Below are 121,896 nucleotides of genomic sequence, written 5' to 3' on the forward strand. Positions count from 1 at the left end.
CTCGCTGCTCAATGGCCAAGCTCAAACAAGGCGCCCTATTTAAAGCACATTCAGTTTGCTCATACATGCTTGCTGCTCGCTTCTGCTGCCCGCCACCTCCCCAGCTCCTCCTTATGCATAACGTGGCATTTGCTTTATGTCATGTTGCCTGCTCTGTTCACAGGGGGATATTTTAGCTCTCACAGTCCTAAACTGTGTGAGCGTTCCCTAATGCTGCTGCTGCTGTCCTCTGACTCTCTGCTATTTCATGGTGCTCATGAAAGGTCAGAGGACTCCCTGAACAGAGCCATACCGCCAAATTTCAAATCAGGAACATCAACTTGTTTGCAATCTATTCAATAAAAATTCTTAAATTATTTTTATTGTCTGTGTGTTCCTGACTTATGGACCTGACAGAACTGGTTTCTGTATAATGATTTTATCAACAGGTTTTAAGGTCTCATATTAGTTGAGAACTACATGGAGTCAAGTGATTTATGAACCTATATGTCCAATTTATTTGTCAACTACTACAAAACAAACTACTTGGAAATGAGAATACTTGTATTATATGTATTTTAATAGTGCACATGTGTATTTACATAGTAATGTGTTTTCTTCCAATATTATTTCAAGAGCTCTGAACAGTAAAACACACAAACAAACAAGCCGATAAAATCTTAATACTTCAGAACTTGGAAGGGCAGGGATTATAATACAAATTATATTAACAAAGCAAATTAATGAAATGTGAAAAATGTAACAGATTTGAATGGAAGAGTACAACAAAACACAATGTACATGTATTTGAAGTGTTTTAGCAAGCATTTGGAAATGCCTCAGTCCTAAAGGGCTTGGCATAATTAAACTGCACGTCTTTACATTTAAACACTTAATGTTTCAATGTTTCAATGTTAAGAGCTGTAAATGTCATTATCAGTGCATATGGGGCCCACTGTCAAGTGATGAAGAACCTTCTCTTCTATATAGTCTGAATAGTGAACCATCATTATTCTGTCTACAAGCCTTGTAAGAGGCAGCATACCTTAGCATTTATTGCAATTATTATTATTATTAACCCTGAGATTTCTGACTTTTTTATTGCCTATTGAACTCTCTAAGCAAATGTTATAGAGGGGAAAAAAATCTATTATTCTTAAAAAGACAAGAGAAACCTCTTAGCAGAAGGTCAAATGATTTTAATGTGACCACCCGATCTGCCTTTTAAAAAAATGAAGCATTTGTGAGGCCAGCTGATCCAAAACATTTCAAAAAAGTCACTTTGTTCAACAAAACATTTGTGTCCCGTCGCTATTTTTCAAATGCAAAAATAAGTTGCTAATTTTGTCAGTGCTCTTTCTAGACAGTGCAGGTTTAATTGCTAATTGTTAACTGGGAATGAATGCATTTGCATATTAATTAGGGAGGCCATTTACATTTTTAATTTGCTGCCTTCAAAGGGGGTGAGATAAAAGGTCGCACAATTTTAAATAATTTATGCTCCGCCGCTGAAAAGAATCTGAAAAGAAGTGCTCAGCTGATTTTAACCCCTGAGAGCTTTTACAGAATAAAGCTCTCCAAAAATTGTTTTTACAAATCTAATTAAACGGAAGAAAGCTCTGAGCGGACAGGAACAGAGAGTTGCAGCGGGAGCAGGGCGCTGTGCATTTAAGAACTTTACAATTTTATATACAGAATCTACTTCTTATTTCTGTTTACTTCAATGTGGTAAATGAAATATAGGGGAGACCATGAGTGACTTTTAAATATTGCTTTTATAACTCACAGATTACTACAAATCTACCTTGCATGTTTTAATATACTGTAAGAAACATTTTATGTGCCAAAACAATCATTAACAGAATTATAATGATGAAGATTACATCTTAATATTGAATTAAATACAAGTCGGGCCAATTGTATTCATTCAGTTTTACTAATATATTAATCAGCTGATAAATCAAGAACAGTTTTCAACTAGAAATTTTAATTAAAGTTGATTTAACATTTTAAAGATCCATTTTCTCAATTCAGTCACTATTTTTTCATTCATAATTCACATCATGTTAAAAGTACTATAAATGTTCACTTATAATCAGAACCTACAAATCAAACGCATTTTCGCAGTAAGAGAGAGAACTTTCATACAAACATTTGTAAAAGAATGGGTCGCTCTCAGGAGCTCCGTGAATTCAAGCATGGAATCGTGATAGGTTGCCACCTGTGCAATAAGTCCATTTGGGAAATTTCCTCACTACTAAATATTCAACAGTCAACTGTTAGTGGTATTATAACGTGGAAGCAATTGGGAACAACAGCAACTCAGCCACGAAGTGGTAGGCCACGTAAAATCACAGAGCGGGACAGCGCATGCTGAGGAGCACAGTGAGCAGAAGTCAAGAGTCAATAGCTACAGACCTCCGAACTTCATGTGGCCTTCAGATTAGCTCAAGAACAGTGCGTAGAGCTTCATGAAATGGGTTTCCATGGCCGAACAGCTGCATCCAAGCCTTGCGTGTTCTCTGGAGTGATTAGTCACGCTTCTCTGTCTGGCAGTCCGGTGGACGAGTCTGGGTTTGGTGTTTGCCAGGTAAACGGTACTTGCCTGACTGCATTATGCCAAGTGTAAAGTTTGGTGGAGGGGGGATTATGGTGTGGGGTTGTTTTTCAGGGAACTCTTAAAGCTTCAGCATGCCAAGACATTTTGGACAATTTCATGTTCCCAACTTTGTGGGAACAGTTTGGGGATGGCCCTTTCCTGTTCCAGCAAAGCAAGGTCCATAAAGACATGGATGAGCGAGTTTGGTGTGGAGGAACTAGACTGGCTTGCAGAGAGTCCTGACCTCATCCCGATAGAACACCTTTGGGATGAATTAGAGCAGAGACTGTGAGCCAGGCCTTCTCCTTCAACATCAGTGCCTGACCTCACAAATGCGCTTCTAGAAGAATGGTCAAAAATTCCCATAAACACACTCCTAAACCTTGTGGAAAGCCTTCCCAGAAGAGTTGAAGCTGTTATAGCTGCAAAGGGTGAGCCAACTCCATATTAAACCCTACGGATTAAGAATGGGATGTCAGCAAAGTTCATGTGCATGTAATGGCAGGCGTCCCAAAACTTTTGGCAATATAGTGTAAATGAGTACCTAAACAAGAACTGTGAGATCATGAAGATATGCTGTTTCCATGAACACCTCTTGTGTAATCATTTAGTTTTTTTAACTATATTCAAATCCACAGGACATCAAGTCTCGAACCTTTTGAAGGCCAGCTTTTAACACAACCACTTTAAACTATGCTTGACGGTATATTATCTGCGACTCTAGCCTTGCGGTCCGCGGCGCATTCAGATTCTTTCTCTTGCCCTGATTGTTCTTCCTGTGTCTAAAGCACATTGTGATTTTTTGACTCTTTTCTGTAACACTGATCCTAATTACACACCCCAAACGAACCGAGAACGGCTACATTTAAAGCTGAACGCGTCGTCATTGTCTGTTTGGCATTTGGTCTTTGTGCCTATGCACTTAAATTACATCCTGACAATCCCAGCATGCTTTAGAGGACAGAGAGGGAGAGAATGTGTGCAAGAAAGTGTAACTTGTCTGACATCCCTCTACCACTCGCGTTTAAAAAAAAGAAAAGAAAAAAGGAACCCGCTGAATCCCACAGAACTTCCTGTTCACTGATCGTGTGAAGAAAGTTAACATTCCATTGAACGTCTGAAATTAAAGGTCTCTGCTTATTCTCTCTGGACCTGAAATCAAGTGAACCGACTCCTTTCAGCCACTACTGAATAGAGTGAAGGAGGGCTGTCCTTTGATTGAATAATTGATTTTCTGGAACGCTCTATGTTTAAGAGGGATAGGACGACATCCTTCGGCGGTAATGATTGTAATTACTGCAATAACTGGTCATGTCAAATATGACACTGAAAGGACTGTTATTAACCTTTATTATCCAGCCAAAGAAATTTGAAAAAAGAGACAAGAGGCTTGGGTCTTTCTCCCCTCTGCGGCCCACCTCAGCTGAACGCGTGGATGAACTGATCCAAGATCAGCTCCCCGGCGCTGATGTTCAGCAGCTGGTTAATTGACTGTGTAGTCTGATTCACTGAGCTGTCCGCAGTATTGATTCTTAATGTTCACTCCATCCTTTAATCAAGCATAATCGACAATCAGCCGGGAAGAGTTTCAAGAACGAGTTTGCAGTGATTCAGACATCAATATGTTACCATATTTATTTGTACAGCAAAGCAAAGCAACTGAAAAAAGCAATGACAGTTTATGGGACCTTTTTAGTCACGAACTGTGAATTACGTGAAACTCCATGTTCCCCCAAATGTTGTTCCAACTAGTCAAACATGCTTGTCTAAACAAAGAATTTCAAATTTAACATTACTGCTGAAATGTTAAAGTCTCCATGAAATCAAAATTGGAATATGGAATATTGCCGAATTTATTGTAAATTATTTATCTGTGCACATAATTTTCTTTTAATTCACGTGCCCTCATAATATTTAATCAAAATAACTTGCCCTCCCTCTTGCAAAGACATCTCTTCTCTGATGATGCGTTTACTGGCGCGAGGGCAGGGCAACCTGTCACTCACATGAGATCCACCAATAGCAAACCACAACCATCCAATCAATTTCCGATGGACAAAATCAAGTCCCACCCTAAATTTTTTCCTGATACGGGAAGCCGTTTAACTCAGATGTAATTATAAGGAAGAAAATCGCAACTTCCATTTCATGTCGATTATAAGTTAGTTTGTGAGTTCCCAGCATGCATTGCAGCATGAATAAATTATGTGTTTACTGTTAAATGATTATTTTTTTAATGTTTGCTGACATTCATTTAATTTTATTTGTTGTTTTGTCATTATTTTAGTTTGTTTGTGTTGTGATGAGCTCATCTTTTTACATTTGTTGATTTGTCACTGTTCTTGAGGTTTGTGTCAATATCTCTCTCTCTCTCTCTCTCTCTCTCTCTCTCTCTCTCTCTCTCTCTCTCTCTATATATATATATATATATATATATATATACACACTCCTCACCTAAAGGATTATTAGGAACACCTGTTCAATTTCTCATTAATGCAATTATCTAATCAACCAATCACATGTCAGTTGCTTCAATGCATTTAGGGGTGTGGTCCTGGTCAAGACAATCTCCTGAACTCCAAACTGAATGTCAGAATGGGAAAGAAAGGTGATTTAAGCAATTTTGAGCGTGGCATGGTTGTTGGTGCCAGACGGGCCGGTCTGAGTATTTCACAATCTGCTCAGTTACTGGGATTTTCACGCACAACCATTTCTAGGGTTTACAAAGAATGGTGTGAAAAGGGAAAAACATCCAGTATGCGGCAGTCCTGAAATGCCTTGTTGATGCTAGAGGTCAGAGGAGAATGGGCCGACTGATTCAAGCTGACAGAAGAGCAACTTTGACTGAAATAACCACTCGTTACAACCGAGGTATGCAGCAAAGCATTTGTGAAGCCACAACACGCACAACCTTGAGGCGGATGGGCTACAACAGCAGAAGACCCCACCGGGTACCACTCATCTCCACTACAAATAGGAAAAAGAGGCTACAATTTGCACGAGCTCACCAAAATTGGACAGTTGAAGACTGGAAAAATGTTGCCTGGTCTGATGAGTCTCGATTTCTGTTGAGACATTCAGATGGTAGAGTCAGAATTTGGCATAAACAGAATTAGAACATGGATCCATCATGCCTTGTTACCACTGTGCAGGCTGGTGGTGGTGGTGTAATGGTGTGGGGGATGTTTTCTTGGCACACTTTAGGCCCCTTAGTGCCAATTGGGCATCGTTTAAATGCCACGGCCTACCTGAGCATTGTTTCTGACCATGTCCATCCCTTTATGACCACCATGTACCCATCCTCTGATGGCTACTTCCAGCAGGATAATGCACCATGTCACAAAGCTCGAATCATTTCAAATTGGTTTCTTGAACATGACAATGAGTTCACTGTACTAAAATGGCCCCCACAGTCACCAGATCTCAACCCAATAGAGCATCTTTGGGATGTGGTGGAACGGGAGCTTCGTGCCCTGGATGTGCATCCCACAAATCTCCATCAACTGCAAGATGCTATCCGATCAATATGGGCCAACATTTCTAAAGAATGCTTTCAGCACCTTGTTGAATCAATGCCATGTAGAATTAAGGCAGTTCTGAAGGCGAAAGGGGGTCAAACACAGTATTAGTATGGTGTTCCTAATAATCCTTTAGGTGAGTGTATATATCAGCCCGTTCTCATACCCAAGACGTCACTTTCAACCATGCTTCAATATCTGACGCTCAAAGCACCCTTTAGCGTCCATATGAGACGCATAACCCTACCACAGACCTAAACCTACCCAACCGAAGCGTCTCATATTGACGCTAAGGGTGCTTTGTGCGTCGGATATTGACGCTTTCGAAAGCGTCAGTTACATGACGCCTAAACCTACCCATAACCGAAGCGTCACATATGGACGCTAAAGGGTGCTTTGAGCGTCAGATATTGAAGCATGGTTGAAAGTGACAAAAAGTGACGTCTTGGGTATGAGAATGTGTTGTATATATATATATATATATATATATATATATATATATATATATATACACACACACATATAGTTTTTGCATTTAGTGAATGAACAAATACAAATCAACAAAATAAAATAGTGTTACTTAGGACAACCTTTAGTTGTATAGTTGAGAGAACCTAAAATTTAAATATATCAGGTTGTGTAGAATTTTTACGTTTTCTCAATAACAGATTTTCACCGTAAATGAACAAGATGATTTTGTGCTGTTTCACCACTGAACCTAAGCATCATTTGAACTCCTGATGCATTTCAGGAAAAAAGTGCCACACTTTGGCAGCTGTGCTCATTTGCATATTCAGCCACTAATTAGGCCTTTGAGCAGAGAGCAGAGTGGGACCATGGGGGCATTGGGCTGGGCTGGGCCGGGAAGAGGGAGGGGGCACTCAACCAGAAATGGGCTCTGAATAGGTAGGACAGTTCAGTTATTTTAAAGGGATAGTTCACCCAAAAATGAAAAGAAGATATCCAAACAGTTTGACGTTTGACGTTGACGCTTTTTTGGAATGACTCAGCTCGGCTCGCTTTACTTTGGCTCGGTTTGCTTTTCCACTGCTGTTTACGCTGCTTCAGAGTGGGTGGGATTATAGACTGATCGTTATAGTTGCGCTGTCACCTCGTCTACTGACCACGATACAGCCATTTATTTTTTCAAGTTAAGTGCGACTGTCGTTTAAAGCAAGTCGCTAAAAAAAGTCGTGCGAACAAATGATACTGCGGTGGCTGTTGCTGACTATTTAAATCTAACGGGTTTGGTGTCTCGTGATGCAAATCCAATGACGCCAGTAGTGACGATTCTCTCTGACCAATCAGTGATCTGCAGTGTTTACACATCACATTTTATTATCGGTACGGCTCGCTTGGAACCTCAACAGAGGTGGTGCTAAAAAATAGCAGGTACTAGGTACTGTACACAGTGGAAAAGCGCCAATATTAGGCTATAGTGGAAAAAAATACTATGGAAATCAATGGCTACTGTCAACTGTTTGGTTACCAACATTCTTCAAAATTGTATTTTGTGTTCAACGGAACAAAGAAACTCATACAGGTTTGGAACAACTTGAGGGTGAGTAAATGATGACAGAATTTAAATTTTTGGGTGAACTTTCCCTTTAACTTAAATAATGAATATAATTGTAATTTAAGAAATTATTACTATAAAAAGATAGTCAAGCTCAGGCTTATAAATTATAATAACTTTTTCACCAGTGTTTCCCAAACTGGGGTTCGTGAGGGAACTGCAGGGAGTCAGTGAATTGATGGAGTTTAGAAAACCTGATGTACACAATGGCAAGAAAACAGATCCCTAACAGGATGGAAATAAAGAGCTCAAATGATCCATTGCTTGGTGAGAGCTGACTTACAGTATATGTATATGAATTTAATTTTGATATTTGTTATATTATTCTTTCTCATTCTAATTTCAGTAATTTTGTCAAAGAGGATGTGACATAAACAACTAATATACCACAAAACAGAATTCACAGAACTGATCCAAATCCATTGCAGTCCCTTTCTGAATGATTTCTAAAGGGACTTGAAAAAAAAAAAAAAAAACGGAAAAGAAGATACCAAATACAGATCACAGAAGAAACCCTTTATTAAACTGATTACCAATTCTAACAATATTTCCAAGAAAACGTTTTGTTTGAAGCATTTCAATTAGCAAAAGGAACAAATGAAGAAACACCTGGATTATGTATTATAATGGCAACATCTGCTGAAACCAAACAATTAGTTAAATTAATAGTGATTTTTCTCATAAAAATAAAATTATAAAATATGGTTTTAATATTGTATCCAGTAGCTATATACTATATATTACCCAACATATGATGGGGCATGAACATCTACATTAATTTAGGTCAAATCAAAACGGTACAGTAATTTCATGTTGATCTGTCATATGAATTCAATGCAGCAAGACTTGGCACACGTCATTTCTAATTGATAAACACACACTTTGAGAACAGTTTATTCTGCAGCAGTGACAGGGGCCGGTTGGCAAACGGACTAGTGGTGTTTCTGTAGTGTTTTACAGACCACATTGTGTCTATGCCAAGAACTCTAATTATACTTTCTCACAAAGCCCTGCCATGCTCAGAAACACCTGAAGAGCAGACGTCATCGCACTCAGGATATTGTTATTCAAATGTTTCCTCATCAGCGGCTAACAAAGGCCAATTTGCATGACATTTTTAAATAATATCCAGCACTTAGCAGGTGCTTGCCACTAACAGAAAACCACTCATAAACCAAATGTCTAGTCATTTTTTGGTTAGTAGTGGGAATTATTTAGGTGTTATGAACATTGTTTTAGTTTATTAAATGGTTTCAAAGTTATAGAAGGTCCTTTTCTCTTTTGAATTTCATGTGAACAAGAAAAGGGCACATTGCCTGAAGACATAAAGACAGTTCTTCAACTGAACTGACAATGAAAGCAACAGCGACACCTACCGGTTGGTCTGTGACAGTCACTGCATACCGATTACTGATGCAAACAAACTAAACAATCATTTTATTGATCCATTCAGGATTTTGCATGAGAGTTTTTTATTTCTTTAAGAAACTATTGAAATGGTATAAAAGAAAAATCTCCAAAATCAGTAACTTAAAAGAACAGATCATCCAAAAAAAATAATAAACCACATTGTGTAGCTACTCACCTCATTTTGTTCCACCTTTCTTTCTATTCTTTCTTCTGTGGAAGAGCAGTGCGACAAGTCTTCAGATTCATTCCTTTTCTGTTAAACACAACGTGGATAAGTAATGACTCAGTGTTCATTTTTGGGTGAACTATTCCTTTAAAGTCTACAGATACAAAGCAAAGCAATGTATGCACAGCATGTGAACCAATCCTGTCGTGAATATATATTTAGTTTCAGTGAGCCTCAGAAAATCCATGATAGCATGCATTTAACAACCAACAAAAGTTCGGGGTAAATGTGAGAAAAATCTCCATCTAGGCCTTTGTTGGAGGAACTTAATGAAACAGCCTCTTCCTCTACCCATAGTGCTTTGCTCTCATTAAAAGCCTGGGTGTCTCGGTGAAATGGTACAGTGTGTTTTTAACTTCTGATGGTTTTGATCTGAATGAGACAGACAGACAGCCCTTTCATTTCATGAACATGGCATCGCACTTTGAACACAGCAATGTTTTAGCTTGAGTACTTCATTAACGTGAAGGTTACGCTTTTATCACCTGCGCTGAAGCCGTCAGCGAAGAAGAGAATGGGAACGTAGATAGACAGCCTTACTGGAATAAAGAGAAAACAAAACTGCAAGCAACAGACAGAAGGAAGCGTTGAGTATGAGTCTCATAACAACTCTTCAGAGCTTGAAAAGGAAAAGAAGCTACTAACAGAATTGCAACACTGCACGTGTATGAAAAAATTGAGCCTATATACCAGTTAAAATTGACATGTAGGGTCAATCAGTTCATATCCTATCTGTTTTATTGAGCACTGGACATATATGTGACTGAAATGGCTAGTAGTAAAGTAAACTAATGCCCTCAACAATGCAAACATGTTGTCCAGCTAGCATACCCATAGTTAACAGATTCCACAAATAATCGTTCCTAAAACGACAATGCTGTATTCAGTGGAAGTTCATGTTGACCAAAACTGTCTGGTTACCAACTATCAGAATATCATCTTCTTTTGTGTTCCGCATAAGTAAGAAAGTCATACAGGTTTGGAGCGACAAGAGGGTGAGTAAATAATGATAGAATCTCTATTTTAAAAATATCCTTTTAAAACATGTATAGAACAGCTGTCAAGAATTGCTATTTATTGATCACTGATCATTTTATAATTAAGTAAATAAAAACGGTGCTAACAGTTTTCAAATACTGCCAGTGAAAAGTAACAATCTTCTAAACTTCTAAACTATTTGATTGATGAATCCACAATTTTTTTTGATAACCTTTTGTCTTCAGGGTCTCTAAATGATCAATACAAAAATTGGGTTTAGTTGGACAAATGGTCTAGGAAGAGTTTGAAAAAGTAGGTTTATCAAAAAGTATGGGAATCATTTTATGGATGACAAAAAAATGGAGATATGCATTTTGTTTTGCTTGAACCGATATGGTTGAGGAGAAATGAGCAAAAACATAAGTACTTATTATAGCGCCACCTATGGTCCGATTGGGGTATGTGTGTGTGTTGTAGCAATGGTGGCCCATTAATAAACATTTATGTTTACTTTTATATTTAATTTGGTTTGTTCGGGCGCCAGCCAGGCATGTAATCCTGGCAATAAATAAATTCTCACAACCCACCAGCTACATATGAAGACATTGAAAAAGGGAAACTCAAATCAAACTTGTAGAAACCAACAGACTCGTTTAACCCTTTATTTTTTAAGGAATTCAGCCCCAATTAAATTCCACACACAGCAACAAACATTCCAATATCACTGTCGTGAGTCTCGTGACAGTAACACACTTTCATGGAAATCAAGAAAAAAGAAAAAGAAAACAAACAAACAAAAAACCATCAATATACACTATGAAAAAAAATATACATTTTTCTCTTTATAAGAGGGGAAAACACATGATTTGCACGGAAACAGCAATGACGTTGACACTGGCAAATTTTATGAACTTTCTCAGACAGTCACAATATAAGAGGTAAAGGAAAGTCTATGTCCAAGCAACCCATCAACTGATGAATTCGCAACTTAGTTTCGAATCACACTCTTTTTATACTCTCGACAGTCAAGGAAAAAGTTCAATTAATTGTGTGTGTGTGTGTGTGTGTGTGTGTTGTGGGGCGTGTGCATGTAACGTTACTGTAGGTGCGTCAAGTCTGTACCCGATGCTGATGGTCTTCGTTTTGGGCCTTTGGTAAGTACAGGAACTTCGTTTTCAGCACAATCCAGGAAACCGCGATGAAGATTAGTCCAAGGCAACACAACTCTGCCGACAGCCGAGATAGAGAGCGTCCAAGCCGCTCACAGTTTCACTTTCATTTTCATTCCCACCGTCACGTCATCCGCACCCAGGTAAATCACACCTCCAGGATACTGCAAACTTCCGTCATACTTCTCTCCCAGGCAGGTCAATTTCTCGTACCAAAGCACGATACTTCTGCACGTTCCTCGAACAAACAGCACCTTCCTCGAACAAACAGCACCTTCCTCGAACAAACAGCACCCTTCACTTCCCCATTACCAGTTTCCTTCCGCTCACAATTCTCCTCCTTAAATAGTTCGTCACACTTATCATCCTCTTCTGATTGGTTAACAAGAAAAAACAAAAAATAATAATAAAAAAATAAATTGGCTAACGGATTCCGTTCTGCCACACTCCCTCCCCCAGGAAAAAAACAACTCTTAGTTGTTGGACTAAGCGATACCTTAAAATCCCAGGAAATCTTCTTCCTCATCCGAGGTCTCCTGAAAAATCTCTTGTAATTTCTCCCTGTTGCGAAACTCTAATTCCTCCGCAGTAGGAAAACAGGGTTTCAAATTGCACACATGGACATTACGCACATCCTCTCCTGTGGACTCTAGAGCCACTCTGTAATTTATTGGACCTAACTGTTGGATAATGCGGTATGGTCCTTTCCACTTAGGTGCCAACTTGGCACTGAAATTGCGCTGGGCATTAGATTGCGGAAAATTTCGGATCCATACTCTGTCTTTCTCTTGGAAGGCTACATCTCGTCTGTTTTTGTTGTAATTTCTCAATTGTCTTATTTGTGCTTTTTTACAGTTTTCCTTGGCCTTCTTTTGGAGTTGAGACAACTGATGGACAATGTCGTAGGAAGGACCAGAAGGAGACAGGTTACGTCCATGCAACAGTTTATCCAATGGGCTATGAAGTTTTCTACCCAGATGAAGCTCAGCAGGAGACATTCCGATGGATTCCTGCACTGCAGTATTGAGTGCGAAACGGAGTTCTGGTAGGTAGTTATCCCAACCTTTGTGATTGTCTTCCACAAAAGCAGATATCATGGACTTCAGGGTACGGTTGACTCTTTCCGTCATATTAGTCTGCGGATGGTAAGCTGTGGTTAATTTGTGTGTCACACTCCATTTCTCACACAGTTCAGTGAACAAAGCTGAGACAAACTGTGACCCTCTGTCTGACAAAACATAGTCAGGCACCCCCCATCGGGTAAGCACTTCTCTCCGCAGGATTTCAACAATAGCTGGAGCAGTAGCATGTCGCATGGGGAATAACTCTACCCATCGTGAGAAATAATCAACAAAGACGAGTAAGAATGCGTGTTGTTTGGAGCTTTTTGGTAGTGGACCCATTATGTCTACTCCAAGCATTTCATTAGGTCTTGACGTGATGATTGGTTGAAGTTTTCCTGCTGGTTTTCTATTGTCACTCTTGAGTGTTTGACATTTCACACAACTCTTTACATACTTCTTAACATCAGTCCACATACCATGCCAGTAGGCAACATCTTGTACTCTCTTATAGGTTTTAAAGATTCCAAGGTGTCCACTGAGGGGGCTTGAATGATAGAATTGGAGAATGGTTGGAATAAGGATGCGAGGTACGACAACACGGTATTGAATTTTACCATCAGTCAGGTGAGTAACGTGATATAACTTGTCTTCTACCACAGCATACTGTTCCTTCTCCGTAAGTTCATCTTTGGCCAAAACTTGAAATATTTTTGTACATTCAGGATCACGGTGTTGTTCGTCCCAGATGCGCTCAACAGTGATGGGAAATTCTGGATCTTCCTTTTTGCTCATGTACACATTACACTCAGGTAAATGACACATCCGTGACAGAGCATCAGGAGCAACGTTCAACTTTCCTTTCCGATATTCCAACACAAAGTCAAATCTTTGTAGTCGAAGAGCCCATCGAATGAGTCGACTAGTTGTCTTAGTGGAATTCATTACCCATTGCAAGGAAGAATGATCTGTAACCACGGTGAACAAACGGTGTTCCAGGTAGTGTTGCCACTTGTCAAGTGCCCACACCACTGCTAGGCACTCCTTCTCTGTGGTGGAGTAGTTAATCTCTGCTTTATTTAAGGTTCGGCTGGCATAAGCGATGACTTCTTCACTGCCCTGCTCCTTCCGCTGGGTCAATACCGCGCCCAGGCCACTGTCGCTGGCATCAGTGTACACTGAAAAAGGTAGTTGGAAATTGGGATGTCCAAGGATAGGTGGTGATGTAAGGCATGTTTTTAAATACTCAAAAGCTTGTTGGCATTGTGATGTCCAAATAAATGATTGTCCTTTCTTTTTTAGGGCGTTGAGTGGCTCTGCGATCCTAGAGAAATCTGCCACGAATCGATGGTACCACCCAGCCAACCCCAGGAAGCGCTGGACCTCTTTAAGGTTACGGGGAACTGGATAAGTGCGAATTGCTTCCACCTTGCTTGGATCTGCGGTAACACCTTGTCCATTCACAACATGACCGAGGAAAGTAATCTCCCGAAGGCAGAATTTACATTTTTTTAGATTCAATGTCAGTCCAGCTGTTTGTAACTGCTGAAGGATGGTCTGAATGTCTAGAAAGTGCTGGCCCATTGATGGGGAGTAAACGATGATATCGTCGATATAGACGAAACATATGGTTCCAAGTAACCCTCTCAGGACGATCTCCATCAGCCTTTGAAAGGTGTGTGTGTGTGTGTCTGGGTAGTGGGGGGCATTTGGGACCATCCTGCCAAATTTAATGTTTCTTGGATGTTGGGGATTTAATTTTTGCGGATTGTTTGTCCAGTAATGTTCTGTGATGGTAATTGTGAAGTTCATTTAATGACTTTACACCATTTGCTATTTGTAATTTTATTGCCTTTATGAAATAATAGCATAGAAATAAGCTTGAATGCCTTTAAACAAGCACCTAAAATGAAAATAAATAAATATAAAACAGTTCAGTTTAACATGTTTATGGGAAACCAACTGTTATTGTACAATGCAAAGTACATTCAGATTCATACACAATTTTTTTTTTACTTTGAAAACACAGCTATGTCACTATCATGACATTAAAGGAGAACTCCGGTCAATTTTAACATTGAGCTCATTTTTTTGTAAATTTGGAGTGCTGTCAGTACAGAGAACAACGACAAAAATCGGTGTTGCCTACACCGTGTTATCCTCTTTTTAAAATGTGCACCCTGTTGACTTCAATGGGGCAAGTTTTAAACCTGCTTTTAGCCTCTTAACATCCTTGATGTGTCATTACAAGTGCCCAGCCATGTGAGTGATTCCTTCAGAGTGAACGCGGGTGAATCTGACTGCAGTAGATGTGAAAGATATGAATAAAAATGATGTTATTTCAGCCAGCGCTCATACCTGTATTTACATCCTGTTTTCGGTCGAAGCCCACAGTAATCGATTGTCGAGTTCATGCGCATAGGTTTAGTACGTACGATCATGCGCCCGAACTCGACAATCGACTACTGTGGACTTCAACCGAAAACAGGATGTAAATACAGGTATGTGCGCTGGCTGAAATAACATCATTTTTATTCATATCTTTCACATCTACTGCAGTCAGATTCACCGCGTGTTGACTCTGAAGGAATCACTCACATGGCTGGGCACTTGTAATGACACATCAAGGATGTTAAGAGGCTAAAAGCAGGTTTAAAACTTGCCCCATTGAAGTCAACAGGGTGCAAATTTTAAAAAGAGGATAACACGGTGTAGGCAACACCGATTTTTGTCTTGTTCTCTGTACTGACAGCACTCCAAATTTACAAAAAAATGAGCTCAATGTTAAAATTGACCGGAGTTCTCCTTTAAGCAGTCAAACAATGGCAAATGACAAATTTCCTAAAATATGTCTCTCATGTAATTTTTCAGCCCATTTTAATGCATACATCATTTTTAAAAGTAAAACTTTAATGCAATAAAAGATGCTTAAAGTGCTTAAAGGGATAGTTTACCCAAAAATATAAATTATGTTTACAAAGGGTATACGTTTACATGACAACGATGTACTAAAAACGGAGAAGTTTTTCCTCCGCAACGACGACAACGTTGTCAAAACGATCCCCGTTCACACGGATCTGCGAAAATGACTAAACATGCTGTATTATTCATGACAGGCCAGTAGTTGGCGATGTAAAGAAACACTACACGCATAGAGACTGAACACATAATACGCATGCGCATGACGTCACCGTTCATATTTTGTATATATTTTGTTCATACATTCATATTTTGTAGTTTACATGGAGATGATAATGGTACTGTTTTTAAAAACTTGCTCTTTGAAATTTTGTTTGAGTTTTCAGGCCCTCAAAACGCCACTGTCATGTAAAGGAACGGCCAAGACGCATACAAAGTGTGTAAACGGCCCCTTACTCTCATGTTGTTCCAAACCCCATAAGACTTTCATTCATTTCCAAAACACAAATGAAGATATTTTTAATGTATCACATCTTTTGGTGTCAAAAACGAAATATTTTGGAAGTATTTTCTCCTTCCTCTTGCCAAGATCACAAAAATAAATATATTCTGAATTGTTTTGAAAACCAACAACAAACCTCCATTATTTCCATGAACACAAACATTTGTTGTAACTCCTCAAATCAACCTCAGACAAACCTTTCTATGGTTTAAGATCAGGTACTTCGCGGCTGGCTCATTTTATCTGGTTCAGGAACACTGGCACACATGCACAAATACACACTGAATAAGAATTATAAAGCTTTTTCCTTTTTGTAGAATAGGTAAACGGTCATCATCACGCTCAGCTGACCATAATGATTATTGATCAATCAACAACAGCATCTGAACAAATTAAAATGTGTAACTGGGATGTATTTCCAAACAACAATTAAGAAGATGAAAAAAGGCCTGTTACAATAAAAAAAAAAAAAAATGACATTGATTCATTAACAATTGATTAGCAGTTTACTGAACAGGCTAGCACAGAATCAATCGAAAAACAATGAAAGTGATCTAAACGAAAGCAAACTCAGCGAAGACATGCCATGCTAGTTACATTTAAAGATTATGTAATTTTTCAACGTTAAAATACTTTGACCAATTCCAGTTTAATGCGTAGACAATTATAAGTCATTAGTAAACTGAGTGTAAAATATGTGGTGCTTTCAAACTTCAGACTAGCTGTTTGAACAACCAGCGGCAGGAATGGGGAGCGTTTGGGAAACAGTCCCGGGAAACAGTGGTGATTGCTAAGGGAAGCCTCACTGCATTGCTCATACTTTGTAGTTGTAGTTATGAGAATTAAATGAGCTCATAAATAATCTTCAAAGCGATCAGACTTTGGATTCTAAGCTGGTAGACAGTGCAATATGGGTAAAAACATCCTATAGACTGAAGGAGTGATCTGAGCCTACAGGGAACAGCAACTGGTTGCAAGGAATTTTTTTTTTTTTTTGTTGCAACTGGGCCCAGAATATGTCTTGCACACCCTTAAAGTCTATGGCATTAGGGTTATATGAAGAACCTTTAAAGTGGAAATGAAGTAGTGAGTAAAGTTAAAGAGATAGTTCACCCAGAAATGAAAATTCTGTCATTAATACTCACCCCTCATGTCGTTCCAAACCCTTAAGACTTTCATTGATCTTCGGAACACAAATGAAGATCTTTTCGATTAAATCTGAGAGCTTTCTGTCCCTCCAAACTAATCCATATGAATCAAGCGGATTAGTCCAAATTTTCTGAAAAGACTCGATCGCTTTATATGATGAACAGATTGAATTTAGGATTTTTTTCAAATATAAACATTCATCAACTCACACATTAGATATGATAAACAGAAGCTTGTTCTTTTGAGGCATGTTCGCTTGACGTGTGAGAAGTTGAACCAATGAGGTTCATTTGCTATTATATACAGCAGGCGGCCGCTGCCAGTCCTTTCGTTTTGTTGCTTAGGCTGTTTATTACGATTAAAGTTACGTTTAACATCAGCCTGTTTAACATTGTTTAACAAATTCACATTATTTTATTTCATTCTAAATCTGAATAACTACGGTCACTTTATCGAACTAATTCAAATTGTGGGGTAACGCAGCGCTGTTCTCTTACGAGAGGTCTCTCGTATTGCGTAAGGTTAGCTTACGCATCGGGAAAGTCTTCTTTCTTCGAGATCTGAAGCCAAAAAATTATCCTTAATTTTGTATACATTGTCAACGCAGTGCAGCAGCCGACAGACCTAGGCAGGCTGTATAAGCGTGCTCATTGGCTGCTCGGCGGCAACTGCTTAAGCCTATCGGTGAGCGCTCTGAACGCGGCAACCAATGAGGGCGCTTCGCGCCCTCCACACCCTTCTAACCGTCAGAATGGGTGTGGCCAGCGTGTATATATTCAGCGCTCATAGGCTAAAATTCTGATTTTCTTGTCTTCAGCGACGCTCTTCGCATCGCTGGATCTTGAGAGCCGCCGCCGTTGAAACCAGCGACCAGCAAGCTTAGGACAGCGCCTGAGGAAGCCGGCCGTCTTCGCCGCCTTCAGCCATCCGTGCCTGCTACGCTATCCGGCGACATATCCTTTACATTATTACTGTTTCTGTGTGTACTCTAAAAGAGCACGAGGCGTTTTTGTAAAAACGCCTCGTTTTTGCGGCTCGTGCCACGCCCCGCTCAGCAACGGAGACCGCCACCTCTCTGCGCTCTCCGCCTGGGCCGCGGGCACGCCGCCACCGCACTCTCCGAGTGCGAAGAGCTTTCAATGTCGACCCTGCGGGCTCGACTTGAAGCTTTCGACCAAGCTGTCGCTCCGCCTGTCCCTGCCGGGCCGCGCAATAAGAAGCGCCGCTCGCAGCGACCACCGGAGACTGTTGTGACTGAGGAGCTCGCCGGAACCTCTCCCTCGAGCTCTCTCTCGCCCTCTCCCTCCCGGCCGCTCAACCGCCGGCTCTCGCCCGCGCCGCGTCAGGAGATGAGGCGAATGTGATAGATATCCGTACTCTCCCTCTGTTCGAGCCGTGCAACTACGCCGCTCACAAGGGATGGCAGAAGCGGACGGTCTCGGAGCGAGTTTCCTCTCCCTCTGTTCGAGCCGCGCAAACTGAGCCGCTCACGAGGGATGGCAGGAGCGGACGGTCTCGGAGCGAGTTTCCTCTCCCTCTGTTCGAGCCGCGCAAACTGCGCCGCTCACAAGGGATGGCAGGAGCGGACGGTCTTGGAGCTCTCTTTACGTTACAAGAAAGCTACTCCGTCCTCGCGCGTCACTCACCGGTGAAAGGGGAACAGAGTGTTTTCGTCCCGCCGTGGCCTGCCCTGGACTATAACCTCCATTTCTCAGTCCCCTCTTAAGTTCAGGCGACTGGAATTGTTACTATTGCAGTATACGAGCCTGTTATAAATACACGCTCGCCTGCAAGCAAACGCCGTCACAAGACATGATGACGCTAACCGAGTACTAATGTATTCTCCCCTGTGGCTCAGTGGCGGAATCTTAGACTGTCAAGCTAGAGACCGAAGTTCGGTCCCCGCTCTCGCGGCAGCTAAAGTTTATGCTGTTCGCTTCTCCGAGCTCGCGGCCAGTTTTTCTTACATACAGAAAACAAGCCCGCTCTCTCCCTCGTTGGGCCGCGCAGATTGCGCCGTTCAAGGGATGACAAAACGGACGGTCACGAGCAGCGTTCAGCGTGCGCGCCTCACTCACCGGCGAAAAGAGAAGAGAGTGTGTTAGTCTCGCTACGGCTGGACAACCGCCAATCCTCACACATTTCTCAGTCCCCTCTTAAGTTCAGGCGACTGGAAATATTACTATTGCAGTAAACGAGCCTGTTTTAAACACACGCACGCCTGCAAACAAACGCCGACGCGACACATGAGGTCGCTTTTTATATGCTCGCGCTAACTGAAAGCTTATGAGTTTTCCCCTGTGGCTCAGTGGCAGAATCATACGCTTTCATGCGAGAGATCCGCGTTCGATCCCAGCTCTCGCGGAAGATAAAAATTTATGCTGCTTGCTTCTCCGAGCTCGCGGCCAGTCTTTCTTACTTACAGAAAGCGAACCCGCCTCTCGCACCACACCTTCTCAGGGTGCTCGAGTATTTTTGAGCGTCTAAACACGAGAGAAGAAAAGACGGTTAAATCCCGCAGTCCTGCGGCTGGACCACCGTCGAAGCTTAACGCTCTGTCAGGCCCCGTTGCCACGGCTACTGCAGCTGTTTACCCCGCAGTCAACGAGCCGGTATCTACCCGCTCGCCTGCGCGCATCCGCCGTTCTCACGGCAACCCAGAAAAATTTCAAAAGAGCATAATGTCTGGTTGCACGGCTGACGCCGTATGTGTTTCTAGTACAGTGAATGTGCCCACGTTCTGTGCTCACCCCTGTACACAAGCACTATACATCCCGTGTCTCTCACAGAGCCCACTCTCATGAAGCAGGCAAAAGCCGCTTTAGTGTTAAAAGTAGGTCACGTGTCCACTTCTCCGTGCCCACACCTACTCACTGCCCGCTCTGTCACACGGCCTCGCACGACCGGTCATGTTTTAAATGTAAGTCCTGTGCCCGCCCTCGAGCGCTCACACATACTAACTAACATTTTCGCCCCGACGCCGACATCGCGCGTCGCGCCTCACACTATATGTTCCCCGTCCAAAGCCACCGGGACACTGTGTGTAAAACGGCCAGCTATCGCTGCGTGCGATCCGCCGTATCTAAGCACCAAGAGCGCGCGCGCCGCGCCCGCCCCTCCGTTTCGAGCTCTCGAGCCCGCGATGCGCGGCGATCGGAGCCCGGAGGCCATTCTGCCCCTGGCTGCACACGCAAAAGCGTGGGAAGCTATTCCAGGCGCATCAGAACGGGTGCTAAGCACAGTAAAACAGGGCTATACTCTGCAGTTCGCTCGCCGCCCTCCGCGCTTTCAAGCGCGTATCGAGACCAGAGTGAATGGGGAAGTAGCACATCTACTTCGAGCAGAAATAGCTACGCTTCTGTGCAAAAGGGCTATAGAACCGGTTTCCCCTTCCATGAGCGAGTCGGGCTTTTACAGCCGTTATTTCCTCGTTCCCAAGAAGGACGGAGCTCTCAGACCAATTTTGGATCTGAGACGTTTGAACAAGGCTCTTATGAGAAGACCGTTCAAAATGCTCACAACCAGACAAATTCTCGCGCAAATTCGCCCGAGGGACTGGTTTATATCTCTCGATCTAAAAGACGCGTGCTTTTCAGATCCTGATAATACCCCGTCACAGGCCATTCTTGAGATTCGCCTTCGACGGTCAGGTATATCAGTACACGGCCCGCCTGTCGACACAGCGCGCGCGCTGCATTCGACGCCTGGCCGCGTCCCTCCGGCCGGGCAGCACCGTACCTCTCAAAACATTTCAGAGGTTACTAGGTTGTATGGCCTCAGCCGCAGCTGTGCTTCGGCTGGGTCTTTTACGAATGCGCCCGCTACAACGCTGGCTGAATGCCCGAGTGCCTCACAGAGCATGGGCTTCCGGCGGTATCCGCATCAGAGTGACTCAGAGCTGCGTTTCAGCTCTGAAGCCCTGGTTAGCGGCCGACTGGTACCAGCGGGGAGTGACAATGGGAGCTATCTCACACCGCAAAGTTATCTCGACGGACGCTTCCACCTCAGGCTGGGGCGCTCTGTTCGAGGGCAAACCGGCTTTTGGCCTGTGGTCAGACCGGGAAAAATGCCTCCACATAAACTGTTTGGAGATGATAGCGGTCGAGAACGCGCTCAGGCGCTTCCTCCCATTCATACGGGATCACCATGTGCTAGTCCGCTCGGACAACACGTCCGTGGTATCCTATGTGAACCTACAGGGCGGTGTCAGATCCAGGAATCTGTGCAGGCTGACAGAACGCCTTCTCGTGTGGGCTTACCGCTCGCTGCGCTCGCTGAGAGCCGCGCACGTGCCGGGCCACCTGAATGTCGGTCCAGACAGACTGTCCAGGGACAACATTCCCCCGGGAGAATGGTCTCTGCACCCCCAGACAGTCCAGTTTCTCTGGCGCCTATTCGGCAGAGCGGAAATCGACCTCTTTGCGTCGAAAGACAATGCTCAATGCCCGAAGTTTTATTCGAAGAGCGAGGACGCGCTGTCCCAGACATGGCCCAGCCTCCCGCTGTATGCTTTTCCTCCGATCTCCCTGTTGCCACAGGTCATTTCGAGGATCAGAGAAACGCACCACTCAGTGCTGCTTATAGCCCCGCGATGGGAAAACCAAACTTGGTACCCAGAGCTAGTGAGGCTGTCGCACTCACCCCCATGGCCGATCCCGGTGAGAAAGGATCTCCTCTCCCAAGCCGGTGGATCGATCTGGCATCCCCATCCAGAGCGCTGGTCGCTGCATGCATGGGTGATCAACGGATACCCGTTGACCTGTCAGAAGGGGTCGTGAACACGATCACACAGTCGAGAGCCCCCTCCACGAGACGGCTCTACGCGTCTAAATGGTCGGTGTTTTCTAAATGGTGCGCTACTAAAAACTTGGATCCGCGCGCATGCGGGGTCCCGCCGGGTGCTCTCATTCTTACAAGAGCTGTTGGAAAAGGGCAGATCCCCTTCCACGCTCAAAGTATATGTGGCCGCTATTGCAGCGTTCGCTGAGACGACGCGCGGCCGAGCAATGGGAAGGAATGAGCTCATTATCCGCTTCCTCAGAGGAGCTAGACGGATGAATCCCCCGCGGCCCCCCTCGGTTCCCTCGTGGGATCTGTCCTTGGTCCTAGCGGCCCTAGAGGCTTTTCCCTTTGAACCGCTTGAATCCGCGGATCTAAAGTATCTGTCGCTTAAAACCGTTTTTCTGATAGCTCAGTCAAACGAGTGGGTGATTTGCACGCGCTATCTGTTAGCCCTGCATGTCTTGAGTTCGGGCCGAATGACTCGAAAGTCATTCTCAGACCGAGACACGGTTACATCCCCAAAGCGATTGGAACCCCGTTTAGGGCACAAGTTATGTCCCTCTCGGCTCTGCCAGCATCCGACAGTGGGGACAGTGATAACCTCCTATGCCCTGTCCGGGCGCTGAGAGTTTACATCACGCGCTCCGCCGCTTTCAGGCGTTCAGAGCAGCTCTTTGTTTCCTTCGGCGGACGCACCAAGGGTCTTGCTGCCTCGAAACAGAGCTTGTCCAGGTGGATAGTGGACGCGATAGCGGCAGCTTATGCCTCCAGACACCTGCAGTGCCCTCTGGGCATCAGAGCCCACTCCACTAGAGGCATGGCCTCGTCGTGGGCCTGGTCCAGCGGAATTTCTATTCACGATATTTGTATGGCGGCGGGCTGGGCCTCCCCGTCAACATTCGTGAGGTTTTATAACCTGGAAGTTCCTGCCCTACAGGCAAAAATACTGTCAGCATAAGTGACATGTATGCTCTGCCCATTTCTCGTGTGCAGACTACGTTCATATGCTGGCGCTATTCTGGTACTATACTCAGGGTGAAGTGTTTGACTCAGACCGGCTGATCCGCTCTGTTTCCTATTTCCCGTTACGCGCTGTTGTCGGTGCTGGCCCGCGCTGCTGGCCGCCCGTATTATTCTCTGTCGCGCGGGAATTTTTCCCTTCATGTGAGACCGACTATGTCGTTTTTCTCCTACCCTTATGAGTGCTTATGTACTGTATGGGCTCGCTCTGCCGGCCCTACTGTTTGTACTGTTATATGTTTATAGACCGGCCGCGCCGCTCTATTTCATATGCTGCATGAAGTGCCTGTACTGCGCTGGCCCGTCTCTCCGACCGGCCACATTTCCCAGCAGAGTGTTTTCCCCGGTTTCCCTGGGATTCATGGGCTGGATGCTCGGCGCACACGGCGTTGACAAAGGGTTCCCGATGCGTAAGCTAACCTTACGCAATACGAGAGACCTCTCGTAAGAGAACGTACTCGGTTACTAATGTAACCTCGGTTCTCTCTAGAAGAGGGAACGAGTATTGCGTAACCTGCCGTGTCGCGCCACGAGCTTTTGCGCTTCAGACTGCGAAAACCAGAATTTTAGCCTATGAGCGCTGAATATATACACGCTGGCCACACCCATTCTGACGGTTAGAAGGGTGTGGAGGGCGCGAAGCGCCCTCATTGGTTGCCGCGTTCAGAGCGCTCACCGATAGGCTTAAGCAGTTGCCGCCGAGCAGCCAATGAGCACGCTTATACAGCCTGCCTAGGTCTGTCGGCTGCTGCACTGCGTTGACAATGTATACAAAATTAAGGATAATTTTTTGGCTTCAGATCTCGAAGAAAGAAGACTTTCCCGATGCGTAAGCTAACCTTACGCAATACTCGTTCCCTCTTCTAGAGAGAACCGAGGTTACATTAGTAACCGAGTACGTTTTACTTGGCCAAAACAATCATAATACGTTTGAGTGTGTTGAAAGTTGTAATAACGTTACTATGAAACAAGCTAGTAAGCTAAATTGATATTTAGCAACACAAGTCATTCAGCTTTTATAAATGTGACATAAATAAAAGATGTATGACTTGTGTTGCTAAATGGCATACAGTTCAGTTTAAAACATTGTATGGCGGAGAAAATGTTGTATTACTGTAACAAATAAAGCTCTGATTATGCTGTTAGTCAAAATTGTGTTGTCTATGAGGCATGGTAAAAACATGTTACATGGTATCAAGAAAACAAGAGATTCAAACAATAGATTAACCGTGTTGAGCTACATAACAATGATTGATCACCAACAGCTGCTTACCTGTCTAATAAAACACATGACATTAAAGCATCTTTATGGTTACGTTTTTTCTACGGAAGTAAAACAGGAAATCGAGGGTAGCGCGGATATGACGTCTTTGACTGGCAACGCAATGACACGGGCCGTTACACTGGATAAATTTGCGGATTTGTCTGGATTTAAACATCGTTGGAAACGTTTGGGAAAGTACATAAGTCAACAAAATATCCGTTATGAAAATTAAGCATGTTTTTTTGGCAGATTGATTACCATTTATATAACCACAGTTTTGCTACAAATGCCATGTTTAAACTATGGTTAGTGTAGCAAAACCATGGTTAATTAGTGGTTACCATGGTTTAATATCCATGGTTTTTGTTTATTTGAAGTAAAACCATGGTTAATTTTTGTAAGGGACATTTTAATCCAAACATCTTACATATTGTACCTTTAAAAAAAAAGAAACAGTGACGTCACTGGATTTGGCGTCTTGCCTGAGTTCAACAACAGATACAACAGTAGAGAGACAGTCAGAGGACAGAGACAGTGAAAGATGGAAACCACAGGGCTTCAGAAGACAAAATAATTGTCCCTGGATGTAAAAATAAGATGTACAGTGTTGAAGCAAAGGACACAGGAGTCAGTTTTCATAAACTGCAGCTGAAACGGAGAACAGCCTCAAGATTTCCCTAGTCATACTTGGATATACAATGTGTTGCCAAAATGACAGTCAGAAATTCAAATGAACCACAACCATTATACAGATTGTCATTCGACAATATACAGAGAACAAAGCTGATGCAAACCACTAAATAAATGTCTTACCGTGACTCCACGTTTAACAATCAGCACTGATCTCCATTTTATCCCTAATCCAGTCATCATCTTTCCCATCATCTTTTTATCCTTTTGCATTCCATGTTAAGTAATAGTTTTTTAACGACCTTTGCTTCACTTTACTTTTACTTTAGTTTTTTACTGCTTTTCAAAAAAAATCTGTATTGTGTAAAACGCTATAAATAAGGTGACTTGACTTCACTGCTGGAGTCCTGAATTATTTTTGTTTGCCTGTTTTTATTTTGTTTTTATCAGCCCGGAATTGCCTTTGCATATAGCACTGGAGCCCTCTATTGGTCAGGTATCATGAGATAACCTATTAATAGTCACAACTACAGCAACTAAGCAGAAAAATCAAAGAACAGAATGGAAAAAACATAATCTTCATTAATCCAACAGAGACAAACAACCCTGAGACGACAGGTGTAGTACTGCAAGATGGAGGTAATCCAGTTACTAAATAATGTTACCTTGACTGACGCTTCATTTCCACTCTAACGTCCATGGAACCTTGGAACCAGAAAGTTCTTCATAGTGGAAACATATTCTTTAGATTATTAAAATGTTCTTCACACTAAGCATAAGAAAAAGTACTTTGGTGATAAGTGATGACATCTTTTACATGAGAAAGCATCAATCACATTTTCTCCAGAAAATGTCAAAAGACAGCTTTTTTTTATTTAAATTGAAATACAATAAAATGTGTTTTTATTCTGGTGTGACAAGTGACTGAAAAAAAAAGGATTGATAGAACAAAATGTATGTGAAAATAAATAAAGGTTGTTTAGGCGACCTTTAAAAAAAAGTCAAGTGTACACAATGAAATCATGGGTCAAAAATGGAAAATTTTGCAGTGCATATTTTGGAAATAGGAATAATCAGGGTAAGGCAAGGCAAGGCAAGGCAAGTTTATTTATATAGCACATTTCATACACAATGGCAATTCAAAGTGCTTTACATAGAAGAAATTAAAATAATAAAAAGAAATAAGAATAATTAAAACAGTTTAGAAAAATAAAAAATAAAATACAGTACAGTACAGTCGGACGAACATTGGCACAGTGCTCATTCATTAAATGCACAGCTAAACAGATGTGTTTTGAGTCTGGATTTGAAAGTGACTACTGTAGGAGCACGTCTGATCTCCTCTGGAAGCTGGTTCCAGCTGCGGCTGGCATAATAGCTAAAAGCGGACTCGCCATGCTTAGAGTGAACCCTTGGTATTTCTAGCTGATATGATCCTAGTGATCTGAGTGATCTGTTGGGTTTATATTCAGTGAGCATATCTGCAATGTATTGAGGTTCTAGGCCATTGAATGATTTATATACCAGTAATAATACTTTAAAATCAATCCTAAATGTAACTGGGAGCCAGTGTAAAGACCTGAGGACTGGTGTGATATGTTCATATTTTCTGGTTCTGCTCAGAATCCTGGCGGCAGCGTTCTGTATGAGCTGCAACTGTCTTATGGTCTTTTTGGGAAGGCCAGTGAGGAGTCCATTACAATAATCCACCCTGCTGGTGATGAAAGCATAAACAAGTTTCTCTAAGTCTTGTCTGGAAACAAAGCATCTAATTCTTGCAATATTTTTCAGATGATAGTATGCTGATTTAGTTATTGCTTTGACATGACTACTGAAGCTAAGGTCTGACTCTAGTGACACACCAAGGTTCCTAACTTGATTTTTAGTTGTTTGACCCCTAGAGTGAAGGTATGCGTTCACCTTGAGAACTTCATCTTTGTTTCCAAACGCAATGACTTCAGTTTTGTCTTTGTTTAACTGAAGAAAGTTTTGACATCCAACCGTTGACTTCATCGATGCATTGGCACAGGGAGTCAATGGGGCTGTAATCGTTAGGTGATAGGGCTAAGTAGAGCTGTGTGTCGTCTGCATAGCTGCGGTAAGCAATTTGGTTCTTTTTCATTATTTGGCTCATTGGGAGCATATACAGGTTGAACAGGAGTGGCGCAAGAATTGAGCCTTGAGGGACTCCGCATGTCATGGATGTCCACTCAGACTTATGGTCTCCTATACTCACATAATAACCTCTCCCATCTAAGTATGACCTGAACCATTTTAGGACTATCCCAGAAAGCCCCACCCAGTTTTCCAGCCTGTCAAGAAGTATGTTATGATCGACAGTGTCAAATGCAGCACTGAGGTTGAGTAGTACCAGCACTGATAATTTGCCTGAATCAGTATTTAAGCGAATATCGTTTATTATCTTTATGAGCGCTGTCTCTGTGCTGTGGTGTGGTCGGAAACCAGATTGAAAATTGTCAAAGTATCCATTCGAGCATAAGAATTTGTTCAGCTGATTGAAGACAACTTTTTCAATGATCTTGCCTATGAAAGGAAGATTTGAAATCGGCCTATTGCTTAATATGGTCTTATCCAGATTGTTCTTTTTCAGGAGGGGCTTGACAACTGCAGTTTTGGAACTTTAGTTTGGAAAACTCCCAGAGAGAAGTGAGGCATTTACCACTTCTAGAAGATCTGCTTCTAAACTGTTTAACACACTTTTGAAAAAAGATGTGGGAAGTGTGTTAAGAGCGCAGGTTGATGTTTTAAGGTGCTGTACGGTTTCTTCCAAAATTTTGCCATCAATTTCTTCAAAATCAGACATAGTAACTACTTTCTCAGGTGGTTTGATCTGTCTGACCCCAGAGCAACTCAAGGATGTGCTGATCACCTTTCTGATATTATTGATTTTCTCAGAGAAGAAAGAAGCAAACTCACTGCACTTGTTGTCTGAGAGCATTTCACTGGGAATCTGGCTTGGGGGGGGGGGGGTTGTCAGTCTCTCTACAGTAGCAAAAAGAGTGCGTCTGTTGTTTAAATTACTGTTTATAATATTTGAGAAGAAAGGTAGTTGTTCATCACTCTTAAGCTGATGGGTATTTTTGTGTAGCAAACACCATCTCAAATATTTGCAGAGCTTTGTTTGGGTATTTCTTAAAGTCAGTCTCTATAGGTAACTACATTACCTGCACATTTTCTAAACGCATAACTCTATATAAATGCCTCATTGATACATTTTCTATAGTAATAACAGTAAATTATGCATTATTTAATTACAAACAACTAATACTAAACCAAACCCTAATTATATCTCTTTATTACATGGCTTGGCTGAATTCCAATGTAGAATGCGGTCTGTTATTTCTTGATAACAGACCGCTGCGAAGTATAACAGACCGTTGCCATGAAAAACAGCGCGTTGCTATGGACGCGGAACGGACTATTTTCTTTGGCGGAAGCAATACAATCGTTTTTAAATCAATAAACTCCTTTTTAAATCAATAATTCGTGGCAAATTATTTATTTATTTTGTAGGTAGCCATGTAATAAGCGGGATAATGTATAGAGAGGCGGTCGTTATAGCGAATAACAACCCCGACAGGCTGAACAGGACCCCGACGCGAAGCGGAGTGTTATTACTTACATAATAAGTACATGCTGCTAATTAATATTGCACAGTATTTGAGTAATCACACTAACAAAAAAAAAAAAAAGTGACCACATTTTTCACCAAAAAAAGCATTTCCATGGTTATTGCCCAGAATAAGATATATAATTCAACACATCCAGAGTCCAAAATCAGCACTCAGAAAAAGTGGCACCAGTTGGCCGAAAACTTTTTTATGCCTGTTTGTGAGAATGTGACATGGCTTAATTAATACGATTTTCAAATCACAAAGGCTGCCATTTAATAATATAAATACAGTCTGACACTCTGAATGCACCTTTAGCAGTTAAGAATACCTTTGTCTGAAATATATGAAAACTAAAGACATGAACACTATGATTAAAACAGCAATCATTTACAATAGATCTATTCTAAAGTATATTAGGGCTATTTAACATCTTTCAGCTAAATTTAAATATTTTAAAAAAATCATGGGAAAAAATATATTACCACATGCCACAATCAAACATGTCAAAAGAGAAAAAAATCTGAAAACTTTCAGTTAAAATCAAGACTTTTTTTTCTTAATGTAATTCCAGTGTAGATTCCCTGCATTGTTCACATGTTGTAATGCTCAAAAGCAGCATTTTAAGACTCAAACCTTACATTTACCTTAAATTAAATGAACCAATTTTTGGTTTTAATTTGTGCAGTGTGAAGCATAAAGCACTGCATTAATAATCCCTACTGTTAAGAGGCGATACAAACAAACAGATCACACTGATTTCTTTTTGCACCAACGTAGACTTTTATTTGTGAAAAAGTACAATACCTTGTCCTTACAAATAAGCGTATGAAAGAACTGAAAGAACGTTGCAAGGCCATAGGAGGCGTTTCACAGGAGTGAATCTGTGCCGTGACGAGTGTTCCCGGGGCGGCAGCTTTACCGTTACACAAATCCACAGTCAACACAGACCATCAAGACAAAACACGGAGTAAGAAAAGTTCGTACAGATTTCAAAAATGAACAAAATCACTCTCCAGCCCCAATAAAACATCATTCGTTTGAAACTTAAATCAATCTTATCGTCATTACATATTCACGTCCATATCCTCAAAATCAGGTCAACGGAAACGAGCTGACCCACCATTTTAATCGCGTTCGAAAAGCATCTTAGATTCCACATTGGGAAAATCCCAGCATATAACAGGAAAACCAAGCTGTTGTAAGCAAATAAAAGTTTCAATATTGTCGTCTCTATATATATATACATATGGTAAAACAAGCCTAAATGAACGGCCAGCACTGGTCTGTCTCCTCAGAGCACGAATCAAAGCATGCTGGGAATACTAGCTATTCCACTCCTAACACCCATAATTAATGCCCTGCTAAGACGGCGGAGCAAAACGATGGTGTTTACACTAATCTCAGACTGATTTGGTTAAATTACAGCTGTATTAGTGAGCTCCAATCATCTGGATGAGCTAGCCATGTCCTCCGCTGTCAGATTAGTAACTGTCATTAGTTCATGTCCATTCAATGCATCTCCACCGACATCTCCACCTTCAGCTCTGTACAATATGGTGGATCGGTCTCCAAAAGACCAACTGTACCCTGGAATATAATTACATGCCTCTTTATTGATTTACAAAAGAAAAAAAAAAAAGAAAAAGAATAAGGAAAAAAAGCAAAGCGTCACTGTCTTTCGGGTCAAAACAGAAGGATATGAACGGATTTACAAAGCATGTGCACCAAATCACACAAACACATTGAATCACATTGAGGTTTTTGTGTATGACATCTTTTTTTGCAGTGTACGGAGAGAGAGAGAGAGAGAGAGAGAGAGAGAGAGAGAGAGAGAGAGAGAGAGAGAGAGAGAGAGAGAGAGAGAGAGAGAGAGAGAGAGAGAGAGAGAGAGAGAGAGAGAGAGAGAGAGAGAGAGAGAGAGAGAGAGAGAGAGAGAGAGAGAGAGAGAGAGAGAGAGAGAGAGAGAGAGAGAGAGAGAGAGAGAGAGGGGAAGGGCACAGGGAGTTTGTGGAAGAACAGAGCTGCCCCCTTGTGGAGAGCCGTGTTGCACATGGGCAGGAGCCGAGGGGACGTTCACCTCCTGAGCACGAGACTGGGCCGCTTCTACCTGCTGAGCCTCAGCTTGATGGAGTTCTTGACCACTGCGATGGGGTTGGACGGGAGGATCTGGACGTCCGACAGATCGGTGTGGGATATTTTCTGTAGAACATTAAAAAGGATAGATTGTCAGTGAAATGGATTGGAATCAGTGTAAAGGCCCTGTTCGCACCATGAACTCCATAAAGATAACTATAACTATATTAGCATCCACACCAATGCACAATATCATTGTTTATTTGAAGCACACGCTGCAGTTTTGTCGTCTGTCGCTTTAAATGCTCAAGCTCTTTAAAGCGAAATGGATTCTGATTGGCTGTCACTGTTTTTGTTGTACATCAGCTGGATAAAATCATTCTGAAAGTGATTCCAACAATATCGTTTCTCTGTGTCATTACCGTTACCGACTCTGCTATTCTTTTATATTTGGAATGATTTTTAGAACTGTATCTTTATTGTCCTTGGTGTAAACAGGCCTAAAGTGTCAAAGTAACAAACTGACAAGTAATAATCTCATCTCTTCTAAGATAAATGTTTTTGTTTGAACCAGCCGTGTCTTCAACAAGGTGATTAGTTTTACTTTGCATTTCCCCGAGCAGTGAAAGTGAAATCCCATTGCTCCAAAAAGTTTTTTGTTAACCTTAACAAGAATATGACTTAATTACCTAAATAAAAGTGTCCCCAAGTATGTTTTTGTAGATTGCTTTCCATAATTGAAAGTAAATTTATCCACTGTAATGCATACAATCCATTTGTTCATTGAGCACTTGAACTTTTGGTTACACTTTATTTTAAGGTGACAGTACTTGCTTAAACAAGTACTGTGTCATATTAACTACATGTACTTACGGTTATGGTTTGGTTTAGTAAGGTTAATTATACATAATTTACTGTTATTACTATAGTAAGTACATGTAGGAACGTGTAAATACGTCACCTTAAAATAAAGTGTTACTGAAATTTCTATTTAGCTCTACAGAAGACTATTTCAATTAAAATAATTTGGAATAAACTTTATACACAATTATATACTAAAGCCTATCTTTAGTTCTTCAGACATCTCAGATACTGATGTAATAATTTTCAGAGAACTTAATATCGTAGCATGTTATTTTAAAAGCTCTTTAAAAATGGCCTGACTTTTACTTGCCTACAAATCACAATTAACTAACTACTGTTACACAACTGTTCAAAAGTTTGATGCTGGTGAGAATGTATATTTTTAATAAGTAGTCTCTTATGCTCACCAAGGCTAAATTTATTTGATCAAAAATACAGTAAAACAGAAATTTATTACAATTTAAAATAACTGTTTTCTATTATAACATTTTAAATGTTAAATTAAATGTCATTTACAGCTGATTTTTATTTATTTAACCTTTATTTAACCAGATGATCTCATTGAGATTTAAAACCTCTTTTTCAAGAGAGACCTGGCCAAAATTTTCAGCATCATTACATTCAATGTCACATGATCCTTCAGAAATCAGTCTAATATACTGCTCAAGAAACATTATCAATAATGCACAGTTGTGCTGCTTACATTGTTTTTACTTTCAATTGATCAATTTAATCCATCCTTGCTGAGTAAAAGTTTTCAAAAAAAACTTAGTCATAATAGTAGTCATAACCCTTATGGGTATTAATGCATAAAGATGTTTTGTTATTAATTCTGATTTGATTGGCTGGTGCTTTGTGGAGCATTAAGCTTTCAGTGAGAACAGATAAATGACTCGAGTCATGGACATGGTAGAAGGATTATTATTATGTAATAATCTTCTTATGTAATAATCAACTGGACATGTCCTAACCTGGGAAAGCGGCATCTTCTCTGCGGTTTCCACCACCTGAGAATGACAGGACCTAACATCAGCATTTAAGTTCTCATGTATTCACTCCATTTATGTTTATAACAAGCATACCCTGTTTTTATGATTAGTTTACCGTTAATTCTGTGTCGGTTTTCAATTCACCATCTGAAGGAACCACTTCAATGCTCTGCATAAGAAAAAAACACAAAGATAAAAGAGCTGCCTCTTCAAGTTCGGGCGATAGAATGGAGATAAATGTTGGCACTTTTGTAACAAAGTAAGAACAAACAGCCTTTACCGCTGAATCCGCATCAACATGGTCATCAGCTTCACCTGACTTTGCTTCTGCGGTTGAGAACTGGAAGAGCAGGATTTATTTAGGCTTTTCAGATCACTTTATACATAACATTTATGGAGGGTTCAACGCAGATGAAAGAGCGTTGACTTACATCCTCTACTTTGGCTTTCTTGGACGTCTCATCCTCGAGGGGTGAGGCAGGTCTCTTACTGGCAGGGCTAGCAGATAAACATGGACTAGGATGAGGGTCCTGTTGGACGCTGTCCACTTTGGCTTTCTTCTCCAAGTCTTGCTGAAGGGGTGAGGCAGGCCTCTTCAGTACAGCTGCCCCCTTACGCGGGGCATTGCTGCTAGAGGTCCCAACATTATCGGGTTTAGATCCATCCACTGCTATGATCAATACAAAAATGAATCAGTAGTAGTATTGAAAACAAATTATCCAAAAGTCTTGTTGTTGCAAACCCAAATGACTCTTTTTTTCGGAGTAAAAAAGCAAAGATTTTGAAGAATATTCAAACTGCTCTTTTCTATAGTTATATTTAAGTCGTTTTCCATTTGGTATGTCATGCAGGTTTGATTTCTGTCCTATGAAAATACGGGTGAAGTAAACTTGAATATGGATTACTTATGGTGCTTTAATAAAAAATAAAAAAAGTGGAAAAAGCAGCAAGAACATCCTTCAAAACGTAAAAATTTTTTGTTCTATGGAATAAAGCAAGTCATACAGGTTTGGAACGATGATGAAGAAAATGGGTCTCTTTCACTATGTAAGCGTACGCACAATTTACAAAAAAACATAGGAACAATTGAAACCACACGTACGCAAAAAGCACGTACTCTGTACGGCCTATAATAGTGTTGAGATTTTATCCTAACACAACTAAAAATTATATTGAAGTATATTGCATTAATTGTATTCATTATTAAATAATACAGTTTAAATTCATCTTAAATACATTCCATCATATACAGTTAGAGTAAGAAAAGCTGCATTATAGCTTCATCTGCAAGATTTTTCTGAATAGCAGATATACACGCATGTACAGCTGGCTAATGAGAGGTCTGTAATCTGGGTCTGCATAAAAGGTGTTTATAGTGTTTAAACGGGTGAGAATGGATCGAGGATCGGGTGAGAGCACGTCTGCAAACAGCGGCGTGTTTGACAAACGTGACGAAGGGCTATAAGGAAATGGTGTGCGGAAAGCCCTTATATGGAGATGGTTTGGGCGTGTCTTATGCAAATGACTAACCTCGTTCACGCGGCCGCTCATTTAGAATACTCCAAATTCACTAACATCAGAACGATGTTAAGAACAAACTCATGTGTGTTCGAACGTGTTGTGAATTAGGCGGAGATTTTTCGTGAGAAGTTCTCCTATGCGTTCAAAAACGTAATAATCCACGCAATTATTAGTGAATGAGACCCAATGACCATTTTCACTGGGTGGACTATTCAATCAATGACAAAACTACAAAATAAAAATGGCAACTTTAAAGGTGACATTAACACTGCAAAGACTGACATGAAATTAAAAGAATTAAAAAAAATCTTTAAAAAGTTGTCAACAAAAAAAGTGGTTTTGTTGAGTATCATACATAATACCCGGCTTTTATGTAAACAGTATGATATAGTGTACCAAATTTAGTTCTTTTTTGTGGCTTATTGCACTTAAACAGCTAAATAAAAACAAATACAGTCAGTTTTGGAATGTAAATCGTTAAGAAAAAATGCACGTGTAACAGTAAATTGCATGCACTCGCTGCTCTTTACTGAATAACTTTTGTAACCAATTAATTGATTGATTAATCTGTATTTAATTTTTACAAAGACTCACCTGAAAAAACTTAAAGGGATAGTTCACCAAAAAAAATACAAATAATAATTATTCACCCTCGAATTGTTCCAAACCTGTATAATAAACCTGAATTTTTTACTTCTGCTAAACATTAAAGACGATATTTTGAAGAATGTTGGTAACCAAACAGTTGCTGGTTCCCATTGACTTCCATAATAGAGAAAAAATAAATAAATACTACGGAAGTCAATGGTGACCAGAAACTGGTTACCAACATTCTTTTTTGTATATTTGCGTTCAACAGAAGAAAGAACCTCATGCTGGTTTGGAACAACTTGAGGGTGAATAAATTACCATTTAAGTTCTTGAGCGAACTATCCCTTTAAAGCAGTGTTTAATTAATTTGTCTCTGTATTCAATTGTATTTATTTGTTCTATGGTTTGCAATTTGTTTATTTGTTCTAATTTTATTAGTCTTTTTTTTTCTTATAAATTTAGTTCAATAGTCATTTCAAATAAAACCTCCCTGTGCTGTGACAACTATTACAACAAAATTACCCATATTATAAAAAAATGGAGAAAAAATACAAATATCTATCAAAAATTGTATCAAAGGTATTGTATCGAAGTTAGAAATTCCAGTATCGTAACACTGAGATCTTTATAACAGTATATCAGCCTATTTAAACATGTTTATTGTTGGGAGAAAACTTAATGCAATACATTTGTGATACTCTGATTACAGAGATTTACAAATAAACATTCCTCAAAAGCCTGATGCATCATATTTAATACTTACATTTTAACATGATTCCTCTAAAACAAATGTACAGATAATCAAGTAAACCTAAGCTGCTTCAGTCCAGTAAGTGTTCATCTTGAAATGTAGATTTGTATGTAGTATGTTTTTCAGCGAAGTTGACCATGTTGATAATTTAAACGCCTTAAAAATGTCTGTATCAAATATAATACAGTAAGCCGTATAGAGTTAAGATCCCAATAGACATACCACCAGCCAGGAGCGGGCTTCCACTTGAAGTGTCCGTTTTTCCCTGCAAATCTGAGTTGTTTGTGGCCGTCCCTGTGGAACTATGGTCAGGGAGGGAAGAGGACAGATTAGAAAAAAAGAACGAAAAAAGCATGTGTACAGGTATTCCCAAAAGACAAGAGTTACATAAAGTCAGACAAATGATGTTAGAGAAGCAGGTGAAAATATTTAGATTTTATACCCCTGAGGGCTGGAGGCACGGGCGCTCTTGGCAGCTGAAGGGCCTGTGGGGGAGGGCACTGACATGCTGTTGTCACTGTCAACCGATAGGTCGAGACTGCCGTCATTCATCACACGAATGCCATCAGATGAATGCTATAGGAAAAGGGAAATGAGAACAAGACACAGTTAACAACAACAACAAAAAAAACTGTACATCACTGTTGAGTGAGAAACATAATACTTTATTTTTGTAATTCCATTAGGTGCCACTAGTGTCGCAAAAAACTGCATACTGTACCTTTAAAATTAATTAAAATGTAAATGATTCCCTCAGTAACAGTTACATGCATAATAGTCTGTAATCAAATAACTAAGGGTAATTAAATATCTTAGATGCTCTAGAAGAAAGAAAAAAATAATAAACTAACAATTTTTGAGGCTTTGATCCAACAAATCCAAGTCACTGTGGTGTAACAAATTGTGCAAGCCATCTTAAGGCCAAGAAAACTATAAAGCATGAAATGATACCATAAGAATGACCCCTATAGACCCTCACATGATTGTGTCATTGAATTTCAGAATGTCAAATAACAAAACCTCTAGAACAACGGTATGATTTATAATATGAGGAAGAAGAAAAAAACACTTTTACCTTGAAAAATGTTAAAAAAAAAATATTAGAAAAATAACCATTAAACATACATTTCATACACCTTGAAAGCATAGGGTGAATTTGTGTTTTGTTGGTTCACTTTTTGCCATTGAGATAACTGGGGAAAAGTGTCCCAATCAACCTGAATTAACCTGTTATTACTTGGATACACTACCCTAATGTTGTAAAACAACATAAATTGCTAAAGTGTGGCACATGCATTTTAATCTCGATTCTAAGCGATTGTCTATCATGTTTTGCAAAAATACACATGAACACTTGCCTTTCTCTTGCCCCTTTGAATGGCGACTTTAGGAAGTAGCTGATGCAGTTGTTTCCTCTTCACATGCATGGCTGTGATTTTCATATCTTGCTCAAACATTTTACTAGTGATCGCCTGTCGGTAAACTACAGCCATTCAAAGAACACATGTTGATTACTAGAAAACATCCAGAAAAACAAAACAAAAGCAAAGTCGACTCTTCGAGTGTGTTCTTTAAAACTGCCAACAGACAGGAAGTCTTACCTGTGTCAGTGAAGGACTGGATATCAAACGTCAGGTCCACGTTGAGATTTTCTGATTTTCCCTCCATTTTTTTGAACACAATACCTATTACCCACATTGTGCTGAACTCCTCCCTGTACGGACACAAAGGAAAGAGCAAGTAAAGACTGTGAATGGGACTATTGACTATTCTTAGGTCGGTTTTAAGCCTTTAAAAAGCATCTTAAACTCACCTGTCAGCTCCCTCTTTTAGTCCCGGGAATGACTGTGGATTCACATGGGCGAGTGTGATAAACTCGTTCTTCTCCAGGTTTCCCACCAGGATTCGGATCTTTGATTCCACGAGGCCCACCCTGTCAGGCAAACAGTTTATTTAGTCCAATTCCACCACATTTTTTTAAACAGATGCAGGGGATTTGAGCAGAACATCGGTCCGATTAAGCATGTGACAGTGCTGGATGAAGACGGTAAGCTGTACTCACCACTCTAAGTGCTGCTTCTCTGTCTGTGCACTTGCTAGCAACACTATATAATGCCTTGGGACATAAAAGACAGAACAATGCCATTACATCCTTTAGACTAGAGCTGTTCAACCAAACCCGGCAAAACTTACAGGGCCGTCCCGCCCCCATCTCACTGAAAATGTACTGTTACACCTCCCTCCAAAGACAAAAATATCTTTATGAACTTCATTCAAGAAAGTGGGGATCACCCTTATCATATCCAGCCATGATCACTTCATTTCACACACTAAAACGCTTTATCTTTAACAGCAGATTCAAGGCACTTTTTACAGTTAATTAGCATCATGAAAAGATCTAGTCCTCTTATGATAATCAATTATTTCAGACAAACTATAACATTATTAACAATTTTCATCCCGTTTCCCAATTCATACATTCACAAGATACATTTATTTTAAGCAAAACTGCATTTTGTTTAACCAAAGTGACTCAACACAGTTTACTTGCCATTTGAATAGATGGTCTAATAGAATAGAAGTGTACAAACTCTTTCAGATTATTCTATCGTTTAAAAAAAAAAAAAAAAAAACGATTTTTCAGTGGAATGGCTCCCCATATCTTATAGATTAATCAAAGTACCAAAGCAAAAGCAAGATAACCTATATTTTGACCGCAACTTAAAAGTTTATAGCAGCTTAAAATGTTCACAATTTATCCTTTATGTATTTATCTGTATTTTTCTGCAGAGCACCACACTTTGGGCATTTTCCCCCACTCTATGTTTTAGGGGCTTATCTGGACAGAAAAGAATGAGATGCTGTAAATAATTTTTAATTCATTCTTTGAAACCAGCTAATTGCTACATTGTACAAAATAATGGTGATTATGAATTGAGCACCACAATGAACTGCATGCAGTCGCTGCATCCTCATGTGGGGTGGGAAGACTTGTGTCGGAAAGTGAAGGAGCATCCGAAACATTTAAAATGAGCTTAAATTAGCTAGAAAAAAAAAAAAAAAAAATCTACCCACTAAAACCCCCCAAAATTGAGCTTCATCAGCTTTCAAGCACAATGGATCTTCAATTAACATGGCAAAGCAATGAGCTGTATTAAAACTACATTACTGATAGAAAATATCAGTTTTATTCCTTCAGTCAGAATTCTGTATCCTTTGACTGAAATATTAGGTGTTTGACTTGAGGCGGCACTGTGTGGACCGATCGGTGAATGACATCAAAGTACCATGAAAGCAATTAGAGAAGACTGCTTTCGAATCGCTCATGCGGTGCTCTGACGTCATACACTGATCGGTCTGAGCAGTGTTGCTTCGAGTCAAACACACCTACTGACATAAAGTCGTAACAATGAATTTAATCTAAAAATTAACAAAAACAGACTAAATGCTAAACATTGACGAAATTGAAAAAAAAAAAAAAAAAAAGTTAAAATTGAAAATTAGGAACACTATGAAAACACAGACTAACAAGAAATACATTGTACGAATTGTGAACTAAAACATTTTATTTTTGAATTGTACACAAATTAATAGCACAAGAAAACCACATTAAACTGAAATACCTACCTTTGAAAAATATAAATTTTAACCATCTCAAAAGTGTTACTTACATTTCAGGCATGCTCTACAGTAATAATTTGTTAAGCAGGACTATTACACATTTTATTTTATCAAAAACGTTGACGTGTCAAAAGCCATTGTGTTGTATTCATATAAATAAACTGATAATATGCAAAATTCTGCTTTTATTTCAAATTGATGACACCGATTACATAAGGTGGTACTTGTGAAAGGGCTATGAATGTGTGTGAGTGCAGTTTTGAGAAATAAATCTTTATTGAAATGATTAAATCTCACCATGAGTGTCCAACAGGATATGCAGCTTAATACATACTTGTATTTCTGAAAGAAGTTTGGTGCTTCAAATAGTTTGGACCAATCTGCTTTATTCTGCAATATTTCATCCGTGATAGCAAGACCTGTGAGGAGTTAAACAATTGGAATGTGAATCAAACAGTGGCACAATAGCCTTGCACGGTATCTTCAGCTTAATAGGAATCGCTCACCCAAACAAAAAAACAAAAACAAAAAATCTGTTATTCCAAATCTGCATGACATTCTTTTTAGCAGTAGAACACAAAAGGGGATGTTAAACACTGTCAAGGACAAACAAAAAAGTAGTCCATTCAAATTGTGTGCTATATTCCTTTTTTGACAACCCGAATCCATATTTTAATGTACTTAAACACAAATTAGATCTGCTGGAGATGGGAAGCTTTCAGGGAATACAGATTTAGAATAACATGATGGTGAGGAAAATGTTGACATTTTCACTTTTCAAAGCACGCTTCTTTATTCTACCAGAATGTGTTTCTAGGGATCTTCAGAAATGAGACTGACCCCGCTTAAACTCTTCCACCATGATGGCCCGAGTAGATGCTGAGACATTGTAAGTGGAATTTTGTTGAGGGTAAGCTGGCGTGATGATTGGCATGAGGTGGTACCGGTCACTCGGAGTTACCTGAAGAAAAAAAAAATAAAAACATTTTTTGAAGTGAAGAATTTGAGACGGTACAGAAAAATCACTGTAGCTTTTAGTAAATGATATGCTAAATTAATTTTGTTTTCTGATTATGTGTGGGTTAAAAAAAATATTATTTTGATATATATATAAATTTAACCAGCACCATGCAAAATATGCTGATTTCTAAAGTGCTTTTATTAGATGAATACATTCCCTGACTGTGTGATTTTCATACTCACTACCTTTATCATGACGCAGTCAAGTAATCAAGGCATTTTAATAGTCGCTTGATCCTAATCTGTGGTGCTCTCAAAACATTGCTTGCTTTATGTGTACTGAGCCACCTGACACATTAACAACCTTTTGAATAGGGGTAGGAATCTTTTGGTACCTCACGATTCAATTAAAATTGATTCTTGGTCACTATTTGATTCAAAATCACTTTCACATTTCCACAAATGTTTACATCCTTTAACAGTTTAGTAAAGTTATATGTAGGTGAATACTGTTGTTTATTAATATGCATCTTATGTTGGTGCAAATAAAGAAAAAGATCAAATATCATTCTTCCTTCAGTGCATTAACTATATTTGAACTAACAATAAACACTGAATTTCCATTCATACCTGCAAACTCAGAAGGTCTGAAAAAGGTGACACATTTTATAACCCCCCCCCCCCCCAATCAAAAATTTTTTTTACTCTTTTGGCCTGGGCAAGCCTTTCAAGGGCCCGTTTTCTCTGTTTTGCCATGTGCCTCTTTTGGGCCACACCAAAGAGCAGGTGTTTCGATCACTCATTACCATTAAACCAGACACCAATGGGTCTTGTTTCATTACGTGTTCGTTTTCATTTCGTACATATGCATAAAAAATCAGATAACAATGTTAATTTTGACAGCAAATTTTGATTTAGCTTTAGTCATAGTCTTTTGACTAAAATACCATTTAGTTTTAGTCATATTTTAGTCATCTGAATTGTTTTAGTTTTAGTCGACGAAATACAATAATATTTTAGTCGACTAAAATATAATGGGTTTAGTTCAATTGTAATGCATTAATTTAGAATGTCTCTAAAATGTCCAAACCCATATACTCCCGGATAAAACATCTATTAACCTGTTCATATAATTAATTTTAAAGTTTGAACATGCAATACAGATACAGATTTAACTACTGTGACTTAAAAAATATCTTAAAATGAAATAAAACCACTTTTCCTAAAGTAGAACACAGTCTTCTTTTCAATGAATGATAGGCTATATGCATTCTTTATAACTACTTGCATACATCATTTATTCTTTCAAGCAGACATATAATTAATCCTTATTAAAGCTATTAACGAGCAGTGAATGCTTTTCTTTTTCTTTTGTTGCTTGATCAATATTAAGGACACAGACTGCATTAGGTTTATTACCCACTGTCACTTTAAGACGTCGGATCATTTCCAATGACATGCGGATCCAGAATTGCACTGATGCACACACAGATACACTCACAACTGTTTAAGACATAACCGTATTTTACGTGAATACTCTCCAAAACGCGCTGTATAGGTGTCTATGGCTGCACGCTTCGGGTCGGGTGTGTGCGTGCGCACAGAAAGATGAAAGATGAGACATGAGACATGCAGCGCATGCCACCTCGTGTCCCGCTGGGTACATCAGCACAGTACAGTACAAATGTGCGCATCTACTATCAGTTCTGAATGGATCGCTTCCCAAATCGTCACTATCTAACATTTTCGTCTAGTTTTTATTCGTTGACGAAAATGTCAATAGATTTTCGTCATAGTTTTTGTCATTCAAAACTAGTTTTTATAATTTACTTTATTGTCTCGGTGTCGTTGATGAAAATAATAACGAAAATCATTCGTCAACGAAAATTAACACTGTGCAGTGGAATGAGATCGCCTTGCCAAAATCCTTCACATTGAACTAACATTGTAGCTAACAACACAATTTGCTGATCTTACGTTAGCTGAGTAAGTTAGCCGACAAGCTTACTTGCCATTATAACGTTAATGTTAAACATGTTCACTAACTTGAATTCATCCGCGGGAAAGCTGCAGCCAGGGGCTTTTCAATGAAGACGCTGCCGTTATCTTGACTGTGATTGGCCAAATGACTCGCGTGATGAACCCCCCACCCCCCCCCCCCCCACCCCCTAAAAAAATAAAAACTCTTCGGATCTACACGATTCACGTGGATGACATTTTCCCATTCAAAACGGCGATTTTCGCCGAAAAGCGACTAGTTTGCAGGTATGTCCATTATTTGTTGGGTGCAATCACCTTTTTACGCCAAATCAGACCAAAAATACATTCATAAAAATCTTGAATATTGTCAAAATATTTAATGTTTCTGTAGATATATTGCCTTGCAATTCAAATAAATGAATACATAAAGTCAGATAAATAAATAAATAAATAAATAAAAACAGTACTCTGGGATCCCAGACTGGGAGGTTGAGATTACAGTCTTCAGGCTGCTTCAGAAGGACAGGGTTTGGCCATTCCCTGAAAACACCACCCAGGAAGAAAAATAAGGAATTAATGAAATTGAAGAGAACGGCTCTCTGAAAGCAAAGACCAAAAGTTTAGATTCTGTGTTATGTCATTGTCTGTTGTAGGAACTCACCACTTTGAGAAAACCAAGAAGAACTTGTGGACCAGGGTGGAAGCCACAGCATTGGGATAGAGTTGGCAGGTTCTTGCCACCAGCATGGCCCACGATACTCCCCCGAGAAAACCAAGGATATTCGAGTAGATATTATGGCCTGTAGGAGTTTCAAATAATGTCATTTATTTCTTAATTTCATACAGTAAACCTCCAAATCAACTTCATAAATGAATTGGCCTTAGGGCTGCACAATTAATCGAATTTCTAATCGCGATTACGTAATCGTTCAAAGCCGCGACAACAAAAGAAAATCCACTCTGCGTGCGTGTTTAGAGCATGTTATGTTATGAGAGGCGAATCATGACTACTTCAGAAAACCCAGCACAATAGGAACTACCAAGCAGTGACGTAAATGTACGCTGAAATAAAAAGTCTTTCACCTCAGAAAAACAGACTTTCCTGTCCTGTCAGCCGTTACTGTGCTCGTAGTGCGCACTTTTCAATTGCACGCGTAAATGCGGCGGCGTGCGCTGTGTCGCTTCACTGTATATAAAGTGTAAAAGAAACTACGAGCATGCAACGTCGTTACATTGTAAATTACACGAAATAAGAGTAAAATACCAATAAATCACGTTACTGGTATGTCCTGTGTTAGCTGAGAAGGATTTGCATGCAGGTATGATTTTCATTCTATTCATCAAGAGCAGTTTCCATGTTTCATTAACAGTTCTTGTTAATATTGTGTATTCACCATGGTAACTCATTTCCATATTAACCCCAAAACGCCACTTTATTTTCACCTTGTGTTTTTTTAATTATATTTTTAAATGACTGTGGTGGCTCATACCAACATTAACAAAAACTAGTTTGGGACTGCTATTTAATAGCTTTAGCATAGGCCTAATTTTTATTTATAAGTAGTCTTTACTATTAGTCATATTCTTACAATTTATGTGTATGTAAGTAAATGGGGACGATACTTTGTGTGCTAATTTTTGTGTAAACATGTATTATAATATGCCTATATATATATATATATATATATATATATATATATATATATATATATATATATATATATATATATATATATATATAATTCTGATAATCGTAATTAATAAATTAATAAATCACAATTACAATTTCAAGGGAATAATCAGCAATTATGATTTTTGTCATAATCGTGCAGCCCTAACTGGCCTGATATTTTTCACAATGAAGCATTTCTAAAGGCCAAGTTCCAATTAAGAATCTGTCATTTGTTCACTAGGTTAAGCATGAGTGCACTGGGTTCTAGGCAGCAAATGCAAGCCATACAAATTTCCTGAGGCACAATGCTGCACTGCTGGGGTTTTTTGACTGCACTAATACCCACAAACACAGCAGGTCATTGTAGGATTTGTTTTTTGTGGCATGTTCCACAAACCAAATGCAATTTCAGGCTGACAGACAAGTTTTTACTCACGCTTGGCCCACATTTTGATGGCTCTAAGAGTCAGTCTGAAATTCTCAATGTTGGGCACCAGGTGAAGAATCTCATCAGTCACTCTGCAACCTGTATGTCAGCACATTGAGAAATTAGACAATCAAACAAGTACATATATTGAGATTACCAGGGGAAAACTTCATTAAACAAGCATACAAGATTTAGGACTGGGTTGACAATATCAATTAAAGGGGACATATCATGCTAAATGCACTTTTTTAGCCCTTAAATGCATTTTGTTGTATATTTGGAGTGTTTAGAAGTACAGAAAAGATGAAATTATTCTCTTCAGGTGCTTCGTTGATATCTTTATATTCTGTTTTGGTCATATTTTTCAACCTGTTCCGATTTTTCTGTTATCTATGACGTTTTTTGAACTATCACGTCACAGTATTTGCAGCGGAACTGCCAAATAAGGACATTGACTTCCAGCCCAACACTTCGAGCAATCCGCCATTATTATTTCTCGCTGCAATTTTGTAGTCCAAGCTAAAGGATGCAGAAGTTACGAGAGGGTAAGTTAAAATGTTCGGTTGTTGGATGTAGTAACCCACACGCTTCATTACACCGTCTAATGTAGATGAACTGCCGCGCTTGTGGCGCATGTTTGACTGAAAGAACGAGCAGAGAGAGAGAGACCCGGTCGCGCGCATGCACTCTCTCTTCGGAGCCAGGCGAAAGTGTAAACAAGACTTCACCGTCTCCAAACTAGACGCTGTCTTGCTCTCTCTCCCTCGCACATATTAATCAAAATAAATCGACACGGTGGTAAAAGGTCGGAAGACCAAAGTTTCATGTATAAATACAGTAACACACCATTGCGATACATCCATATGAAGACGTTGTTCTGCAGGTTCGTCGTCTTCATTTTCATCTCGATCCGGCTCCGACTCTGGCTCGAACATGTAAGGCTGGCTGGACAAGTCTTCCGTTGTTGACATTTTGTTAATAACGTGTGAATAAAAAGTTTCTGTGCCGCTAGATAATCCTATCTCTGCTATCAGACTACAAAAATGGCCGAACGGGGTGGAGTTGAACCTCTGCATCCTGGAGAGGGGGCGGGGTATGAAGTGTCTCAATTGCATTTAAAGAGACCGCACCAAAACGAGTTGCTCTCAGAAGCACATCAGAAAAGGGGTAAAAAAGGGGCCCGTGGAGCTATAATAATGAGGAATTCAGACCCAAGCATTGCAGTTCCGCTTTATATAGACTACAAATGTATGATTTATATGTAAAAAGGAACAATTTAAAAGCATGATATGTCTCCTTTAATGGATTTTAATCAAGCTCCATTTTGATAACCCGATATATTGATTCTTAAATTCCAAGATCAATCTTTTAGTTCACACTTGTAGTTCGGTTTGTTTGGTCCGGACCAAAAAAATTAACAACAATTCAGTCCTGGTCCGCTTAGCGTTCAGATTGGCATTTTTTATCACCGAACCTAAAAGGCAAAGGGATACGTTCACAACCTGACTGGTCGGCTTTTGACGGAAGTTACCGAACATCCAAAACAATGCTGTGGGCTGGGCTAAATGCACTCGTTGTATGTGCGTAGCCTACATATGATGGTAATTTGACCAGACATGTAAACGAACCAAAAACAGGACGATTAGACCCTCAGAAGGACAGAATGCTCAAGTATACTTGTTTTTTCTTGTCATAGTTGTGATGTTGCCCATCACAGTTTCAATGTTCACTGGAAGAATTAAACTTGCTTTGATTCTTATTGAAGCTACAAAAGTTATTCAGTCAAGAGCAGTGAGAGATTTTCTCTGTCTTTTGTTGTTTTATTGACATTAGTCTGCAGCAGGAATATTAGGCTGCTGTCTTCTTTAACACCGAATGCACAGATCAAATATACTGATACACATTCTATTTTCTCCCAACTATTCACGTTCACTTAAGACATAATTTGACTGGATTTGAGTGAATACTCGCCAAGCTGGTAATTTTAACATTTTTGCATGTATTAGACCGTTTAGATGCGCAGCCGGAACTCCCGTTTGTCCATGTTCTGCTCAGTCTCTGAGTGTGCGCACAAAAAGCCGCCTGAGAAAAAAGCGCAAGTTCTCTTTTGTGCTTTTAATAACTCGTTTTAGTATCAAGCACGTCCCATTTTACGCAAGTCACTTTACATGATTTTATTGATTTGCACGTTAAGTTCGGCCTTAGGAGAATTAAAAGCGCAACGCGTTAATTGATCAAGTCGTGAAATCAGTGACAATACCCAGCCCTAACAAAGTTCATCAATTATAACCAATTACCGTTCAAACTCCGAATGCAGCGAATGTCAAGGTTCCTTAACAAGCCATCATCTCGCAAATCCAGATTCTCTGGAATGGTTTGTAGTGCCAGTCGGGCAAACAGTATGTCAATCTGCCAAAAACATATCAACTTATTTCAAAACATACACAAAATGACATGACAAAAAATTATGATAATTTCAATTCTGGCGTGAACTATTGTTTGATATCATATATGCAAGGACGTAAAAAATACCTCAATGCCATCAAAAGACAGCTTTATCACAGGTACAAATGCTTCCTCCACCGCCTAGAAGGCAAAAGCAAATATCAATTGTTAAGCCTCACAGATATTGAGGAAGATGTACAGGATATGTACACATTCATAAAAGGCTCCATACCCTCAGGTCTTTGACTTCCTCCTGCTCCTTTAATTTCTCATAAAAAGAGGAGAAAAAGTCTGTTCTCTCCACATGTCGGGGTGCAACGCAGAGAGCATCAATATCAGCACCTAAACAATTAGGTTAGTGAATGAGAAATTTCAGAAACACGGAAACTATGTGAAGTACATTTATGGATCTAGTGCTGGTCTAGTGAAAACTTACCCTTGGTATGAACTCCAAGCCTGTAGGATCCAAACGTGAAGATCTTTCCACCAACACTTTCAATCACTGATGCTGGAATATTCTGTAAATATATGAAAATATGTAACAGTTGGAATCTGCAAATGGTTATTCAGAAGTTTATGTATTTATTATAATTAAAAGGACGATAAGTTACCTTCGTCTCACTGACTTCACGGATCCACAACTTAACCAACATATTTAACTTCCCAAGCACTAGGATTCTGTGTGCAAAAGAACCATGTTTAAACAGTAATTTGATGAAGACAAAAGATGGGTTGAGACTATGCTCAACATTTTCATACTTATGGATATGGAGAAATGTATACTGGATAGTATAATAAACAATAAAAAGATAGAAATTATGGAAGTGAACACACAACCATTCAAAAGTTTGGGGCAGTAAGATTTACCGTTTTAGAAAGAAGTCTCTTATTCTTATAGGCTGCATTTGTTTGATTAAAAATATATTAAAAACAATAATATTGTGAAATAGTCTTCTATTTTAATACATTTTATTTCTCAGCAGCCATGGAAACCATGATACATGTTTTTTGAGAGTCTTTGATGAAGTCTAAAAGAATTTAATCCATCCTTGTTGTATTAATTAAAAGAAAACTTGCTGCCATCCTCGTCCCTTGGTGCTGTGTGAAGTTTAATATAAACTGATAAAAAAAGGAAATATCATAGTCGTGTCTTCATTTTGTCTTTACTGTAATTTTTTAAAACAAAACATAACTTGGCTACAATTGCCAACAATTTATAAAATTTTACTGTGCCTTCAATATTATTTTTAAATTATTTTAATATTTTGTAAAAAGCTCTTTAACAAGGCAGTTGTATCCTCCAGGAAGTTAAGGCCCCAATATTAGAAAAAAATCGAAAGAACGAACTGGTTTGACGTTATTTAGAACAAAATCAAATCAAAATGAAGTTCGTTTTGGGAGTTTGAAATAGCTTGCCAAAGCTAACTTTCCAGAAAACTTTACTCCATCGAAAACCTTCGAACTACAGTTGGTCCGGGGCGATTACGTAATAGCCAGGTGTGCTCTGAAGCTCCACCTTCTTCGACGGTTCATTTCCTCTGTTCAGTCCATCGAGTAAACCCGTGAGTAAAAACATGAACACACTGAAGAGCTGCATTATAGTAAAAATTGAAGTTGTAATTCTAATTGACAGAGACAATGACACTGTTTTTTTCCATATTTAATACTGTATTGCTGCTTGCTTTTAAACAAATAAATAAATAAATAAATGTGATGATTTTACTGGAGTGCCAAATTGCAGAGCTGGTGCAAATATATCCATACATACAATAAAATACAGTGGTGAGAAAACAGCAGTTGTGTTTGTTACTAAGAGGAAAGCGTGCAGCACATTTACATATTCATCTAAACGGCACTCTCAGCAGTGTGGGTGGCGTCGTGATGTTCGCTAACAGTATACCGCTCTTTTTACTAGAGGTCGACCAATCAATCGGTTTGGCCAATAACTGATGGAATAATCTGTTATCTGCAAAAATCCATACCGACAGTTTTTCGGGGTTGAGTCTGCTGAGAAGTGTCCGCTGGCATTATACAGTACGAGAGCGACCTCTAGGCGGTAATAAAAACTATCACCGATGCCTCATGGAGTTGGTTTTGACACGTGTAGGTGCATGTGTTTGAAATGGTAATACAGTACACTACCATACATGTTTTCATATCATTATTAAGTAATTCATTTGTTGACTATATGCTACATTAGTAGAGAAAGAATAGCAGTATGTTTGCCATCAAGGCTGAGGACGCTAACATTTGTAATACACGCAAGCCTGACCCAAATGTTTAATGCATTCGTTTGCAAGCAAAGTTGCAAATTCAAAGCTAGTGACGTGAGAAAGCAAACTGATATGTTCATGGAGCTGACAGAAACACAAACAAATCAGAAACGCATTTGATTTCAGATCTTTATAGTATTCATCACTGTAACATAATTTGTAATTTTGATAAGATAATCATCAATTGTTTTAAAATAGAAGGAAAAAAAACAGGGATGCACGATATATCGGCCACCATATCGGTATCGGCCGATATATGTTCATTTTTAACACTTTCTCTACTACTCTATTCTGTTCTATATAAAAAAAATTAAAAAAAAAAAAATTCTGCATTAGATTAAACTGAGAAGGGTCATAGCACTTGCATACTGTTGTCCTACTGTTAGTTTAACTGCTTCTATTGTTCTCATTTGTAAGTCGCTTTGGATAAAAGTGTCTGCTAAATGAATAAATGTAATGTTAATGTTTAATGTTATCGTTATCATCCCAATAAAAAATTTTCCTTCAGTTGAGACACTTCAAATGTGCACTGTTCGCCATGATGGTTTTGAATTGCTTGAAATATGATTGGAATTGCTTCAAAAAAGGAAAATACAGTTAAGTGCAACGTGTCTGTCATATAGGCTACATAAAATTATAATGAGAACATCATTATAATCGTGTGTTTGGGACATGGATTTTAATGGCGAGAATTTTGTTTTTGTAATCAGGCTCTCAAAAATTATATAAAAACTTGGATTTAGATTTATCAGCCAATACATCGATTATCGGCTTTCAATTAAAAAGAATTATCGGTATCGGCGCATCCCTAAAATAAAGTCAATGGATTTGATGACCTTAGTGCATTTAGTTTTAAGAAGTTAACTTAAAAAGTTGTGTAACTGTTAAAGAGCCAGTTGATGGTCTCAATCACGATCTAACTGTCATGATGCATGTCCACATACATGTGCGATTCAGTGATGTATGTTTCATTTACCTCCGCTGCAGCTCCATCTCCTCCTCAAAGACGCCGAAGGGTCGGAGTGTCTCTGTCAGCTTCCGCGCAAGGACCAGATCGGCCTCTTTAGGCGGTGCCAAGCTGATAGGAGACGTGATCCCATAATGCTTTGGGGTCTGCTGTACTGTCTGCACCTGATTGCTAATTGGACTGTGAAAAAGTCAAACATATAATTGTCAGATTTAACAGAAACATAGTGGTAGTATAGAACGTGGTCACAGGAGCCGCTCGCATCTTTGTTGGAAATTCTGCATGTTATGAAATTTCAGCCTTCAATCACCTGACCACTGTTATGTCAAAAAAATTGGCTAAAGATGAATGGTGCATTCCAGTCCTCTGGGGAAGTTCGTATGTAAATTATGAGTTGTGAAGTCGTAATTATGACGTCACATGCGTTCAAGTCACTTTAGGTCGGAGGAAGATAACGATGTACCTTTTCTACAAAACATTCAGCTATTTTTTTTAACTCTTCTTCTACAAAATGAAGAATGCACATGTACGTTTTTGCTTTGTTTTAATTCGATTTATGAAGGTGCTGTAAATTGTATAGTTAAATATTATAGAGGTCAACCAACTGATAGGTTTATCATATCTAAGGCTAATCGGCAGCAATAACCAATTGCTAGCACAATTTATCGGCAAAAATCCATACTGATAGTTTTTCCATGTTACGTTCATTGCTGGGAAGGGTCTGCTGTCATTATACAGTACGAGAGCGGCCTCTAGAGGTGAAATAAAACTATCACTGACGCCTCATGGAGTTTGTTTTGACACGTGTACGCTGCAGGACACTTCAGATATGGATTTAAAACAGAGACAATGAAACGGTGAGTATACTGTAAGTAAACAATGTGCCAAAAACACATGCAAGCTTGACCCAAATGTTTAAAGTCGACATGAAACCAAAATTGATGATTTACATTTTTAGCACATAGTCTTATGTAACAATTACAATTAATCAGGTGAACAATTAGCCTAATCAAGTTAATGGTGAACAATTAATCCGTGCAAGTTAAAACACAGAAAAAATTTGTTTGCCGTGGCCCGTGGTAATCTTTAATCAAAATCTGAAAAGTGAAAAGTTTAGCCTCTTAACATCCTTGATGTGTCATTACAAGTGCCCAGCCATGTGAGTGATTCCTTCACAGTGAACGCGGGTGAATCTGACTGCAGTAGATGTGAAAGATATGAATAAAAATGATGTTATTTCAGCCAGCGCTCATACCTGTATTTACATCCTGTTTTCGGTCGAAGTCCACAGTAGTCGATTGTCGAGTTCACGCTCATATGTTATCACGTGCGTGAACTCGACAATCGACTACTGTGGAATTTGACCGAAAACAGGAAAAAAATACAGGTATGTGCGCTGGCAGAATTAACATCATTTTTTTTATTCATATCTTTCACATCTACTGCAGTCAGATTCACCCGTGTTAACTCTAAGGAATCACTCACAATGGCTGGGCACTTGTAATGACACATCAAGGATGTTAAGAGGCTAAAAGCAGGTTTAAAACTTGCCCCATTGAAGTCAACAGGGTGCAAATTTTAAAAAGAGGATAACACGGTGTAGGCAACACCGATTTTTGTCGTTGTTCTCTGTACTGACAGCACTCCAAATGTACAAAAAAATGAGCTCAATGGTAAAATTGACCGGAGTTCTCCTTAAACCACTCCCCTAATGTCAATGCATCTATTGCGAGCCCCATATTTTCTAACTGACACTCCCACAACTCGGGCTTAAGAGAAATGCTGAGTTTCCCCACTCGTAATTAACACATTTTGGTTCATTCTTGTTCAACTCTCATAAACATGACTTGAACACAACGGAAGATAGTTAAGAAGCTACCTTTACACACATTATCATTTAATATGTAAATGTATTGTTGCCAGCACTACTTTGAGAACATCTTATTTCATCAATTCTTTGCAAAAGAATACATAATAGAATTACAGGTTATGTTTTTTCCTGTGACCAAAAACAACAGCACACATGCACCCAGTTCAGTGCAGACCTTCCCATATAAACAAACGCTTTCTGAGTCCAAAGTAGAGAACAGCTCGTAGTATAGCAAATATTTTGACGAACAAAGATCGTATTTATTTATTGCGTATCTTGCTGTTGTTTTTTCGCCGTTCACACGTGGCGCGTTGAAGTTTAATTGTGCACGTGCGTGTCTTTTTCCCAGGATCTCGCGCATTCAGCGTCCACAGACACCATGGCATATGTCAAGATAAAAATAGTTCAACTTTAATAAACGGTCCATGCATTGTGTTCTGTTCCGCTTCGCCCATTTGTTTAGTACGCTTGAACGCGTCTGTGCGAATTCCCCCTTTAAGGGGTATTAGTATAAAGTCACTTACCTACAGCAATACGTGCACTACTGATCTACATATCTGAACAGTTCAACAACTCTTGTATGAAATATATTTAATACCTATAACTTGCATACAAGCCGGCGTGCTTAGCATGAGCGCAATCTCTGCATCTGATGGGGTGGGGATCATCTTATCTCATTAACAGCTGCATACTGACAACAAGATTGCTGTCAAAATTAATACAGTGTGGACTAATTCAACAACTGAACGACACCATTACACGCTTTTATCAGCGTGTCGAGTTTTCAACCGATTCGTGACTTAAGGCCCAAGACCTCGCGTTTGCTTCGACCACGTTTATCCTTAAACTCCGTCGACATACTTACAAAGGCATTATGAAAATCTCCGGTTTATGAGAAGCTGAGAAGCAGGATATATTCCGCCATTGTGTTTCAGCCTGTCATGAACTGTTACGAAGTGGAGTTGTTTCTTTTGTTTGAAATAACATGGCGCTCCGACAACAGCAACTGCCAGTTGGTACAGGAAGTGACGCCATGACGCACGGGCTCGGTGACGCTGGCTGACACACGTATTGTTTTTGTAACCTATTACGAAATAATAGTATTTTAAAGGGGCAGCAACTAGCTAAAATTGTGTGTATATTTTGTCATAACATCGTCACGAACATGTCAAAACTTGTTTTATTATATTACATTTGGTATTTTTTATCCTTTAAAGTGGCACTAAGGCCATTTCAATAGCTTTTCTTTTATTTTCTGATTTACTGATTCATAAGAAATTGGTTTGAAATGATAAATAGCACATTTTAAATGGCATACCATTGGAACATTTAGTACTTCATACTGCTTCACATATTATCTTTTCCCATACTGTTTATTATTATTTTTTAATACAGTGTTCATGAGTTTTGGGTAGTAATTAACTGAAATTAGTGAGACTTCATACATTTTCCATTATCTTAGCTGTTTTCAGTGAACAGTAAGCTATGTTTACAGTACTTTTACAGTATTTTTTGTTTTTCACTTTAAGTTTGGTTCTTTTGTCTGTTCTTTTAATAACTTTTTAAGTTTAAGTTACCATAAAATCAAAATGGACATTTAAAATTTTTTTAAGGAATATTTCAGAATTTATTATTAATGATTTGTCCGTGTACAATGTACATCATATTTTCTTTTTAATTAATGTCTTAATCTTTAATCAAAATAACTTCCCCTCCCTCTTGCATAATCATGTCTTCTCATCTCTGATGATGCGTTTACTGGCACGAGGGCGGGGCAACCTGTCACTCACATGAGATCGACCAATAGCAAACCACAACCATCCAATCAATTCCCCATGGACAAAATCTTGCCCCACATTTTTTCTTGTTCGAAAAGTCGTTTGCCCCTTGGGAAGGTGGTGAAATTTTAAATCTTTAACTAGCACCTGTTTGTAGAGATTAAAGGTGTGGTAGAATGCCCTTTTCACAAGATGTAAAATTAGTCTCTGATGTCCCCAGAGTGTGTGTGTGAAGTTTTAGCTCAAAATACCCCACAGATATTTTTATATAGCATGTTAAAATTGTCACTTTTTGAGGGTGAGCAAAAACGCACCGTTTTTGTCTGTCCCTTTAAATGCAAATGAGCTGCTGCTCCCGGCACAGGGGGCGGAGCTTCAAGAGCTCGTGTCATTTTACCTCACACAGACATGCACTGAAAATTTCTAAAACTTTTAGCCTTTTATGTTCAAACCGGAGTCAGACAATGATGGAGAGACTCAAGAAGAAGTGACAAAATGTAGAAGCAACAGGACATTTCTGAATGGTTAGATGATGAATTTATGTAGCTTATGTGTAGTTATCTTCTAGTCATTGATTAGCATATTCTGTCTTGATAATCTATAAATCCTGTTCAGGGGGCGGGGTTTATGTAAATTCTAGGGTTAATGATGTCACTAACCAGGGAGGAATGTCGTGTAGTCTCGACCAGCCGTTTGTTGTAGTCCTTAAAAAGCGATTTCTTTAAAAGCAAATATCTCCCTTTGCTTTGAACTTTGAGCGTTGTAACTTTGCAGATGTTGTTTATGCTCAAACAGCAACATTACACACTAACTAAAGTTAGAAAAGTGAAATCATAATCAACCACCCCTTTAAATTAAAAAAAAAAAAATAAGACACAGCACACACTTTTAATGACACTTTGTATTTTACATTTATTGTTATACCAGAATGAGCTAATCATCTGAGTTGTTCCTGAAGAGGTATTCAGCCTGAAATGGAGTAAAGAGAATATGAATTAAGTTGAAATAATTTGTTGTTAAATAAAACACAGGATATGAATACCATTATACAAGTGTTACCAAAAAGTCCACAGGGTCATCAGGCTTGACCTTACAGCAGTCCACCAGTCCTTGTGTGACAGTGGGCATGACGTATTTCATCAAGTAGTGTCTCATGGGGACAGATCGTGTCTCTAATAGCTCCTGCTCCTGCTTCTTCACCTCGACCATGTTCCTGTTCTGCAAATACACATCCACAAGCTGAACAATGTAGTCGTTCCAAAGGGAAAGAGAAAGCTTTTGCTGCCCATTCATACACTACTGATCAAATGTTTGTGGGCAGTAAATGTCATGTCTCTCATATGGACTTTTATGTTTAGTTTTATTTAATAAATACACTAGAAAACTAGAAACAGGACTGCAAAACTAGAAACAGGAAATTTTAAGAATAAAAGTTCCGCCACAGAATAAAAAGTTTAAATCTTGCAATTGTGAGTTTATATCTTGTAATTCTGACATCTTTTCTCAGAATTGTGAGATATAAACTCGCGTGTTATAAAGTCCAATTCTAAGGAAAAGACTGACTTTTTTCCTCAGAATTGCGACTTTATATCTCACAATTTTGACTTTATAACACGCAATTGCGACTTTATATCATGCAATTCTGACTTTATATCTCCCAGATGTGTGTTATAAAGTCAGAATTGCGAGTTTATTTTTCGCAATTGCGAGTTTATATCTCACAATTCTGACTTTATAACACGACTTTAAATCATGCAATTCTGAGATTAAAAGCCATCATGTGACACTAAAGACTGATGTTGAAAATTGTAATAACATTTTGCAATATCAATGTTTTCACTGTATTCTTATTAATTAAATAGTCATGGTGAGCATAAGAGAATTCTTTTAAAAACAAATTTACCCATTCGTCCAAAAGAGCAGCCATTTTATCATTCTCCACGAGTTCCTTCTCAACGTCCTCCTTTTTCAGCTGCTGGTGCCATTCATCATCTTTCCTCTTCCTCTTTTCCTGCATTTCCTCTGGGCTCAGGCCATAGTTCATGGGCCGCCCCACCGTCTTAATTATCTTCTCCACTGTGGCCACGCTCTCAACGTCTGAGAATGACATCATGAAAACACTATTCTTAATAACAATACCACCCTGCTTATCCATCAGCTCATTTATTAATTTAATGGTGAGTGGCGTGCCATTATCTTATGTGAGCGCAAAAATAAGTGTGAAAGTTTGGGTTTTAACCAATGTGTTCGGGGTGGATTTCCAGTTCATCGAAATAGTCAAGCACGGACTCGTCTTCTGGCGAAGTCTCCCTGAATTTTGCAAGACTCTCTGTAAACTCTTCTTGAGTGTAGTGCATTTCCTCTGCCACATTCTGCGGGAGACTCCGAACGCGCTCCTTAAGAAATTCATCAGTGGCTTCCAGTGAGAAGACGAACCCTGAAGGAAAAAGCCAATGGTTGTTAACATAAAACACTGCATTTGCCAGCCCAGTTTTACTTCCGTAATGTGTCACACACGACCGTTCAAAAGTTTAGGGTCAGTAAGATATTATGTTTTTGAAAGAAGTCTCTTAAAGGGCACCTATTATGCAAAATTCACTTTTACATGGTGTTTGAACATAAATGTGTGTTGGCAGTGTGTGAGCAAAACCACCCTAGAATGATAAAAATCCACCCAGTAGTTTTTTTACTATCTCAATAAATCATAAGCACTGTCTCAGAACACCCTGTTCTAGATTTTCCTCATTGTGACGTAGAAATGAGCTAAGCCCCACCGACGTGATTTGATTGACATCTGGTTTTGGCATAGACCCCGCCCTCGGTGATCTGCATCCTCCATCAACGACAGCCGGTAATGTCTCCTAAGAAGTGTGTTGTGGGATGTAAGAATGGACATACTAGTCTTCACTGACATCAGAGCCACTGAAAACGCATTTTCATGGATTTTATTTATGAAGAAAAGGCACCACTTAAACTTCCTAAATACGAGATTCATTTTCTGACTGACTGTTTAGTGAACGAGGGTCAAAGTTAATCCTAGAGTGTGGATCGTTGCCTACAGTTCGCGATCCAACGTCACCTCCAGAAAAAGTAAGTGTATTTTATGATTTTTGAGCAAATAGTCATTTCAATCGATGTCAGCAAGTTCAACAACAAATGCGTCTAAAGCTATTTATTGTCGTCGTCATAGGATGTCTCAACAAACAACGTCAGACAGTTTTATGTCACGTAGGCATTTTTTGCAGCATTTACAAATGTAAATAAATTAAGGTCTGCTCTATCTCCATAGACAGTAGGCTATATAAACGTCTATCTCCCTCCCCTTAAGAAATAAATAAAAAATGCGTTTGTACTTCACAGTAGTGTGTGTGTGTGTAGTTTAAAAAAATTGCGCGAACGTTATCACAGTTCGTGTGTGTGTGTGTGTGTGTGTGTGTGTGTGTGTGTGTGTGTGTGTTGCACATCCATAATGGCAAAAGGGACGCGATTAAAACTTTGTAAGTACAGAAATGTATCAAATAACCATTCCGATACGTTTAGTCCATTCTCATTCGTGTTTATTCTGTGCCGGAGTCTCTTCATCATCTAGGTCCAGCAGCAGGGCGGGGATATGCAGCTCATTTACATTTAAAGTGGTACACACAAAACAGCTCTTTTTAAAACAGGCCCCAAAAATGACATTTTCAAATGGTTATAATAAATTAACTGTGGCGTATTTTGTGCTGAAACTTCACAAATGCATTCTGGGGACACCCAAGACCAATATTACATCTTCTAAAAAGGGGCATAATAGGTGCCCTTTAAGCTCACCAAATCTGAATTTATTTGATTAATAATAAGACTAAATTCAATCTGTTCATCATATAAAGTAATCGAGTCTCTTCAGAAAATTTGGACTAAATTGCTCAATTCATATGGTTTAGTTTTACGATCTCTTTATGAAGTTTTTGAATCGTCAAAGTGGTATTTGCTTAGCTGTCTATTGGTGGGACAGAAATCTCTTAGATTTCATCAAAAAGATCTTCATTTGTGTTCCAAAGATGAACGAAAGTCTTACGGGTTTGGAACGACATGAGTGTGAGTAATTAATGACAGAATTTTCATTTTTGGGCAAACTATCGCTTTAATAAAACAGTACAAACAGTAATATTTTTAAATATTATTACAGTTTAATACAGCTGATTTTAATATTATTTTAAAATGTAATTTATTCCTGTGATGCAAAGCTGATTTTTTTTTTGTGTGTCACATGATCCTTCAGAAATCATTCTAATATGTTGATTTGCTGCTCAAGTAACATTTGTTATTATTATTTATGTTCAAAACATTATTCATATTTGCTGCTTAATATTTTTGTATTTTTTTTCAGGATTCTTTGTACAACAGAAAGTGCAGTTTTCCTAACAATGTAAAAGTTTTATGTCACTTTTGATCAACTTAGTTCATCATTGTGGAATAAAAGTTTTAATTTGCTGAACACTTACTGAACTCAAACTTTTGAACAGTGTATTTCCGGGTGAAACGGTATTCAATAGGACAAAAATGGCATGTGGAAGCTGAAGAGTCTCTCAATGTTAATAATTATTTCCCGATGTATCATTGCCACAACTCTTTTATTATATGAACATTAACAAACATTATATTATTGTGATATTACTAAGAGGTTTGAAGGCTGCATCATGCAATTAAACATTTTTACCATCAAAAGTGGTGAAATATGTATGTTCTGAAACTAACCTGGAATCAACACTTTGCTATACTGAGGTGTTGTAGATCTTGCATCTTCTTCTTCCATGTTTGCATCTGGAACATTTTAGAAGTTAAAGGTGAAGACATTATGTTACCATTTTTTTTTTTTTTTTTTTTGTTTAAATGGAAGATAGCTGACCATGGAAAAGCTCTTTAGCCTGTGTATAGGTCTTTGGGTATCCATCCAGAACGAATCCTTGATTTCTGCAAGGCATTGAGTTTAGCTTCTCCCTTATGATATGCATCGCATGCTGCTCATCCAACTGGCCTGTGAGAAAACATCATCAAGTAACACTTACTATATCAGATCTGTTACAATCTTACAATCATATTTCTAGATACATAAATCGGATCATGTCGAAGCTTCATTCACTGCATACCATCATTCTGAAGCATGCTGTTCTTTATAGTGTTAAGCTGCTCTTCAGCACCAGTGAGCGTTTCCTCATTCTCCTGTGTCTTCTCACTGCTCTCAAGCAGTTCCTCCTGAAGAACACACACTGAACATTCAAAAGACAGCTTCATATACAGTGGGGCCAAAAAGTTTGAGACTGTTAGTGAAAATACTTCTACTTAATACTTTTTAAAACATATTACTCAGTATACATTATATTATTATCTCTGCTTGTTTGGATTCCTCTGTTTGCCCTGTGCTTTTGACCATTTGCCTGTTTGGATTACGTGTTTGGATAACCCTTTAATACACTTCTATGTTAGGATCCTCAATGTTGTGTCTCGGAGCAGTTCATAACAATTTCTTACTATCAGAAATCAGTCATTATCAAATGAAAACAGTTGTGCTGCCTAATATGTTAGTGGGAACTATGATATATATATATATATATATATATTTTTTTTTTTTTTTTTTTTTTTTTTTTTTCAGGGTTCTTTGAATATAAATCATTTGTAACACAGTAAATGTCTACTGTTACTTTTGATCAATTTTATTATTACTTGCTGAATAAAATTATTAATTTTAAAAAATCTTACTGACACCAATTTTTTTAAACCATAGAAGCTGTTATGTTGTGACAACTGTAGAATAAATGTACACACCCATATTTATTTGACTATATGTATTAGTTTTAAATATACATGTATGTAGATGTTGGATATTTGTCTGTAACTTATCGTTTTCCTCCATAGTGTTTTGTTATAATCAGTGTTAGGGTAACGCATTACAAGTAATGTGAGTTATTTAATCAGATTACTTTTTTCAAGTCACAAGTAAAGTACTATACAGGCGAGAATTAGCATTTCCTTCAGCCTAAGGTGTATTCATTTCACTTTTGGTGTAAAAGAGCCAATACATTTGCCAAAATTAGAAGTATTGGGAGTTTTTGTTATTATAAACCAAACAAGCAGGTGCAGCCAATTTGAGCAAAAGTAATGCAAAAGTAATGTAACACATTCATTTCCATAAAAAGTAACTAAGTAATGCAATTAGTTACTTTTTTGGGAGCAACGCAATATTGTAACGCATTATTTTTAAAAGTAACTTTCCCCAACACTGTTTATAATTAACATATTGTACATATATATATGTCTATTTAATTTTCTTTTCTTTATATATATATATATATATTCTATTTTATTTACTTATTTATTTATTTTAATTTTATTTATTTATTTTAGATCTATGGTTTGTATGCAACACAACAATTGTTCTTAATTTACTGTAGACATTGTTAAAATATCAATAAAAAAAAGAAGCTGTTATGTCCTCACTCACCAGTTGTTTGACTTTCTCATTGATGGCTTCATTGACATTAATATGATGAAGTTTGTAATATCTGCACAACTTTACAGCCACTGAGCTTTTGCCAACAGCAGGGGGCCCAAGAAGACAGATTTTTATTGGCTGAAGGAAAAGAAAAGCAAAATAGGAGCATGTAAACATATTTTCTTAAGCTATATTGTTAAGAAATGTCTTCAAATTATTAAAAAGCGACAAAAAAAAAAATATTTTTTTTTTTCTGATTCTTATTCTTACACATGCCTCTATCAGCAAGTGTTATCAAAGCTTACCAACAGTTGCCTTGACTGTTTGTATTCCTCCACCACACGAAATATGTTATCAACTATTCCAGAGTCATAATCCCAGCAGAGGTTTAATCTGTCCTTTAAGAAAACAGACTCAGTCTGAAGGTTGACACTGAGGTAAAGCAGGTCGGTTTCCTGTTAAAATACACAACAATTATATATATTACCTTCACATATTATTTTATGACATGGCAAAAAATGTGTGTTCAGCAAAAACAGCCTACTGTAATTGCCTTTGTGCCACAGGCATCCTCCTTTGGGACTTTTTCTATTTGTCCAGAACCCAGGGCAGAGGCAATGGCCTAAGGAAATAGACAGCTGCGTGTTTACTAATGATTTTTAGTGGTGTTTTCTCATAGAACGTTGAAGGGATGACATCAGAACCTGGAAGACTAAACACAGCTGATTCCTTCGAGATTTTCCTATGGGATTTTATAATGGGGGTTTTCGATTCATGTGAAAAATAAAGCCTGTGGTAAACATAACTTGACGATACTTTGGCGTTTTGTTCTACAACGTACACTGCACACACTCACACCTCAACCTGTCTTGTCTAGTTACTTATTAAAAACATACGTTTTCAAAACTGCTTTAAAAATTCACGTTTTCGCTATGGGTGTGTGTAATTTACATTGTAGAACAAAACATCAAAGTATAGTCAAGTTATGTTTTCCACAGGCTTTATTTTACATGTGAACCGAAAACCCCCATAATAAAATCCCATAGGAAAATCTCAAAGGAACCAGTGGCGAATTAGTCTTCCGGGTTCTGACGTCATACCTGCAGCACTTTATTGCAAAACTAAAGTGTGAGCATTATATTGATCAGTACATCATATAGCAAAATGTGCAATGATTTAATACTTTCACAATATCTTCAAAAGTGTTCTTGGAATCATCCACAGCGAGGAAGTAGTGTGTTTTTGGTTTGTGATCGATGATGTTTTGAACCACTCTGAAATGACAAATGATGACAAAAATATCAGATGAGAATAAAATTAAAAAGTTAAACAAAACACAAATCAACATCCCGGAAAAATTACATAACTGCAGTTTCTCAAACCTTGCAAGGTCGTGGATGTGAATGGCAGGAATGACGTTTGTCCCAGGTCCAAAAACAGGAATGCTGCTAAGCTCTCCGAGCCAAGCTGTCTGGGAGAAAGTGAACAAGTTAGGCAACAAAATGTGATTATGAATTCATATTGAAACATAATGTTGCTCTTATACTTTTGTAATTTCAGTACTTTAAAGAAGAAGTGAAACATGCTCTCGCCCATTCCATACTGCAGCCCTGATGTTACAACATAAGTAGACAGCTTTGACTTTTTCTGAAAGAAAAATACAGGAAGTTTGTTTCATATGTTATGGTATTAAGATTGTTTCATATCATAAATGATTTGAAATGTATTAGGCTGGATTCTGGATGGATCATTACAGTCTTCCCCAGTTTAAGCACATGTTTCTCTGTGCTTGTGTGTTCTTTAAAGTTTGGATGAGGTCTTCTTCTTTTGTAGTCGTCTTCAGTCAAGGGAATGTCAGGGTCATCCTTAAGATAAAATCAGAAAACGTAGCAAAATGAAAGATGTCGGGTCTGTTTATGGTCACTGGTACAGCACATTCTAACTGATAATATAAGCATAATGAAAAAGAAAGTGAAAAGTGTAATTTGTAAAAAAAAAAAAAAAAATAATATTTATTTCTAACTTTTTTAACAATTGTCACAAAAAAAAGAAGGTAAAAACAAGGATTTTCGATGTGGAGTCAAATTTCTGGAAGGTTTCTGCCACAGAATAAATAAAAAAAAGATAATTGTGACTGGAATTCTGGCTTTTTCCCGCAATTGTGTTTACATTGCACAATTTTTACTTTTTTTCTCAGAATTGCAAGTTTATATCTCGCAATTCTGTCTTTATAATTCACAATTGTGAGTTTATGTCTCATAATTTTGAGAAAAAAAGTTGTCTGAAATGCGAGATATAAACTGACAATTTTGACTTTTTTTTCTCGCAATTGCAAGTTTTTAATCTGCAAATTGTGAGATATAAACTTGCAATTGTCAGCTCACAATATGGACTTTGTGAGTTATGTCACAAATTCGGGAAATATAAGTCAGAACTGCGAGATATAAACTCACAATTCTGACTTTGTAATTCGCAATTGCAAGTTTATATCTCACAACTCTGACTTCATCAGAAAAGTCAGAATTGCAATGTATATCATGCAATTCTGACTTCATAACTCGCAATTGTGAGTTTGTCTCATAATTCTGAGAAAAAATTCTGCGATTCAGACTTTGTAACTCGCAACTGCGATTAAAAAAAGGTCATAACTGTGTGATAAAAAGTTACAATTACGGTCTTTATTTTTTATTCCATGGTGGAAAAAAGTTTCAATACAAATTTGGACCTCACTGTATGATATAAATATTTAAAAGCAACACTCACAGGATCAGCTGGTTTGGTCATTGCCCATGTCATGATTGTTGACAGCAGGATAAATATTTTTGAAGACCCAAAATGTTCAATTTCAGAGTGCAGGGCTACAGGAAACACAGATTTATTATACAGTTTTATAGATTGATATGAATAAAGAAATAAACAGAAAATAATTTAAATGGCGTTAAGGCTGTATCCTAAAACCTAGTGAGCTGCATATTGAGGCAGAATTTTGGTCATCTGAACGTGGTCATCACCATGTTTTGAGATGCAGCCTAGATAAATAGTCAGGAAATCTGAGGAATTGTTACCTGAAATGGCCCATGTTGCCTCATCTATGAGATCAGTGTGTTCAGTGATATTATATACAATAACATCACACTGCATCAGATACTGCAGGAGCTCCTCTCGACTCACAGACTGAAATATGATGAAACAAGATGCTCAAAATTGCTCTAGGTTCCCAGCTGTTTTAAGACGCAACTGAGACTTGTTACAAGGGTCAAGGACAAAAGGGTCATAAAAAGTCATTATCTGATATTTTATGAAATGTATTGACCCTCACACACAGGGGCCATCTATTATTTAATTTCTTGTTTTGTTTTCTTTGGGTTCGTCTCAATCAGTTCCCTAGCTCGTGAATCAGTATATCGTGTACATGAATTCGGGCACTATAAGAGTAACGTGCTCTGGGCCTGTGCTCATCGATGTTGTCATATGAACTCTTATTTTGAAATTTTCTGTGCCCACTGTCCCTATGTTCTCTTCATGTGTTTAGTTCCTGTTTGCCTTGTATGTCTTCGTAGTTTCCCTTATTAGTTTTCATAGTTACTTATCATCTACAATTGTTCATCATTAGCCCTTGTGTTCCCTGTGAATTTGTACCCATTTCAGTTGTCTTTTTTCAGTCGTTGTTCTTGCATGTTCCTCTTTGTAAGCTGTTGCGTTCCTGGTTTCCCATCTCTCGTTCCCCTGTTTGGATTATACCCATGCTATCTGACTCTGGAATTAGACTCTGGAATTTTATATCGATCTTGCACTGCCACTGAGTGGCTCTGCATTTACTGTGCCACGCCAGAGTCCCCAGCCGTCATGGAGGCCAAACCCAAAGCAGCAAAGGCTGTTCCAAGGTGTTTAAGACTGGCGTCCAGTGAGGTGGGACCCATCACTGATGTCGGTGCGAGGAGCCGGCATCCCGGTGGTCCCAGCGCATCCAAGTTCGGAGGTACCAGCACATCATAGTCTGGTGGTCCCAACGCTTCCAAGTATGGTGGTCCCAGAGGTCCTACCAGAAACGGCTGCGCTTTCTGTAATGCGCTTCCTGTAATGCGCTTCCAGTCGCAGTCTTATGTGTTTGGGTCGCACACATCTACAGCTTCTCCCGAGGTGGCAGCAACTGCTCCTGAACCTTCTGCCTGTTCTGATATGGCCAAGGAGGCCGTCCTTGAACTATCTGCCTGCCCTGACACAACCATGGAGGCCATCCCCAAACTCCTTGTCTTCTTTGACAAGACTACGGAGGTCGTCCCTGTACTACTTTTCTTCTCTGACACGACCACAGACGCCATCCTTAAACTCCCTGTCTGCCCTGACAAGACCACAGAGGTCGTCCCTAAACTCTGTCTGTTCAGACACAGTCACAGAGAACGTCTTATCCATCTGCCTTTCCGTCTGCTCCACCGTGGAGATCTTCAGTCTCGTCAGCTCCACCTTGGTGGCCACCTACTCTGCCAGCTCCGCCCTGTTCACTCTGCCTGCTACACCATGGTCCCCTGCTCTGCCGGCTCAACCCAGGCCACCTGCTCTGCCAGCTCCACCTTGGTCACTAGCTTCACTTCTGCCACACAGACCCGGCCCGACATCCTGCCCCTTGATCAGCCTCAGCTCCACCCCCCTCCAGGACTTATTGTTATGTTTTTGGAGCATCTGGAAGCTGCTCCTTTGAGAGGGGGCTCTGTAACATGTGCCCTGGGTCTGTGTTCATCGATGTTTTCATACTCTTATTTTGAAGTAATTTTCTGTGCCCATTGTCCCTAAGTTCTTTTCCCGTGTTTAGTTCCGGTTTGCTTTGTTGCCTTGATTGTCTCCGTAGTTTTCCACAGGAACTTATCTACACCTGTTAATCATTAGCCCTTGTGTTCCCTGTGTATTTATAACCCTGTGTTTCAATTATCTTTTGTCGGTTGTTTTTCTTGCATGTCTCTCTTTGTAAGTTTTTGTGTTCTTGGTTTCTTCTGTCTAGATAATGTCTCTGATTCCCCTGTTTGGATTATGTTCCTGTCTTTGTTTTGGATTATCTTGATTTGTGTTCTTTGAATTGTTTCTGCACCAGGATTCTCACCTCTCCTCATCCCTGCTTAAAACATAACAATAAGGTCCCTTGCTCACTACACATTGGGACACTCCATTTCTGGCGACATGAAAACATCTGTGTTGTACAGCCAGCATCACTACTGAAATTTATGAATAACAGCAGAACTGATGCTTTTTGCCTTTTTTCGTTATGCTATTTAAAGTAGCCTATATTAAGGTAAATAATTTGATTGTTACATTTCCCTTCAACATTTCAACTGTAAAAGATTTTTCACTACCTGTCTATCAATGTTTGTGTAATATAAAAAAAAAATTCAATACATCTGTCTTTGTTGTGTCATGATGTGTATTGAACTGGCTTGTGCAATATATTTGTGCTTCAGAATTTACTTATCTTGGACTTTTTAGGGAGCAAAGTTTCAGTGCAGTGGAATTTGTGATTGAGACAGGCCTTAAAATGGCAGATTCCCTGATCAGTGCCCTGACTACTGAACTAGAAAGCTGATTGAGACACACCTTTTTCTGCATGTTGTTTGCAGCACATGACTTTAATTTGGTGGACAGAAATTTAAATACTTTACTTTTATTTTATATTTTTAACAAAACTGCTTCACTGTTTATTTCATATTTTCTAAGAAATAATAAAAACTAAAGAATTTAATTATTTTAAGAATTCCATTATATTAATGATTTTTTTTCCCATAAGCACCATTGTATACAATATATCATGATATATCACCTACAAATGTTTTTATTTTTTGATTCCAAAAATTAATTAAGAATTTTTAGCTGTTCATAGAAGTGTATTGTGTGCGTGAATCTCACTTTTTTTAAAATGCCATCTACAATACCACAAAAGAAATGACAGATGATAAACTTAACTAACCCAATATTCCTCCAGTGCAAAACGTTGTTTTTTTGCACCTTTATTCGCAACTGTTCCGACTATCTGAAATCGTGCGCCTTCTGAAGCCTGATCTTGTTTGTCTTCCTCCTCTTCATTAGCGAGAGACTCTCCGACGACACACGACGACAAGAACTAAACAAAGCAACATTAAGCCACAGCGCTTATTATATTAATGTAATTTATGTACCTAATGACTCTTTTACCTGCGCGATATATTTGGATGAGTATGAGTCGATGTTGTTGAAAAAGACTCGTTTGGAGCAGCTGTGGTTGGCCATGTTTGTCGTTTGGTTGCTATGGAGACTTGGAAAGATCACACCGTGGACAAAACTTTTTGGATGGCACGAAATTGTCCTAAACATTTTTAATTATTGTTGTTGAGATATTTGTACACCTCACTATAAATGAATTAGGCTACATGACAAAATGTTTAAAAGTTTTTTGCATTTCAACAGTGGAACATGTTTATATTGTGGTAATGTGATTGAGCTTGGGGGGGAGAGACAATATTGACAACTGTGTCTAAAATGTAGCTGTAATTGCAATGACGGGACAATTAATTGTTAATTACAAGAAGAATTAATTACGAGATTTAAATACGAAACAACCTGTGCACAAACGAGTGCTCAATTTTTTATTTATTTTTTATTTTATTTTGTATAAAAGCCAAGCATTCATGAAGAAAATAAACTTATAAAATGTGCAATAATATTTAAGTGACTTGAAATCTAACCGTCTTTTAGTAGAGTTTGTGTGTTTGGTAGTACTTTCAGAGAAGTCAGAAATATCTCAAATGTTTTTCTTTAATTTATTATAACTTAGGATTACTATTATAAAAACGCTGATAAATCAATCTTTTGACTGTATGTTAGTCATTATTTAGTTTCATTTTGTTTGTTTGCAAGTTATTGCATGTACATATCAATGTTTTGCTGTTTCTGAATAAACGTGGTAAAAATTTAATTAAACATTTTCATTAAAATAGTCAAATACAATTCATAGCCAGAAACCAGTTTGCTTTGTAAGGGACTGCATTAGGAAAGTAAATTTAGAGATTCAGAAACGTATGCCCGGTTTCACAGAAAAAACAAGGCCTAGTCCCAGACTAAAATGCATGTTTGGGCAGTTTTAACTGAAACTAACTTGCACTGGCATATCTTAAAATATGCCATTGTGCTTTTATTTGCACAATGTTATTTTGTTATTTATCTTGCCGTACTACAGAGCCCCTAAAGGGACATGGTGGTGGGGGAAAAAAATTAGATGGAGGAAAAATAAGGCAATGTATTTGCGTTCTCTATGCGTCATGCCAGTAGACAAAACCAAATTAACCAATGTTTTTTTAATCAAATTTAAAACATGGTTAAATAAGTGCAAACATGTTGTCTAATGCCGAAACCATTTAAAGTAAGTGTATACATGTAGTGTAATGACATGCTGTTATTTCACACAGAGGTCAAGTCAAGTCATGTGCTTGTGACATGAAACAATGCTCACAAGTTTATTCAGAATCTTCATCATTTAAGCATGATCTCATTATTCTTAGGTTAAAGTCAGGTAAAACGACCTACTTTTTGTAAATTGTCTAGAACAGAGGTGCCAGTCCTGATCCTGGAGATTTGGGCACCTGTGCTGCGTCCCAACTCAGAGGCTGCATCGCGCCTGTGATGGCAGGATTTTTTTTGATAAATTGCGCATTACACTTTTAAATGTAAGTATTGGGTTTCAGTTTACTCAAATATCTAATGATACAAATGAAAAAAAAAAAACAGTTTATGAACTCTGTTTTGTTTTTAGACAGTTTAATATAACTTACAAAGCCTACAAACGTAAATGGCGCTCGTCAACAGCAGCTGTCGCAGTTGCTAGGCAACGAGAACAGTCCTCCATAGGCTAGACCGTACCACTCAACAATGCTCAGTCCGACCTTCACGGCCTTCGAAGGATGCAGCCTCTCAATTGGGACACAGCTCTAGAACATCATAATCTCTACGGCTGTGTCTGAAATCACCCCACACACAGCCATTTGCAGTAGTGTCCGAAACAATTGTAGACGATATCAAGTGCACTCATTCAATCTCATAATGCACTGCAATAACGAGTGTACAACCGATGTACGCTCAACGGCTAGAGAATTCCCATAATGCACTGTAAGTTGTACAAAATGAATTCCTGTGTCTGACCAGAAGATGGTGCCTGCACCTGGATCAAATCATCCATTTTTTCCAAACCACTGCTCCAATGTGGGTACAGCGTAATATCCTACAGGTATTAATAAATGCTTTTTAATTGATTATTAAATTGTTTAATAAGGTTTATACATGCTAGTTTCCATGACAGAGTTCAAGATAAATCGTTTCATTGCTACTGGAGCTGACAGTTTGCTAAATTTCAAATGATTATTAGACAGCAAGCACAAACTATGCAAAAACAGCAGCCCTTCCGGTGCACTCAGTGTACGAATTCACTCACTCGTTTTCATTCACTCCTTCAAGTGGACTATATTAGTTGAGTAATGTAGGGACAAGTGAATGAGGGTATAGGGGGCGATTTCGAACACAGCCTACGTGTAGACTGCTCTTGTACAAGTCAGGTCTCTTTTAACTTTTTATGTTGTACATCCTTTCTAAGCAGTACTGAAGGAGTCATTCAAACTTTTTTTTTTTCACAATTTTTATTCTGTATAAGATACAAGTACAATTTAAAACCGTGTAAAACAAATAAGTCCAGACTTTAAACTGGTAGTGCAAGTCATTCACTGTCTACTTCAACTTCATTGGCACAGAATGTCCCTTTTTAAAGATTAATATTTCATACTCGCATTCCTCATTTATAAATCCTCAATCATAAACCGATCATTCCAGTAAAAAAAAAGGCAAATCACCAAATAAAATAAAATAAGACATTCATCACAGTGTTATTTTTGCACTAAAATAAAAAAAGATATTAAGAAACCTGAACATGGTGAAAGGAGTCAATGCACCAATATGCTGTGTTCATGCCATGAAATTACCGTAATTACGAGACGACAACTTGTGACGGAGCTGTTCACATCTTCAGAATTGTGTGTTTATATGCCAACATTATCAACGGCAAAATGAATCTGCAGCAGTTAGATTGCAGAGGTCATGTGGTACAAGTCAGAGCTCTTGTTGTAATTGAGAGTTCTACGATGACGTAATTACGGTAATTCCGACATGGCGTGAACTTGTAATAATCAAGTAAACATGAATGTGAGGTATCAAAGTAAGCGGAAATCAATATGCATTGACATCAAAATTATCAAACTGTGCATATTCAAAAGAGAAAGTTCCTAGTGCAGCCCATCCATTCTTGGGTTCGAGAACAACAGCGTTCTCCCACAGCGGATAGCCATTCAGCATCCCTGAGGCAAAATATCCCTGCGGACCAAAAGATGCACAGTTTAGAACAAAGACATAATGAATAGTTAAAAGGTTGCACATAAGTGTGTCGATGTTACCTTGACACTAAGGGTTAAGGTATACCATACACCTTCCCTTGTTCCTGACAGCCCTTCAGCAAGAACTCTCTTTCCACCTTTAGTGTGAAAAACATAAAGATCAGTCACAATACAACAAAAAATGGTTAATTCAGGTATGAACCAAACTAAGTTAAAACAAAATTAAGATTGTAATCAGGATAAAAATAATTTCATATAGCTTAGTAAGCAGGGCTTGATATCAACACCCGCTAACCGCGGTTGGATTTCAGCGGTGGCGTGTAACGCAGTCACTCTCCTACTAGCCACTTTGGCGGGTTGAATTTGATTTATAATACATACATTTTTCAGTTGTGGCCTTTTAAAAAGGCATCTGATGTAATAAACTTAACGGGGTGGTTGATTATGATTTCACTTTTTTAACTTTAGTTAGTTTGTAATGTTGCTGTTTGAGTATAAACAACATCTGCAAAGTTACAACGCTCAAAGTGCCAAAGTTCAAAGCAAAGGGAGATATTTGCTTTTAAAGAAATCGCTTTTTAAGGACTACAACAAACGGCTGGTAGGGACTACACGACATTCCTCCCGGGTTAGTGACGTCACAAACCCTAAAATGTACATAACCCCGACCCCGGGAACGCGATTTATATATTATCATGACAGAATATGCTAATCAATGACTAGAAGATATCTACACATAAGCTACATAAATTCATCAACTAACCATTCAGAAATGTTGTCTACATGTTGTCACTTCTTCTTGAGTCTCTTCATCTTTGTCTGACTCCGGTTTGAACATAAAAGGCTAAAAGTTTTAGAAATTTTCAGGACAGACTGTTGTAGCTCCGCCCCCTGTGTCAGAAACAGCAGCTCGTTTGCGTTTAAAGGGACAGACACAAAAACTGTGTTTTTGCTTACCCTCAAAAAGTGACAATTTTAACATGCTATATAAAAATATCGGTGGTTTTTTTTTTTAGCTAAACCTTCACATACACACGCTGGGGACATCAAAGACTTATTTTACATCTGTAGTGTTGTCAAAAGTATCGATTTTTCGATACATAACGATACTGAAATATCTGAAACGGTTCCAATACTCATTTTACGCAGAAAACACGATACAAGCTGCACTTTCTTGCTCTCTCACCTCTCCGAGAGCAAGTTGACACACAAACCCACTTCTTTTATTTTATGGTGTAGCTTAAAGCTACACTGTGTGATTTTTACCCCCATCTAGCGGTGAAATTGTATATGACTACCCAGTGAAAATTAGTTTCTGTTCCTCTCAATTCCGAGGGCGTTTAAACTCCTACGGTGGCCGCATTATTCCAAGATTAACATGGCTTCCAGTTATCGACTTCGTCCATGACAATAATAAACAATACGTCTAAAATGAATAAAACTACAGGACAGATGTCAGGACGTAAACGTCACCCTTGGAATCGGCTATCCCAGCATAATCAGATTAGGCTAACGTTACAATGTGTACAAAGTAAAAGCAATTAAAAATAACTAAAATTTACAGTGTCCTTTTTTTTATATAGCTTAAAAAATTGCGCCTTTAAAACTATTCATTACCTGTGATCTGTCGCAGCACAGATTTATGTTACAAGGTAAACAATACTTTTTCACCATTGACGCGAGGATGAAGTTATACTAGAGGTCGATCTGGCGTTATGCACAACCATGCTATGGTTAGACAAGCAACTATAAAACTTAGAATTTACACAAATTAATAACAGGCTGAATTACCTGTCGAGAAGAAAGCAGGCAACCTCGGCGTCCGTTTTAAAATCTTTTCTCCTCATGAGCTTTCCATCTGGGGAAAGTTACTCCAATATTGACTATGGTCTTGCTGATTTGTCTGTCGCGTTGACGTTTTAATTCTCTCTTTCAAATGTGAGTACGCACGCACACACACACACACACACACACACACACACACACACACACACCACACTATCTTTCAAATCTGCCGGCACTCGCGAGCTCGCGAGTAATCTCCCCCTCGCATTCGTCACGGTGTCACTGAGTGAAAAACGCAAAAGGCGAAGCTTGAATTTACAGGCATGTCCCTCTTTGGCTAATGTAGTTTCAAGATGGAGGGGCAACATGGCGACCGGCATTCGAACCCCTCACCCGTATGTACTTTCAATGGCAGATTATAAACTTAAGAGAATACTTTATTACTTGAAAGAAGTAAATATATATTAATGAGCACATATATTTTTGAAAGAACTAAGTGTTTTTTGCTAAGAATCAACTAAAAAAGTTACACAGTGTAGCTTTAAAAATTGGCTGGTGAGAGAAAACTTAATTTCAAACCCTGTTTATAATGATATAACCAAAAATGAACACGCTGTACTCAAAGAAAGGGAAATACAAAATTGTTACCTATGTCATTTGTCACTTTATAGGTTCCATTTGCATAAAGCCAATAAAAGACACCCTTTGCTTCTCGGACGGATTCTCCAGCTTGATCAACCCTGACCGCCAGGAACACACCTCCAGTGATGGGCGTCTCAATGAGGACATCACAGGACACATTCAGGTCTGACCTACTTAGACATGAGTGAAGTTTGGTTATATTAATTATGAGGCAGAATTAATCAATGCCATTTACTATAGAACTGCAGTATTGAGTTGAACATCTCATAAAATATCTTGCAAAGTGTGTGTTCTAAAATATAGAGCCTCGAACCCCCGAATAATACGCGTAACGTGCAATATACCAATCAGAGTCTCATCTCCCATTCCCTTTAAAAGCCAGATGCGTTCGCGCCATGGCGGATTCGCTATTAACATGATGGAATTTGCAAGCGGAAAGACTGCACGCTTTCTCTAGAGAGGGAACGGATCTGCTCATGCACAAGGTTAAAGCGCGTGATTAGACCATCTACTACGGGACAAGCCGGATTCCACCATATATTTATGTACACAATAATAATCTTTTACATTGTAATCCTTTTATTTTTATTTGGCATGTTTGTGTGCTGCTACCCTGTGTGTGTAATAAGCAGAGTGTGTGTGTATAATAAGCAGAGACGCGCGTTATGGACCCACCTATAGACGCACATTACTAACGCACTCTTTAAATAACAAAAATAAATATTGCGCCATTGACTTTGTTTCAGTTAGTCAATGGCGCAGTCTATTTCAGTTGCCTCAAAATAGCAACGCGTCAACAATGCGCCTGAACCTCGTTTTCAGACCAGCACACCCATGGGATCACAAATAGGCACAAATGCATTTGCTATTTAAACAACATGGCACAGGACGTGAAAATGATAACTGCGTCGGACTGAAACTAGCAAAAAACACTTGTGTCGGGCCTGGTGCTGCATTGCGCCTGGTGTATGATATGGCCCATTAAGGGTCATTAAATTTATTAGCATTGTAGACATCCAGATCCATATTTATGTGCTAGTATGTGCTAATAAAAATTGTATGATGTGTGTAATAAAAAAAATATATATATATATACTGTATATACACTGCTCAAAAAAATTAAAGGAACACTTTGAAAACACATCAGATCTCAATGGGGAAAAATATCATGCTGGATATCTATACTAATATGGACTGGGTAATGTGTTATGAACGAAAGGATGCCACATCGTTTGATGGAAATGAAAATGATCAACCTACAGAGGATTGAATTCAAAGACACCCTGGAAATCTAAGTGAAAAAATGATGCAGCAGGCTTGTCAATTTTGCTGAAATTTCATTGCAGCAACTCAAAATGGTACTCAGTAGTTTGTATGGCCCCCACGTGCTTGTATGCATGCCTGACAACGTCGGGGCATGCTCCTAATGAGACGACGGATGGTGTCCTGGGGTATTTCCTCCCAGATCTGGACCAGCGCATCACTGAGCTCCTGGACAGTCTGAGGTGCAACCAGGTGATGTCAGATGGACCGAAACACAATGTCCCAGAGGTGTTCTATTGGATGTAGGTCAGGTGAGCGTGGTGGCCCTTCAATGGTATCATTCCTTCATCCTCCAGGAACTGCCTGCATGCTCTCGCCACATGAGGCCGGGCATTGTTGTGCACCAGGAGGAACCCAGGACCCACTGCACCAGCATAGGGTCTGACAATGGATCCAAGGATTTCATCCCGATACCTAATGGCAGTCAGGGTGCCATTGTCTAGCCTGCAGAGGTCTGTGCGTCCCTCCATGGATATGCCTCCCCAGACCATCACTGACCCACCACCAAACCGGTCATGCTGAACGATGTTACAGGCAGCATAACATTCTCCACGGCTTCTCCAGACCCTTTCCTGTCTGTCACGTGCTCAGGGTGAACCTGCTCTCATTTGTGAAAACCACAGGGTACCAGTGGCGGACCTGCCAATTCTGGTGTTCAATGGGAAATGCCAATCGAGCTCCCTGGTGCTGGGCAGTGAGCACAGGGCCCACTAGAGGACGTCGGGCCCTCAGACCACCCTCATGAAGTCTGTTTCTGATTGTTTGGTCAGAGACATTCACACCAGTGGCCTGCTGGAGGTCATTTTGTAGGGCTCTGGCAGTGCTCATCATGTTCCTCCTCGCACAAAGGAGCAGATACCGGTCCTGCTGATGGGTTAAGGACCTTCTACGGCCCTGTCCAGCTCTCCTAGAGTAGCTGTCTGTCTTCCTGGAATCTCCTCCATGCTCTTGAGACTGTGCTGGGAGACACAGCAAACCTTCTGGCAATGGCACGTATTGATGAGCCATCCTGAAGGAGCTGGACTGCCTGCGCAACCTCTGTAGGGTCCAGGTATCGCCTCATGCTACCAGTAGTGACACTGACCCTAGCCAAATGCAAAACTGGTGAAAAACAGTCCAAAAAGATGAGTAGGGAAAAAATGTCAGTGGCCTCCACCTGTAAAACCATTCCTGTTTTGGGGGTTGTCTCACTGTTGCCCATCTAGTGCACCTGCTGTTAATTTCATTAACACTAAAGCAGCTGAAACTGATTACCAACCCCCTCTGTTACTTAACTGACCAGATCAATATCCCAGGAGTTTAACTGACTTGATGCTATTCTCTGATTAAAAAGTGTTCCCTTTATTTTTTTGAGCAGTGTATATATATATATATATATATATATATATATATTCTCATCAAAATATCACTGTTCCGAGGACAAACATACCAGCTGTAGTCCCCTATGATGCTGATGGTCTGGTCGGCATCTCTAGCCCAGGTGACCGGCCGTTCAGTGATCACCTGTCGTAAGGTAAAGGCGTGCGAGCCATTATCTGAGCTGTTTCTGAAGTACTCAAACACTCCGGTTTGATCAGCAAAATATGGAGCCTCAGAGAATGGAGGGACATCTTGGAATGAAAAGAAATGCTGTTAGAAATGTCATTTGAGTCAATGCCAATAGTTTCCTTTTGACACTAATACTCCTTACCAATAGTGAAATCATCAGAGTAATTCTTCGGAAACGGGCGGGATTTGGGGGGCTCTGGGTTTGAACCTCTTTGTCCAGTGGTGACTGTTGTGATTGTGTAAACCTCATCGACATCCAGTTTTAAGGTGAAGGAACCATTATAGACCTGTGTGGAAACAGGAAGTTTCCTTTACTGCCAATCCTGCAATGTGTTAAGACATGAAACATGGACTGAACTGATTGAATTAAACCTTAACAGGACTCCTCCGCTCAAAGAGCGTGTCTTTTTTGGTCTCAAAATCCAATTTTGAGTACCACAGTTGAAGGTCAGTGAGATGTGCCTGAAAAAAAGATGAAAGCAGAAAACATAAAATTAAGCCTTAAGGTTAAGAAATAAATGGATTGAAATATCAAGAACGGACAGAACTGCACTTACAAAAGAACCTTTGAGCTGAAATGTGACTTTCTGAGGGGAAACGTCAAAGTACGGTAGAGGAGGACGAATGCACTGAGAGTGATTGTGTGTCTAGAAAAAGAAAAGTGGAGGAGTGTACATATTGTGCATAGAGGTCAAAATAAATGATTCACTGAAACTTGTGTCCTTCACAAGACCTAAGAAAATATTAACCACCCACCATGGTTTCAATAATAATAGTTAGGTTCCCTTTACGGTCTGTTAAAGCCACATAACTTCCTCCACTGGTGAGATTCCCCACCGTCTGTAGATAAAACCAGCCTGGCTGTGTAAATTGAGTTGTGTGCGCTACAGGGAAAAATAAATAAAAGATATTCATACAGGAAAAAGAAACAAAATTGAACACTCATAGAGGAAATAACTGACATTCATCTGCTACAACAAGCCATTCTCAGTCCCACCGGCTTACTTGGTGCGTGAAAACCAATGATGTTTGTTCTAGAAGATCAAGCAAGCAGGGTTGGGATTCATTTACCATATATAATGCATTTGCCGTATATATATATATATGTGTATACCATATATGTATTTGCGTTGATCAATGTTCACATGCGAATAAAAGCCTAAACGAAATCTGTTCATAATATAAAGGAATTGTCTCTTTAGAAGACTTGGATTAAACAGCTTGATTCATAGTTTGTAGGGATGTAACGATACCCTCATGTCATGATACTGAACTCACGAGATGATATAATTGCGATACTCCAAGACATATGATAAAAGGTTAACAAAATAGGCACTGTTGATGAAAATGCTAAATTTGGTATGACATTGTGGGTATAAATGAATAGGCTTGGATTTGGTGTTGGAAACCCAATGCACAGGAAAATAGTGACACCAGACTAAAAATATTCATGATTCTGAAGCTGAAAATACAGAATTATTTTAGACGAATATGCTTGCACTCTGTCACTGACTAAATATATATTTAAAATAATGTAGGCCACTTTTTACTGGTAACATAAGACATTTGGCATTATCAGGACCCACAAATATTCCCCCATTGCATTATTATACATTATATTCAACATTATATATAGTAGTTTAATGTAGTACTGGCACTAAAACTCTTAAAACGTGATTTTTTTTTCTCACAGTAATTTTCATTTTGGGTGAACTATCCACTATACATATTGTTGCATTTTTGCATTGCGATATATTCTTACACCCCTAATAGTTTGAAATACTTTTACGTTGTCTTTATAAACTTTTTGATGCTTGAGTATCATACTCCCATATTTCGCGCATCAAGGGGTGTAGGAAAATGGTGGATAACCCAATTTCTATGTGAATGGTTAGGTATACCACATATATATATATATGATCCTAACATGATCTGAAAACATAAGGGCAATTTTGAAAGAAAAAAAACAAGATGGGCAGCTAATTTAAATGACTATTAAGCGCCTTTCACAAAATACACCGATAAAGTGTATTCACGTGACATCAGGATGACGAACATAAACTTTGTGCAAAGTGAACGTTGATCTGCATTTAAAACCCCCAGTCAAAGTGTCGCACGATACCCAAGTAATTGCGACGACACATGCATCATCACTACGACACACCCCTTACAGAACTGGTCACACAGGGCATGTTCCGGGACTGATCCCAGAAATGTTACTTGGTCCCCATCCCAGGATCAATCCCGGAATGTGTTTGCATTCACACACAAGGCACTCTAGCAAATCTACGCCAATTGTTTTAGGGATCAATGCTCTGTGTGAAAGGAGCTTTGTAAACATCTTACCAGTCATCCATATGGGAGAATCCACTACATAATGTCCACTCCAGGGCTCCTCCGCTGTCATCAGCCCATCTCCACCAAAGGACAGATTCTCATAGTAACTTGCTATCAAATTCCAGGATATAGTCCTAAAACAAAGCAGACTTACTCTGAGCACATCATGTGTATCACAGTGCAGAGATAGCGAAAGTTTTCTGAAAACAGCTCACGAGGTCATTCTGCCGTTCACGTAGTTCTGGTTCAGAATGCGAGCCCAGCATCCGGCACCGATGTCGTCGTTAAAGGTGCTGTAGTCTTCAGATGACCAAAGCTTCCTCTCCGTCATAAGAGCTTCCTTCACCGTGTGGGTGCCTGGGTAGTGGACACTGTAAAAGACTGTAAACTTTAACTACACTTTAGTTTACACTCAGCTAGTTGGTTGATAATGTGGGTTTATAAGGCCAAATGTTCCAAACTGCTCACCCTATCACCTCAACAGCATCATTCAGATATGCATCTTTCAACATGGCAGCTGCAATTGACCAGTCTCCATCTGCAGCAATGATGCCGATATTTGTATAACCAGCTCGGTCCAACATATCTCTTAGCACCTATTGAAATTACAGACAGATAAATTTGGACTGACTAAAATCTTAATAATCGTATTGCCAAGGTAGTTAGGCTGGAACTAAGATTACTATTTCTTTACCTTAATGTATGCTGGATCACATGTTTTTTCATTCCATATCTGAAAAATATATCACAATTAGTTCAAATAAAGGTTCACTTTAAAAGAGACATCAGTAACAGACTAATTATAAGCAATACATACACCAATATAATCAATGTCAAGGTTGTGATGCTGCTTTGCTCCCATGATCCATGTAATAACATAGTTGGCAGTAACATTTGGAAAGAAGTAAGGCCATTGGGTTCCATATCCAACCCATCCTGGAAATGCCCAGGGAAGACCTTCAAAATCAAACCATTGAAAGTCAAATATCTGTAGTCTTCTCTACATTATTTCTGTCCTTATAATATAAATGGCAAATTCAGTATGGAACAAATAGATTACCTATCAGCTTGATGTTTGGATTTCTCTTCTTAGCTTCTTTCATAAGCCACCACTCATATCCCCGATAAAAATTCCCTTCATCCTTACTGTGCATGTGAGAGGGTTCTGTGCCATCTGTCAATCAAACGGGAAGAAAAAGGTCAGTAATCCAAACTTGAAGTTTCTCAATAGTGTTTCTGGAAACCTAAATTGCTGAGACTGGTAATTGTTCAACTGTTTGTTTTAGTCTAAAAATGTATTTCTAAGTGTGAAATATTTTTATAATTAAGTGTAAAAACATTTTTACATTATAATTGTTTTATAGTTTTAATAACTCCACACTATCCTTGCATCACTATCATTGGGTCAATCAAAAGTTAGAATTGTCTTATTTAAAAAACAACAACATATAGTCTACATAATGCAGAGTCTATTTGCTAAGTGCAAAAAGCGTTATTTTCATTGAGGGAAAACACTATTTTCGATAACACTATTTGGTTACACTTTATTTTAAGGTGTCATTGTTACAGTGTAATTATATATTTAAGTACTGATTAATATTAAGTAACTTACTATAGGGTTAGGGTATGATAGGATTCGGTTGAGGGTTTGTTGCATGTAATAATGCATAATTTACTGTTATTACTACGGTAAGTACATGTAACATATGTAACAAGGACACTGTAAAATAAAGTATTACCCACTATTTTAAGGTGACGAAGTTGCATGTTACAACATGTACTTACTATAGTAATAACAGTAAATTATGCATGATTAACTCAAAACCAAACGTAACACTATAATAAGTAAATGTAGTTAATTAATATTACTCAGTACTTATTTGAGTAAATACAATGTAACTACAGTACATCACCTTCAAATAAAGTGTAACCGTATTTTCTTTCCACTAAGTGTAAATATTTCTAGTTAGATGCTAATTATAGTTTTGCTATTTATACTATTTATACCTCAGTGTACTGTAGTACATTATAAACCAGAATGTAATAATAACAACAACATATTCAAGATACTATGCCCATATTGATCAATAAAGATGTCCAATAATGATTACCAACAGCATGGTAACAAAAAGTATTCTAAATATTCTAAAAGTAAATTACACTTTTAGAATGTTTTCTCTATTCTTTATTAAAAACAAAAACAAACAAACAAACAAACAAACAAACACCGGTTTGACTTTAAGTTGTCCTTGTTGCAGTGTAATTATACATATAAATACTGAGTAATATTAACTACATGTACTTACTGTAGTTTGGTTTAGGGTTAGTTGCATGCAACTACGCATAATTTAAATGCAAGCACATGCAACATGTTCAACAAGGACACTGTTAAAAAAAAGTGTTACCATCGGCTTTTGGTAACACTTTTTTTTTTGTGTGTCCCTGTTACACATGTAATTGCATGCAACTAACCCTAAACCAAACTACAGTAAGTACATGTAGTTAATTAATATTACTCAGTACTTGTATGTATAATTACACTGTAACAAGGACACCTTAAAATAAAGTAAAACCAGTGTTTGTTTGTTTTTGTTTAGGGAGAAGAATATGATTGGAAAAGGGTGGATTCAAACTCAGGTCGGCTGGTCCATTGAACTCCACTGTCCTTCCTATCCAGCCCACTGCTCCTTCACCGGATGAACTTTTGTTGTCATTTTGTTTGGCTCAACTAGACAATAGTGGAGTTCATGCAAAAAGCCTTTGCTAACAAGGCGGACTATATGCACTTAGTGTAAAAAGATGCTTTGTTATGTATACTATAATAGTATACACATCTTAATTGTTATTTTTTATAAAAGTTTATACATTGTACAATATTTACATATCTAATTCATTTTATGTTTTTTTTTTGGGGGGGGGGGGGTGCTCATCACATGACATTTTACAACCTTAATGAACCTTGATTTGTCATGAAAGGGTCAAATGTAAGAGAATTTCAGGAATGAACACTTCATCATCATGTCATTTCCTGTTTTATGTTTTTTTTGTTGTATTTGTCATGTTGGTACCACATGACTCGCATCATATGACTCATTCATGTAAAAAAAATTTTTTTCACATTAACAGCTAAGTTTGCTATGAATATATGGCCTTACTATGGCCTTATTGGAAAGAAGTAAAGCCATTGGGCTCATTTTTCTAATTTCTCTAATTATGGGTCAGGAATATATATATATATATATATATATATATATATATATATATATATATATATATATATATATTACTTTATGCTCCACCTGAATTAATTTTAAATCAGAAATCAAAAACATACTTATTATAGAAAAGGTGTGTTCAAATCTTTGACTGTATGAATTAATTGTTAATGCATTACTGAACAAATTAATCGATCAGGACAAGACAGACAACAGATTCACTTTATTACCTGTAGTTTGACCGTCGCCTCCTATTTCTACCTTTAAGATGTGCAGTGAAGCTCCAAAGTTGGGCTGAATAAAACCAAACCCAAAACATAATAACAACACATTCGGTTATTCAAAAAAATGTCCTTCTTTAAATGTCACACATCTGTGGCTCACGTGACCCAATACCTTGAATAAGAAATCCAATATCTGACTCCGATACGGCTCTTCATAGTTGACAAGAAGTCTCGAAGTGGCCTGAGAACAAAAGCGACATTTTGTCAATAGCACCCACCGACACAATTATCCAGACTCACTTTAAAAAGTGAACAAAACTTCACTTACTCCTCCTCCGCTTAATCCACCTATTCCATCAAACTCTCTCCCTAATCCAATCCGATCATCTATAACATAAAACTGAGCAGAGCACCCCAAAATACAGGAGATAATGAATAGCAGAGTGTATGTTTGCATGTTTTGATGAATGATTATTAACTGCTGCTGAAGCCTGACATCATGATGTTTATGTGCAGCTACTTCCGTGTCATGTGCTCCGATCGAACTGCAAGTGAAACTCCTCTTATGTCATTGTTCTTTATACAGACATGCAGGAGGTAAACGTGAGTTCAATGATTCAAGAACAGTGCATGCAAATATCTGAAATTATCTAATTTGTATTAAGTATTTATATTTCAGTATTAGAAAACGGAACGCGTCGCGCTCATATCGCGTTTTAATTGGTCACTGAACGCGTTGCACTCGTTTCGCTCTTTGATTAGTCACTGAACGCGTTGGGCTCATATCGCGCTTTGATTGGTCACTGACCGCGTTGGGCTCATATCGCGCTTTGATTGGTTACTGAACGCGTCGCACTCACCTCGAGCTTTGATTGGTCACTGAACACATACGGAAGTGAAAGTGCAGAAAGCGTTTATATTTTCTTCCTCAGCTGGTGATTAACTCGTAAAAACAGCATATAAAGAGACTTTCTGAACAGCATCGTCAATATGTCTGTCGCAAATGCGAAACAAACAATAGTGAATCCAGTAAGATTTACTCTACTTATACTTTTTCCTTCTATGGGTCTCTATGCAACGTTAGACGGATAAGTTAATTTAGACTTCAACTGTTTATCTGTCAGTGAAAGCGTTAATTGTTGTATCTTGTTGACTTATAAGGTAGGACAAACTGAGTCATTGTGTCTCATGTCCCAATTTCTGCCTGTAGACGATTCCTTATGCTGGGACCATCCTGGGCGGACTTCATCCCGGAGAGATGGTGCTCATCCAGGGCAGTGTCCCCAGTGACTCCGACAGGTGAGAACTCAAACAACCTCGATATAATTTCCACCTTAAAGGGTTTGTTCACCCAAAGATGAAAATTATCCCATAATCTACTCACCCTCAAGCCATTCTAGGTGTATATGGCTTTCTTCTTTCAGTTAAACACAGAGTTATATTAAAAAATATCCTGGCTCTTTAAAGCTTTATAATGGGAGTGAATAAAGCCTGATATTTTGAAGCCCAAAAAAGCGCATCCATGATCAGTCATAAAAGTAATCCATACGACTCCAGGGGGTTAATAAAGGCCTTCAGAAGCGCAGTTTAGGGTCAGAGGTCACTCTTCCGCCAGAACTAGACTTGCGTATGGCCGTTAAGCCAGTGATTATAGTTTAAAAAGTTTTAAATATGGATATTTTCTTACAAAAATGCATTGCTTCGCTTCTGAAGGTCTTTATTAACCCCCTGGAGCCGTATGGATTACTTTTATGATGGATGGATGCACTTTTTTGAGCTTCAAAATCTCAGGCTCTACTCACTCCCATTATAAAGCTTGGAAGAGCCAGGATTTGTTTTAATACAACTCAGACTGTGTTTGGCTGAAAGAAGAAACTCATATAAACCTAGGATGGCTTGAAAGGTGAGTAAATTACGAGATATTTTTTTACATAAAAAAATATTTTTGGGTGAACTAACCCTGTACATGTCACTGCAGTCCCCAGACTGAAAGTACTTGAGGTAGTCCTGTAACAGTTGAGGTGGAAGGGGTCTTTCTAGTTATAAGCCATCTTCCTCTATATGTTTAATATGCTGACTTTACTCACGCAGGGAAATATTATATCAATAGAAATAAGAGATGATAGAAGCACCAAACCTTTTTTCATGGCCATTAAAGGTGCCCTAGAATGTGAAATTGAATTTATCTTGGCATAGTTAAATAACAAGAGTTCAGTACATGGACATGACATACAGTGAGTCTCAAACACCATAGTTTTCCCTTTCTTATTTAAATCTCGTTTTTGAAAAACACCCCTGAAAAACAGGCGAATCTCCACATAACACCAACTGTGACGCAACAGTTGGGATCATTAATATGTACGCCTCTAAAAATTTGCATATGCCAGCCCATGCTCAGTGCCAGGCGGAACTGCACAGCCGAATCATCAGAAGTTCTGCAGGTGAAGAAACAAGCAGGAGGAGGATCATAGGGAAAATGGCAGATCTATCTATAATCTATCTATCTATCTATCTATCTATCTATCTATAATCTGATACCGCTACAGTTTAATTCGAAGTTGTTAGTTGCTCTGCCCGTTTCACCACGGACTGTTTTTCTAACCTGGAACAATATCAAGCAGCCAGGCTTCTCTCGGCGTCTCAAACGGACGAAGGGGGTAATTTCAACTAACGTTATATTCCCGCAAGCGGTAAGTGATTTTATTAACGATAATTTACACTGTGTTATCTAGATCCAGCGCGATATTGTTTTTTCCTCGAGAGACATCGTGGCTTGCAAACGAGCGAACGAAGCATGGCAGTTGCTCTGTGTTTGGATGTACAAATGAACACAAAAGTATTTTTTTAGTTCCTTCATCCGAGCCTCTGGAGAACCAGTGGGTTATGTGAATGTCTGATGTGTAATTGTTCAAGTTCAGACAGATAATCTTTCTCTCAAAGTCGTTCAACACTGTTTATGCATCAGTAAATCGCGTTGCAGTGATAAGATCTTCATTCACGCGATCAACAGGCTGTCATCAGCTCAATGCTGGAATAGATCTAAATACTTAAAAAACTTATCATGATTCGTTTATCCCGATAGCTGTAATAGTAAAAACGTATAAAAGCTGTAATAGTAAAAGTTTTCCAGATAGCTCTACATGTAATGCCAGATATTTCATATGCAAGCATGTCAGCCAATCACAGCAGAGGGCGTTTACACTGAAGTCTCACAGCAGACACGCCCCTTCAAACAGAGTGTTCAATCCAGGGAATGAAATCAGGCTAGGAAATATGCCTTTTATTTCTAAATTATAACAAATTTTGATCTAAAAAACATACTAACATTATAAGGGCACCCCAGGAAACATTATAAAATAATAAAATAATCCATTCTACGGCACCTTTAAAACATATTTCACACACTTTTACTGTCAACTAACTCTCACAGTGGAAATCACTAGATTTATTTCATTTTTAAATGCATCTCTTTTTTTCTGAAATGAAATGTCATTTCCAATCTTCCATCTCAAATAATTTTTTTGTGTTTTGAGAACATTCTGTGATGTAAATGACATTTTGGTCATACTTTAGATTAGGGTCCAATTCTCAATATATTAACTAACTATTAACTACAACTTTTGCTCTCCTAAAACTCCTAATTACTGCTTAATAATAGTTGTTAAGTTTATGTATTGGGAAGGATTAAGGGATGTATAATATGGTCATTTCAGAAATTAGCCAACTCTTTTGCCTAATTTCATGGCTAGCATTTTATGTATCTTATATACACAATTAATTGATATTTTCACATAATGTAATCTTAATTTTCCTCACGCATCACATGACTTGCATCTCATCTCCATCATGCTTATCATTTACACCATTGTCTCTTTGGTAACCAAGTACAGTAATGTTTGAAAAAACTTTATTAGTGGTAAAATTGTTGGTCAAAATAAAAATTATGGTACAGCTGAGGAACAGTTTGTGGAAATAAAAAATGTGGAAAGATTTATATAATTTTCACACAAATTGAAGTAGTTTACTTTATTCTTTGCTTAGATCATCAGTCATCGCCATATGTTAAGAATGAAAGTCTGCGTGCTGAACAGGCGTAAAAAATCTATTCATAAAAATAAATGATGACGGTATGGTCAAAGTTTCCAAGATGGTTAACAACCATATAACAAAAAGAATACAGCTGAAATCTGTTGAAACACCCTGGTATATGTTCATATCCACATGCAATCCAAACAGCGAGAATCTGTATACTGTCTTGCAGGTTTCAGGTGGACCTGACCTGCGGAAGCAGCGTGAAGCCTCGGGCAGATGTGGCTTTTCATTTCAATCCCCGCTTCAAGCGCTCTCCCTACATCGTCTGTAACACGCTGGAGAAGGAGAGCTGGGGAAAAGAGGAGATCCACTACCTGATGCCCTTCAGGCATGGCACTGCCTTTGAGATCGTCATACTCGTACAGAAAGATTTGTTCAAGGTTATAAACTTGCGTTTATTACTTTGCCTCCTCTGTTCAGTGGCATCTATCTCTGGTGCCATATGATGTCAGCTTTAATCTCTTTCTCTTGTTTGAAATGATACATTAGCAACTTTATATTAGCTGTATGTGTAAAGTTAAAGGTGAAATGGGTCATTTTTGGATGTTAAAGGTGCAGTAAGCTATTTTTATTATTATTATTTTTTTTAATTTTTTGGTGTTGAAAGTGGATCAGACTGAGCACCACTACACATTTGTAGCCAATCAGCAGTAGGGGGCGTGTCCACTCATGACAGGGGAGGAGAGAGAGTGAGCAAGAGGGAGATTTGAAGAAAGACTGTAGAAAGAGAGATGGCTGAGAGACATTACAAAAGAGAAAGGTCAGAGGATTATCTTTGGAAAAAGAAGGGTTATGATCAGGCAAGAACTTTAGGACCAGTGTTAATATTTGAAAAGCTTTCCAGCGCTGGAGAGACTGAAGCGGGAAGCCCTGAAAACGGACGCCGGGGTTGAGTTGTTTCTCCTCCATACGTGAGTAACATTGGCTTTGCTGTGTTTCACAGAACCAAGATATACTGTTGTTGTAATATTAGCTGTAGTAACAGGACAGTTTGCTGCTGCTGGAGACGAACAGCCAACTCTTGCTTTTATATACTCTTGTGGACTGTGTGTTATTTTTTTTGTTCTAGCTTGTTGTTCGTTTGTCATCTTCGCTTTAGCTATGATAAAGAGACATCTACTCTTGCATTGCATGTTCGTTCATTTCGGGGGCAGAGCAATGAAGGGTTTGTTCATTTGGGTAAAATACTTTCTCCTTAATATGCAGCAGGTAAGCTGTCCCCCAAAGTGTAAACACGGTGGCTCTGTGGATCAAAACATTAGACGTGTTTGAGATGCCAAACACCTTGAATGTAGACGAGAGTAGGCGGCTGCAGTCAGGGGAGGAATAAAAAATTCACGTAGTGGTATAGAGATCTATGCAACTTGGCAAAAGCAGATACTGCTTGTTCTTTATTACAGATGAAATTAATGTATTTAAAAAACTGCTGCTTTTGTACCTAATTCAGTGTTTCTAATATTTCAGTTCAAGGAGGTCAATGGAGTTTAAAGGAATAGTTCACTTCAAAATGAAAATTCTGTCATCATGACATTTACTCACCCTCAAGTTATTTCAAACCTGTATGACTTTCTTTCTTCTGCTGAACACAAAAGAAGATATTTTGAAGAATGTCGGTAACCAGACAGTTGATGGACACCATTGACTTCCATAGTAGGAAGAAAAAAATACTATGGAAGTCAATGGGGTCCATCAACTGTTTGTTTACCGACATCTTCAAGATGATGACAGAATTTTCATTTTTAAGTGAACTATTTTTTAAGTGAACTATTCCTTTAACTCTCAAAATCTGTGTCTTGTCCATCTTTTCAGCCAAATAAAGACATGATTTCAGAAATATGATTAAAATCTCATCATTGTAAAGGGATGTGGTAATTAAAGGAGATGGGGCTATTAAACTTCAATGTATTTACACAAAAAAACAGTTTCGTTTCAGGGTTAGGCATAATTGGTGATGGAAATAATATGAGATGGAACGAAAAACTATATTTCATATATTTTGCGAGCAAATTAAAAGTTTCTTTAGGAAAGGTTTTGAGAGAACGCAAAAGGTTTGCTAACTTTCTCGAGGGAATGCAAAATTGTCACGAGCAAACACTAAAGCATTGAAATAACATTTTTACTCCCATCTCATATTGTGTCCATCACTGTCCTTTTAGGAGCTATATATAATTCTATAGAGGTTGTACTTTATTCTCACACATTAAATATGAAAGTAGAGTCAATGGAGTATAATTTTAGATAAGATAAGTATTTCTAAGCCAATGAGAGCTGTGACATAAGCAAGTCATTTCCCATCATGTTTTTAATTCACATGCTTTCAGTTGATGGCACTCTCAAACATGAGTTTGTTTGTTCTTCAAAAAAAGTGGAAGTGCTCAGAAAAAATGCTTTGTGATTTCACAAATGACTTTGTTTAATCTCCTCCAGGTGGCGGTAAACGGCTCTCATCTGCTAGAGTACAGGCACAGGTTAGAGCTCAAGAAGGTGGACACGCTGGCCGTATCAGGGAAGGTTCAGATTCAGGCCATTGGGTTCATTCCCAGTTCAGCGAGTAAGGTAACGTGCTTTTTCTTTTTATTAGGATTTCCAACCATTTAAAGAACATTTTTGCATTTGCATTAAAGTAGCCTGAAAACTTACAGATAGTGGGATTGACAGATACTGTATATGCACAAATACTGTCAATATAGTATAGTTATATGTAGAGAATAGTATTAGATCAATTGTAGACTGTAGGTCAGGGGGACATGATGCACACACTGTTTATTTGATCAGCACATTTACTGTTTATGATGTGGTTGGTAGTGCATTTTTGGATGGAAACATGATGATGTGATATTTTTTTCAGAACCCCATCACACCTACAAACGTTGCTGTGAGCAAAAGATCACTGCCTTATGTAAGTGACTACGCTGATGTTGTTTTTAGTCATTGTGTTTTTTAATTTCTATATATATGCACACCACTGTTCAGAAGTTTGGGATTAGTAATGTTTTTGAAAAAAGTCACTTCATGATCACCAAGACTGCATTCATTAGGTCAAAAAGACAGTAAAAACAGTAATATTGCGAAATATTATTACAATTTAAAACAACTGTTTTCTCTTTTAATATATTTTATAATGTAATTTATTCCTGTGAATGCTAAGTTGAGTTTTCAGCATCATTACTCCAGTCTTCAGTGTCACATGATCCTTCAAAATCATTCTGATATGATGATTTGATGCTCAAGAAACATTTATTATTAATATCAGTGTTGAAAACAGTTGTGCTGCTTAGTATTTTTGTGGAAATACATTTTTTTCTGGATTCCTTGATTAATAAACAATTCAAAAGAACAGCATTTATTTGTACAAAAATTTTACAATTTTGATTAATGTGTCCTTGCTGAATAAATGTATTCATTTCTTTCTAAAAAAATACATATTAATGACCTCAAACTTTTGTACGGTAGTGTGTGTGCACGTGTGTTAGTGAAGTGATGTGTATCTTTGTTTTGCAAAAAGATAATTTAAATAATTGAAAATGAAAATAATTTTTCAAATAGATAGTTTAGCTGAAGCTGTTTATTTATAACGTTCCCCTCCTCTTTCATCCAATAGTCAGTCATGTCGGAGTCAGGTGACATGGTGAGTACATGTCAGGCTGAATGATTTCCTAAAGGGCAATCATGAAATTGTATTCACAATTTACTTTTGACTACAGATCAAACTGCATAACTTGATTTCAGAATGATTGAAATCAAATTGAGGTGGGTGCCTCACAGTCTGGACAGAAACCAGGTCACTTTGACCCCTAAATCAGGCCTTTACAGCAAGCACCTTACTGATCTGGTACTTCTAGGAAGACTACAACCTCAAGAAATGGTGTATTGTGTCTTATTGTTAATGGACAAGCATCACTATATATATATAACTATTGCTCATTCATGAATTTTCATTTTTGGGTGAACTAGAAGTGTGCCATTACTTTTCTAAGTAATCAGACTTACAATTTTCTCCTAGCAAATGATGACATGAGCAAAAATAATCCCTTAGACTAATACCATGACCTAACCAGGTGTGATTTGATAATTTCTTCCGTGCAAATCTGAGATTTGTTCTAACCAACCATGATGAAGGAGATGACATTTTGTCAATGGCTTGGTTTCTGTTCCTACAGCGTGGCTTAGGGATCAACCGCCAGAAAACTCTAACAACTGCCTAACAATGCCCTGGGAACCACCTATAACACCCTAACAGATACCTTAGCAACACCTTAGCAACCATACAGTATTGCAATGCACTTGGAACATCTTAAGGTAGAGATCTTCAGCCCTGCTTTGGAGACCCACTGTCACTAGAAGAAAATTGCGTCATCGTCCACCTTAAGTAAGGCAGATCAATAATATTTTTGAATATTAAATGTCCCCAACTAAGCAAGCCAAAACTGTCCTGTAAAGTTTATATCCAACCTGCTTCTGCACACCTGCATGTGATTTGCAAGCATTCCTGGTGGCGCTGTAAGGCTTTAAGCCTTCAAGGTAATACTGCGGACACCAGGAAAGGAGGCCAGAGGATTTTATTTTCGTTAATGGATGTCAATGGAGGACAGGCTCGCATAAGGTGGTTTTTCAGGCAATTCGAAAAAGAAATACTTCGCAAAACTGCAATGGAAACAGTTTTTGCGCATTTACAGGTCAGCTGACATAGATGACGCGGTATATTTGGACAGAATATGAGACAGAGTTCTTTAATAAATTCATAAAAGACAGAAGAATTACAGGAATACTAGATTCTAAACCTCAAAGAAATGCCACAATCAAGACCTCGAAGCAGAAACGAGTGAGAAACACCCAGAAACACCTCAAATGTGCCGCTCTCAAGTATAGGCTAAGGGTCTTTCCTTGCCATTAATGCTTGGATAACACACATACGTCTCCTTTGATTAATAATAATGGCCAGTGCGGTGGCTGAGATACATAAACCTACCAACATCCATTGCTATGATTTTTGGAATGACTTATCGCGAGAGGAAAAAATTACGTTTTAGTCGCATAACATCGGTTTATGGAAACGCCGTCATTTCGCAATAGTTTTTTGTCGGCATCTAGAAAATTTTTTGCGCAAATCTGTAATGGAAACGCACGTACAGACAAATTTGCGACAGGTTGGAATTTACGGCCACTCTCATTCATTTCTATGGTATCCCAAAGCGTGACTGACTCAACTCGCTCAACTCTAAACGAATGCGAATGGTTTTTAAGGCACACACGTTATGCTTTCTCCAATGGTAGAGCCAGGGAACCTCATATCTCTCAATAATATGGCATGGCTGCATCCAAAATCCCATACTCTCTTGAATAGGTACTTATAAGTACTCTGTGACCGCTAAAAAGTATGTTCTATATAGTATGAATGTAATCTGGACGTACTACATTCGCCATGTTGTCATTATCACGTGACCTACCAGCATCAGTTGCTTCGCTTCACTGCCGTTCATAAACCCTCTCCCGTGGCCTCATGGGATAGTAAAGTGTCCATCTTATACACACTTCAGGATCTCGCCTGAAGAAGTCAGTCATCTGGCTACTTTTTGCCTACTCTTTTATGAGAACTGTGAATTCAGACATACTTCTTTTGTCATATACTGTTTTTCGCATACTAAATGGGAAGTATGTGATTTGGGATGCAGCCCATCTCTGTCCTAAAGAACTTGATTTGCTGCTTCAGGTGTGTTTGGTTAGGGTTGGAGCCAAACTCTGCAGGACAGCGGGTCTCCAGGAGCAGGGTTGAAGACTGCCTTAAGGGTTGAATACACTACACGAATTTGCAGAGATCTTTGCCCTGTTTGCATTCTGGACGAGTCAGAGCTAGTTGTAGTTAATAGATTTCACAGGAAATCGTGTAGCTTATCAACATATTTAATATTTTGAGCAGATTTTAGAACATGCATTGTTTTTGTTTGTCATGCACCTTCTAGCAACGAGGCAACGTTCTGCGTTAGTTTGCAGTTGTTGGAACAACTTGAAAAAGTCTAGTAGTGTGTGATCCTCAGTTGTTCAGTGCATGACAGTTCGTGTACGTGTAGTGTATTCCAGCCTTTAGTGACTGGTAATAATAGCTGTGATTTATTTTTGTGGTTGATGGCCACAATAAAATCCAGTGTCACCGGTGGTTTTGGGTTGGGTAAATTGCCCTTTGTCTTTGTCCTGCTGAATCTGAAAGATGTGTCCCTTTTCTCTCCAGAGTCTTCCTTTTAGGAGCAAACTTGCGAAAGGATTGCGTCCAGGAGATTCCATTATGGTGAAGGGGCAGATCACTGATTCCCCACAGAGGTGTGAGAAGAAAATAACCAGCAGCAATACCACTGGAATATTATAGATATATTATATATAATGAATGCTCATTTTTAACCCATTTCTCATTAAATTATGTATTGATGTCTTCTATATCTTCCTTTATCCCCATAGTTTCTCAGTAAACTTGCGCATCAGTAACTCAGAGGACATTGCTTTTCACTTAAACCCTCGTTTCAAGACTGGAATCTTTGTTCGAAACTCTTTCCTGTGGGGTTGCTGGGGGTCCGAGGAGCGCTGCCTCTCCAGCTTTCCCTTCTCACCTGGTCAATACTTTGAGGTATCAGACATTTCCTGTCATTAATGGTGTGTTCACACTTGTAGTCACGGTTCTCTTGGTTCTTTTGGTCCGGACCAAAAAAAGAAAATTATACATTTAGTCCTGGTTCACTTAGCATTCAGTGTCATTTTTAACAGCAAACTGTAAGATATCTTTGAAAATACAGGATGGAGGTCATGATTTAGTTAGATATTTCAGCAGTTCCTGCTTGTGCATCTTATCCATTGTAGCTTTGTATTTTTGAATGGTATCTGCTCTTTGAACTCTGACTTCTACCTCATGCCCTTCCATGGCAGATGATCATCCTGTGTGAAGCTGAGGAGTTTAAAGTGGCAGTAAACGGGTTCCACCAGCTGAATTACAGGCACCGTGTGCAGGATCTGAATTGTGTGGATGTGCTAGAGATTGTGGGAGATCTAGAGCTCAAGGATGTCAAGATGTGGTGAGCAGCTCCAGCCTGAAGACCATTCCCATGTTTTCTCCAACCAAGTATATTTAATCAACCTGTGACTCCTGTGGCTATGCTAATCTCAACTATTTGAACTACCTTGTTCAAGTTGAAATATGAAAAGTGGACTAGTATGCTAGACCTGGAGTTTGGTCTGTTTACATTTTTATGCCACTATCACTGTTTAATCTGTCTTGAAATTCTACTCCTCAAATACTTTATCTAACTATTAGCACATTTAAACTAGCATCAATATTCTGCGACATGGTTGTAATGGTCAAACAAGGTTGTAGACCATGAACATAACAGATGGATGGAAAAAACTCCCATCTGGCAGGATATTAATGGTTGAGTGACAGTAACTACTGTCTGTCTGTCTGTCTGTCTGGCCATTTGTTTCGGAATCATTCCAAACTAATTCCAGGCATTTGCAATTACAGATTTACAGGGTAGATAAACATACCTATCCTGATCCACCCATAAACCTTTCCAGTAATGAGTATAATAATTGAAGTTGAGTTTCTTAAAACATTTCATTTTCTTTTCTGCAGAAGGTGTAATTTTACATCAGAGAAGCAGATAATTAGCTAATGAAGCCTGCACTAATGCATTGGCATGATAGCCTTAAAGGATTATCAAATCAATAATCACGTTTGCCATTAAGTTCCAGAAACTGAAGATCAGTAAATCTTTTTTATAGTTTTTGCAGATCTATGCAATATTCCAATGGCCTACAATTGCTTTTTACTACCAATAGTTTTAAGAATTTTCTGGTAATTTGTGATATATTATAATATATATATATATATATATATATATATATATTATCATTTGTTTTTGTTTTTCCTTTGAGATCTGTTGATCAATGTATTAGAAATAAGCAATATTATAATATAATAAAAATATAATATATACCTTTTACAATGTCTAGTAGTTACAGTTGTGTTTTGTGATGTTTTTTTCAGTCCAGGAAGTTTAGGAATCTCAGTAGAAAGCATTAACCCTGTAAAGCCTGACATGAAGTAAGAATCAGAAAAATCTCATGTTTTAAATATTTTTAAATATACTTCATGTGTAATTGAATACATTAAGTTATGTGAACTTGAAAATTCCACATAACTTAATTTTTTTAATTACGCATGGTTTATTTACTTAAAAAAAAGTATTAAGTTAAGTAAACTGATCAATTTACATTTACGTTTTTCAATCGAGGCAATATCAGCGATGGTTCTGGTGCTGGAGAATCTCTTCAGGTTGGTCATGAAGCAGCATCTGTTGTCACTGTTGTGGTCACTGATATGAAAAGATAAATTAGTGACCTCCCCAACTGAGGTCATTCAGAATGGCAACGCCCCCTTTTAAAAAGGCCTTTTTTATGCATTCTCTCCTCTTGTCTGGGTCACTTTTCATCCATAGCAACATACTTAACACAAAATAGTTATGAAGTTGCTGTAATGCACGTTTTCTTCTCTGCTTTGAGCACACACAAGTCATATGTAGAGCGGACTAATCCCTTTTGACCTTAAAGTCCCCCTGTAGTCAATAAATGAAACTGCGAGTTCCCTATCCCTTTAAAACTTCTTTGATCTCCAAAATAAAATAAAAATTGAAAAAAAATTCTTCATGCCTTAAAATAGCTTGAATGTAACTCTACACCCTTGCCTCATTTAGTATGCGCGGTTCTATGAATATGCAAACTATCCCCGCCTCCACTCACTCACACCAGCTCAGAGATCCACTCGTTGACGATCACTCATTGATCTGATTGGTTACAAGGTAGTTTGTGACATCAGAAACACCAGCTTTGTTTCACTGCAGTTTTAAGGAGAAAATACTATTTGTACATGATTTGTCTTAAAGCACATCAAACACACCACACAGACATATAAACAACATTAAAAGCTTGATTTTCACCACAGGGGGACTTTAAATTTAACTCTATACAGCCTCTTCTGCACACATATAACTCAGCAACACTCTCCAGCAAAACACTTACAGTACTACTGTGTGAATACTTTAATACTTCATACAAATGTTATATTCATCGTATTATGAATAAAATACCTATGTAACAGGTATATCATTGCCCATATAAAGCCTTTCCAGGAAATAAACAAAATAATAAACTATCAAAATATATTAACTAAATATGTCAAACAATGAAGCAGGGTAATTGTATTCTTACGCAAATTAGACAACCTATATATAAATAGGTTTTTTTTGTTGAGTATCATATTTGATACATCAGGCTTTTATTTATGGATCATACAGTATGATATAGTTAGATTTTTCACCTCAATTTTATTCAAAAGCAAAATATGCAATTTGGTGCATTTGCTGATATTTATTTGGCCAAAAAGTATATCCAACAAAATTCTGATAGCTCGCAATATAGATCAACAAGTTTTTTATAGCAGACAACTTAAAATACATTTAATACCAGTTGTTACTCTATATCTTCCAGTAATGTGTCTTGGTAAGATGAAATTGAAAAGCTTAGTTTTATGATTTTTAAACACAATGTTTAAACAATACAATGATAACTGAGAAATGTACAAATAAATGTTCCTCAAAAGCCTGATATTTGATACTCACATTTAACATTATACTAAATTTAAACGATGTACGGATAATCAAGTAAACCTAAAATGCTTCAGTCCAGTAAGTTTTCATATTGAAATATTACTAACAATATAAAAAAAATTATCTTACATTTACTTAATAACAATCAGTAAAGATTTCACAGCACAAAGAACAAGTAAATAAAGACCAATCAGAGCTTTTTTTGAAAAAAGTTGTGAATTTATTAACATCCACAATAATCCACTTTTGTAGCTGAAAACCAGTAAACGGCATTTTGGCACATAATCACATGACCATATTGTGGTGACACCTGGTTTAAATGTGATGCAATATATAACCAAATATATAACCAAAGCATAATTATCATAGATAATACCACTAATATTGTCGACAGAACCCCCGAGAGAGATAAAGGCAGTGACGTCGCATTAAAGTTTGTCTGTCTCTATCACTGTATGACCAAACGTGTCAGACTTTGGGACAGATGGGTTTGTGTGAGTCTGGATCACAGGCTGTACAAACAGACAAAAACCGAACTGATTCTCTGTCGTCTCACCAGTTCAGGGAATACTTGACCACAAATGAACTGATCACGAAATTATCCTGCTTATGGGCTGACTGACACCTCAAGAACACAACAGTCAGCTTCCAAAAGTAAAACTCCCATTTATTTTCTCCATAGAGGAAGTGAATTCTAACCCTAATAGCACAAAAACCTTTTAAGAGCCTTTCAAATGTCAAGACATGCTGCTGTAGGAGCCATTAGTCTGTGATTTCAATGTCTTTTTAAAAGATATTTTTAATAGCCGAATCCCACTACACTGTAATCTTGAACAGAAAGAAACCAACCAGAGGAGTCATTGTTACTATGGAAACGTAAATCACTGCAAAAGAGCTCAGCAACGATCGGTCACTGCAATGCAGCATTGTGAATTACAACAGAGTAAGAATATTTTGTAGTGAGCTTAAAAGGTGTTGTTTTATATTATACCGTAGATTATTTTTTGATTGTGTCATTCACAATGCTTCATGGGAGGAGTAGTTCATGCTCTCTTGTACCTTTCCATTTTTTCTCCAAATCTAAATTTGTAATGATTCATGTCAGAGCTGGTTGGTTTGGTTTAAGGCTTTTATTGATTGAAATCTTAATGGAGAAATGAATGGGAAAAATACTTGAAAAAGGTTATGTCAATAGCAGCCACTTAAGGGTGGCTTCTATTGAAAAAAACATGGAAGCTTATTTCTGCCACTGAATATAAATAAGGTTATCGTGACTTTCTCATAATTATGACAGTTCACACCTGTCAATTTAGACTTTTCTCGGAATTCTCAGACTTTTTTTCTTGGAATTAGGAGTTTACATCTCTCAATTTAGACTTTTCTTGGAATTCTGAGTTTACATCTCGCAGTTCAGACTTTTTTTCCAGACTTTTTCTCGGAATTCTGAGTTTACATCACGCAATTTAGATATTTTTTTCTCGGAATTCTGAGTTTACATCTCGCAATTTAGATTTTTTTTCTCGGAATTCTGAGTTTACATCTCGCAATTTAGATTTTTTTTCTCGGAATTCTGAGTTTACATCTCGCAGTTCAGACTTTTTTTCAGACTTTTTCTCGGAATTCTGAGTTTACATCACGCAATTTAGATTTTTTTTCTCGGAATTCTGAGTTTACATCTCGCAATTTAGATTTTTTTCTCTCGGAATTCTGAGTTTACATCTCGCAGTTCACACTTTTTTTCCTCAGAATTCTGTTTACATCTCTCAATTCTGACTTTCTCGGAATTCTGAGTTTACATCTTTCAATTTAGACTTTTTTTAGAATTCTGAGTTTACATCTGGCAGTTCAGACTTTTTTCTTGGAATTATGAGTTTGCATCTCTCAATTTAGACTTTTCTCGGATTTATGAATTTACATCTCTCAATTTAGACTTTTCTCGGATTTATGAGTTTACATCTCGCAATTTAGACTTTTCTCTGAATTCTCAGACTTTTTTTTGGAATTATGAGTTTACATCTCTCAATTTAGACTTTTCTCGGATTTATGAGTTTACATCTCGCAATTCAGACTTTTTTCTTGGAATTCTCAGACTTTTTTTTGGAATTATGAGTTTACATCTCTCAATTTAGACTTTTCTCGGAATTCTCAGACTTTTTTTTCTTGGAATTATGAGTTTACATCTCTCAATTTAGACTTTTCTTGGAATTATGAGTTTACATCTCTCAATTTAGACTTCTCGGATTTATGAGTTTACATCTCGCAATTTAGACTTCTCGGATTTATGAGTTTACATCTCGCAATTCAGACTTTTTTCTTGGAATTCTCAGACTTTTTTTCTTGGATTTATGAGTTTACATCTCTCAATTTAGACTTTTCTCAGATTTATGATTTACATCTCTCAATTTAGACTTTTCTCAGATTTATGATTTACATCTCTCAATTTAGACTTTTCTCGGAATTCTCAGACTTTTTTTTTCTTGGAATTACGAGTTTATATCTCTCAATTTAGACTTTTCTCGGGTTTATGAGTTTACATCTCTCAATTTAGACTTTTCTCGGATTTATGAGTTTACATCTCGCAATTCAGACTTTTTTCTTGGAATTCTGAGTTTACATCTCGCAATGCTGAATTTTTTTCAGAATTTTGAGTTTACATCTCGCAATTCAAAAAAGTCAGAATTGTGAGAAAGTTGCAATTACCTTTTTTATATTTTTATTCTGTGACGGAAATAAGCTTCCATTACAAAAAAAAAAAAAAAAAAAAAAAAAAAAAACAGCTCAGTTGAGTAATAATACAGCTGGAAGACTAGCTTTGGTCCTCACTTGTAACTCAGGAAGTTGTTTGGGGCGGCTGCCTCCATTAAAGTATCAGAAACGTCCAGTAGAAGCTGTTGTTCGTGTGTGAAGTAACGTATGGCTTGTGGTCCAGTTCAGCAGGACGGCATTAAAAACAGCTCACACTGAACTCAGCTTCACCAAACCCCGCACTGAGTCTTCATGAAGCGAGTCCTGGCTGACCGGGTTGAAGAGCTGTGCCGGGTGAACATGGTGACCCAGATGGGTGGCGCAGGGCAGAGCTGCGGGCGGGGAGGGCGTCTCCTCCGGGCTGATGAAATGTTGATGGTGTAGGTGATGGTGACAGTGGATCTCAGAGTCCCGCAGGGCCAACAGCTCTCCTCCACAGCTGAGGCCAGGGATAGAGGAGGGCAGCGAGGGCTGAGAGGGGCTCAGAGTGGAGCACGGGCCGCCCAGAGAGCTCTTAGCCTGCAGGGTCGGGCCGCCGCCCAGAATGATGGGCTGACTGTGGAGTAGCGGGTTGGTGGCGGCCTGCAAAACGAATTTGGTACTCTGAATGCACTGGTCTTGAGCACACTAGAAGGAAGGATGAAGGACAGAGAGAGAAAAGGGAAAGCCAGGAGGAAGTCAGACCCAACAAAGAATACATTTTTTACAGAAAAACAAGTCACAGGGCTCCAAACTGCTATGTATATGAATGGTACCTCACATTGTGCATATTGTTGAGAAGAGGTGTGTGATTACTATGGTTTCACCTGGCAGATGATAGAGTTTCATAAAGACTCTTCCCTGTTTAGCATATGTTGTGTTTTAGATGCTGGCGTCATTTTGTTCACGGTCAACCAGTCAAGCAACCAGTCCATTTTGGCATTGTGTATTTTGGATACCCTCTACTTAGTGACGAATGTATTTGTGCAAAAATACCATATGTATTTTTTTATATAGGTATTTTGTTGTTTTGGAGCCCTGGGTCAGATAAGACTAGTTACAACAAAATAATTATTAGAAGGTCAAGATTTAAAAGGTTAGAGAGTGTGCTGACCAAAAGTAGAAAGAAAGACAGAAAAAGAATACAGAAGTTAAGTTAGTAATATCTGGGAGAATAAGAACATGTTGAGGTCATATTTCATCTCAATCAAAAGTAAGTAGTAAGACATAATATTTTTCTTAATGGAAAAAGCCTATTTTTGGAACATTAGAGAGAAGGGTTTTTTTTCATGAAAATAAAGCATGGAAATTCTATAAAGAATTTTTTTTATGTTTTGATGCTTGTTTTTGAAGTTTCTTATGCTCACCAAGAAAACTACATTAAAAAAAAAAACATTATCATTATGATTAAATAACATTATGATCAAAAATCAGGATCCTTCAATGAATAGAAAGTTCAAAAGAACAGAATTTATTAGAATTTTAAATACCCCAAAACTTTTGAACAGTGTTTGTTTGTGTGTGTGGTTAACTGTCATGTAAAGCCACAGTGGGGGGAAAAAAAAGGAAAAAGTTTATAAAATAGGCTTTATTTTCTTCATTGATTAAGGTGAAATGTGACCAGGATCCATTTTTGTTAGATACACCCATCTAATCTTCTCTACAGATGATGGATGAATCTTTCCATAGATACAAGTATTATTTTTGAAAATGTCACAAAGATTTATGCTATAAAAATGCATTTTAAAACCTAAAATTGAAAGCTTACACGACACAAACACCGGATCCCTCAAGGGATTGAATAATTGCCATCAAATCAGTGGCTGATTTGATATGGCTGATGAAACTGAATCCAGACAGTGAGCCATCAGTATTCATGAGTGCTGATCTGTTCACACCAGCCCACACTGTCTCCAAATCACATTAATGCTGCTGTCAATGCATGTATAAATGGATCGGAGAATTACGTCACTGATCACCTCTGTGCCAAAAACATGGGTGTTTCATGATCAGTGCGTTATGTTGAGCAGATTCAAGTCTCCCAACCACTGAGGTTGCACAACTAGTGCAACCTGTCCCAAGGAAAATTGGGAGGGTTGTAATTAAAACATGTATATTTATATATGTATATTTATATATTTATATATGTATATTTATATATATATATATATATATATATATATATATATATATATATATAAGAAATAATAGGCTACTTTTATTGAACAGAAGTGGGAGTGGGCACTGTAAAGATTTTTTATTAATTAAAATAATTTTTTGTTTTATATATATATATATATATATGAATGGTAGTGTATTTTTTCATTATTTGAAAAAAATGAATATGAATTTTTTAGTAAGTCCCCCTTTAACAAGGCTGGGCTGGGAACTTTGTGTAAAACACTGAATTCCAGACTTTCAGTGTGGTCTCAGACTTTTAGACTCCACTATATATTTCAAATGCTTTGTTAAAACCTTGAAGTGGTTTGAACTAAATGGCTTCATTATAACGGCTGAAGTACAACAGACTGGACACACACACACACACGCACGCGCACACACACACACACACACACACACACACACACACACACAGGTCAGAGGACGGCCGGCCTACCATGTGACTCTGGACCTGATTGGGGGGGCAGGCGCCGGTGCCATTTGTCTGGGCCGCGGGCTGCGGGGTGTCTGGTTGTACAAAACCTCTTCTGTCAATCAAACTGCAAAGAGAAAGGAAGTGGATGATACATTCCAACTGTGAGTCAGGGAACGTGGGTAAAGGAGGCAGAGAGAAGAGAATCTGCGTGTGTGTGTGTGTGGAGTCCTCCTCCAACTCAACATGCCCACACACACAGAGCAGATGGCAGCCAGTGATGCTGTGCCCACTTCTGCTTTGTGTTCATGAGAAACTCATTAATGGCGTGCAGAACTGTGGGTGAGTGAGCAGGTTTCGACGTCAGCAGGCCTCCTCACGCACCATCTGAACCCATTCAGGAACATTTCTCGGTTATCTAAGATATTCGCATTTCCTGGAGCGAGAATGCTGATTGGTTTTTACCTCTCATATTTAAATGAATGAGCGAGAAACCTGCTGAGTTCACCAATCTTTTTACAAGATCAGCAGGAATCGCTTGACTGATATCTTGCCTGCATAATGATTTTCTAAGGAAGTTGATGACTCTCTTATTTGAAATGGACTTTTTCTGTCGACTGGCAATTAAATTCTCTGATACAGAGATATGAATGATGTAAAGAACACAAAGCTTTGTAGGGATGTAGAAAGAACAACGTAGCAGATCGGATAAAAACGTACAAATGAGATTGTACAAATTCACACAAATTACCCACCAATTCACCAGTACCTAAAATAGTTATGAACTTCCATTAGATTGTGTTGGAATTGAGCTGTTTAACCTCACTGGTTCTTGTGTGTCAAGCACTCTGAACCAAATGTAAAAGACTAGTCTTCACTGTATAAATTAAATATAATTAATGCAATTAATACAATTTATCTGTGTTAAAGCTATACAAGTGATTTTCTCTTTCTCTTTTGTTGTTTGATTAACATTGGATAAACAAACAGCTGCAGGTATATTAGACTGCTATCATTTTAAGACAAATGCACAGATCCAATGATACGCATCTGGTTTTCTTTCTCAATTGTTTATTACAGCATATAACTGACTGTGTTTATGAGGATACTTGCCAAGACAGGCATTTTGACTTAATTTTGTGTGCACGTGTCTGTTCAAGCCATGGTTCAAGCTCAAAAGAAGAGAAAGAGGCCTGAATTTGGCATTCATGTGCTGTCTGCGTGGCTCTGTGTGCACGTACAAAACAGCGCGTGAGTTCCAGTCTTGTTCTTACACTTAATGTTTAAACTGACAGGACTTAAAAACACATGCAAATGATAAACTTTAACTCTATGATGGGTAAACTTTGCAATTAATCTGCGAATCGCATGCGTTCCAAACCGAAACCGATCAACTAAGATAGATACCTATACGTGCATGACATCCTGCGATGTGCGTATCCGCAAAATAGTCACATCGCAATCGATGCTAAAAACGTTCTAAAATGCTCTATCGTGCTGCCCTAATCATGATTGCTATCTTCCCAGAGATGGAGAAAAATCCTACTCCGGCAAGTAAACGTGTCCGTGTCCCCAAAAATGCTGGTACTCAAAAGCGCTTCCCTCAACGTTTTCTGGTGCGCATCGTTCATTTTTACCAAGCATGTGCAACTGTGCACCAGTTCTTTGCACCCCTGCTTATAACGCTTTAATGAATGCTTTTTTTAAAAATCCCTATCATAGAATTAATGAAAAATATACTTCCAGAATTAACCATAGAAAAAGTGGAAGGGAAGTGTAGTGGCACTACATAGCATACTACTTTTAGAAAAGTTGGTCACTGCATACTGTCAAACTAAAAAACAACAACAACAAAACAAAAAGCAGTGTACAGTATATGCTGTGCAGTATGAAGTAAACAGTATACTAAAAAATAGCCTAGTTGATGTATTCACCTCGGCGGTAGAGGTCCGCACAGTGCAGCGCAGCAGTTGGTGATGAAGTTTCCGTAGCTGTAGGGGTTGTAGTTGCCTTTGCCTCGTTTGGATGACCATGAACCTTTGATCTGAAACAGTGATGTGACCGTTGAGAACTACAGTAGCTGAGAGGGACAAGCTGCCAACATCAGAGCAGACAGCGAGACACTGAGAGAGACGACAGGCAGCATTAATGAACTCAGGGATGAACCGGGGTGAGGATGGAAAGGAGGATCTTTTGCTACGGTGAGAAATACCCACTGATCTTCAAAACCAAGTCTTTTGAAGTGCTCATTAATTGTCTTCCTGTAACTTTCCCAGTGTCTCGTTTGATCTGGGTTTATATCCAGAGGGACAGATTTAAATAAACTTTATATTCAGGGTCCAAAATTAACCTGCAGGTGGGTAAGTGAGAAAATGTACAGCACATAAATATTTCCCTAGTGAAAAATAAATATACTAAAATGTATTTGAAATACATTTACTTTATGCTAAGTCTACTACAAATACATTTACATATTTATGTACTTAATATAAATACCCTGCAATTGCACTTTTGGTATACTGAACTGCTATACTTAAAGTCTGCTAAATTGGAACAACTAAAAGATATACTTAAGTATATTTGATTGTGTTAAAATGAAAATATTGCAAGTATATTTTAGGTACACTTTAAATATCTTTCATTTAAGGACTGATATTATACAGAGATCGAGGCACAGTGTAATGAAGAGTTTGCAAATAAACTTTCAAAAATGTGTTGAAAGATGAAGCAGCCGACTGTATTGGATCTGACAGCAGCTGCATCACAAACCATAATCAAATGATTTCATAATGCTTTGTCTGTAAATGAGAGTTTTATATGGTAATAATGTTTTTAAAACATTTACTTGCATGCAATAGTGAGTGGGCGCTGATACTGTTTCCTATGCAATGATGTTAGCCAATCATAACAGTGGCCGTTTACTGACCAGTCTTAAAGAAGCCGCCTCTTAAAAAGATAATTTCAGACAGAGAATGTGGGTTGAAAATAATTGTTTTTCCACATATACAGTCGTGCTCAGAATTAATCATACCCCTGGTAAATATGATCAAAAATGGCTGTAAAAAATAAATCTGCATCGTTTATCCTTTTGATCTCTCATTCAAAAAATTGGCAAAAATCTAACCTTTCATTGAAGTAAAAGAATTGAAAGTGGGGGGGGGGGGGGGTCACATTATGAAATAAATGTTTTTCTCCAAAACACGTTGGCCACAATTATTGATACCCCTAAATTTTTTTATGAATTAAATATCTCTGAAGTATATTCCCATTAATATTTACCTTTTTTAGCACACCAGGGTGACTAGGAACATGAAATTGTCCAGCTATGACTTCTTGTTTCACAGGAGTTTATATATGAGGAAACACAAAGGCCAAATTCCCTTAATCATCCATCACAATGAGTAAAACCAAAGAATATAGTTCTGATGTGCAGCAAAAGATTGTTGAGCATCACAAAATAGAAAGTGGCTGTAAGAAAATAGCTAAAGAATTGAAAATCCCCATTTTAACCATCAGGGCAATAATTAAGAAGTTATAATCAACTAAAGATGTTATGAATCTGCCAGGAAGAGGACGTGTGTCTATATTGTCTTAATGGACGGTGAAGATGAAAGTTTGAGTGGCCAAAGACTCTTCAATAATCACAGATGGAGAATTGCAGAGATTAGTTGATTCTTGGGGTCAAAAAGCCTATTAAAAAATGCTCCTCGATCATCCAAAAACAAACTCCAGCATATTCAGTTGTCAGACACAACTGGAACTTCAAACGGCACAGGGTTCTGTGGTCAGATGAAACTAAAAAAAGAGCTTTTTTTGACACGCTAGATGGGTTTGGTGCACACAAGGATAAAAAGTACCCCATGTGTACAATTTAATATACCATTGGATATTTAATGTTGTGGGCATATTTTTCTGCTGGAGGTCCTGGACTTCTTATTCAGATACATGGCATTGTGGATTCTATCAAATATCAACAGATAAAAAATCAAAACCTGACGGCCTCTGCTAGAAATCTTATAATGAGCAGTGGTTGGATCTTCCATCAGGACAACGATCCAAAACAAACATCAAAATCAACACAAAAATGTGTTAGGGAGCACAAAATGAAGCTTCTGCCATGACCGTCCCAGTTCCCTGACCTGATGAGTGGAGTGAACTGAAGAGAAGAAGCACAAACATGGATCTGGGAATCTGAAGGATCTGGAGAGATTCTGTATGAAGGAATGGTCTCTTGATCTCTTGTCAGGTGTTCTCCAAACTCATCAGGCATTATAGGAGAAGACTCAGAGCAGTTATCTTGGCAAAAGGAGATCGCAAAAAGGTATTTAATAAAAGGGTATCAATAATTGTGGCCAACGTGTTTTGGAGAAAAACATTTATTTTATAATGTGATTAGCTCCAGAGAGTTTAGCTCCAACCAGCTCCAACACACCTGTTTGAAAGTTTCTAGTATGCCTAGTGAGACCTTGATTAGCTGGTTCAGGTGTGTTTAATTGGGGTTGGAGCTAAACTCTGCAGGACACCGGCCCTCCAGGACCGAGATTGGTGAACCCTGAACTAAAGGAACTACAATAATACAAATATAAAGCAGATAAGGCTCTTTTTTTTACATTTCCCCTTTTCTCCTTTCCCTGTGCAATGTTTTACTTGAATATGTTGGAGTGTTTAGAGTAGTGCAATAAATGATTACATTTATGAGATCAGTGATAATTTGTTTTAATATTTCTTCTGTGGTACACACTATATACTATCTCAACATCAATGTAAAATCAGTTTTTAACTTTCAAATCAGTGGTTAAACCGAATGACTTTTTTGGTGACATTTTTTCCATCTTGTAAAAAATGATAAAAAACAGTGTTAATTGATTGTACAAACCACAAAATCTTAAACTAAAAAAACTAAGTAAACTAAAAAATGGTTTCAAATAGTTATATCTCCATTCTATTTTTTTACACTTTTAAAAACCTTATTCGTCAATGACCCATATACATATACATACATACACATATACATACATACACATATACATACATACACACACACACACACATACATAGAGAGAGAGAGAGAGAGAGAGAGATAAAGCATAAAGAGAGGTACTCACATCTTCATTGGTGGTCTGATTGGAGCTGATCAGGTAGGTATGGAAACCTGACAGTCCCACGATGGACCAGACGGAGAAAAAGCACACCACCACTTCCAGAACAGTACAGCCGTCAAGGAAAACACAAATCTACACATGTATTACAACAACCACTAATTATAAACGCTGACTGACAGCTTCAGAAATGGACTCGCATTAAAGGCCTCAAGTATGCTGGATATACTGGGTCTGTATAGCATCATTCAACCACTGCAATCGCATCTTTAAAATGAAAGTGCGCTTGACTACACTGCACTTCTGGACAGATGCCCGGGTATAAGCTTTTTTCTTTGTCATTTGATGAATTTCTATTGATCATGGCAGCAGTATATGTACACAAAAGTTTTATAGAAAAAAATTCTGTAAAGCACCTGCTTTCCGCAATAAGGCGCATCTGTGATGAGCTTAATATACACCAGCATTCAAAAGTTTGGGGTCGGTAAGATTTTTAATGTTTCTGAAATATTAATGTTCTTATGCTCACCAAGGCTGCATTTATTGGATCAAAAAGACAGTAAAACAGTAAAATATTGTTATTATTCAAAACAACTGTTTTCTATTTCAGTATATTTTATAATGTAATTCTGTGATACAAAGCTGAACTTTCAGCATCATTACTCCAGTCTTCAGTGTCACACAATCCTTCAGAAACCATTCTAATATGCTGATTTGATGCTCAAGAAACATTTATTGAAGAAACAAGCTGAACAAGAAACAAGTTGAACATGTAACTAGCATGAATAAGCACCTGGCTATCATGTTCCTTGCATGTTTTAACACATGACTAGCATGTTTTAGTATGTTTTCTTAGGCTAGTTTTTAAGCTTTGCTAAAGACAGACAGCTTAAATACTCTATAAAGGCCCGTTCACACCAAAAACGATAACTATAAAGCTATATAACTATATTTGCATCCACTCTAGCGGATTATATCATTTTGTTTATTCTAGGCGTGTGCTTTTGTCACTTTAAAGGTGAACTAAGTAACTTTTTTTACCTTAACTGAACAGCTTCGGAGTCATTGGAATGGTTATATTACTTATTTCGGGTTGAATGGTGGTCGTTTCGCACCCCGCTGGTGCCCGTGATCGGAAAATACGCACTTGCAACTTTGAGCCGGCGGGCCGCCGGCCGCCGCGTCAGGAAGTCTCGCGTGATATCAGGTCTCGCGATGTAAACAATTGCTTTACGGCCAAAAGAAATCTGCTAAAATGCTGTCATTATTGCGCTCCCTCACGCTGTTTGAAGCCGAATGAAGAAGACGTTTTAAAGAATGTCCCATCTGCTTTGATGTCGTTGATCTACTAGCCTCTGGTGTCCGAGAATCGCCTACGAGTTTTTACAACAGTGTTGTCAAATATCTATTCCGAAGCTGTGGGGGGAGCTCTAGAGAGAAACCTGCGAGCAAAAAGCGAGAATACAGCGAAGAAATCCCGAAGTTACTGAGCCCCGCTTTAAATGCTTGAGCCCGTTACAGCAGGATGGATTCTGATTGGCTGTCAATGTTTTTATCGTTCATCAGCTGGATTAAAAACTGATGAAAGTGATTCCAACTATATCATTTCTCTGTGGCGTTATCGTTATAGCTGTGGTGTGGACTCTACTTTTCTTTAATATTGAGAACAATTTTTAAAACTATATCTTTATCATTATCTTATAGTTATCATCATTGGCCTTTAGTTATTGTATAAATGTTTTGACCCCCTCAATAAAAGTAAATGGGAATTTGAGATTGTTCGGAAGTCTTGATATTGGAATTCCCAAAGTCAGATCAGTTAGAAAAGATATAGTCAGTCAGAGAAGTCTAAAGGTCTCACCCGAGTTTGGTAGTTTTAGCATGAAAGCTCTAGGACGAGCTAGAAGTCTGAGTAGAAGAAAAGCTCAGTATTTTAGCTTTCTCAAGAGAACAATTAAATTGATTAGCAAAAAAAAAAAAAAAAAAAAAAATGCTTGAAGCATAAATCTCACGAAATGTATATGCTTAAAACAAGGGAAAAAGAAACTCAAAATATATTCCTGAAAATAATTTACTTCACGACTAAATCTAGTTAAACTGCATTTAGATATTTTACTGTAAAACCAGACAAAAATAGGCTACTTAAGATAACAATTAGCAGTTGTACCCTGCAATGGTTGTTTTTGCTAGCACTAGCATGTGTTGACATTCTTGCTTATGAGAGTGAGTCTATCATGAAGCAGTAAATGATGCATGACCAGCTAATAATTGACCGTGAGCAGGAAGCAGGTCTCGCTAATGAAGACGACAGCGAGACCACATCCCCTCGCTAATTCAAATCACTGTTCTCTTCGGTTTCGCAGTTTTCCTTCTCAAGCTAATCGTAGATATGAAAAGACTTCCCACTGACCGTATTTAATAACATATTTCTTTCCATTGAAAAGAGAGAGGTGCAGACGCATAGCAATGAAGATGTGGATAAAGTCAGTGTGGGCTGCTTTTCTGCAATTGTGTTCTAGAGGTGTGAAAACCAGAAATAGACTCCTATTGCACAGCCTCTTCCCACACACACACACACACACACACACACACACTTTAGTGAAAGGATATCTAGCAGGGCTGTCTTTGAGAGCACTAAGAAAGCCAGTCCTGTTGGATCCTGCAGGAAAAGCACTGGTTATGTAACAAAGAAAAGCTGTCACAGGAACATGAAACACGTCTCGAATGAAAAAGCAGGCGGCATATTGAGCGCAGAGTCACTGCAATAAGAAATTAACCAGCTGCTGTCTTCCAGACACACTAAATCCTACAGTTTTGTGGAATACCTACATGCCACATTAGCAATTATCGCTAATTAAAGCAATGTGGCAAAGCATTCCTTGCCACCTCTTTTAACTCTTTCCCTGCCATTGATGGAAATTTCCGTGTTTTCATTGTTATACTGTAGGGGGCGCTATTACACATCTTCTGAAAAAGTACAGAATCTCCTGATAAAAACATGCGAAGAAGAAGCAGAAACAAGTGATAGCATTATGTAAGCATATGCATATGTAAAATAACACTATCATCAACATTAAACAGCATATAAATCAAAACTGCCTAGTGTTACTGAATGAAATGTGGACCCAAGACGAGCTATAGGACTGTGAAGCTTTGGGGTGTTGATGGACTCAATCTACTCCATCTGTGTTTTGATCATCGTTCTGAATCCGAACTGGATGTAGTCTTCGACAAAAACGAGATTTTCTAAGCTTTTTACTCAAAATTTGCTTTTTTATTAAACTTTCCCACTTTCAATATAAAAGGAATGCATGAAGCTAGAATAAAACCGTTTTATTTTTATTTATTTTTTTAAAGCAGATCATTTTTGTGAAAAATGATCAAATGCTGGTGCTGGCTAGCAATTTTTTTTTTTTCAAAAACACTGGTGGGGAAAGAGTTAAAAAGAACTTATTATGAAAATAATATACTTTAATAGATTATACTTAAGTGTGAACTGAATGTAAGGTTTTTGGACAATTGCATGTTATTTATAATTAAATGAAAATGTATTAGCCTATAGTTTAAATTCTTATCAAATACAATTAATTAACTGTGCCTTTTGGCTTTTGATGATATTAATCATATCATATAATAAAACATCATATTTATTTGTTTTTACTATAAAGCTTTATGAAATATTATGGAATCTCATTCAATGCTTTCACAATCTTTTCTTTTTTAAATAATGTTTTTTCTGTATTTTTAAAATGAACAATTTAATGAGTAAAGTAAAAAGTATTTGTTGAACAAAAAACGTATTATTTTATTCATCACAATAAACCGAAAATAGTACAAACTCTGCTAAAGTGATTGTTCTGAACAAGTATTAACTTAGATTATTAAAAACATATTATTTTAGCTAAGTACTTTTGTAAATACTGTGCGCCTTTTACCCCGTGCTGGTTTTACAAAGTATGTGGGGTAAAAGGCCAACCTTGCCACCTCATACATTCATAAGATTTTTAAACAAAACACCCACGTCTTCTTCTAAATCTGTTGCTCAATCAATGTTTAATAAAAGCTTATTTTTTCCCTGCAATCATGCGCTATGGGAATAGTGAAAAGCACATTTTTCTTAGGGTGTGCCTTTATCCCCATTGTACCCTACATAATAATACCATGTTTTCTGAACTACCTTGGAGAACCACAGTATATGGATATGTAATATGAGTATCTGTAAGTATATGAAAATCCTCCAGTATCACTCTAATTTCACAGTACAGTGATATCCCAATTTAATGTCATCACTGGTGCACCAGAGAGACCTGTGTCCAGACACTCCCAATGCAATCACTTTCTGGACCGCTTCAAAGTCAGTCACTGTGTTTAATGCTAATGGTTTCCAGAGGGCATCTGAGGAGAGATTCGTGGGTAAATAAAGCCGCACTGAGTGCGCCCTGTCCAATAAACATCTTACAGGATCCATTTGTCACTCCGGTGTCCCTGCCCTCACGGCCTGATTGATCAGTTGTGTGCAGTAAACAGCGCTGAGCTCAGGCTTACAGTCTCTCCATCACTTCACCCAGGGAAGAAACTGCACTGTCAGCAGACTCACGCTTTCCTCCCGCCAGTCAACAGCCCAGATCAGAGCCGATCGATAGGCATACATTACAGTGATGAAGCACCAGTACTAGAGGCATTTTGGTGCAAATAATTCACCAAAAATAAGATTCTGAAATGTTTTGAATATGACTTGTACACACGCTTCTGCACTCTCAAGTTTTGTGCCCCCAACTTCCCGGGAAATAACACATTTAATCATTTAACCCTCTGGTGCACTTAATTCATGTGTCGGTCAAAAATGACCAATTTTTTTTTTTTGGTCAATGAAATTAATGTACTATATTTTAGTTTGATAATGTTTTTTTATAAAAAATTTTTTTTTTCATTTTTAGGGGATTTTCTTATACTAAATTATATTTACGCTATATTTATAATCCATTTATTCACTTTTTGAGCATTGACCTGAAAGTACAATTTCGTAAATCTTGAAAATGTTGTCGTAAAAGTTTGATCTCTTTTCAAAGACGACACTTGGCAGATTATTGCTGAAGTGAAAAAAAAGTGAACAAGAAAAAAGTAACAGAATTTTACGTGTATTGTTCTGAAAAATGCACAAAAAAAAACTATTTTCAATTTTTATATGAAATATGTATATTTTCAAAATCACATTTTACTCTAAAACTTCAAGAAAATCAAAGCCATAAATCTAAACAAGTTGTGTCCCAAATTTGGGATGGATATCTCAAAAAATGAGCTTTCAGTAAGATTTTGTTTGGCTGCAGTACCAAAAGTTTTCACTTGTTAAAATTCGTCTCCCATTCATTTCCAATATGGTCATTTTGTCAAGTGTGACTATTTTTTACAGGACCATTTAACCTATTCGAATCATGCCCATGATTTTTATTTTTTTTTGTTACCATAGCAAGTGCCAAAACCTAACCAAGTTTCGTATCATTCCAATGAAGTGAAAAATTAGAGCACACTAAAAAAAAAAAAAAAAAAAGGCACCAGGGGGTTCATTCTGCTTAATCGCGGGGAAAAAACAAAACTTGTTTCTGCGATACAATCAAAATTTGTAACCCTGTCATTTATTTGCATAACCATATACTATCACTGAAAAGTAATTAGGCTTGTCACTACACAAAATTGTTCTAAATTGAACAACCTCACAGACTTCATAATTCTCAATATCACCACATAATTAATCTATAACTAATTATACCACTACTATAAGTCTACAAACTAAGTTCTTGAGATTTGCTATATCGCTCTGCGCAAGTAAGCAGAAAAAGTTACACACTTATATTTCCAACTGCATATGAAGCGCCTGCTAAGTCACGGGTTTGTTCTGACGAACACTGCTAAATGAATAAGGTAAGATAAGATCGGTCATGTGTTCTGGCTCTGAAGGCTGAAGTTATATAAGGAAGTAGGCGGTCGGCACTCTTACTCAGTATTACGTGCGTGATGACAAAGGCGAAGATGAAGAGAGTGAGGAAGGAGAGTGAGAGGATGAACAGGTAGAAGAAGCGATAGTTCCTCCTCCCCACACAGTTGCCCACCCACGGGCAGTGGTGATCGAATCTCTCTGAGGAGAAACGCACAATGTTAGCACTTCTTTGCATGATGCTGACTATTATATAAAGATATTTGCAGACACATACAGTACACACACACACACACACGCTTACCCACGCAGTTGTCACACAGGCTGCAGTGTGAGGCCCGCGGCGGGCGGAAGATCTTGCAGGTGAAACAGTATTTGAGCTTGACTGTCTGACCGTTGATGAGCACCTCTCTGGTTCGGGGGGGCGGTCTGTAGCCTGGGCCGCTCGGGCCGTTGGTCGCATCTGTGAAACCAGAACAGACCCGAGACCCATTCAGAGATCCATTCTGGCAGAAAAGATGAGGAAGTCCTCTATGGTGTGTCAGTATAAAGGAAAGAACTCGACTTCTGTGTCATGCTGTTGGTTACCACTACTAAGTCTATGGGACAAGATGTTTTGGAGCATGAATTATCTAAATCACATTATTTATTGTAAATATGTGTAATGCTTATGCAATCTTTTGTATAATGACTAGTGGCTGTACTTTCAAAATTGTGTGGGTTTTTTTTTTTACATATTAATCCATTGGTCATTTTGTCTTGCACCATAGACGTCCAATATGCAAGTAGAGATGCACGATATATCGGTCAGCATATCGGTATCGGCCGATATATGTTAATTTTTTATGTTATCGTTATCAGCCCGATATTAAAATTTGGCCGATATATCAAAGCGATTTTTTTTTTTTTGGAATTGCTTGAAATATGATTGGAATCACTTCAGAAAAGTAAAATAGAGTTAATGTCATATAGGCTACATTCATTTATAATGAGAACGTTATAATTGTGTGCTTGGGTTATGGCTTTTAATGGTGTGACTTTTGTTTTTGTGATCAGGCTCTCAAAAATTATATAAAAATTTGGATTTAGATTTATCGGGCAATATATATCGGTTATCGGCTTTTAAATGTAAAAAATGATCGGTATCGGCCAAAATTTTCCTATCGGTGAATCCCTACGTGCAAGCATTACTGTACATTCATGTTTTTACAAAATGAAGGCAGGCATTATCAAAAATCTAAATTATTGCCTATGGTAATCGACCGCATGTCACAGATGCTGAATCTGAGCAATTAGTCATCCTAAAATGAAGATCTTTTTTTTTTTTTTTTTCACCCTTTATATGAAAGTGAAAGGTGCTAATATCACACACACACTAATGTACATTAATGTACAAACACCATTAATGTAAAACTAAATTATCAAAATTATAATTTACATTATATAAGTTAAACAACTTATTGAGTGTTAAGTCAAGTCACATTTATTTATATAGCGCTTTTTACACTACAGATTGTTTCAAAGCAGCTTTACAGAGATAACAGGAAAATAATGCAACAAAGTTTGTTTCCAGAAGAAAATTGCGCTTAAGCCAAATGATAGCTTTGTGAGAGAAAATGTCTGAGATTTAAACCGTTATTCACTGAAAATGTTTCTCTGCACTTAAGCCCTCAAATCATATACACTGCCGTAAAAGTTTTTTTTTTTTTTTTTTTTGGAAAACATTAATAAAACGTTTTGTGTTAAGCAGGGATTCTTTAATTGATCAAAAATGAAAAAAAAGTAAAGACTTTTACCTTGTTACAAAATAAATTCATTTCAAACAAATGAAAAAAGTGAGGAGATTCCTCCTTCCATATGTAAAGCGCTTTGAGTACCAAGAAAAGCGCTATATACATGTAATGGATTATTAAATGTTGTCCTGAAAAAACCTGTAAAAATGTTAGTTTTCACAAAAATATTAAAGTCCCCCTGTGGTTAATATCAAGCTTTTAATGTTGTTTATATGTCTATGTGGTGTTTTTAATCTGCTTTAAGACAAACCATGTGTAAATTCATAAGTCAACACCATTGCTGAGTATTTTTTTCTTTAAAACTGCAGTGAACCAAAGACAGTCTCAAAAAACGCGGTTTGAAATTGCTGGTGTTTCTGACGTCACAAACTACCTTGTAACCAATCAGGTCAACGTGTGATCGTCAACGACTGGTGTGAGTGAGTGGAGGCGGGGCTCATTTGCATATTCATAGAACCGCGTATACTAAATGAGGCAAGTGTGTAGAGTTACATTCAAGCTATTTTAAGGCATGAAGATTTTTTTTTTCAAGGAAAAACGTTTAAATATGTAATTTTGGTGATCAAACATGAGTTTTAAGGGATAAATGATTGACTATAGGGGGACTTTAAGAAGCACAACTGTTTCTTGAGCACAAAATGATTCTGAAGTGACATTGAAGACTGAGTAATGATGCTGAAAATTCAGCTTTGATCACAGGAATAAATTACATTTTAACATGTATTAATAGAAATCAGTTCTTTTAAATGGTCATCTTTTTTCACAGTCTTACTGTTTTTACTTGATACTTGATTAAATAAATGCAGCCATGGTGAGCATAGGAGACTTTTCAAAACATTAAAATCAATGTCAATGGTGTTTGGTCACAAAATAGACACATATGTCATCAGTGGTGTCAGCTAGTCCATTTCAGAGCTTCGGTGGAAGAAGCAGCAGCTAATAACTTCATTTTCAGTCAGTCTCTCCCTCACACAAAGCTATCGCATGACTTCAGAATCCTGCACTACTTTTATGGAGCTTTTATTATCATTTCGCAGCTCCACGGACATTCTTCAAAACTTCCCATTTGTGTTCCATAGAAGAAGAATCGCTTGGATTTTAAAGGGGTGAGAAGATTGTGACTGAAATGTCATCTTTGAGCAAACTATTGCTTTAATGGCGTCACATCTTATGTGACCCTCAACACGCTATGCATCTTCTGAGCAGCACACAGCGTCACCGGGGCTCACAGCAGTGTTTACTTCCTACTGTATTATTCATACGAACAGCATGGACACATAACTCAAAATCCCGAGATAACAAACCTGAGCTAAAGTGCACTTCCTGGCTCAGCCCCAGTGATTTCAGTTCTTCACCACTGGGGTCTCAACGAAAGACCAGATAACTCATTATAGCAGTGACTGCATTCAATTATAACCAGCGATTCATATGCAAGCGAATTAAATCAATCCAGTAATTTGCTATGTTATGGCATAAAAATGGCTTAGCCTGCAGTGATTCCACAGTACAATTCTGAATACAGTAAGAAATTACTGTTCAATCTTCCAGTGTGGTCCTTTCTGGCCCTTTACCCAAAGCAACTTATGAACCACCATTAACTCGTGACTGATTAAACTATCAGACTGGATAACATGAACAAATACTTTAAGGGAGCATGAATCTTTGCTAGGGATGAATATTTCAGCAGATTTCATATTACTCTGAGTGTGCTGACAGCAAACCTGAGAGCGAGCAGCATGCATTATTCATATTAATCGAGAAAAGAGAATAACATCAAATGTCTTCTGTCTCCTTTAACCGAGAGCATTCCCTCAGACCTGCAACCGGCGTCTGCAAACTCAGCTCAGTGTGAAAAGAACAGAACCAGGAAAGACAGAGGAAGAGTGATGATCTTGTCTTTCCTCGCACCTATCTGCCTCTCGATGTCTGCCGCCTCCTCCGGTGTGGCCCGGGGCAGGACGCCCGGGTCGCTGAAGCTCGCCCGCAGGAGCATCCCCATCACAAACACGAACAGCACTCCTCCGATGGCCGGGATGGCAGGAGTCAGGTTTGATGCCAGGAATGGGCAGCTGGAAAAGGGAATGGAAAAACTGGCTATGAGTTTTTTATGCCGTGTTGCTAGTAAATCCCACCAGTAGTAAATACAAGAGATATGAAGGGGCCACAGCAATTAAACCCCAAAGTTACAGACCGCCCGTATGCTCATGACCGTGCAAAAGTGTCAAGGTCCTGTTTTTTGGCTGTAGCAAAATGCAAAACCACTTACAGTCAACCTACTATGTAATAACATTATAACTGTGTTATTACAATGTAATTAATACTTAAGTTGTGTAATAACGTGATTGTGAATATAGTTATGTTGGTAGGCTTTAGCGTCAACAAAACAGCACTGCAAAAATAAAGACTGGTTCAAAAAACGGTGCTGTTTACACAACAACGTTTTCAAAGTTTTCGTCGGTCAATTACACGACAACGGCGTTTTGGGTGCCTGAAATTGAAAACTTTTGAAAACGGTTTTCAAAGTGCAAGTTTTTGCAAACGGTCTCCGTGTAAACAACAAAAACGCAAATCTCTGAAGACGATGACATCATGCACATGGGTATTACGTGTTCAGTCTATAGTGTTTCATCGCCATCTAATTGCCTGGCAGCAGAATACAGCGTTTTTAACCGTTTCCACGGATCTGTGTGAATGTCGTTTTGACGATGGTCTGTACGCGGAAAACTCAAAGGAAAAACTTCTCTGTTTTAAGCACATCGTTGTCGTGTAAACGTACCCATAGACTAATGCAATTTATTAAAGCAGTCGAGACTCTGTTATTTCTTCTGTTATAGACTTCTGATATTGAACTTTTTTTTTGTATTACAGAATATTTTATGAAAATTTAAAATATATATATATATTTGAGACAGAAATTGTGCATTATTATTTTATAGGGATATTAGTATATTTTGGAACCAAATATGGGCTGATTTATTGCCAATCTATCTTATTTTATTTAGTCATTTTATGTTTCCTCTAGAAATATAGTTTCTGATGCCTACAATTTTTTTTATAGTTGGGCAGGGGTGCAGTGCAGTTATACGGTAAAAAGGTGTTTGTATTTATTTTATATTTAAGCACTGCTGGAATGCAGTTGACTGCATAGACATCCTGTTTTATCATAAGTAATAGACCAGAATCAGAACACAGGACTGTTCAAATTAAATCTGAACCTCATCAATGAATAATCTAAATGAGAATAACCTGAATCTAATGCCTTCTTTGTGACAAAAAATAAATCCAATCTAGCTTCTTTGTACACTTAGAAGTTAAATGAAATGTACCACCATCTGTTTCAAAGCATTAGCAAATGGTCTGTGGTACAATGCCCAAAAAATTGCCTGCCATAACATATAATGGTATTCAGACTCCAGGACATAAACATTTTAAATGACTTGCACTGCAATCTGATGGCTGCTAAATTGGCTAAGCACAACTAGGCATTGCAACTGAATTAGCCAAATTGGTCAGATGCTATCGACTAGCATGTTAAAATAGCAATCCCCTAAGGGACCCTTTAAGAACGCCATATTGTGTTTCCCACTGATTCTAGAAGTCACTGTCAGCTTTACAGCTCTGAAGATTACTTGTCTCAAAGGAGCAGTTCTGAGGTTGTTGTGACGGACAGAAAGGTTGTACAGGGTCACTACATCTCAACACACAAGGACTTGCACTGTGGCAAGAGTTGAAGTCCATTATTAAGTTACACTTTCTGCATGGAGATTAAAGTTGCTGAACTCAAAAGTCTAAAGTCTAGAGTATAGAAACAGTGCTATTGTGCTGAATTTGGAGTCAATACTAAAAATAGAAAAACCACTGCAGTCTATGTTTTTTCATGTGTATTTTCATCGGCACATTTATTCAAGAGACAAAGGAATCTTTGAGTATTTTTGAAAAATAAATATACCAAAATGTGTTTGAAATGCAATTATTTTATGCCAAGACTACTACAAATACATTTACATATTTATGTACTTAAATACCCTGCAATTGTACTGTTGGTATACTAAACTGATATATTTAAAATGTGCTCAATTGGATCTACTAATTTTGTACTTAATGCACTTTAGTTATCCAGAAATAGTGATGAGGTCCAACTAAAGATATACTTAAGTATTTGACTATTCTAAAATGGAAATATTGCAAGTATATTTTAGGTACACTTTACATATCTTGCATTTAAAGACTGCTTATACTATTGTCACTTTGTGGTTGCTTGGTGGTCTTTATTATAATCCACCAACTAAGAACGCAGGAGAAGAACAGAACAATCACCTTCACAATGACAATAGCGGACAACTAAACTTAGGAAACACAGGGCTTAAATACATGGAACAAACAAAGGGAACTAATTAGGAAACAGTTGAACAGAATGACTAATCAATGAGTAACCAAGGAGACTAATGAGAAATCAGGCAGGCAGGAAACAGAAACAAACAAAGAGCAAACTAGACGTAAACTGAACATAACTGGTTTACAGCTATCCTAACTGATAGTGATATTAAAACACATTTTAGGCTTAATATTAAGAAATGTGCATTGTGCAAAAAAGAAATACTCCAAATAAAGACTAAGTATAATATTTATATCAGCAAGTCTCAAGCGATATGTCAGTAAATACGTTAATGGATTTGTAGTATACCGAGTATGAAATAAATGTGTTGCGATTGGCACCGCGTAGCACGTGTTCGGGAAATGTCCCGCCCCTCCATAACTGCGAGTTCTTCACTAGTGTAAATATTAATGATGGCATCAATTTCAAACTATTTCAAACCCGATTCAGACCCTGACAATGTTAACAAACAAGAGGATAGAGCAGAACAGATTTCAAGCACAGACTTAGCAAGCACGGATTTCACAGGACATTTCAGAGTGGTATGTTTTTTTGTATTATACATTATAGATATGATATTATCCACCATTTAATCATGATATTTGTTGGAAAACTATGGTTATACAAACAGTAATCGAACACAAAACCATGGTTCATTTTCCTAAGGAGCGGTGAACAGCCTTACAAAAATGAAAACAAACTGTTCTCCATAAAATTTGCAGCACAAAGATAAACATTTGGGTTTTAATGTTCAGGAGCAGTGTTTAAAATAAATTAACCACTCTAAATTCGTCAGCATTAGGAAGGTCAAACAAATGAGTTTAGAAAACTTTGTGGGGGGGGGAAAACAGTCTCTTTGAAATAACGACAACACTGTCTTCCAATGCAGCTCAACCAGGCCTTGTTCCTTCTTTCTGCATATACCTTGGTCTGGGATTATTTAAACGAGTAACATTGTGACTTCATAAGATCCAGAAAAAAAAATCACATTGTAGTCCAAACGAGCCGTTCATTGTAGTTCTTGGAAAGTGGATTCTGTTAAATAAAATATCTTCCTTTGGAGAGGACTTTAGCTTTGTAACCTTGCAGATCTTTTTAATGCTCAAACAGCAACATTACACACTAACTAAAGTTGAAAAAGTGAAAAAGCATAATAGGACCCCTTTAGTTAAAACAGCTCAAACATGCATTTTAGTCTGGGACTAGGCATTAAATCTCCAGTCCAAAGCATGCTGGGAAAATGAAATCTGTAACTTTGAGTTATGCTTAATTTTATCAGTTACTGATTTAACTTTCTTCAACAAGTACAAATTAGGCTACTTGTTTTCAGTAGTACTTGAGTAAAATGAACTTGTTTCATTTAGTAAATTTGGCAACACTTTACAAGAAGTTCTCATTTGCTAACATTAGTTAATGCATTGCCTAACATGGACAATACATTTGTTACAGTATTTATTAATATTTGTAAATGTTAATCAATAAAAATCTAGCTGTTTATTGTTTGCTCGTGTTACTTCACAGTGTATTAACTAATGTTAACAAATACAACTTTTGATTTTAATAATGTAGTAAATTCTGAAATTAATATTAACAAGGATTAATAAATGCGGTAGAAGTATTGTTCATTCTTAGTACAAAATCAACTTTTGATTTTAATAATGTAGTAAATGCTGAAAATAATATTAACAAATAAATAAATGCTATAGAAGTATATTGTTCATTCTTAATTCATGTTAAAGTTAACTAATGAAACCTAATTGTAAAGTGTTACCATAAATTTAGACTGTTATATTTTATAGTTTTCATTTTCACATGATCCTACAGAAATCATTCTAACATAGTTTAATAAATAGATTAATAAATGCTGAAACAAATGTATTGCTCATGTTAGTTAATACATTAACTAATGAGACCTTATTGTAAAGTGTCACCAAATTTTCTTTCAAAACACTGAACTGTAGTTGTAGGCCTATGTGTTCACATATAAGGCTAGTTTGATAAAATCGCTTAGCCATGCAAAGCTCTACAAGTTACATATCAAACTTCATGACAAAGTTAAGCTGGTGAACATGATCATGAAAGTACAGTTCACAGTATTGACTGGGCAAACTGTGCCCAGTCAAAAGTATTGTTGGTAGCACATAACCAGACTTTCATCTGGCAAAAAAAGTAGTTGAAATACATTTCTGTACTGAAGAATTAATATGTGTTGTAACAAAAATACAAGCTGCACATTTCTGTTCTTAAACACTCTGGAATGTCTTGCCCCACAAAGTTATTTCCTGTGGTAAAAATGTCAAGGACGCTAGTGTTAATAGATCGTAACTGGTGGTTTTAAACTGAATATTGCTTTAATTTGAGTTATTTTTACTGCTTGCCCTACACTGATCCATCCTGTCCGCTGTCAACAAGTCTGACTGAATACTATTTCCTGTTTTTATTCCTGCCCATAACACAACCTAACCATTATTAACTGCTTAAAATGATTTACGAGTAAACGGCTTGCTTTGAACTGCGCAACAGACCACTGCCTTTCACCAACATTTTCATCTGTAGCTTCAGCTAACTGGGTTAAATGGCTCACAAAAACATTTGTAATGACTTTATAATCGTTTCAAAAAAGCATGACAGGACTAACCCTAAAGCACGGAAAATACAACCGTGGGCTGGGCCGTCCTGTTGTTTCCTAGGAGACACAGGGCTGCTCCAAAAGCACACAAAGATCGGGAAAAGGGAAACCGTTGCCATGGAAACAGGACCGCACCACGTCTGTGTTTTGGAAGTTGTGGTATGGAATGTATGGGCTTGGAGAGGTGGGGGATGGGACTGGAAAATCTCTGCTCCACACATCTCTCATCCACAGGATTCCACTGAGAGTCTTTAACACCCGTCCGAGGGTTACAGGCAAACATGCTTCGAGTGTGCAGGAAAAAAATAGCATTTTCATACCACCTGATATAGGTTTTTAACTGCAAACTCCCCCAAATACTCTGAGGATAAGGCTCTCTTGTCTAAAGATCTTCATAAAATGTCAGGAATCCAAATGTCATACGTCAATAGTTTCTACTCTAGGTTGGTTAAGCTTCACACAAGGAGTTCCTCACAGCCTGCAGTGTGTTGGAAGTTACGTGGACTGAAGTAATTCAATTACACTATATTTACTTCTTGTAAATGTGTGAATTACTGCACTGGCTTGAGTGGAGCTGCACTTCAGGATCACAGACCACATACAATTCTGCTGACATGCCCAGGAATAAATGAAGCCCAGAACTCACTTCATCAAGAGTAATGGAGAAAAATACAACAGAAGGTACTGATCTGTACTACTGATCTGTTTACATAAAGTCTTTATTAAGTTCATTAATACTCACCCTCATGTCGTTCCAAACCCAAGACTTTCGTTCATCTTTGGAACACCAATGAAGATCTTTTTGATGAAATCTGAGAGCTTTCTGTCCCTCCATGACAGTCACAACTACCACTTTGACACGTCAAAAAGTTGTAAAACTAATCCATATGAATCGAGTGGTTTAGTCCAAATTTTCTGAAGAGACTCGATCGCTTTATATGATGAGCAGATTGAATTTAGGCTTTTATTCACATAAAACATTCATCAACTCACACATCACTTGTGGTAAACAGAAGCTCGAGTGAGAACCAATGATGTTCATTCTCGTGTTACGCAGCACGTTTGAGCTTCAGCAAGAGGTTTGTTCTCACACGTCAAGCAGGTTCGGTTCTGTTTATGCTCACTGATCAATGTTTATATGTGAATGTAGTATGCAATGTACATATCTGTTAATGGAGGGACAGAAAGCTCTTAGATTTCATCAAAAAGATTTTCATTTGTATTCAGAAGATGAACGAAAGTCTTAAGGGTTTGGGACGACGTGAGGGTGAGTAAATAATGACAGAATTTTCATTTTTGGGTGAACAATCCCTTTAAGGTTCCTTATGAAACTATACATGCCAATAACAAACCTTTATTTTTAAGAGTGTACGTGGCCTACAAACATTTTGGTAGCGTCTGGGGAAGAGAAAAGATATGAGAACTCCAGTGGGTCAAAGTACTTACTCAAAGGCAAAGAAGAGGCCACTGGTCACCAAAATGAGAACCATGGTAAGGTAGAAGACCCCGGTCTGCTTGGCCATCATGATCCGCCCGTTGCAGTAAAACCTATTTCGGCCAGGAAAAACCTGCCATTTCCTTTTGCTCTTCCTCTTCTTGGTGTGCGGGGTGTCCATGGGTGAGGAGTTGTGTGTGCAGATCTGGTTGTACTGGCACTCACGGATGGGCTCCTCAACCCCAAGATGCATGTTGCCTGTCATTTAGATACACACCAGTAATAAAACAAAACTTTAAAGCAACACAAGTGAATCAGTATTCACTGAATTCAATTGAAATGTCCTCAAGGAACTAACGAGACAGCTGGGTCTTTAAGAAACATCTCTGATCTGATGGAGGAAGCATTAGCCTAAACAACCCAGTCAAGGAAAAGCGTGGGACTGGAATCAAGGAACCATTTTCTCAGCTCCATGTTTTATTGAGATCTTCAATTATTTAATTGCATTACATTAAAAATGCTAATATTTACATCCGAAACGATGGGCATGAAATAAGATCCGAGTGTTTGGTTCGCATGTTTGTTTGGATAACTCCTTCATTGCAGATGTCTATCCTCAACACAACAGGATGCGCTCCAGGACACAGAGGCATGTGGACATCATGCCCAGAAATGCAGCTTTATCAAAGATTGTTACTCCTTTGATGCGGTTCTAAATCCACTCAAAAGATTTGGAAAATAACGGCAGAAAAACGTCCTTCCGATGTCCTCGTAATCCCGTTCGCGAGAGGGTCTTTATTGCATGAACGCCATCTAAATATCTAACGTTAGTTCTGCCGCCGCGCGCTTGATATTACAACAGCAAACAAGCAAAGGTGGGCGTTTAATAATCTATATCCATAACGATGAAGGAGAGAGAGACTATCGCAGGATGTGGATGGAGTAGATCACCGCGTGAACTGCATGAGCTCACGGCACACGATGACCCTATAAACAGCGGCGCGTCTCAAATCATAACGAGCTGTCTATGTAGGCAGCATATTCGCATGCACTCGCTCACAACCAAGTGAGCTGCCTTTATACAGTATTTGAGGGTAGGTCTCAAAACCTTTTGATCTACGCCGCATTTTTGAGTACGTGTCTTAAAATCTACAAAAACCAACAACAAAAAAAAAAAACTACATTCATACATAATTTTTTTATTTTTTTTATTTTTTTTGCAATCATATGCAGGTTCCGAATGTACCCAGCCTGTAGTATCAATAAAAACTATGTAAGAAAAATAAATATTTACTGTAACAAGACATTACTAGACAGCTCTCTGTCCGCGATGCCCCGAATGCTGTCTAGGTAGGAAGCTCACTCAGTTTTGAAACAGCCGATCTGATCCGCAGAATCTCAGTCCTCCTCTCACAGAAACATCTAGTTCCATAACAT

At 38.2% G+C, this 121,896-nt stretch overlaps 5 protein-coding genes across 15 annotated transcripts; 1 reads left to right on the forward strand and 4 right to left on the reverse strand.

Annotated features, from left to right (window-relative positions):
- Positions 1-29,182: 29,182 nt before the first annotated feature.
- Positions 29,183-52,469, reverse strand: papola (poly(A) polymerase alpha; the record flags this gene model as incomplete). Of its 6 annotated transcripts, XM_079888934.1 has the most annotated exons (24): positions 52,287-52,469; positions 49,561-49,731; positions 46,923-46,989; positions 46,748-46,829; positions 46,544-46,653; positions 46,399-46,452; positions 46,164-46,275; positions 43,876-43,965; positions 42,429-42,567; positions 42,235-42,307; positions 39,668-39,788; positions 39,162-39,246; positions 37,269-37,322; positions 37,020-37,139; positions 36,808-36,920; positions 36,565-36,689; positions 35,649-35,782; positions 35,429-35,508; positions 32,775-33,013; positions 32,624-32,683; positions 32,459-32,512; positions 32,326-32,361; positions 30,495-30,616; positions 29,183-30,004 (listed from the first exon to the last, which is right to left on the reverse strand). In XM_079888934.1, the coding sequence occupies exons 1-23, from the start codon at positions 52,292-52,294 to the stop codon at positions 30,521-30,523; spliced, it is 2,223 nt and encodes a 740-aa protein (XP_079745060.1). In that variant the 5' UTR covers positions 52,295-52,469. The 6 variants fall into 6 exon arrangements, with proteins under 6 accessions (XP_079745060.1, XP_079745061.1, XP_079745059.1 ...); XM_079888935.1 differs by having other exon boundaries at positions 29,183-30,616; positions 32,775-33,010; positions 52,287-52,456; XM_079888933.1 differs by having other exon boundaries at positions 29,183-30,616; positions 52,287-52,456.
- A 1,619-nt stretch (positions 52,470-54,088) lies between these two features.
- ak7a (adenylate kinase 7a) lies at positions 54,089-65,963 on the reverse strand. Of its 4 annotated transcripts, none has more exons than XM_079889478.1 (18): positions 65,849-65,963; positions 65,625-65,777; positions 62,737-62,845; positions 62,435-62,529; positions 61,426-61,536; positions 61,235-61,318; positions 61,054-61,142; positions 60,855-60,945; positions 60,216-60,293; positions 59,977-60,126; positions 59,681-59,809; positions 58,329-58,434; positions 58,088-58,216; positions 57,937-58,002; positions 55,439-55,636; positions 55,103-55,296; positions 54,259-54,417; positions 54,089-54,168 (listed from the first exon to the last, which is right to left on the reverse strand). In XM_079889478.1, the coding sequence occupies exons 1-18, from the start codon at positions 65,921-65,923 to the stop codon at positions 54,133-54,135; spliced, it is 2,052 nt and encodes a 683-aa protein (XP_079745604.1). In that variant the 5' UTR covers positions 65,924-65,963; the 3' UTR covers positions 54,089-54,132. The 4 variants fall into 4 exon arrangements, with proteins under 4 accessions (XP_079745604.1, XP_079745606.1, XP_079745607.1 ...); XM_079889480.1 differs by having other exon boundaries at positions 54,092-54,168; positions 58,380-58,434; XM_079889481.1 differs by having other exon boundaries at positions 54,095-54,168; positions 54,294-54,417.
- Positions 65,964-68,311: 2,348 nt separating this feature from the next.
- Positions 68,312-80,907, reverse strand: galca (galactosylceramidase a). The gene is made up of 17 exons (XM_079889482.1): positions 80,469-80,907; positions 80,313-80,381; positions 80,147-80,210; positions 77,762-77,875; positions 77,519-77,658; positions 77,396-77,434; positions 77,170-77,297; positions 76,917-77,072; positions 76,711-76,835; positions 75,121-75,248; positions 74,922-75,011; positions 74,737-74,826; positions 74,507-74,651; positions 74,246-74,426; positions 71,500-71,663; positions 69,127-69,203; positions 68,312-69,046 (listed from the first exon to the last, which is right to left on the reverse strand). The coding sequence occupies exons 1-17, from the start codon at positions 80,595-80,597 to the stop codon at positions 68,903-68,905; spliced, it is 1,983 nt and encodes a 660-aa protein (XP_079745608.1). The 5' UTR covers positions 80,598-80,907; the 3' UTR covers positions 68,312-68,902.
- Positions 80,908-81,018: 111 nt separating this feature from the next.
- lgals8a (galectin 8a) lies at positions 81,019-92,064 on the forward strand. Of its 2 annotated transcripts, XM_079887359.1 has the most exons (9): positions 81,019-81,169; positions 81,351-81,439; positions 84,402-84,612; positions 86,660-86,788; positions 87,081-87,131; positions 87,834-87,860; positions 90,459-90,547; positions 90,683-90,848; positions 91,145-92,063. In XM_079887359.1, the coding sequence occupies exons 1-9, from the start codon at positions 81,131-81,133 to the stop codon at positions 91,292-91,294; spliced, it is 951 nt and encodes a 316-aa protein (XP_079743485.1). In that variant the 5' UTR covers positions 81,019-81,130; the 3' UTR covers positions 91,295-92,063. The 2 variants fall into 2 exon arrangements, with proteins under 2 accessions (XP_079743485.1, XP_079743486.1); XM_079887360.1 differs by lacking the exon at positions 87,834-87,860 and having other exon boundaries at positions 91,145-92,064.
- A 4,769-nt stretch (positions 92,065-96,833) lies between these two features.
- On the reverse strand, positions 96,834-121,593 carry zdhhc14 (zDHHC palmitoyltransferase 14). 2 transcript variants are annotated; one of them, XM_079887814.1, is made up of 9 exons: positions 120,471-121,593; positions 113,929-114,089; positions 110,532-110,690; positions 110,291-110,428; positions 106,906-106,954; positions 104,302-104,404; positions 101,131-101,240; positions 99,221-99,323; positions 96,834-97,206 (listed from the first exon to the last, which is right to left on the reverse strand). In XM_079887814.1, the coding sequence occupies exons 1-9, from the start codon at positions 120,722-120,724 to the stop codon at positions 96,835-96,837; spliced, it is 1,449 nt and encodes a 482-aa protein (XP_079743940.1). In that variant the 5' UTR covers positions 120,725-121,593; the 3' UTR covers position 96,834. The 2 variants fall into 2 exon arrangements, with proteins under 2 accessions (XP_079743940.1, XP_079743939.1); XM_079887813.1 differs by having other exon boundaries at positions 96,834-97,251.
- Between the last annotated feature and the right edge of the window lie 303 nt (positions 121,594-121,896).

This window comes from Squalius cephalus (genome assembly GCF_949319135.1).
Source record: "Squalius cephalus genome assembly, chromosome: 12".
NCBI classification, from domain to species: domain Eukaryota; kingdom Metazoa; phylum Chordata; class Actinopteri; order Cypriniformes; family Leuciscidae; genus Squalius; species Squalius cephalus.

What these genes read in the sequence shown, in the direction of transcription:
- lgals8a (XM_079887359.1), top strand. Translation starts at nt 81,131, where the DNA reads ATGTCTGTCGCAAATGCGAAACAAACAATAGTGAATCCA. An exon ending in AACAAACAATAGTGAATCCA is followed by an intron (nt 81,170 to 81,350) that starts GTAAGATTTACT and finishes TTCTGCCTGTAG; the next exon opens with ACGATTCCTTATGCTGGGAC. An exon ending in ATCACTGATTCCCCACAGAG is followed by an intron (nt 90,548 to 90,682) that starts GTGTGAGAAGAA and finishes TTATCCCCATAG; the next exon opens with TTTCTCAGTAAACTTGCGCA.
- galca (XM_079889482.1), bottom strand. Translation starts at nt 80,597, where the DNA reads ATGCAAACATACACTCTGCTATTCATTATCTCCTGTATTTTGGGGTGC. An exon ending in GTGAACGGCAGAATGACCTC is followed by an intron (nt 76,836 to 76,916) that starts GTGAGCTGTTTT and finishes GCTTTGTTTTAG; the next exon opens with GACTATATCCTGGAATTTGA. An exon ending in CCTTAACCCTTAGTGTCAAG is followed by an intron (nt 69,047 to 69,126) that starts GTAACATCGACA and finishes TTTGGTCCGCAG; the next exon opens with GGATATTTTGCCTCAGGGAT.
- ak7a (XM_079889478.1), bottom strand. Translation starts at nt 65,923, where the DNA reads ATGGCCAACCACAGCTGCTCCAAACGAGTCTTTTTCAACAACATCGAC. An exon ending in GGCAACATGGGCCATTTCAG is followed by an intron (nt 62,530 to 62,736) that starts GTAACAATTCCT and finishes TGTTTCCTGTAG; the next exon opens with CCCTGCACTCTGAAATTGAA. An exon ending in TGTTTCACTTCTTCTTTAAA is followed by an intron (nt 61,143 to 61,234) that starts GTACTGAAATTA and finishes ACTTTCTCCCAG; the next exon opens with ACAGCTTGGCTCGGAGAGCT.
- zdhhc14 (XM_079887813.1), bottom strand. Translation starts at nt 120,724, where the DNA reads ATGACAGGCAACATGCATCTTGGGGTTGAGGAGCCCATCCGTGAGTGC. An exon ending in ATCAGACCACCAATGAAGAT is followed by an intron (nt 101,241 to 104,301) that starts GTGAGTACCTCT and finishes TCACTGTTTCAG; the next exon opens with ATCAAAGGTTCATGGTCATC. An exon ending in TGCGGACCTCTACCGCCGAG is followed by an intron (nt 99,324 to 101,130) that starts GTGAATACATCA and finishes TTCTCTTTGCAG; the next exon opens with TTTGATTGACAGAAGAGGTT.